General features: G+C 39.1%; 10 protein-coding genes across 12 annotated transcripts; 5 read left to right on the plus strand and 5 right to left on the minus strand.

Moving 5' to 3' along the window:
- Positions 1–545: 545 nt before the first annotated feature.
- On the minus strand, positions 546–13635 carry LOC117300353 (cytochrome P450 20A1-like). The gene is made up of 12 exons (XM_033784117.1): positions 13157–13635; positions 11980–12086; positions 9990–10042; positions 9281–9450; positions 8222–8367; positions 6836–7003; positions 5470–5548; positions 5036–5209; positions 3903–4023; positions 3169–3280; positions 2666–2730; positions 546–1907 (listed from the first exon to the last, which is right to left on the minus strand). Exons 2-12 carry the CDS (start codon positions 12052–12054, stop codon positions 1655–1657), a joined length of 1416 nt encoding a protein of 471 aa, XP_033640008.1. The 5' UTR covers positions 12055–12086; positions 13157–13635; the 3' UTR covers positions 546–1654.
- An 842-nt stretch (positions 13636–14477) lies between these two features.
- LOC117300222 (cytochrome P450 20A1-like) lies at positions 14478–32696 on the plus strand (the record flags this gene model as incomplete). Its single annotated transcript, XM_033783950.1, has 12 exons — positions 14478–14511; positions 18098–18192; positions 22641–22693; positions 23302–23471; positions 24355–24500; positions 25960–26127; positions 27413–27491; positions 28101–28274; positions 28748–28868; positions 30264–30375; positions 30726–30790; positions 32309–32696. Coding segments are annotated over 12 exons (1470 nt in total), but the record flags the coding sequence as incomplete, so codon positions are not given.
- Positions 32697–35380: 2684 nt separating this feature from the next.
- Positions 35381–47253, plus strand: LOC117300107 (beta-galactosidase-like). The gene is made up of 14 exons (XM_033783800.1): positions 35381–35559; positions 37343–37512; positions 38230–38380; positions 39039–39099; positions 39474–39568; positions 40420–40600; positions 41056–41114; positions 41873–41994; positions 42617–42779; positions 43070–43234; positions 44033–44137; positions 44654–44785; positions 45562–45792; positions 45894–47253. Exons 1-14 carry the CDS (start codon positions 35500–35502, stop codon positions 46467–46469), a joined length of 2271 nt encoding a protein of 756 aa, XP_033639691.1. The 5' UTR covers positions 35381–35499; the 3' UTR covers positions 46470–47253.
- A 2957-nt stretch (positions 47254–50210) lies between these two features.
- LOC117300223 (serine/threonine-protein kinase pak-2-like) lies at positions 50211–51763 on the plus strand. The gene has a single exon (XM_033783951.1). The coding sequence runs from the start codon at positions 51155–51157 to the stop codon at positions 51761–51763; it is 609 nt and encodes a 202-aa protein (XP_033639842.1). The 5' UTR covers positions 50211–51154.
- On the minus strand, positions 51644–71470 carry LOC117300174 (mediator of RNA polymerase II transcription subunit 16-like). The gene is made up of 23 exons (XM_033783894.1): positions 71299–71470; positions 69833–69988; positions 68634–68835; positions 68172–68306; positions 67435–67540; positions 66974–67057; positions 66389–66466; positions 65631–65726; positions 64974–65086; positions 64229–64386; positions 63195–63259; positions 62426–62569; positions 62063–62164; positions 61104–61215; positions 60490–60629; positions 59070–59150; positions 57506–57609; positions 56639–56753; positions 55794–55892; positions 55266–55331; positions 54049–54274; positions 53135–53271; positions 51644–51730 (listed from the first exon to the last, which is right to left on the minus strand). The coding sequence occupies exons 1-22, from the start codon at positions 71346–71348 to the stop codon at positions 53151–53153; spliced, it is 2553 nt and encodes an 850-aa protein (XP_033639785.1). The 5' UTR covers positions 71349–71470; the 3' UTR covers positions 51644–51730; positions 53135–53150.
- Positions 71471–71665: 195 nt separating this feature from the next.
- LOC117300152 (DNA repair protein XRCC2-like) lies at positions 71666–74745 on the plus strand. The gene is made up of 3 exons (XM_033783873.1): positions 71666–71787; positions 72718–73057; positions 73294–74745. The coding sequence occupies exons 1-3, from the start codon at positions 71755–71757 to the stop codon at positions 74184–74186; spliced, it is 1266 nt and encodes a 421-aa protein (XP_033639764.1). The 5' UTR covers positions 71666–71754; the 3' UTR covers positions 74187–74745.
- Positions 74746–75797: 1052 nt separating this feature from the next.
- LOC117299864 (general transcription factor 3C polypeptide 4-like) lies at positions 75798–91193 on the minus strand. Its single transcript, XM_033783439.1, has 18 exons — positions 91086–91193; positions 89232–89370; positions 88519–88657; positions 87725–87803; positions 87410–87563; positions 86145–86310; positions 85410–85516; positions 84782–84948; positions 82473–82602; positions 81905–81988; positions 81609–81711; positions 81306–81403; positions 80499–80758; positions 79271–79376; positions 78290–78445; positions 77733–77786; positions 77100–77198; positions 75798–76642 (listed from the first exon to the last, which is right to left on the minus strand). The coding sequence occupies exons 1-18, from the start codon at positions 91191–91193 to the stop codon at positions 76572–76574; spliced, it is 2220 nt and encodes a 739-aa protein (XP_033639330.1). The 3' UTR covers positions 75798–76571.
- A 305-nt stretch (positions 91194–91498) lies between these two features.
- LOC117299865 (histidine protein methyltransferase 1 homolog) lies at positions 91499–100113 on the plus strand. The gene is made up of 8 exons (XM_033783441.1): positions 91499–91621; positions 92913–93010; positions 93924–94104; positions 94911–95074; positions 96585–96730; positions 97691–97789; positions 98543–98658; positions 99092–100113. Exons 1-8 carry the CDS (start codon positions 91540–91542, stop codon positions 99142–99144), a joined length of 939 nt encoding a protein of 312 aa, XP_033639332.1. The 5' UTR covers positions 91499–91539; the 3' UTR covers positions 99145–100113.
- A 218-nt stretch (positions 100114–100331) lies between these two features.
- On the minus strand, positions 100332–108587 carry LOC117299867 (pyridoxine-5'-phosphate oxidase-like). Of its 2 annotated transcripts, none has more exons than XM_033783446.1 (7): positions 108474–108587; positions 107404–107766; positions 106799–106898; positions 106345–106398; positions 105159–105287; positions 103124–103200; positions 100332–102038 (listed from the first exon to the last, which is right to left on the minus strand). In XM_033783446.1, exons 2-7 carry the CDS (start codon positions 107757–107759, stop codon positions 101873–101875), a joined length of 882 nt encoding a protein of 293 aa, XP_033639337.1. In that variant the 5' UTR covers positions 107760–107766; positions 108474–108587; the 3' UTR covers positions 100332–101872. The 2 variants fall into 2 exon arrangements, with proteins under 2 accessions (XP_033639337.1, XP_033639335.1); XM_033783444.1 differs by lacking the exon at positions 108474–108587 and adding an exon at positions 108060–108451.
- A 1271-nt stretch (positions 108588–109858) lies between these two features.
- LOC117299866 (zinc finger protein OZF-like) lies at positions 109859–112700 on the minus strand. 2 transcript variants are annotated; one of them, XM_033783443.1, is made up of 3 exons: positions 112621–112700; positions 110881–112016; positions 109859–110628 (listed from the first exon to the last, which is right to left on the minus strand). In XM_033783443.1, exons 2-3 carry the CDS (start codon positions 111882–111884, stop codon positions 110406–110408), a joined length of 1227 nt encoding a protein of 408 aa, XP_033639334.1. In that variant the 5' UTR covers positions 111885–112016; positions 112621–112700; the 3' UTR covers positions 109859–110405. The 2 variants fall into 2 exon arrangements, with proteins under 2 accessions (XP_033639334.1, XP_033639333.1); XM_033783442.1 differs by having other exon boundaries at positions 109859–112016.
- Positions 112701–144179: the final 31479 nt, after the last annotated feature.

Below are 144179 nucleotides of genomic sequence, written 5' to 3' on the forward strand. Positions count from 1 at the left end.
TCCAATTAGGGATTATTCTTTTATGCAGACATAATTACTCCCCGATTTTCTGCAAAAATATCTACACCGACCACCTTTTGAAATTTTCACAGGTTAGTTTTATTGTATATATATATACATGTACATAGGAATCAAACGATCAAACGTTCGAAAATCAAAGGTATACTTTTCCTTTACGTCATGTCAAAAAGTTTCAAAAAGTTTTTGTAAGTACAAATTTGCATCTATAAGAGAATTCTAGACGCAGAAGAATTTGTATACAAGATATTGACAATGGCTACCTATCAGTCTCCTGACGATGACTAGGGCAAGCTAGTCGAAACGTTCAATGTAAGAACTGACTCCGCGGTAGTACAGTTAATCACGATCCCATAAGCTAAAGTAGTAGTCTCAGCCTATTTTCTATACCATCTGCCCTGGTAATACATGTAGTTAAATAGCAGGACAGTTCTTTTCAGAACTGAGAAGTCTCCCGAACCCCCGAACATCTACTCCGCGGTAGTAGAATAAAGCAAGACAGTTGTCTAAGAACAAACTCTACCTGGCAAGTAGATACACACATGGTGTAAACCAAATATATATTGATACCTCACCATGCAATGCCTCAAATCCTATATGGCTACCAGAAGTTTATTGATATGGTGCTTCAAATCCCAGACATGCAGTGCCTATCTTCCCATATAAATTTGTAAACCATTATTATCTCAAAATGTTTGAGTGATTACTGGTTTTGTACAATGCACGTTTCGCACAGCTCCCAGTGCAATTTTTTTTTAATAATATACACAAATTGCTAATGGCCTGACATTTCAATGAGAGTCTTTCTTCGGGCTTTGAGAAAAACATTGCTAGGGTCCAAACGCCAGGCCATTAACCATTGTTTGCATTTATACCATAGGTCATTTTTGTTGGTAAGCAGTTTACAACAGCTAATTCTGTTTTCTCAAAATAGAAAATAAACAGACATCTTTCATCTTAGTTCTGTTGTCTTTACTTCGTGGTCTTGAGTCCATTCACAAAGTTTTTTTCTTTTTTTCAAAAGCATTTAATGCTGTAAAAATTGGGAGAAAAAAAACAACCAAACACCTTACACATGGTGCATTGTGCTTTTTATTTTACTTTTGGTCCCTCAAAAGTTCTGTAAAAGGACGAGGACTTTTTTAGTTTCACAAGGTTATTACATTGGGAACAATTTAAACATTTTTGAGTTTTCATCAGATTTGAATGTCAAAGATCTTTGCTTGAAGGAACATTAAAGAATTGGTTTTTTTTGCAAATGAAACAGTTGTTGGAAGTACAAAATCCACCAGATACATCAACTGACAACCCTGTAGAAGTTTGAGATCGATTGGACATCTGGTCACGAGAAAATAGTGAAAAACCAATCACACATTTCGCATGACAACAATTCAACCAAAATTTGAATAAAACGCTCACTGCTGAGCGTTGAACTCCAAAACGGATATTAGTTTTATTTATTTCTAATCAAATACGACAATTCAGTCAAAAATATTTCAGGGGATGTTTTCTTTGTCATTATAGACCATGTAAGTTTTATTTAAATCTGTGATCTTCACAATTTTTTCATTTCAATTATGTAATGCTCCTTTAAAGCACTCCTTTCAACACAGTAATTTTGTCCGCTTGATTTGAGCTAGCCTCTTTTCTCAAGAGTAAACCAAATTTCGCTCTTAGGAGAGGTCACAAGGCCGTGGAATTTCTCAACAACTTGCCCCTCGACAAGATTGAACTTCAAATCCCGGCATAGGACGGCAACAAAGACGCTAGTCTCAGCATAGGAGAGATACTTCCCGGGACACACGCGTTTCCCTGCAAAGCCAAATGATTGGAAACCCATCTTGTGGCGAGGGGTGAAGTTGGCCAGGCTGAATCGCTCGGGATCAAATCTGTGAAAAGAAAAAAAGAAAGCTATGAAAATGGTTGCAAAACCAAGCAAGGATAATTGAGTTCTACCTGTTCCCTATAAAAAAATTGCACAACAAAAACAAACAAAGAGTTGTGAACAAATCTGGATGCATCTCTGGTAATAAGACCAAGGATGCATCACAATTGAACTTTGAGATCACTTTAGGGTGCTTGCTACTATGTGAACAAGAAACAATGAGGCATTCTTCTCTTCCATGATAAATGTTCAGGTTCTTTTATGGTACTACCAAACCTAGTAAATGGAACCTACGGCTTAATGTCCCATTGGAAGGAAAGAGCAGTTACAGTAAAGTATATTGCTCAAGGACAGTCATGTGCCATGACTGGGACTCAACCCCACACTCTGCATCCAACAAAATTTATTGTACAAAGATGCTGTCCAAATGCAATAAAATACATAAATTAAAATAATAATAATAATAGTCGGTTTTTATATAGCGCTTTATACACCTGAAGGGCGTCTCAAAGCGCTCTCAACACTATTACCCCTGATCGCTGGACCTTAAATCATTCCTTAAACCAGTATGTACAGCATCGGCTGCCAAATATGTAGCGCACTAAGCTAATCAATCACAAGAACCATCTCTGCCCTCGCAGGTACCCATTTACCCCCTGGGTAGAGAGAAGCTTATGGTTAAGTGTCTTGCTCAAGGAGACAAGTGTCACGACTGGGATTCGAACCAACATGATGAAGTCAGACAAGCAAAGTTTCACCTACTTTTCAGGCTCAGGCCAAAGTTCCTCATCTAGAAGCACTACCCCGAGAGCGTGCATAACAGGAGTCTGAAAAAAGAAGATTCACAAAATGAGCAGTTTTGATGAAAAACAGGACACAGTTTTGGGGTAATGATCCCTTGCAAGATGTGAGTGCCAACTGTTGAATGAGATGCATGCTGGTCTAGCTAGTGATCAAACTTGATCGCTGTTAAAACAAGTATGCACCTCATTTCACGCCTAATCAGAATCTCGTGGCTGTAACCAATAACTGTTTTGGTCAATGGCCAGATAAACAACCCTTGATGACAATAATATCAACTGGCTCTCTGCTAACCTCCCAATCCCAGGAGATTGCATGGTGACCAATGAACGATTGGATATGAATGAACGATTGGCCAGCTTTTATGGGACACCTATATGTCTGTTTTTCCCATTAACCTTCCTGTGTATTGCGACTCAACACCAACATTTTTTTAACTAGTCGTGATCGAATTGGTTACTCACCCCGCCTGGTATAACATGACCCCCTAGCTTACTATCATTATCCTGAAAGCGAGCAGCATAGGGGGCCAGAACAGACACACGTAGTCCCTCATTGATCACCTGGCGAAGGTATCTAAACGAAATCAGAATAATTTAAATCAAGAGTTATAACTTATGAGGCCTGTGGTGAAGTCAATCACTTCTCGTAAACAGTGACTTGTTTTTTTTCAAGTGGAAACAACCATAACATCAACCATGATATGAATGTAATGCGATGTTTTAAACTTTCTCTGTTGAAAAACTCATCTGTTGTAACAATTTCAATCTTTCCTTCATTTTGTTTCGTCGTGATTATTTTAAACATAGATGACCTGAATAATATTTTGGCTTTTACCGTCCAAACCGATGAGTGGTAGGCACTGTGTTTTCCTGAATACGAGCAGAGTATACTGTATTTGAGACCACACCTGGTCCTTTCAGAGCCAGCACTTGGCCAAACAGGTGGGACTCGAACCAATGACCTTTGACATTCTAGAACAGAGTGTCATGGTTCGAATCCCACCAGTGATTTTTTTTCCACAGAAATCCAGAAAGTACTGATTATACAGAGCCAGCACACATCAGTGTATAAGGGTAAAACCATATTCTTTACCACGGATGCAAACTTAACATCTATTAAACTACATTTCTAGTTGTCCTTGTGTTTCCATTTAACGAAAATAAACGTTAAACTTGAGTTGACTTGGGAGACTCACTTCATGTCCTTGACATTTGAATTGTCCACCTCCCCATCACCAAGAACCTCCTTGATCTCTTGATGCAGCTTCTCCTGGCAGTCATGGTTTGAAGCCAAGTAGTACAAAATCCAAAGAAACACTATCGGCCAAGAAAATCATGAAGTAAACAAAAAAATATCAGAAACAAGAAAATGTACTAATAATAATGCTAACCGTATTTATAATGCGCCTTTTTTCCAAAGGATACAAAGTGCCAAGTATTTACTACAAGGGGAGTGGGAGGACGTTTGAACAATGAGACCCAATCCATTGCATCATAAAAGGTGCTGTGGTGCAAATAAGCTGCCAATCCAGCCAGGCACACCTAGGCAAACCCCCTTCTCTTTTCCATTAGTGCACTTGGGTTCTATTCCACGCGTTACACAACACACTTGGCCATGTCCCATCTGCAGGACGAAGCAACGGTTAAGTGTCTTGCTTAAGGACACAATTAAAGTGTCACGACTCGGGTTTCGAACCCACACTCTGCTGATCAGAAACACCAGAGTTTGAATCTGATGACTTTAGCCGCTCAGCCACGTAACTTCCACATTAATGTACATTCACATCTGACAACTTTAAATGAGTAAGAATCTTCTGGTTGTTAGTCTGCTAAATGCAGACTTTCTGTCTGTTTTCATCTAGGCCTTAAATAGACAATAGTCATGACTTTCACAATAGTCTTGACTAATGTTTAATTCCCAAGATGCATTGCGGCATAATGTTTGCCGCATGCCCAATAGTAAAATTCAAACAATGAAATGATTGTGTCACTGATGTCTGATTGTAACTCGTAAGTAAAATATGTTGTCGCGACTAGTTGTAAAGACACAATTGGTTCACCAAGCAGGTAGTCGCGACTGTTTTTTTAGTAGTTCTGGCGGCACGATTAACCGCGTAGAATTGTAAGTGCAATAATGCAAGTGACTCCACTAACAACAAATGTTTCATGTCCATAACCAAAAACTATATTGGGCATATTCTGGAAAAGGCCTTTTTTTCTCCAGTCAGATAAAAAAAAACATAGAGGGCAGAATTTCTTCAGGAGAATTGAGAAAAATCTCAGCAACACCCTGAAAACCGGCATCCCTGCCAGACTGTTTATTACTCACAATTTCCAGAGGTGTGGAAGCCACCCACCATGTAGCTGACACAGTCGCTTAGTATCTGATCTTCTGGTAGTTCATTCTCAAGGAGAACGTCGATAAAAGACTGGTGCCCGACTGTTGGATTTGCGCGACACTCCTTCAAAGTGTTGCGTACAGTATCGTGCAAGAAACCTAAAGCTGTAAGCAAGCCACACAAAAAACATAACCACATAGAAAACAGTTCTGTTAAGGAGGCGCTTGGCCACCTAAAGATTATACATAATACTGAAATGTGTTCACTCTTGCAAAACATTCCCAGCAAAACAGGGCTAAGACGTCAAAATTCGCATCACGTTCGCATTCGCAGGAAGTATGAACCGGGCTTTACTCTTAATTTAGAGGTGGTAGGAGGTGGGAAGGAGGGGGAGGGGCAGGGGTCAATTGTTCGGTAAACTGACCTTTATTAAACTTCTTTTCCCGATCGCTTCCTTTCACAGGAAGACCTTGAAAGAGACTCCTCTCCATGTCATACCAACACTGATTTGAATACAAATATATATATACAAATAAAATGTAGCAGTTAACTATAATTACAGTAAGATAAAAACTTAAAGGAGGTGGGGTGGACTTCACAAAGAATAAGACTAGGAGATAGTAAAAACTGAAGGCTACTCCTAATTGTAAGGACTCGTCCTAAATCGAGTTAAAGGCAGTGGACACTATTGGTAATTACTCAAAATAACTATTATCATAAAATCTTTCTTGATTACGAGTAATGGGGAGAGGTTTATAGCATAAAACATTGTGAGAAACGGCTCCCTCTGAAGTAATGTAGTTTTCGAGAAAGGAGTAATTTTCCATGAATTTGATTTCAAGACCTCAAGTTTAGAATTTGAGGTCTCGAAATCAACCATCTAAAAGCACACAACTTCGTGTGACAAGGGTGTTTTTTTCTTTCATTATTATCTCGCAACCCCGACGACCAATCGAGCTCAAATTTTCACAGGTTTGTTATTTTATGCATATGTTGAGATACACCAAGTGAGAAGTCTGGTCTTTGACAATTACCAATAGTGTCCAGTGTCTTTAAGACTAGTCTTAACTTTTTGTGAAATCAAAATGAGAATGATCAGATCGATGTGTGGGGCGTCTGTGGTTGACAGGCTGTTACGTGAAGAGCTGAGGAGGAGAGTTGGAGTGGAGGGGATTGGCACCGTCTTGAGGAGACACAGGCTGAGGTGGTTTGGCCATGTGAAAAGAAATGAGGATGCAAACTGGGTCAAGAGGTGTACCAAAGTAATTGTGGGTGGGCCCACACCCGTTGGCCGACTGGGCAAGACATGGCAGAGCTCCAAACTGCTTGGAGTCAATGCAAGGACAGGGCCAAGTAGAGGAGAGCCAAAGGGAGAAAGCAGACCAACCCAGAACAGACTGGACAACCGCCTTAAAACTGACATGATGGCCCCAGGACATATTTGGCAAATATCAAAGGCCAGTAATCTCACTTGGTGTATCCCAACAAATGCATAAAATAAACAAATCTGTGAAAGTTTGGGCTCAATTGGTCATCGAAGTTGCAAGAAAATACTGAAAGAAAAAACATTTCAAATATTTTCGTGAGAAACTACTTGTTAGTTAAAAAATACGTTACTTCAGAGGGAGTCATTTCTCACAATAAACTATCAACAGCTCCCCATTGCTCGTCACCAAGTAAGTTTTTTTGCTAATATATATTTTGAGTAATAACCAAATATGTCCAGTGTCTTTAACAAACAAAGTCAGGTGAAACTATAGCATATTTTAATTATTACTATGAAAACTTACATTATTATAAGCTTGACGAAACTTGTTGATTAACTCTTCAGATTTGAAGAAGTCTCCGAAGGAGGTACGAGTCAGCGCCGTAATGACAAGGGCGTGGCAGTGCTGCATCAGTGAGACGTGCTCGTCCTTCGGAATAGTCAAGAGTTTCTGCACTAGCTCACCTGCCAACTAATTAATATCAAAATGACAATAGGATTCAAAAAGTCACAACTTGCCTTTATCTAAGCCTGATATATTTAGCAAGACACTTTTAAAGGATTTGGGTACTTTTTCAAAATGTCCACAGATTTACATTACACTTACTGGGTTTGAAGATAATGATAGTGGAAAGCTTCCCTTCAAATATTACTAACTGAGATTGTATAGCTTTTGAGAAATGAGTAAAACAAGTCACAAAATAATTTTGGTCTCCCATGATACTTCGTCCTTCCTATGGGATGAAAAGCCGTTGGTCCTGTGTGTTGTGTACCCACGTAAAAGAACCCAGTGCACTTATCGTAAAGAGAAGGGGTTTGACCCTGTGTTCCTGGTTTGATTGGCAGCATATGGCCCCACAGCACCCGTAAACCACAACACAGTGCTACATATATGTAAAAGGAGTAGGTCTCATAATTAAAATGTACATTCATAAATACCTCAGACAGTTTCGCTATTCCTATTGGTGGAGAGCGCGTCATGTGGGGGTGTTTAAACCTTTGATAATGACCAGTGTTTATAACCGGTTGTGAGCGGATACTCCGCGCTAGTCTTGATGCAAGCAATTATTGTTACGGGTTAGTTGGCTGCGCTGTGTGTGAAAGGAATACCAGAACGTGTTGCACCAAGACTATACGCACATGCACACGAACGGAACCGGAAACTGTCGGAAATAGGCATGCAACACATGTACACCTAACAGATAAGTTTTACAGAGTTTCTTACTTTATTACGCCTTTTAACCAAAAAGGTATTTATGAACGGGAATAAAAGGGTAGCGACTGGTTCTTTCACGGCCGTTTAAAACCTTGCAGGGTCGAATTGCCTTCGGCTCGGGCATTTACTTATCACACGGCAATTCGACCCCGCTCTGTTTTAAATGGCCGTGAAAGAACAAGTCGCTACCCTTTTATTCCCTTATTTAGTCCCTCATAAATATACCTTGCAGGAAAATACTGAATGTTGAAGCACCTAGAGCGTCACTGAGTGACGGATATGAGCGCTATATACACCTCTCTTAATATTCATGTACGACGTCATAAGTCTTACCCAAATTGATGCTATAGGCGCACGTCCACCACCACTTGGAAATGGCCGAGCCTATTGCCTCGTTTTGGTTTAGAATTGTGATGTACTCATGCATAAATATTAAGGGAGCCACTATTATTATTATTCCTGTCAAACTATTACCTCATTGAAAGTGCCGTAGTGGTTTCCAATGCTAGTATGTGCGAACGATGGGTCATACATGTTGCGCCTCTTCCGCCCATCAGCCTTATTAGCATACTGGATGGACTTCTGGCCAATCAGAGGCTCAAACAGTGCAAACAGTTCAGCTGCAAAAGAGAGCACACCCTTAGGGTCATGGCACACGAAGAAACTTTTACGGGAAACCTGGGGGCAACGAGTCAGTGCTTGCTACAGAACCACTTTAGAAGCACTCGAGTAATTTAGAGTGTCGTGGCCGAGCGAGTAAGAGCACCAAGCTCAAGCTCTCGCGATTCTGTTCAACAGAGTGTGGGTTCGAGAGTCGTATACTTTTGTCCCTGAGCAAAACACTCAGACACTCACAAGACACCCTGAGAATGACACTACTGCTTCTCTACACCAAGGGGTAAATGGGTACCTGTGAGGGCAGAGATGGTTCTTGTGATTAATTTAATAGCTGAATAGCGCATACTTGTTGCACAGGCTGTGTACTCCCCAGGGAGCTGAGATGGTTTAAGGAATGATTTGAAGCCCTGTGACCAGGTGTAATAATGTTAGAAGCGCTTTACTGCATGCAATACTTGATATACAGTATACAGTGGAGTCGAAGCATGGTTTTTCAACCTATAACAATGAAGCCTGTTGCGGCTTCATTTTCGGCTTCGTTGTACGAGGTTGAAAAACCATTTTTTTACCCCACGGTATACTGTGTATCAAGTACTGCAGTACTGTGCCAGTATTGTTAGGGAAGCAGAGAATTCTGTGCTTACGGCAAGCGTTTTTCACGGGTAAGCGGCGAATTTAGGATTCTGCATTACTAGGCATTACTAGGCATTCTACGCTAACATGGCTAGCGCATAAACTTGGTGCTTGCACGTAAGCAGGGAGTTGTGATCGTCAGCGCAGAATTCGGCGTTAAGCAGGGCTATGAAATGGGGCCCAGGTGACTTTACAGTGGGAGGCTTGCGTAATGAGCCGTAGACAAGGCTACATAAGCCACATCTTACATGCTGGAAAGTAAGGTATATATTTTTTACTTACGAGGTCGATCAAACAGTCCAATGTGTTCCTTGAAGAGCTCTGGTGACGCTATACTAACAGTGAACGTTTTACCAAACCAGAAGGATGCAATAGATCCATAAGTCTTATGCAACTTCATGAGAAACTCATGCAGGCTGCCTGCAGCACCCATATCTGGAAAGTTACCCTCGCTGTATAACAATAATAATAATGTATAATAATAATAACAATAATAATAACCGTATTTATAATGCGCCTTTTGCCAAAGGATACAAAAAGCACCAGGTATTATTACTGCAAGGAGTGGGACGCAGTTTTGAATTATGAGACCAAATCCTTAGCACCATGTTATGGTTTTACAAGATGCTGTGTCGAAATATGCTGCAAATCAAGCCAGGAACACCGAGGCTAACCCCTTCTCTTTTCGAAAAATGCACTGGGTTCTTTTACATGCGTGCACACAACACATGGGACCAACGGGCTTTACATCCCATCCGAAGGACAAAGCAATAGTTAAGTGTCTTGCTTAATGACACAGGTGTCACGGCTTGGGATTCGAACCCACACTCTGCTGATCAGAAACACCAGAGTTTGAATTCCGTGTTCTTAATCGCTCGACCAGGACACGTCCAATTTATAACAATAACAATAATAATTGGCATTTATACTGCACTTTTCCCAAAAATGATCAAAGTGCATAACAAATGAGGTTCAACATTGTTACCCTTACTTTGGATCTGTCGGGTCCATACCAGGAACCGTTGAGCGTCTCTTGCTTGAACCCTGAAGAGAAATGGATAATGGAGAGTTAAAACAGTTACTCCAATCAGAGAGAGGAAACAATGGGAGACTTTTGGGACGCTTGGTGGCAGCAGACCAGGTAAAACCCATTGTTCTCAGTAAAGTGCGCACGCTCAGAACTGCGTAAACAATGGAAATTTACCTGGTTAGTCTGCTGCCACCTAGCGTTTCAAAGTCTCCCATTAGGGCCATTGCCTCCATGCTAGGGTTGGATTGTTCATAGAGCATGGATGGTTCAACCAGCTAGACGTTTTAACCACAAACAAATGTGATCATCCACCACCAATGGGCTGTAAAGTTGACACTTTCACTGTTATGGGATTAATGCATTTTTTGAGAGAGTGTGTAATCAGCTTCAAAATGATACCATCCACATTTAAATCAGATATTTCTTGACAAAGTTATGATTTCTCAAAGCCACATATTTTTGTATTCAGATTTCTCAAAGTTTTCTTGAAAACCCAAACAATTTAATAGGCTCTGCAATGTGCAAGTGCGACTTTACAGCCTATTGGTGGTGGATGGTCACAAATGTTGAAATAAGTTTCTGAAACAAAGCATTACAGCAAAGAAACTGAGACCTCTTCCAAGGGTTTTGATACCTTTAGATCAAGTTTTTTGGCCATAACATGAATCCCTACTCACTGTGAATGAAGATGTATGTACAAGAGATGTTAAAAATATCCACCGGGGATAAAGAATACTTATTTTGGTTTTTACCCATACACCGATGTGTGTGTTAGCACTGTATACTCAGTACTTTCCCGAGTCCGGTGAAAAAATATCACAGGCATGTTACTCGGGTGGGCTTCGAAATGTAATAATTTACCTGTAGAAGTTTCAGCTTCCTTAATTGTCAAGTTTTTAAGGAAAACAAAGTGAAAACCACAGAGCAATGTTTTCAGGAGAGTCGCGTAAATCATTTTTGTTCATTTGCTTAAATATTTTTTGTTAATTTTGAGTACTAATTTCTCAAGAATAACAGCACCTCATCAGCAAGTAATATTTTAAGGGAAGCTTTTTTACCATCATTATTTTCAAACCATGTAACTATAAAGGGAAAGTACACGTTTGGTAGTTACTCAAAACAAATATTAACTTAAAGACTGACTTGGTAGGAGCATTGGAAAGCTGTTGATAGTATAAAACAGTGTTGGAAACGACTCCCTCTGAAGTAACATTGTTTGTGAGAAAGAGCTAATTTCTCACTAAAATAATAAAAGGCTTCCAGCTAGAAGTGTTTTATTCCTATCTGAAAGCACACAAATTCGTCCAACAAGGGTGTTTTTTTCTTTCGTCATTTTCTCGTAACTTCGATGACCGATTGAGTCCAAATTTTCACAGGCTTGTTATTTTATGCTTATGATGGGATACACCAAGTGAGAAGACTGGTCTTTGGACCTTCCCTTTAATGTAAATCTGTGGACATGTGTTTTGTATCACAAGTACAAAAAGTACCCAAACCCTTTGAGTGTTAGCCCCAAACTATATGTTTGGTCGGAAGACAGCAGTAGTGAAGCCAGGCCGGATACACCAGAGTCATGACTGGGATTCAAACCCATACCATGATGTCTCAACAACCAGCACTCAAGTCTGATGTTTGAATGATTTTCCCTCCCATCAAGGGAACTCGGCAAAATCCCACAAATGACATGCTTGTACACGAGGCCTGTATGCTTGGTTTTTGAAAGGGCGAGGTATTTTCTCCTTGGCAAAAAGGGCAACCTATGAGGAAAATAAAAATCTCTACTTTGAGCATTTTAAGGGCACTAAGGCAATGACCAGGGAGCATGGGTCAATCGCCTTTGTTGTCCCTGTGAGGTATAGGCCTGCTTGAACGCCTCTATTACCACTCTAAATAAGGTTAAAAGTTTGTTCCAACTGAACTGAAGTTTGAACTGCATTTTCCTCATACTTACACTAGGGTTAAAGTAAACCACTGCCGCTATCAAAGCTACTACAAACGTCACTGCAAAAATAGCGAAGGCAAGCATGTTGAAGTTGGTTGGGGTCTCTCAGTTCTTATCTGTGGAGAAACAGTTTAACCTTGGAAATCAATTATTGCATGTGTACACACTAATAAGTTGCAATAATACTACTAATACAAGCTACATAGTATGGTCAGAAACCAGTCAGACTTGGTCGAAGAGATACAAAATCCAACAGACCAAGAATCCAACAGACCATGTAACTGGGAAGAGAGGATGGAAGGGCTTACTTGTGAAGAAGCGTGGCAACTGCCGAAAGTCAAATATGAGAAGGCAGTCGAAGATAATGTACCCACAAAGAGGCTTAATAACAAATACAAGCCTCAATGGATGAAGGCAAGAGTCAATAAGGCAATAACGAAGAAACATGAACTGTATCAGCAATACAGCAGGACGAAGAGTTATCGTGACTACGAAGACTACAAGAAGCAAAACAACAGAACCAGACAAGCTGAATTTGAAAGGAAATTGATGAAGGAATTCAAAGATAAACCAATAGGCATTCTATGGCTATGTGAGGAAAAAGCAAAAAGTGAAATCTGGAATTTCCCAGCTGGAGAGAGAAGGGGGCGGTTTATCAGAATCCGACCAAGAAGCAGCCGAGATCCTGATCAGCTTTTTTCAATCAATCTTTACAAATGAACCCGATGGTGAAATACCCAACATAGAAGGACGAGTCGATAAAGATACTTCACTTCACAAGATATTGAATTCACAATAGAAGATGTTCAAGGAAAATTGGAAGCACTAAAACCAGACAAATGCCCTGGCCCTGGGCCAGACCATGGCCAGACCATACTTCTAGAAACTATTATAAGCCTTATAAAAACTTTTCTAGAAGTAGCCAGACCAAATACACCCTCAGGTGTGAGTGAGTGCAGTCAGGAGTTGGCAGTACCATTGTTCATCTCAGAAAATCGGTGGACTCTGGGGAGCTGCCCACCAAGGAGTGGAAAACTACAGGCCTGTCAGTCTTACAAGTTACTAGCAATAGCATACCATGCAAAATACTGGAAAACATCATAAGAGAAAACATGCTTAATAAACATGCAAGTGACATGGGCATCTTTGAGGACATCAACATGGTTTCATGAAGGGCAAGTCCTACCTTACAAATCCAAATCTTTTGACGAACCTCGAGGAAACCACGGGACACGGAAAACTTAGATGAAGGTAACCCAGTGGGCGTAATTTTACTGGACTACCATAACTTTGATTCAGTGCCTCATATAAACAAGCTACAAGCCTATGGACATGATGGAAAAATACAAAAATTGATAAAATCGTTCCTGACGGGAAGAACACAAACAGTAGCAGTTAGTAGAGGTGCCTCTTCACAGGGTTGTTCTTCAACCCCCTCGATGGCCGATCCGATATTATCATCCCAACTGGGAACCTGCGTGTACCGCCCGAGTACGATTACGGCCAATTCATTACGTGATGATCAGGCGGACCCATTTCCGGCCGATCGCTCTCGTCCTGTGTACATTGTACTATGGTACTACTAGTTGCTCCAAGTGGAGCTCAATATTGTAGACCCGACCGACCAAATGGCCACACGGACGTGTTTGGGGTCCCCATCAATCGGTGTGTGCACTTGTCGTGCGGAAGCGGAGAGTAAATACTCCCAGTGGGAGACTTTCTGGGACGATAGAGGGCAGCAGACTTACCGGGTAAATCCATTGTTCTCAGAATTATGCGCATGTTCAGAACTACGTAAACAATAGACCTTTTCGCAAATACCGGGGCGCGCGCGTAAAGCTTGGAATTAGGTGCATTGTGGTCCATATCTATCCCACAATGCACCTCATTCAACAGTCTGCGCTTGCGCATTGGTATTTGCGATAAGGTCTATAGACCTTTCTTTTGCAACGTCACAGCCCGAGTTTTTGCCAACCCAGATTGGAAAACTATGGAAAGCCATAAGTGCAAATCAAGAAAAGATCGCTATTTTTGGTAACAATGTAACCAAATTTGTCGATTTTGTTTAAAACAAAACAACTAATTATGAGAAGTACTTTATTTAATTGAAAGTTTGCAGAAAATGTTGAATTTTGTTAAAACATCTGTTTTTACGATTTAGTGTTTTACTAACATTCGGCCGACCATGCCAACCAAGGCGGTTTGTTGATCAACAAAAGAAAGGTCTATGGAAATATACCCGGTATGTCTGCTGCCGCCTAGCGTTGGAAAGTCTCCTATAATGTGTGGCTGATGCGGATAAATACCGCAGTCTCAGACTTGAAGTCAAGCCTAGTCGTGGAAGGAAGTTGCGTCGCGGATCACACACTGTAAATTCTAAATCGGGGACTTAATTCTTGCTCGGCCGTAAAGCGACATTTTATGAATTCGGAATTGGGACATTCTTCGAACACGGGGCGGACGTCGGAGAGTCGTGGGTCGTGGGGGTCGAGGGGGTCGAGGGGGTTTTAGAACAACCCCTCTTCACATGTGGCAGATGTGGTGAGAGTGGAGTACCCCAGGCCCAGGGATCGGTGCTGAGGTCCATGCTCTTTCATCATTTACATCAACGATCTCCCAGAAAATGTTTGCAGATGATACAAAAATATACATCTTCTTGCTTGTTGTGGTCAAGCCAGTCCCTTCCCTTCACCCCCCCCCCTTTTATCCCCCTATTCATTGTTTACCCCCTGCTTTTTTATGTATGCTTTCTAACCCCATTCATGTATTTCCACTTCACTGCTTATGCTTCACTTAGTTACCTGTTCATGTTCGTTGTGTTGTCATTTAGCCTTCGAGAAAGACTCTGCTAGGGTCGAAACGTCAGGCCATTAACTATTTGTTGCATTACAAGATTGTGTACAGTTTTTGAGGGGAGAGATGAAGTTGTGTTTATAACACCCCTTGCAAGTATTCTGGCTGCTCATTGGTTTAGAGCGCGTCACATGACTAAATGGTTAATATAATAGTCTGTAACCATTTCGGATTGCACGACACTACATGCAGCATAGTAAAAGTGGCAATCTGTATTCTCGTCGTCTGTGGATGGATTGAAGCACTCAGGTCTGTAACTTAATAATAATAGTACAGTATTTAGAAATGTTTGGGGTTGGGGTGTTATTAAACAAATATTGACTGCTTTTACTCGTGCAATGGTTAACAACTATGACTCCCTCGGTGATCCCCGTAGCGTTCTATTTTCCCTCGGCTTCGCCTCGGGAAAATAGAACGCTCCCGGGGATTACCTCGGGAGTCATAGTTTTAATCACATATAGCACTCGAAGCAGTCAATATTTGTATAATATGTGACCGCGCAACACCAATAACCCTTTTTTAGATATGGCGGACACAATGCTACAATAACAGCATTATAGGGTTTTGGGTAAAATTGTGTGAATACACCCAAACCAACAGTACACTCCTATCAAGTCCCCCCTACATCAAAAAGGCTTATGGTATTTCTTGGAACCAATTCCTTCCTCCTCCATACACAGACATAAAGGCATGTCCTATCACTACGGCGCTGGTGCAAAATTTGGGTATTAGCACACGAGGGTGGTTGGTATTCAATTATGTTTTTCGATTTGGTGGGCGAAAGTGTACACAATTTTTATCAGGTCTCAAAAAGTTGTTTTTTTCTGTATAAATATCCATACGCCATACGACACCATAATCTAAATGCTAAATCTAGAAAAGTTTGGGACCATTGGTAGGCCAATTTCAGGGCTTTCCTCTCGTACAAAACACGTGCGTTGACGATTTTCAAGGCGAGACCAGCCGCCAGGAAGTGGACCCGCTACCCCTCCAAAATTGGGCACTTTTAAAGGCAGTGGACACTATTGGTAATTACTCAAAATAATTATCATCATAAAACCTTTCTTGATTAAGAGTAATGGGGAGAGGTTGATGGTATAAAACATTGTGAGAAACAGCTCCCTCTGAAGTGACGTAGTTTTCGAGAAAGAAGTAATTTTCCACGAATTTGATTTCGAGACCTCAAGTTTAGAACTTGAGGTCTTGAAATCAAGCATCAGAAAGCACACAACTTTATGTGACAAGGGTGTTTTTTCTTTCATTATTATCTTGCAACTTCGAAGACCGATTGAGCTCAAATTTTCACAGGTTTGTTATTTTTTGCATATGTTGAGATACACCAACTGTGAAGACTAGTCTTTGACAATTACCAAAAGTGTCCACTGTCTTTAATGCATGAACATACATTGGCCCCAGAAACACGGCACGGGCGATGAATGGACAACAAATAATATATTAACCCTTTAGTCCCTACACGGATAAAATGGACACAATAGCTTTTCAAGGCTTTTTTCTGGCTCAATGCTCATACTGATTAGGCGGCTGGGCGGTACAGTAGCTAAATGGTTTACAAAAACGGACTTCCAAAAAACTCTTAAATAATCCTGGAACTAAAACTGCTATATAGAGAGACGCAGTTTGTACCTGAGTCATCCTGACATGTCCCTGCATGAAGTTGCGAGATAATAATGGAAGAAAAACCTTGACACACGAGGTTGTGTACTTTCAGATGCTTGATTTCGAGACCTAAAATTCTAAATCTGATGTCTCGAAATCGAATTCGTGGAAAATTACTTTCTTTCTCGAAAACTATAATACGTTCCTCTAGAGGAAGCCGTTTCTCACAGTTTTGTATACGTTTTATACTATCAACCTCTCCCCATTTATTACAAGGCTTTGCTAATAATTATACTTTGAGTAATTACCAATAGTGTCCACTGTATTGTGCAAAGTACAAACTATATCAATACGGTTATGCGTAACACCGTTTCTGTGTGTTTACTGCGAACCAAGCCCTGATGGGTGCCAGCCCTCATATGGGTGCGTTCGTTTAGCTTCCCTGGGTCGACCCCGGTGTGTGGCGGTTTTTTTTTTTTCGAGGACGAACGTGTGCAGATAATTACCGACGTTCGTCCTGGACGGCTGACGCGTGCGGATAGCGTACGGGGGCATTGTGTCGTGCGATTTTACGCACAATGTATATGGGTAGGTTTTTATATAGCGCCGGTCTTTTTTCGGAGTGAATAATTTGACTGCCTTGCTTGAGCAAGGTTAGGGTTTGTGCTCTGCCCACACAGTGTGGAAGTGGGACACCTCATTTTGTGCCGTATTTTTAAAGGCAGTGGGCACTTATTTTTGGCATAAAACCTTACTTGGTAACAAGTAATGGGGAGAGGTTGATGGTATAAAACATTGTGAGAAACAGCTCCCTCTGAAGTGACGTAGTTTTGGAGAAAGGAGTAATTTTCCACGAATTTGATTTCGAGACCTCATGTTTAGAACTTGAGGTCTCGAAATCAAGCATCTGAAAGCACACAGCTTCGTGTGACAAGGGTGTTTTTTTCTTTTATTGTTATCTCGCGACTCCGACGATCGATCAAGCTCAAATTTTCACATAAAGTTTTTTTTATGCATGAGGCCCTATTGCTTTCTCTCGCAGAGCCACGGGGCTGTACTTGGAGGACACAAAACACATTGCCACGCATTGATACCAACTTCTTAAGCTTCACGTAAAATCGTAGTTGCTGAGATGCTGCATAGTTTTTTTGTGATGATGAGTAGAAATAGTGTTTTACTGTGGTTATATGTTTTCCCATTTTGTTTTGCCATCATTGTTTTTGTCATCTGTTCAGTTTTTAACTGCTAGGGTTACCTTTTTTTAGCTGGTTTATTCCATAGTGGGGTTTCAGTGTACAAGAGGGTTCCCACAACACCCTGTGCATTTTTAAGAGTATTTCAGTGGTTTATATAATAATAATGAATAGGGTAGATGGCCTTAGCTTTCGATCCAATCCGGACCTTCTTCAGAGGCATAAAACAAGTACAGTGGTTTATATAATATATATATGTTTTTATTGTCGTCTTCTTTTATAATGTTCCTAAATGTACCCCGTGGGCCCGTGGTGGTGAAATTGTATTTTTTTTTTATCTCTGCAATTTTAATCAATATTTTTACCTTGTAATGCCATATTATTCAGCTTCGTGCTGCAAGTTTTTTTAATAAAAATGAACGAATGAAAAAAATAATGAATGAAAACTATATATTTCTCCACAGAGCTGAGAGACCCAACCAACTTGAAGATGCTTGCTATTTTTGCAGTGACGTTTGTAGTAGCTTTGATAGGGGCAGTGGTTTACTTTTACTCTGATGTAAGTATAAATTAATAAGAAATCAAAACCTCAGCTTAAACAAATTTCAACTCTCATAACACTTGTTACAGTTAATAAAGTGGAATATACTTTGGCGATCACTTTAATTAACCGCAATTACAGTTTTTGGTTAGAAGCCTATACAGCAGCTTTGGACATAGTAAAACGCCTTAAATGAGAAGAAAAATAATTCTCCAAATATCACAATAAATAATCTTAAAACATACAAGAACAAAGAACAAAGGTTGATAGGAGGAGGGCACCAGGAAAAAAAGCAAAGGCTTGTGCAGAGCCTGGACACTTTATAATATAAATGAATTGGTTTTACTTGATAACAATAATGTTGATTGATGAAATAATAGTACAGTGAAATTACAGCAAAAGTAGCACAAAACAATTATGTTCGTTTGTAATTAAAAAATTTCGGACATAATACATTCACTCCTGATTGTTGGCAATATCTACAAAATTCGATTATTAATGAATAAAACTAGAAAATTGTACTCTATAAAATCACTGGACACATTGGTAATTACTGAAAATAACTGGTTAAAATTTTTACCGGTCATAAACAAAGATTTGTACACACACACACGTGACGCGCTCTCCACCAATAGGAATAGCGAAACTGTCTGAGGTATTTATGAATAAATGATAACTGTCATGGCCTAAGTGTCGGTTTACCGTTGCAGATTGGTGTTCTGCGTGTTTGTACATGTGCATGTACACATTACATGGTATACGTATCATGATTGCCGTAAATATGGTACAAAACAGTCTGTCCAGAAGAGAGATAAGTTTGATTAGCCTTTCACTCTGGAGTCGTATAGTCCTTCATTATTATAACTGTAGAAATATCTTATTTAATGTGCATTTGTAGTCCGCCATACTTTTGTTATACTGACGTTTTGTGTATATGAATCTTTATGTGGGTACTTGGGTATTTAAAGAAATATATTTTACTAAAAATACAATTTCTCAATATTTCCATCTTTTTACTATTTTTTATTTTAATTGTCGTAATTCAGCAGATGGCTGTGATGACTTTTCATCAATTAATTATAAACTGGACAATATTTTAGTGTTTGTCCACATTTTTCGTGTGTAAACAAGACAAACTGTTAACCTTGTCTGGTCGTGAGGCATGCAATCGGAAAAGGCTATCTATAGTTAAATTTTGAAGGGGTTTACATAATTGTAAAACCAGTGGTAGCGTGAGAGCACAATCCTCACAAAATGGTCTACCAGACGTATAAACAGATGCCTTTGGCAAAATAGCTGCCGTTCATCAAACCGTGACTACATAGGATGATGGCCTTTTATGTATGAGAAAAACAGATTCATGAATTCTATTTTTAAAAAAAACAAGCCCTGAATAGTTAACGTTCTGCTCAGTTGATTGTGTGCCAACTGGTATGTGTCGGGTTATCAAATAGTCTTGGTCCAAGACGTCACTACACTCTAAAAACTAAAGAGTTGAATCCAACACTTGCAAGAGTTTGGTGAGTGACAACACTTTGAAAGTGTTGAATCCAGCATTTAATATGTTAAATCCAACATTTTAAAGTATTCAGTCAACAATTTAAGTGCCAGTTCAACGTTTAAAAAGCTGATCCAACAATTCCTATGAATTTTGTTGAGAAATGTTGAATTAACACTTAAATTGTTGAATTAACCCTTTCTGCGTTGGATCAGAAATTTAAAACGCTGGATCCAACACTGTCAAAGTTTGGCCACTCACCGAGCTATTGCAAGTGTTGGATTCAACTCTTTGATTTTTAGAGTGTATGTCCTTGTGACGTAACGAACTGTAACGTATAGTAACGTAATAACCCGACAGAGGGCGCGCTTTCTTCTTGAATTAATTTCGGTTTGACGACTGTCTGAAGCCAAGAATGTGGATCGGCTAGAGCACTATGTAATCCACCATATGCACCATAACTAACCATCAGAGATACATAAACTGATAAACATGTAGAAGTTTGAGATCGATCGGCCATCTGGGTCACGAAAAATAAAAAATAGCGAACAAACGACTACACATTAATTAGTATTTTGCATGACATCGATGAATTTATTTTTTTATATTTTTTTTTATGTAGGCCTAATGTTATTTTACTTTTTTTTATTTATTTTAATTCCTCGGACAAACGACAAAACAAGCACAAGCCGTCGAAGGAAGGGCAAAAGTGAAAAAAAAGAAGACAACACCAAAATCATCAAAAAAGATGTGCCCTCCCAGACCTAGCTCATAAAAAGTACACATTTATATACTATAAATAAAACACTCTAAAATTGCAGTAAAAACTCGAACAAAAGATGGCAACTGAAAAGCAATTACACAAACAATTATATATACACAAGAACTACCGGCAATTTTCAATTGTTCTTTTTCTACCGGCATTCATTTCCGACAATTCACATTGCAGCCCTGTAGGCTTCATTTTTTTTAAAGGGCAAGGGCACCAAGGCATTTGCTCCTTGGTAGTTTATGAGGAAATTGTAAATTGAAAATTTCTACTTGAGCATTTCAAGGGCACCAAGGCACGTGGGGCAAGAGGCAATCCGTAACGTATCAGGCCTGCTATTGCTTTTACGTTGGCAATGACCAGCTTTGTTTATATTAGGCACCTTGTCCAAACAATCCCCGGGAGAACACCGTGACAGCCTAACCCAGGGATGTTAGATCTTATCAGTGGCAAAACCGCATAAACAAACACCGGTGTGGCGGTTTCAACTTTCCGCCGTGTTCAGTTTTCCGAACGACCAAATACGGTAACATTACGTAATGCGATGCCTGCGCACAGCAAGCGAAAGTAGTCCATTTTTAGTGCCGTATTGAGTCATCCGTGTGTTACTCTCCAGTAGCAGTCATGGCGGCGTCCACGAGTACAACGAGGCGGCGAACGTGTGGATCGTATGAGAGAATTTGGTGTGTTTAGAGGAGTTGGTCATGGAAGAAAAATATGCCCCCATTTCAAGGGTAATATAGATGGTGCTTTACACGTTGAAATTATAGATGGTGATTTTACACGTTGAAATACAGAGAATGGTCCAGTGACTTAGTCAAATTTTCTTGGGAAATAAGTTCACTCAAAATGGAAATAAAAGGAAATAAAATCAGTTTGTATATGTGACAAAAAAGTCAATACTGTGTAATTACAGATGTGTTATTATGTGTGTATTGTCTCGTCACCCGGAAAACTGAACACGCCGGAAAGCTAAAACCGTTCGAACAACGTGCTGAAATGTCTGGCTACGTCACCCGGAAAAACTGAACACGGCGGAAGACTGAAACCGCTGGACAGTGTGGTCCACCACCGGTGTGGCGGTTTCAACTTTCCGCTGTGTTCAATTTTCCGAATGACCAAATACGGTAGCTTTACGTCATGTGATGCCTGCGCACAGCAAGCGAAAGTAGTCCATTTTTAGTGCCGTATTGAGTCGTCCGTTACCCTCCGGTAGCTGTCATGGCGGCGTCCACGAGTCGAGTACAACTAGCGGCAAACGCGTGGGTCGTATGAGTTGTTTTATCATGCAAGCAGAGTGTGACCTGCCTAAAGTTGTACCCATGAATACATGTAAAGATGGGGCAAGAGATTATGTGACTACACGGAAAAGAATCGTAATATAAACAATTTGGGGTCACTGCTGAGAGAACTACAGTACTCGCCAGGGTACTCGCGGCGGTATCTGACAGGTCACCCGGAAAACTGAACACGCCGGAAAGCTAAAACCGTTCGAACAACGTGCTGATATGTCCGACTACGTCACCCGGAAGACTGAAACCGCCACACCGGGAGAGAGCCAGCCGGGAGAGAAACTAAAATATAACAATTTATCCCGACAACCACGACCGGGACAGACATCCCTGAATATTCATGGGGATAGTTTTGACGTGGAGCCTTACTCACTGACTGATATTTTTGTTATCAATCAGCTGTTCATATTATGTTGGTTGACCAAAAAAAAGGTTACTATATTTTGATGTTGTTTTATATTTATCCACATTTTGATAATGTTTAATGTCCGCTTCCTGTAACGTTTCAAGGACGTTAAATCGTTTAGAAAATTCGGGGATGCAAATGAAATTGTGATACAATATAAAAATAGCATAAAGCCCGGTTCATACTTTCTGCGAATGCGAATGCTAAGCGAAAAATTCGCAGCAGTTGCCCTCTGCTCTCACCCCTTGCGAATAATTGCTGCGAAAGGAGGGTGTGACGTCAAATTCACGTTAAATTCGCTTCGCATTCGCAGTCGCAAGAAGTATGAACCGGGCTTAATGCGTGTATAATTCTGATATCGTTGTAGAAATGTTTTTCGTCACAGCCAATGCTGGTCCAGTAAAAATGGTCATTTAGCTCAACGTTGGTCCTATGTTGTGATGCTATCAGTGAAGTATTTGGCTTGTATGTTTTAACTCTTCATTATCCATTTCTCTTCAGGGTTCAAGAAAGAGAAAGACATCAATTCCTGGTTTGGACCCGACAGATGCAAAGTAACGGTTTTATCAAAGTTGACAATAACAATGTCAAGGGGCACCATACGGGCTTGCTACCTGCACCACTTAAAGCAATTGGACACTTTCAGCACAGAAAAAAAAATCACAGATTTACAAACAACTTAAAGGGTTTAGAGAAGGTAATGGTGAAAGACCTCTCTTGAAATATTATTCCATGAAATGCTTTACTTTTTGAGAAAACATTAAAACAAAATTTATCAATTCTCGATATCGAGAATTACGGATTTCTTTTAAACATGTCGTGACACGGCGAAACGTGCGGAAACAAGAGTGGGTTTTCCCGTTATTTTCTCCTGACTCCGATGACCGATTGAGCCTAAATTGGCACAGGTTTGTTATTTTTTATAGAAGTTGTGATACACGGAGTGTGGACCTTGGACAATACTGTTTACCGAAAGTGTCCAATGGCTTTAATACAGGGCACTGTTTCGGGCCAATTGCCCGTCGTGACGTGACCCTAATTAATTTTGTTGGTATGCAAATGCTATTTTCTTGACTTACAGTTAATTTCAGAAACATAGATTTGACAACGGTACAAACTTCACAATACTCAATCCTGTATTTTACTTTCAACTTGTATACAGGAATGGTAACTTGGCAGAAATGGGTGCCGAGGGTACAGTGCACGAGTTTCTTATGAAGCTGCATAAGACATATGGATCTATTGCATCCTTCTGGTATGGTAAAACGTTCACTGTCAGTATAGCGTCACCAGAGCTCTTCAAGGAACACATGGGGGTATTTGATCGACCTTGTAAGTAAAGTAATTTGCCCTATTTTGCTTCAGACATAGGATGCGGCTCTTGACTTTTAAAGGCACCAAAAACCACTTCGGCTTGGTGCGCCCTCTGTTGTCGCTTGAGGTCATTACATGCAGTGACATGAGCTTTCCATGCCAGGTCAAAGGTGAATATTTACGTATTGGCTCAATATTCACGAGCCTCGAAGTGTGACGTCAGATGCTTAGGCCAATGTGTTTGCTTGCTTGTACGTCGATATTTTTCAAGGAAGTATGGAAACAAAAAAAAGTGTATTTGAATTTGATTGAATTGAACTTTGATTAGCATAAGTATAAGTTCCTACCAATCCATAACTGGGGAGAGAGGATGGAAGTATTTACAAATGTCTTTTGAATTGAGGAAAACATTGTGCAGGCAGTAAGAGTGGCTTGCTGTTTCCATGCTCAAAGCTCCTGATTACCTTAATAAATTGTCCTGATAACTAAAAACACTTTAAAGGTACACGTTACCTTGGATCGGTCGAGTTGGTCTTTGAAAAGTGTTTGTAACCGTTTGTTATAAAATGCATATGGTTCGAAAGATTTTTTTAAAGTAGAATACAATGATCCACACAAATGTGCCTCGAAATTGCGTGGTTTTCCTTTTACTTTGTCGACTAACACGGTCAGGCATTTATTTGACTCCCATAAATGGCCGAGAGTGTTAGTCGACGAGGTAAAAGGAAAACCACGCAATTTCGCATGATACTTGTGTGGATCATTATATTCTACTTTCAAAATATCTTTCTAGTCATAATGTATTTTATAACAAACAGTTACAAACGCTTTTCAAAGACCAACTCGACTGTTCCTTTAAGTTTTGCCTGTATCGATGTAAGCGGGTATTCTCTTTTCACAGGTGAATTGTTTGAAATCTTTCTGCCTCTGTATGGAAAGAGTTCTGTCGAGTTTACTAATAAAGCTGAGGGAAAGAAAAGGCGCATCATGTATGACCCCGCATTCGCACATACTAGCCTTGGAAATTACTACGGAACATTCAATGAGGTAGTTTTTTTATGAACTTCAAGGCATGGACATTATTGGTTATTGCTCAAAATAATTGTTAGCATAAAAACTGACTTGGTGACGAGTAATGGGGAGCTGTTGATAGTATAAACATTGAGAGAAAAAAAAATTGCTGTTGCAAACACCTTACCAACCAAATGGACCGATGATATAAATGCAAAAATAGTTAATGGCCTGACGTTTCGACCCTAGCAGAGTCTTCCTCGAAGGCTAAATGAGAACACAACAAACATGAACAGGGCCCAATTTCATAGAGCTGCTAAGCACACAGATTTGCTTAGCATGAAATTTCTTCCTTGATTAAAACAGGATTACCAATCAAGTTGCAAATTGCTTGTTACTGGTATTCAGCTGTTGTTTGCCTATCCTGAAAATCATATGGAAAATTGGTTGATAATCCTGTTTTTATCAAGGAAGAAATTTCATGCTAAGCAAATTTGTGTGCTTAGCAGCTCTATGAAATCGGGCCCAGGTAACTAAGTGAAACAGAATGTGCTTCACTATGTTTCACTTTAGTTATCCTATCATGTCTGTTGTGTTCTCATTTAGCCTCCGAGAAAGACTCTGCTAGGGTCGAAACGTCAGGCCATTAAATATTTGTTGCAGTTTAAAACATTGTTAGAAACGGCTCCCTCTGAAGTAGGGTAGTTTGATAATAACTAAAAAACTATTGTTAACATAAAAAAAAAACATACAGGGTATAACGAGCAATGTGGAGCTGTTGATAGACAATATTGTAAGAAACGGCTCTCTCTGAGATATTGTAACTCTTTGAGAAAGAGGTAATTTCTCACTCAAATGTTCAAAGACTCGGGCCTGAAGCCACTTTTAGGCATCTGAAAGCACACAAATTAATTGTTGTGCTCTACAAGGGTGTCTTTTCTGTGATTATTCTATTGCACTTTCGATGACCAATTGAGTCCAAACAATGATGCTCAAAAGTATGATTGCTTTAATATCACAATGAATAAGATTCGCTCTTCCCCAGTGATCTATTCCTTTCACATTGCGGATTGAGCGCTTGGGAAATTAACTTGGCATTTGCTTCCATGTGAATACCATGACTACCCACCGCTGTTTATAAGCGAAGCTTGAGGGGGAAGAGGCCATGGTTCTATAGAGTGCCCGAAATATATTACCGTCACGCGTGACGAGCTACTTTTCAGGATCGGGTGCACCCATTATGAACCTTGCCAAATTTAGTTACACTAAACTTCCAAGTATTGTCTCAGATAAAAATGTATTTCTTTAATTAACTTTATTAATCCCAATAAAAGTATGATGTTCTTATTTCTCTAATCCGGAGGTTTTCTTATACAAATCTACAGCTTCACATCTGACCTATAGTATAGTTCAAAATCAGTTTTCGATAAGGGGTTTAAAATATCGATTGAGAAGGCAGGCTCTTGAATCATTTCGTAATGTTGATATTATTTAGTTGGCTCGTGAGTTAGTGCAGAAACTCTCCGCTATTCCGAAGGACGAGCACGTCTCGCTGATGCATCACTGCCACATTGTTGTTATCAAGGCCCTGACTCGTACATCCTTCGGAAACTACTTCGATTCTGAAGAGATTGTTAACACATTTCGTCAAGCCTACAATGATGTAAGTTTTCCTTAAAAAATCTTTTCAAAAAAGTATTCAAAGTAATAATATTAAAGTGTGTGTTGCGGAGCCCCTTTCTGTAGTTTTTGGAAAACCGCTACGACCTCAATTTTAAGCCCCATATTAATCACCCTGTGCCCATTGAACTGGCGCAGATGACTCCAGGGCGTTGGTCTCTCCGCTTAATCCGGTGTCAGATGCAATCGTGTCCGCCATGCAATACTGTCCGCTCCGGACACTTTTGCATATGCAATCGTGTCTGGGCTATGCAAAAACGGTGGACACATGACTGTACATAATGTGTAAGCGAGCGTGCATGCACTGAACCTACGTATAATATGCAGCATGAACATTCACGTATTTTATAATTGCAGCGAATACCCAACGGCCGAATATTTCCCATGTCCTGACATGCACTTTGCTTGTAAAAAATGGCAAACGTGTTCTGTCTACCAAGGGCGTTCAATTTACTGCAAGGACGGTTTTGCACGGGGGTGGACACAACTGCATATGCAAATGTGTCCGGGCGGACACAATTGCATTATGCAGCAGCGGACACGATTGAATATGCAAAACCGTCCGGTGGACATTATTGCATATGCAATAATATGCAATAATGTCCTCCGGATAGTATGCATAGAGGACATAATTGCATGCGACACCAGCATCAGGTCGACCTTGCGTCAACATAGTCAGTGACTGACTTTTCATGATCACACTGCGCCTGAGCTAAGACCATCGGGAATTTTTCAGTCAGCGATTATTTACCACCTGAGCGTAACTGAGATGATTTTAAGACAATCTGAAACAATTGCCGCTCGAAAAAAAAACAGTCGCAAGAGTAGAAAAATTTAAACTTGTCCGACGCGATCCCGCCGGTCGGGAACCAATCGCAGGGAACGAGTTCTCAGTTGTTGTGACCTGAGAATATTTTGTCTGCGCGTTGCCGACGGTTTGTTGCGGGCGCAAGAAAATCGTAGGTCGACCTGAGGCCGGCTTTATGTATTTATTTTCCTACCAAGCTAACCTCTGATTTCACAATGAGTAGAGTAAGCATTGTCGTCTATTAGTTACTGAATCACAATTTATTGATTTGTACAAATAATAATCATGGACGTTTAAACCAATGTTTGTATGAGAGAGACTGGTTGTTGCCCAGCTTGGTGTTTATCCCCCTTGTGGGAGTTTGCTGAGTTTTCTTGATGGGGAAATCATCTACAAAAATAAACAGCTGAACCTGCCAATACTGTTATTCACATTTATGTTTGTTTCTTCTTCCAATTAGTGCTGGTATGATATGGAGAGGAGCCTCACTGAAGGTCTTCATGTGAAAGGAAGCGACCGGGAGAAGAAGTTTAATGAAGGTCAGTTGCCGAACAAAGACACTCGGATGGACCCCACCCCTCTCACCCACCTTGGCCAGCTCATACCACTCCTAAATTAAGAGTAATTGCAATTGTATTGTCTAAGGATAATGGTGTACTAAACGCGGTATTCCCCAATAATTGTATACTTTTAACGGATCAACCTTTTCAGACGACAGTCCTTTCACACGAAGTGCAATATTTTATTTGAAGAAAAAAAATAAGTGCATCTCAAACTTTAGTTGCGATAACGTAACCCTCCTCCCGACGGCCGCCAGGCTCAAACTTGTATTGGTACACGGTCACTTGTGAAGTGTAGTGACCAGTGCTCTCTATTTAACATTTATTAATTATATCGTTGCGGTACCCGCTGCCAAAACAAAGTTCGAACTGCCTCTATCGGGCAATCTCGGTAGTCTAGTTGTAAGACACTGCTCTAGAATTGCAACGGTCTTGGGTTCGAATCACACCCGAGTATTATGCCTGTGATAATTTTTTCACAGGACTCGGGAAAGTACTGAGTATACAGTGCTAACACACACCGGTGTATGGGTAAAAAACAAAAAGAATAATTTCTATTGGGTTATGTTTTGTGTGGCTTAATTACAGCTTTGGAGGTCATGTATGGTATTGTGCGCAACGTTATGAAGGAACGTAAAACAAACCCCACAGCCGGACACCAACGTTTTATCGACGTACTCCTTGAGAATGAACTACCAGAAGATCAGATACTAAGCGACTGTATCAGCTACATGGTGGGTGGCTTCCACACCTCTGGAAATTGTGAGTACTAAACAGTCTGCCAGTTTTCAGGCCGTTACATTAACGGAATGCCAGTAAGAAAAAATTCTTAATTTCTCCGAAGGAAATCCTGCGCTGTACTGTTTATACAAGTTCTTGTGGTTAAGATAATCGGAGTGTGGGTTCGAATCCCGGTCGTGACATGTGTCCATGAGCAAGATGCTTTGCTATATTACTATCTTCACCAAGGGGTACAAATGGGTACATGCGAGGGTAGAGGTTGGTGATGTGTATTAAAAAGCCTTTTTAGCGCCTTTTTAGCGCCTCTAGCTTCAACTGGAAATGGCTATTTCACATGACATGGTCAGGGAAATTTGTTTAAAAAAAGAGTAAAAGGCTCACGATAATTGTTCTTTCCATCAATACCTTCACAAAACTGTCAGATGTGAAATCCTGCATGTACATTTTCTTGTGTCTGATTAGTTGTTTATCTTCATGATTTTCTTGACCGTTAGTGTTGCTTTGGATTTTGTACTTCTTGGCTTCAAACCAGGACTGCCAGGAGAAGTTGCATCAAGAGATCAAGGAGGTTCTTGGTGATGGGGAGGTGGACAAATCAAATGTGAAGGACATGAAGTGAGTCAATTCAATTTTAACGTTTAATTCCGTTAAATGACAACACAGGGACAACTATGAAATGTAGTATTTGTAAAATTACGAACACTCTGTGTTTGGTTTTGGGGAACAGTGTAAACTTCAAAATTAAAACAAGTTTTATTACAATTTTGAGAATAAATAATCATAAATCAAGCTTCAGAGACTGTTGATATCAATATAAAGTAAGGTTAAATTTGGTCATCACTGCAATAGATGTAATAAATTTGGGTTTTACCATATTGATGTGTGATCAGCACAAGTTCTTTTTAATAAAAGTTCTGTACCATCATTCTACAGCAAACATCTTAACCACTATAGACCTCCGAGCAAACACGATGACGTGATGCTCAGTAAGTATACAGTAAGAAGTATATTATACCTAATAGTAAACTTGTGGGTACAACCAGGTGTAAAATATCTTATGAAGTGTTGGCATCATAAAGCCATTGGACACTTTCTGAACAGAACAAAAATTAAAAGTCCACAAATTTACAAATAACTTACAGGGTTTACAGAAGGTAATGGTGAAAGACTTCCCTTGAAATATTATTCCATGAAATGCTTTACTTTTTGAGAAAACATTAAAACAATTATCAATTCTCGATATCGAGAATAACGGATTTATTTTAAACACATGTCATGACACGGCGAAACGTGGGGAAACAAGGGTGGGTTTTCCCGTTATTTTCTTCCGACTCCGATGACCGATTGAGCCTAAATTTGTACAGGTTTGTTATTTTATATTTGTGATACACGAAGTGTGAGCCTTTGGACAATACTGTTTACCGATGTTGTGCGATTGCTTTAAAAAGAGCCGATGCTCTACTTGTCTTCAGGAAAACGCAGTGCTTAGCACTAATCGCTTTTGAGGGTAAACAAATTATGCTCATCCAGTACGGTAAAGAAGAAACTACATTATAGTAGACTTTGTGGGTTACAACCATTTGTAAACTCTCTTTTTGGGGAGTGTTGGTACTGAAAACAGCTGGTGTGGTCTCAACATTTAAAAACAGCACTCTGCTTGTCTTCAGGGAAAATACAGTGCTTGTCACTCGTCGGTTTCGACGGTAAAAGCCAAATTAGTTTTCAAGGTAGTCACTGTACATAAGCATTGCACCTTGATGATTCAAACAACAAACGAAATGAAGCAAAGATTGAAACCGTAACAGCAGATATGAGTTTTTCAACATAGAATGTTGAAAACTTCGCACCATACGTTAATAAAAAAAAAAAATCATGGTTGATGCTTTTGTTGTATTCGTTTTTTAGTAACAATAATAATTATTCACTATTTATAATATTTACAAACGATTGGTTTCACCACGGGCCTCATAAGTTAAAACTCTTGATTTAAATTATTCTGATTTCGTTTAGATACCTTCGTCAGGTGATCAATGAGGGACTACGTGTGTCTGTTCTGGCCCCCTATACTGCTCGCTTTCAGGATAATGATAGTAAGCTAGGGGGTCATGTCATCCCAGGAGGGGTGAGTACGTATACATGTATAAACCTAAGACACTGCCTCAACTCCTTCTATTCTATATACTGGGCTGTCTTATTTATTAACTAATTTCAGGCCCAAATGGTGCCTTAAGTCGACAGTGCACTATACCATACGTTCATACATCACTGTCACACACACCCATCCTGTCCGCCATTTTGAGAACAAACAATATGTACAAAACAAAATTAACTTCTCATATTAATTGGTGTGGACAAAGTGATGCATGCTTGTAATTGTGGAGGTGCACTCTACGTCTCGCCACGGATCAATTCCCCAAACTATTTTGTTATTTTTGTTAAACTGCTCAGTCATTTTGTGAATGTTCTTTCTAGACTCCTGTGTGGCACGCTCTTGGGGTAGCGCTGAAAGATGAAGATCTCTGGCCTGAGCCCGAAAAGTAGGTGAAACTTTGCATGTCTGAATTCATTGGTGTATCAGTTGCACTGGGCTTGCAGCTTTAACAAATAATTGTTTGCTGGCATCTCAATGGAAAAGTACATAAATTCATTATACCCTCTAGCTTTCAATGTACATACCACCAGAATCTAGATTTCACCAATTGAAATGTTCGTGTTAGGTAAAAAGTAAAAAACGTAGGCAAACTGGACATTTGTGAGTCAGAGAACTCACTATTCTACCCTAGGGAACAGCTACAGCTCACGGTTCCTTTGGAGGGCCAATGACTTACTGTGCTACCTTCGCAGAGGGCCCAGAACTCACTGTACAACTTTTGCCATATGTACCTAAAGAACTCACTGTACCACTTTTGCCAAAGTGCCTAAAGAACTCACTGTACAACTTTTGCCATAGTACCTAAAGAACTCACTGTACTACTTTTGCCAAAGTGCCTAAAGAACTCACTGTACAACTTTTGCCATAGTACCTAAAGAACTCACTGTACAACTTTTGCCATAGTGCCTAAAGAACTCACTGTACAACTTTTGCCATAGTGCCTAAAGAACTCACTGTACAACTATTGCCATCGTGCCTAAAGAACTCACTGTACAACTTTTGCCATAGTGCCCAAGGAACTCACTGTACTACTTTTGCCATAGTGCCCAAGGAACTCACTGTACAACTTTTGCCATCGTGCCCAAAGAACTAACTGTACAACTTTTGCCATTGTGCCTAAAGAACTCACTGTACTACTTTTGCCATCGTGCCTAAAGAACTCACTGTACAACTTTTGCCATAGTGCCTAAAGAACTCACTGTACAACTTTTGCCATTGTGCCCAAGGAACTCACTGTACTACTTTTGTCATAGTGCCTAAAGAACTCACTGTACAACTATTGCCTTAGTGCCTAAAGAACTCACTGTACAACTTTTGCCATAGTGCCCAAGGAACTCACTGTACAACTTTTGCCATCGTGCCCAAAGAACTAACTGTACAACATTTGCCATAGTGCCTAAAGAACTCACTGTACTACGTTTGCCATCGTGCCTAAAGAACTCACTGTACAACTTTTGCCATGGTGCCTAAAGAACTCACTGTACTACTTTTGTCATAGTGCCCAAGGAACTCACTGTACTACTTTTGCCATCGTGCCTAAAGAACTCACTGTACAACTTTTGCCATGGTGCCTAAAGAACTCACTGTACTACTTTTGTCATAGTGCCTAAAGAATTCACTGTACAACTTTTGCCATAGTGCCTAAAGAACTCACTGTACTACTATTGCCATCGTGCCTAAAGAACTCACTGTACAGCTTTTGCCATGGTGCCTAAAGAACTCACTGTACTACTTTTGTCATAGTGCCCTAACTCACTGCTACTTTTGTCTTAGTAGTGCCTTTAGAACTCACTGTTCTACTTTGACAGACCAGAGGTTCCAGAACTCACTTTTTTAAAAGGGAACAGAACCCATATCCTTGCATGGTTTCATAAACCATTTTCATATTTTTTTGCTTCCACAGATTTGATCCCGAGCGATTCAGCGTGGCCAACTTCACCCCACGCCACAAAATGGCTTTCCAAGTATTTGGCTTTGCGGGGAAACGTGTTTGTCCCGGGAAGTTCTTCGCCTACGCCAAGATGGCTGTATTTGTCGCCCTCTTGTGCCGGGATTTGAAGTTCAATCTTGTGGAGGGGCAAAACATTGAGCAATTCTACGGCATGGTGACCTCCCCTAAGAGCGAAATTTGGTTCCATCTCGAGAAAAGAGGCTAGGCTCGGTCCAGGGGTTCGGGTAACTCAAGCGGACAAAATATCCGCATTGACATTCAAATCTGATAATAATTATTAGCATAAAACCTTACTTGGTGACGAGTAATAGGGAGAGGTTGATAGTATAACACATTGTTAGAAACGGCTCCCTCTGAAGTGCCATAGTTTTCGAGAAAGAAGTAATTTTCCACGAATTCGATTTCGAGACCTCAGATTTAGAATTTGAGGTCTCGAAATCAACCATCTAAATGCACACAACTTTGTGTGACAATGGTGTTTTTTCTTTCATTATTATCTCGCAACTTCTGCGACCAATTGAGCTCAAATGTTCACAAGTTTGTTGTTTTATGCACATGTTGAGATACACCAAGTGAAAAGACTGGTCTTTGACAATTACCAATAGTGTCCACTGTCTTTAAACTTGCTGTTTATCTATATTTTAAAAGTTTCTCTGTATTAGCGCCATGCAGCATCGTTTTCGATGGATATGGCGCTATATAATGATTTACTATTATGATTATTATTATTGAACTGTATTAATAACCTACAGGTCATTGACAGAAAATAACCACAAAAATTATCCCACCCACTGTAAATATTTTGGTTTTCATCAGTTTCTCGAAATTATTGTAACTGTTTCATGAGACGTTCCCCCAATTTAAACTCACCCAGAACGGGCATTAAACAGTATGGCTGCACCATGGAAACAACATGAAACTTGTGAGTTGGCAGTGCTTGTCATAATTATTCAAGATGTAATTCAAGATGTCATAATTATTCAAGATTGCAACACAAGTTTTGTGATAAGCAACAACTTATTTGTTGTGTCCTTGTTTCTCTCAGGTAATGTAATTTGTATGAATATTAGGGTATGCCTACATAACGGCAAAGTATCCTCAAGGTGCACTTTTGGTTTTGGAATCATTCGCTGGTTTTAATCCTATCATTGTAGTTATAGCCTATACAATGAAACTAACATCATGTAACAAATAAATTATGACAACCTGGTTATACCAAGCGTAATAATAATAATAATAATAATACAAGTCTCCTGACGATGACTAGAGCAAGCTAGTTGAGACCAATTCAGAACTGACTCCGCGGCAGTACAGTTAATTGCGATCCTATAAGCTAATTAGTAGTTTAGTAGTCTATTTTCTATACCATCCGCCCTGGTAATATGTTAAAAAGCAGGACAGTTCTTTTCAGAACTGAGAAGTCTCCCGAACTAAACCTCCGATTATCTACTCCGCGGGAGTAGAATAAAGCTAGACAGTTCTCTAAGAACAAACTCTACCTGGCAAGTAGATACACACATGGTGTTACCGCAAACCAAATATTAATTGATACCTCACCATGCAATGCCTCAAATCCTATACAAGTCAAATGTAAAATGAATTTATTTGACTAATAAAACGGTTGCAATAATACACTACATGTAAACCTAGCTTGCGGATGTGTGATGAGAGGCAAGTCTCGGATGTAGGTGAGGTCAGAAAAGCACGTCAAAATCAGGAAATAATAATCTATTAATTATTATTATAAAACTTGAAACTTTTTAGAGGGGATCGGAAAAGCTTGGTCAAGGGCATGGTCCATGTGGGTATTGGGTGTTCAAACCACAGGGCTGGGTTTATGGGCCTGGGTGCATGGACAAGGATGTGGGATTTAAGCTTTTCATAATTTGGGATATTTAGGTTAACAAGGTTAAGGTCATCAGAAGGAGGCTGTGTTTATATGGGAACTATTTAATAACATAAATTATGGTAATGTCAGCTTGTTTGTGGACTTCTATAGTATTTTATATCAAATTAGTTTCATTTGTTATACTTCAGTAATTCACTTTATACAGTTTCATGTATTACTTACAGGTTGGATGTTTTAAAGAATACTTACTTCCATTAGGCCCTATTATAACTTTTTATTTTTTTCATTATTATTGTACCTGCTGCATAGTTTACAAAAGGATACATTTTTCTTAAAGTCAGTGTTATATTTTGGTAATGGTGCTTCAACTGATGGTTCATCTATACAAATAAAATGGTTCATAATGGTATTTTGTATTGTTTACACATAAAAAGGTTTGTTCGGTGTCAGTTGCTGTGATACCAATGTCTATTGTTACTGTTACAAAAACGTGTAAACAAGGCGAGCAGTGCAGCCAAACTAAATGTTTTCTAAAGTATTTTTGAGTCAGCACAGTGTAAGGTACACTTTGACACACTCATGTTTCGTCCTTGCACTCAAAATTTCAAATAAACGTCTAATTCAGGTAGAACTATCGCAGGAATCGCGGGGAGAGTAGGAACGCTATCACCGCGACAGACATTTAACGACTTGTCCCCAAGTCCAATTTTCTTCCTCGATGCCAAGTCTAAGTGCTAGCTTGGCCCCTGCAAAAAAAAACGCTTAAAAACATGCGTATAAAAACTTGCTTAAAACCTGATGTGCCTAAAAATCTGCTTAGCAATCTGCTTAGCAATCTGCGTAGCATTCTGCTTATCAATATGTATTAAATCTGCTTAGAAATCTGCTTTGCAATATGCTTAACAATATGCTTTAGAACTGCAGCAGCTTAGCAATCTGCTTAGAAACCTGCTTGAAAATCTGCTTAAAAATCTACCTAAGAACTTGCTAAAAAAATCTGCTGAAAAACTTGCTTACACATTTCTTTAAAAATATGCTTAAAATAAAAAATTAAAATCCGGCAAAAGCCCCGAAAGGATCGCGCCAGTTTTCCACAGGCAGAGACTACCAAGTCAATGTCGTGGTTTCGAAAAGGCCTGCGAGTGAAGTCACCTGATCGAATCACGTGCACGTCGTCGCGAAAGGAAGGTCATAAAACATCGCATCGCTGCTGAACAACAAACAATCGCTGCCGAAGTTTTCACTACTTTTCTTGTTGAATGCATATGCCTGATCGCAGGGTTTTGTGAATCGGATGAACTACTTGGGGATTCCGGTATTTGCGGTTGTTGTGATAGCCCTGAGCAGAACTGAGGTAAAATTAACCAGACATAGTCAGAGATGCCAATATTGAATTTTAAAAAAGAGTAGCATCTCCCAAATGTTAAGGGCGAGCGCAGCTTGGGCTCCCTATACCGATCTTTCTATTACTCTCTACAATGCTAATTAGCTGATTTTCAGGCATTGTTGTGAAATAACAATTGACTGTATGCATAAACAGAACAGCTACAAATGTTTATAGTGGCCAGTGAAAAAAAAATTGAAAAAAAACCCTGATTTCCCTCATCTTCTGACTATGTTTCAAAAATAAATGTAACATAAAAAAGAAAGGGTAGCCTTACTTAAATGTAACATAAAAAAGGGTGGCCTTACTTAAATGTTTTCGTTTTAATGATCAGAAACGCCACAACAAGCTATTGGGAGAGAGAGAGAGAAAAAAAAAAAAGAAAAAAAAAACGTGTCCGGATTTTGGGCAAAAAATACGTGTCCGTATTTTGGGCATTGTCTGGACATCGGCGCTACAATTACTGGTAGGAAAACATGGAAACTGTCTAGCTTAGACCTCACAGGCCACTCAGTTGAAGGTATTTTTGTTCAGATGGTCTCCTTTTTTTGTCGCCATTATTTCGTACTTTTTTTGCCAAGCTTCGATGAAGTACATGTACAGCCAGTGTGGGCACAATAATAGTGGATACATGTGGAATGAGGTTACTGTGACACGTTAGCTCACACACAACATCATTCCCCACGCACGTGTGCACTATTCCCCATCGTGTAATAGAGATCAATGGGTACGATCTTGCAGAAATGCACTAGCGTAAAAAATGCACACTCAGCCGGCTAGCCAGCGGGGGAGGGCACGCAACAATCATTACGTTGAGTACATTGTTCGAGTGAATTCGCCGCTATTATTCAACACTGCGTTCTAAAATTAAAAGTGTTTTTTTCTTTTCTGTTACAATTGTTTTGATATTTTTCTTAATTTTTATTTCCACTTAATAGTTCATTCGTTGTTTGCATGTATTGTACGATTTAATACAATTATATTGGGCGGCTTGTTTAGCGTGTTTTATTGAGTATTATCGTAGCGTCGTAGTCACGGCTCGAAATCGTATTTGCTACGCCCAAATCGTGTATGTTGGTATCTCTTGCATAGTCCATCAGAGAGAGGGGGAGAGAGAGAGCGGAATCAGAATATTTAGTTTTAGTTACTGTCGTGTCTGACCATGGGGGGAGTCTGCTCCTCCGATGCTAGCCCACCTTGTTGAGCTGTCATCGGTCTCATCACTGTCACCGTTACAGTAATGAGACCGATGTTAAAAGCGGAGCCATTAACAGCTCAACAAGGTGGGCTACTCCCGATGCCAGGGCTGGGCGGTAGCACGGTGGTAGGACGTCGGTGCAACGGATGAATCCAACCTGGGCTAGTAGTAGTAGTAGGGGGTAGATGGTTTCTGACTACTTCTAGAAACTATAAGGCCCCCCGTGAGCAACTAAGTCTGACTAAAGAAGTGGATTGGCCATTTTTTTATTTTAAATAAAAAAGGCAACATTTTATTATAAAGAAGAAAGGACCGAGTATGAGTAGGTAGAAGTTAGAGTTGCTACAACCAAAATCAAGTACAGTGTGTTTACATGCCAAATTTTGATCCAAGCTCTAGCAACAGATTAAGCCAAAATTTCACACAAATCATGAACACTGTGTGCGACTATTTTATCAGTTAAACCAATCATGTAAGTGCAATAATACCTTTAGTTGCAGTCAATAACATTTTAAGGATTTCAAAATGTTTTCCTTGTTTGTTTTTTATTACCAGATAACAGATGCTCGTTCTTTCTCCATCGACTTTGACAATAACACCTTTGTTAAAGATGGAGAGCCTTTCCGATATATCGCTGGCAGTCTTCACTATGGCCGAGTGCATCCCTTGTACTGGCAGGATCGCTTGTCTAAGATGTACATGGCCGGGTTAGATGCTGTTCAGACGTAAGTTGGGCTCATATGGAGTGTCATGGCCTAGCGGATAAGAGCACCGAATTCAAACTCTGGTGTTTCTAATCAGCAGAGTGTGGGTTTGAGTCCCGGTCGTGACTTCAAATGGGACGTAAAGCTGTTGGTCCAGTGTGTTGTGTAACGCACGTAAAAGAACCCAGTGCACTTATATAAAAGAGAAGGGGTTCGCCCCGGTGTTTCTGGTTTGATTGGCAGCATTTTGCGCCAAGGCACCGAAACATTGTATGTTACAGCGCCAGGAGCATCACTGAGTGACGGATATGCGCGCTAAGAAGCCACTGTTAATATATCTTCTTCTTTGCTGAATTGTGCTGCTGTGGCCTTCATTATAGCCCTCGAACCACCCCTGCTATTCTCCATGGTGGTAACAGGCGTCTCTACTGATCCTGTCCACCTCTTTATGCCATCTGTCCATCTCATTGCTGGTCTGCCCTGCTTCTCTTCCCCTCCATTATTCCCTGTACTATCATCTTCCCCAAACCATCTCTTCTAACCATTATGTCAAACCAATCTCATCTTCCTCAGTGCATTTCCCATTCTGACTTCCATGTCTATAATCATCTTTTGCAAAACCCATTGGATGGTTTGCTAATCTTTCCACGATATCCTCGGCAGCCTCCGATAAACCCCAATTTCGAAAGGCTTTTAAAAAACTCTATTTGAGATTGAAAGAGACCTTTTTCCTTTCAGATATGTCCCATGGAACCTGCATGAACCAGTGCCTGGTACCTACAATTTTAAGGATGGAGCTGATCTAGAAAAATTCCTGACGACGGCCAATGAAACCGGGCTGTTGGTTATTCTCAGAGCGGGGCCTTATATTTGTGGAGAATGGGACATGGTATGGAATAGTCTTGGCCCAAGAAGTCAGTGATCGATATTGGATAACGTACTACGCTCGGTTGTAAATCGCTACAGTGCGTCCTTTTATGGTATGATTTAACCAACTTGACTGCAACTGAGCATAGTACACTATCCACTATCAATGACATATTGGGCCAAGACTAGATGTATGAAAGGGCATTACAACAAAGGGAACTGCAACAACAAAAAGTCAACTCCTTTAACATACAAAAATAAGCTGTGACAAAGTGACAGTAAAAATATGCTCCCACTAAACTTTCAGTCACTCATTTGCTAGACCAATCCTTATTGGTCAAGCCAAAACAAACAGTTACATAAGCCTTGCTCTCATTGGTAGTCCTGAATCCTCTACTTTCATATGCAAAACTTCACAGGTCACTAACTGTGAACTCTAACACACACAACATACAATCAGTGTAAAACCATAGGGGAAAAACCTAGACATAAAAACTAGTCTTTTCCTGACTCACAAATAGTCAACCCATGAGCAATCTACAATTAAAATAACAATTAAAAGACAAATTAAAAATGTAACAAATTATACATGGATTAAAAATGTTTTGATTGTTTCACATAAATTTACATATTGTGTTGTTTGTTACTTATATGTATTTATTATTATTTTTAATCTAAAGGGAGGACTGCCATCTTGGCTGCTGAGAAATCAGGACATCCAACTGCGATCATCTGACCCAGGTTTGTCTTGCCACCATCTTTGTCTTGTCCCCTGTCAACCATCATATCTATTGATCAGCTATCCAACCTGAGGTGGATTTCACAAAGAGTTAAGACTAGTCTTATCTTGAGTTAGGACGAGTTACTCATGTTAACTTAGGACTAGCCTTTAAACGTTTTTAATATCTCCTAGGACTAGTCTCAAGTGACGCTTTGTGAAATCGATCCCTGCACAAACATCCCTGTCATTTGACACTTGTCATCCTTTTTTTTGTATTGTAAACTGCCATGCTGCTCCAAATTTAATATTGGACTCAATAGGAGTCCTATATGGGTTATTACAGGATGCTAATCCGTTGTTTGTTTCATGTGATTTTTAAACAATTTGTGAACAGCCTTCTTGAAGTATGTTGACCTGTGGATGGGAGTCTTACTTCCAAAAGTCAAGCCGTTTCTCTACGCAAATGGTGGACCAATTATAACAGTTCAGGTAGGTGACAATATGCAGGTTTAATGAGTAATACTCTTTTTAATTTCTGTCTCTGTTCAACCTGTCTGTCCGCAGGTTCTTGTACATGTTTATGTTTAATTTATCTGGCTATCAAGCAGTTCACAAGTCCCTTGTAGAAGATGCATCCATACTTATTTTGATTTCTGTCGTGTGATATTTAATTTATGGTTACTTCTAAAAAAAATGTTTTAAGGTTATAAATCGTCTCCTGACAATGACTAGAGCAAGCTAGTCGAAACGTTGAGACCAATTCAGAACTGACTCCGCGGTAGTACAGTTAATTGCGATCCTATAAGCTAAAGTAGTAGTACCAGCTTATTTTCTATACCATCCGCCCTGGTAATAGTTAAAAAGCAGGACAGTTCTTTTCAGAACTGAGAAGTCTCACGAACCTCCAATTATCTACTCCGTGGCAGTAGAATAAAGCAAGACAGTTCTCTAAGAACAACTCTACCTGGCAAGTAGATACACCGCAAACCAAATATCCATTATAAATGTATTGTTTAAAAAAAATCATGAAGTATGGAATAGTATGGAATTAAATGTGAGTTTGAATATAAAACAGATGAAGAGAAAGGTGGGCTAAAGAAGCTACACAAGAAACCCAGAGAAGCTGTAGGTTAATTGTTGTGGCATAGAAGAGAACCAAGGCACATCTGTACTCACAAATGGCCCTCGCTGGGAATCGAACTAGGGTTCACAGTGCTCAGAGGTAATTGCTTTATGCTCTAGCCATCCATGCTAAAATAACACTGTAAATAGTATGCATGATTCCTGTTTGACCTTATGTATTCGTTCTCAACCTCATCCCCAACTCCATTTTTTGGCAGGTTGAAAATGAGTATGGTAGTTACCCAGCCTGTGATCATGTGTACATGCGTCACCTTCTACAGGTATTTCAATCGTACCTTGGAACGGATGTCGTGTACTTTTCAACCGATGGGCCGGCGGACAACTACCTGAAATGTGGGACATTACAAGGAATATACTCAACGATAGATTTTGGAGCAGGTAAAACAAGAATAGACTTCTTGAAAATCACGTTATTAGTCAATGAAAGGGATGAAGCTTAGTGGGTTTGATACCTTTTGTAGATCATTTTGGGGGCTATGACTTGAACCCCTGCTTACTGCGTATCGATGTTTCAGCTTCATTAGTCATCAAGTTTTTGGAGAAAAAAAGCAATGTTTTCAGGAGAGTGACGTAAATACATTGTACATGCTGAAATATTTTTCTCTCCTGAGAAAAACAAAATGTCTTCATGATATCATTCTACTCATTTCTAAAAAAAATACAGCACCTCAGCAAGTAACTTTTCTTCAATCATTATCTTTTAACGGCGTAAATTTAATGTAAATGTTTTGTGTTGTACAAAGAGTACCCAAACTTTTGATTTGCAATATGCAGTTGGGGAATCCTTTGAGAAACTTTTATAAAATTTATAATGTGTGTTTTTGATCTTTCAGTCGATGATCCACAAGCTTTATTTGATGAGCAGAGAAAATATGAGCCAAAAGGACCATTGGTAAGTTAATTAAAAGAGTAAATGTAAAACAACAATTGTTAAAATGATCAATCTGTATGCTCACTGGTTGCATTGACACAAATACATTTACCGATAAACCGTACCTACTATCTTAAAACACCCGGGCACAATTTCATCGAGTTTGTGCTTTTATGCACAAAAAGTAAATGTAGCTAAGCATGACAAAAATTGCTTACCAGAATAATAACTTAGTAAAAAGCTATATGATAAAAGGATTCAAACTGCCTCTAGCTACCGGGCAATCTCAGTGGTCTAGTTGGTAAGACATCTGCTCTTGATTGGAAAGGGTTAGGGGTCCAAATCACCCGAGTAATTTTTTGTTCACAGCTAAGGGGAAAGTACCGAGAATACACTTGGTGCGTTCGTTTAGCTTCCCTGGGTCATCCTCGGTCTGCCCCGGTGCGTTCAAATAGCTTTTGACGTGATTCCAGGGGCTCACCCAGGTCAGCCCCCAGTGCCCTGCTTGTGGAGTGGGTCACTTGGGGGCTGGCCCCAGGTAAACGAGGTCACTACGAGAGCGGTGAGTGGTCGTTCGTTTAGCTCTTGCCAGGGGCTCACCCGAGTGAGCACTGCGGGGTAGACCCAGGGAAGCTAAACGAACACACCCAGTGCTCACTCACATCGGTGTAAGGGAAAAAACAATAATGTTCTTTATCCGTATCCCGATGCAAATTTAACATCTATTAAAATTCTTGAAAGGCTGTTGAAAATCTTTGGCTCGACTCTATTTTATATAGGTTAATTCTGAATACTACACAGGCTGGTTGGACCACTGGGGAGAGCCACATCAGACAGTTCTAACATCAAAGGTTGCTAGAGGATTAGATGCCATCTTGAAACTCGGCGCTAATGTCAATATGTAAGTTCTTAATTTCTTAACTTTTCATGAAGTGGGTTTTAGGGGCGAGTGGTCTAGGGCGGTGGACTAGAGTTCTGTAATTTACAGAATGTTGGTTCGAATCCTGGTGTGGTCAGTTGCTATAAAAAAGGATTACATGACATTTTGAAACTCGGCGCTAATGTCAATATGTAAATTAAAATCCTTAATTTTTTAAGAAGTTGGGTTTGTTGGCCGGGCGTTGGACTCAAGTTCTGTAGTTTGCAGAATGTGGGTTTGAATCCTGGCCTGGTCAGTTGCAAAACTTGTGTCCTTGAGCAAGGTACTTTAATACAATTGCTTCTCTCCGCCTAGAAGTACAAATGGATATCGGTCAAGTGGTTATCGGTGACGCTGGGCATTATTCGTAAATCAGTGTGTGCAGCATGTGCTTGTTCTATCAACTTCCTTGCATGATTGGTCGGTAAACCAATATGCTTGGTTGCATAGAAAAATAAATTAAAAGCTTGCACAGCCCAAAACCCAAACCCAAGTTGCCTGTAAAGATGGTGTCTATAAGGAACTACCTTTACAGTATATTATCATTATAGTGATATTATAGTGTTGGGTAAAAAAAAAAAAAAACTTTTCTCTTTAAATGCAGGTACATGTTTGAGGGCGGTACCAACTTTGCTTACTGGAATGGAGCCAACGGAGACCTTACCTCGTACTCACCTCAACCAACGAGCTATGACTACGATGCACCCCTATCAGAGGCTGGAGATCCAAATGAGAAATACTACATCTTAAGAACAATTATTGGGAAAGTAAGCGTAAATTTCATATATTTTTTTATGGTGTTATGGCTGAGTAGTTAAGAGCATCAATTTCAAGTTCTGGTGGTTAAGTCATTGGAGTGTGGGTTCAAATCCCCGTCATGGCACTTGTGTCCTTGAGCAAGATACTCTATTATCATTGCTTCTCTTCACCCAGGGGTACATGCGAGGGTTCAGGTTGATATTGTGTATACTCCCCAGGGAGCTGAGAAAAACCTAAAGCTGAAAACATAGAAAACCTTTGATTTGTTCTGACTTTTGAACTGTTATTTTTGTTGCAGTACAAAAAGCTAACCCCTGGACCAATTCCAGTTGCTACCAAGAAATACGCCTATGGGAAGACCCTAATGAGTCATACTGCTACTCTCTATGATGTGTTGGATAAGATAGCTCCTTATGGACCAATTAGAACAACTTATCCAATTAGCATGGAAGACATGCAACAGGTTGGTATTGTCACGCGGAGATAAAGAGGACATATAATCTTCACTGGAACTTCTTTGGTTTGGGACCCAAAAAAGAGTTAGGAGTAGTCCTAACTTAGGGCTAGTCCTAGGAGATATACAAATTGCATGGCTAGTACTAAGTTAGGACGAGTAACTGGTCCTAACTCGAGATAAGACTAGTCGTAACTCTTTGTGAAATCCACCCCAGGGCAGCCAGCAGATAAGTACCGTCAAGGACAAGGTTTTTTACTCATTGTTAATTCACCTTGTTGAAAATGGGATGTCAGAGAAACATGGGAGGAAGTTCACAGTACCTGGGGTTACATTTGTTTACAAACTTCAGATACTGGATCGCTGTCTACTGGAAATCAAGCTGGGTCTCATTACACTTGGTTCAGAAAAAGTGAATCAGACCCGGTTTTGATCCTGCAACATGGGTTTATTTCTTTGGTTATGACAAAATAAGGCCAGGACAACCAGCAAATAAGTATCGTCCAGGATAGCATTTGTTTGTCCGAAATTACAACTGTCGTAGTGCTTTTCAATGGGGAAATTTTTGTTCTAAATCTATTTTATAAAGGGAATAATTAAAACAAAAAATCAAGAAAATTGTTCAGGTTGGCAAAAGCTCACTAAGCAATAATGAAGAAATTACAACTACAGTAAATGGTTCAAGTGTCCCTCTGGCCACCTGGCAAGTGGCCTGGAGGGCAATAATGAATTATGTTACAAATATTAGTAAAAACGTTTAAAAAAATTGTATTATATTGAAAGGATACTTTCTGTTTTGATTTGTAGGATTTTGGGTTCATGCTGTATCGCACTACACTGAGGTCAAACTACAATACGTCACCACTGACTATCAATGGAATTCATGACAGAGGATATGTATTCGTTGATAAGGTAGGTGCTAAACTGTTTCTAAAGATGCGTTCGCATTGTATTCACAGACCCCTTGCATATGGCGTCACGCTCTTAAAAAGCTCCCTCACTGAGGTCGAAATGAGGCAAATCATTGGATGATACATGTAGCGCGTAAAAACATTTGCGTGACCTGGGCCCAATTTCATAGAGCTGCTTAAGCACAAAATTTTGCTTAAGCAAAAAAATCCTTGCTTAGTAAAATCTGATAACCGGCCAAGACTCCACTCAATTGTTATGCTAAGTAAACAACAGCTAAATACCAGTCACAAGCAATGTACATGTATATGGCATGAAACTTTTGCCAGTAACATGTGAAAAATAAGCAAGCTATTTTCTTGCTTAAGCAATTTGTTTCCTTAAGCAGCTCAATGAAATTGGCCCCTGTAGTGTTTACTTTTTAAGTAATTTTTTGTTCTTCTTACCAATTTAATGTGGAGTGCCTTGGGCGCCCTTTTAGGCGGATCGATATAAGATCTATTTATTATTCTTGATTAGATTCCTGTGGGTATCCTGAAGCGCAATACTCATGTCACTCTCAACATCACAGCCCAAGAGAATTCAACGCTCGATATACTGGTTGAGAACATGGGACGTCTCAACTATGGCTGCTGTATCAACGACAGTAAGGTTAGTCATTGAGACTCCTTACTCGATCATTAATAATAATAGTGGCTTCTTAAAGACGATATAACCTGTGGCATCGCATGTTTACAAAAGAGCCACTAAGCCTGGACTTCATGTAGGTAGACTTGTACATCATAGGGAGAACACCATCGCTCAAGGGCTAGAGAGCTTAGTTGGTAGAAAGTCCCAACTTTCCTTCATCCATCCCAGGGGAAAAAAATTAACATTTTGAAACAACTCCAAATGCTTTGCCAAATCGTCCGCTTTGTGGTTAAGAGCATCCAATTCAAGTTCTGGTGGTTAAGTCATCGGGGTGTGGGTTCGAATCCTGGTCGTGACACTTGTGTCCTTGAGCAAGATGCTTGACTATAATTGCTTCTCTTCACCCAGAGGTATTAATGGGTACCTGCGAGGGTAGAGGTTGATACTGTGTATGAAAAAGCCACAAGCGCCTTACAGGAAGCTCAGGGCTATATACTCCCCAGGGAGCTGGGAAGAGTAAAGGAATGTTATTGGCCCTATGACCAGGGCACTTATGTGAAGCGCATTGAGACGATTATAGTGAAATGTAAGAACAAGTTATTATTAATATGATGAGTTCCTCTGTAGGCAGTTAACGGTTGAATGTCTTCTGACTGGCACCCCAAAAAAAGACATTGACAAAATAGGGAAACGGCCAACACAAAGGGCTAGAGAGCTCAGTTAGAAGAGTGCTAATTTTCCTTTGTTCAACCAAAAACTTCCGCTACATTGTATGATAAGAAATCTTTCCTCTCTAGGGTATCATTGGGAATGTCACCCTCGCTGGCTTCGTCCTGACGTCCTGGCAGATTTTTTCCCTGAACCTAGAGAAAGCCTTAGACCTGAAGCGCAATTCTGTAGATGTGCCATCGGAAGGAGGCACCCCCTCAGGACCTCTGCAAATACCGTCGTTCTTTGCTGGTACCCTGCCAACTGGTCCCCAAGAGGGACCTCAGGATACGTTCCTGAGAATGACTGGATGGTCCAAGGTGAGAGATATCATAAAATTATGTAAAGCTTTTCAAAGTTAGTAGGATTTACAAACTTGTTAACCATCTGTTAACCATATTCCTTTTGCCATCTTCTGCAGGGTCAGGCTTTCATCAACGGATTCAACCTGGGTCGTTACTGGCCAACAGAGGGCCCACAGATAACGCTGTATGTGCCAGCTTTTGTCCTGAACCCCACACAGAACACTCTCGTCCTCTTTGAAACAGAACACTCCCCCTGTAATACGTCGGACCCCTTTGCTATATGCTCCGTTGAATTCATCGACAGGCCAATTATAAACTCTACAATACCGCCTGAAGACCTACAAGCGAGCCAAAGAAAGAACTCAGACTCACAAACTTTTTGGAGGGAAAATGAAGAAAGTGCCGATGCAGATTTCGGAGAACATAAACTCTTAAAGAACGAACGATTGTCAGGGAACAAGATCCAGGATGTTGATGAGACATGGGGGAGGGACGTTGTACCTGGGAAGGGGTCCAAGAATGGATTTGATCTCAGTTCCGATTCTCAAGAAGCTTTTGATGAAAACACAATTATTGTGGATTCCAAGAAAGAGTGGAAGGACATTGGGAAAGAGGTTGTTGTTTCCGCTACAGAGGTGATGATCTTCCTGGGTGGACTACCAGCAGTACTTTGGAACTTTTTTATCGTCTGAAATCGTTTCAAGACTGAATTGAGTTCAAATTTTATAAGTAATAGTAATAATAGTGGCTGTTAATTTAGCCCAATATCCGTCACTCAGTGACACTCGAGACACTTTAACATTCAGTATTTTCCTGCAAGGTAATATTGATTGATTGATTTGGCTTATTGTATTTATATACAAGTATACAAGTTAACAATAGAAATTGCCTTGGATATCATGCTTAAAAAGACAATAAATAACAGAAATTAATGTTAAAAATTAAGGAACTACATTTGAATTATGAGACCTACTCCTTTTACTTAGCACCATGTAATGGTTTACAGCTTGCTGTGGCGCAATATGCTGCCAGGCAAACCCTTTTCTTTTTGGTGCACCGGGTTCTTTTACTTACGTAACACAACAGCTTCTGTTATTTTCAACAGGCAGACATAAAAAAGTCTGATTTCAGTATCACATACACAGCAGAAGCATAATGTAGTAGCAAATTATGGCCCTTTACTTTGTAGACAAAGAAATCTAATTCAATAAACAGACCCCAAAAAGTAGTAATTTACAATTTAAAATGCTCAGCATTATGTAATTAGTACAGGGCACTTCTAGACAGGGCACTTCTAGACAGGGCTTACAGACATGGACACGAGTACTTTCACTGTCGTCCAATATCTGTTCAACTTCCTTGGTAGTCAGGATGCACTATTTTGTTTTAAGAACAGTGTGAGCAGTTTTACTCGACTTGCGGTGGTAATTCACTTTTTACATCAACGTGAATTTTTTTTTTTTTTTTTTTTTTTGGGGGGGGGGGGTTTTTGTTGGGGTGTTAGTTTGTTTTGTTGGGGTATTTGTTTGTTTTGCTCTGTTTTTGTGTATGTGGGATGCTAGCTTTTTTGTCAACTTTAAGAATCCTAATTAAACATACAGATGTTTATGCTAAAAGGGGTATAATTTAACTAAACAACTTAGTTGTTAACATTTAATTTTAAAAAAGTACTAATTAAAAAACAATAATGTTTTGTATGAGATTTGTTATTGAACTTGTTGTTTCCCTGTTAAAGTGAAGTCAAGTATATGAACAAAAAAATTACATGAATTTGGGAGGGACTGCTTTACCAATTGTGATGCAAGAAAATTTGTTTCACTTTCACATGAAGTATGAACCAGGTTTAACACTGCTGCCTGCTATGGTAGTTGGGAGGGCAGACATTGTTGTAAACTATGTTTCCAAATTATTTGAAGAAATTAGTTCAAGTTTGAAACATCGTAGGATGATTTAAAGGGAAAGTACACGTTTGGTAATTACTCGAAACAAATATTAACTTAAAAACTGACTTGGTAACGAGCATTGGAGAGCTGTTGATAGTTTAAAACATTGTGGGAAACGACTCCCTCTGAAGAAACGTGGTTTTTGAGAAGGAGGTAATTTCTCACTAAAATAATAAAAGACTTCTAGCTAGAAGTATTTTATTCCTACATGAAACCACAACAAGGGTGTTTTTTGTTTTGTCATTTTCAATGACCGATTGAGCAAAAATTTTCACAGGCTTGTTATTTTATGCTTATGATGGGATACACCAAGTGAGAAGACTGGTCTTTGACAATTCCCAAACGTGTACCTTCCCTTTAATGCAACTTATATTATTGTTAGTTTCTAAAACACAACAGCGTCGTCTGAGACCATAGCAAGGTACACAAACAGAAACATCAAAGATTCAGCTTATCACAGACATGCAACTTTCTAATTGCCAAAAAAAGAGGAAATGGTCGATCACGCCTATTGTTTGTACAGTGTTTTTCAGTTTTCAAAGGCACTGTTTTGAAAAGAAAAAGAGGAAATCGGCTGATCAGCTGAAAGTTGCATGCCTGTTATCATTTGGGGCCAAATTCATAAAGCTGTAAAGCAGCTGCTGCTTAAACAAAACAAATCAGTGGTCTTACTTTCACCGACATGACCGGTGAGAAAGTATGGATTTTAGTGCTCTCAAGTTGTCAAAAGTTTCGAAATACTGAGTTTGAAACACTGAATGAAAATGAAGTAAGTAAACTTTCACTTTGGTTGTACTACACAAGGAAATGAAATTGTATACCAGTGTGAGATCATTACGTAGGCCTACAATTTATTGCCAAAGGGTGTCAAGTTAATTACGATTACTGTATATATTGATCAAAACACCGGGTAACTTTTTTCTATCTTGATGATAAAAATAACTATTGATAATATTTACAAGGAAATCCGTGTAAAAAAAAAAAATACACCGAGTATCTAGTAAATAATACTTGGCTTATCTGAGGGGTGTTTCCCCTTTCCTGATGTAATTTTTTTAGCCCACTCTTGATTTGGTAATAATTTCATTTATAGTCCAAAGTTTCCCAACCGAAATCTTGAATGGTGCACAATCTGTTTTTTAGACGGTTGAAAACAATATAACAGACAACATTTTGAAGTTGGATGGTTTTTCGATTTTGTGGTCCGGCTATTTGGTTGCATCAACTTTGCAACAGCATTCATCATTCACAGAGTAAAAACAGGTGAGATAGCGTTTTTTAACCGAATCATTACCCACACTTGATGTCAACAGAATATTGTAAGTTCATCTTCAACAGGAACAAATATTAGTTAAAAAACAACATTTTCAAAATCTCTGTAAACTACAAGAGCCTATCTGCGTCAACAAAAAACACAATTTCAATATCGTTATTACGGATTCACAATTTGTTATTACTGATTCAGGGTCCGTCTTTACTGATATTTGTAATAATTAAACATTTTAAATACATCTATTAAATTGTGCTTTGTTGTCAGTTTACAATAACAAAAGTGACTCTGCGATTTGGACACATCGTTTGAGGTTGTTCTCCATTTGTTTTGATCTACCCCCCGCCCCTGTATACTTGCTTTCCATGATAATATCTCATTTAACTTAATTAATTTTGGTTGCATTTTTGCAAAGATCTGTTTTGTTTTGTTTTGTTTTGTTTTTATTTACAACAAAACACATTTTGTGGCTATTAAAACTCAGCATGGGTAAATTTATAACAGCAAACAGAAACGAATTGAAAACATTTATTTGAAGTTGTTTTTTCCAAATGGAAAAGCTAAATGAGATTGATTTATTATTTACTCTATTGATTGACTTTTTATTATTATTGTTGTTTTGTTATTTACACAGGCACTGTGTCTCCCGTACAGAGCCTGTCGACCTAAAACGTTGGCCTTCAGTGGTCGCCAGCCCAGTGCGACCAGCAACCAGCAGCATAGCAGCTTGCCAGTTTCAGAGAACGCCCCTAAATGGTTCCTAACATTGACAGCAATGAGACCGAGGCAGATCAACCCCATATCGAGGCTGCCCAAAGCAACATCAAGACTGATGTTTACTGTACTGGCAACAGGTGAGAACAAAACAAAGGAAACATTGTAAATTGAATGTTAAAGCCATTGGACACTTTCAGAACAGAACAAAAAGTTCACAGATTTACAAATAACCTACAGTGTTTACAGAGGGTAATGGTGAAAGACTTCTCTTGAAATATTATTCCATGAAATGCTTTACTTTTTGAGAAAACATTAAAACAATTATCAATTCTCGAAATCGAGAATAACAGATTTATTTTAAACACATGTCATGACACGGCAAAACGTGCGGAAACAAGGGTGGGTTTTCCCCCCGACTCCGATGACTGATTGAGCCTAAATATTCACAGGTTTGTTGTTTTATATTTAAGTTGTGATACACGAAGTGTGGGCCTTTGGAAAAAAGGCACTGAACATCTTTCGCAATTGTCAAAGACCAGTATTCTCACTTGTTCGACAACAAAGTTATCAGCTCCAATGAAGACACAAAATAAGTTTACAATTACTAAGAAAAAGGTGCCTTAGGCATTCTTTATTTTACTCAAACACAAATTTACAGTTGATTGTTACAAAATAATAAAACAAAAACCTCTGATTCAATATTGAAAAGGAGAGTAACTACAATATCTTTCAAAGTTAGGTAATAAATATCAGTCTGTGGACTTCGAAACTTATTTCGTGTGTGGTTTATGTTTGACAACTTTGACTATAAGGTGGAAATGACTAAAGCCGTGTTCCTAATGGACTTTTATTTTTAAAAGTACCGCGACCTTTCTGTAGAATGATAAAATTAAATCAAATGGGGATGCAGGGTAAACTGACCTCCCTGTCAATTTGCCGCAACCGTGATGTAAAACTAACAGGCCAAAAGAGGTCGCATTTAAGACTTCTGGGAAACCACGGTAATTTATCAGGGCCGCTACTTCTACCGCGACTGTGCTTTAAAATGCCGGGATATATAAGTCCAGGTGGGAAAGTACGTCAAAAATATACCAAAAACCAGTCACGGTAACTTTCCGCGAGGCAGCTGTGGAAAAAAATTCAATGGGAACATAGCTAAACATTCTTTGAGTGTTCAGTCAAAAAGGTTTTGTCCGATATAACTATAAAATATTTTTGTTTCTCTCCTACTTCCAGTGAGCTCCAAAACACTCCTCCCAGAGGTGAGCTGGAACCGGTTCCTGTCCTCAAGAAAGAGGACTTCACAGACCCAACGAGTGGTCAAACAGTTCTTGGCAGAGGTGCTTTTGGAGAGGTGACTTTAAAATACCAGCATTCAGCTGCCCGATGGGTCGCATACAAGTCGCTCTTTGAGGGCAGCCGAGATGACATCGTCTTAGAAGCTCAAATGATGCAATTGCTTGGAAAACATCCATCGTTCCCTGCCATCTACGGTGTTGTGATTCAAGATGACCACCTTGCTCTGGTGACAGAGTTTCTGGGAGATGAGCTCACATCCCGTCCGCTATCTCTCACTGATGCGTTGCAGGGAAAGCGCCCTCTAGAGCTCTCGCAAGGAGAGTGGAACGACATTGCTCAGGATATTGTTGATGGGATGTGGTACATGCATCAATGTAGCCTACTCCACCATGACATAAAGACGGACAATATCCTACTTGTTGAGAGTGCCACACGATGGGAGGCACGTATCATAGACTTTGGGCAATGCAAGCAGTCCAAAGAACAACTTGTGGTTCCCCTCCATGAGAAAATAACCCCTCGTTGGGGAATGATGGCTGCCAGGTTACACTGGACAACATTTAGTGACATTTATAGTGTAGGGAAAATACTCCTTCTGATTGGTCAACATGGGAATGTTCCATCACTTACTGAGGGGGGACTGTCCCTCAAGAAGAGTGCAAATTTGTCCAAAGAGCCATCTGATGATGAGAAATACCCTCAGATGGAAATTGTTCGATTCCAACTACGAAACAAAAGCAGAAAAATGTGGCATTAATGCCTCACTCTTAAAGGCACTGGACACATCAAAATGGTAATAACTTAAAGTATGTTTTAGCATAAACCTGCCTTAAAAACAATTACTAGTGCTTTGAGCTGCCTGTAAATAAAGCGATTTGTTACGTTTTGTTATTAGGGTGTCATGACCTAGTGGTTAAGAGCATCGAATTCAAGTTCTGGTGGTTAAGGTCATCAGAGTGTACGTGTAGGTTCAAATCCCGGTCATGACACTAGTGTCCTTGAGCAAGACACACTTCACTAAATTTCTTCTCTTCGCCCAGCGGTATAAACGGGGTTCCTGCGGGATAGAGGTTGATGTTGGGGTTTGAAAAAGCCTTTGGAGCGCCACGGCAGCCCAGGGGTGTACACTTTCCAGGGAGCTGGCAAAGATTACAGGAATGTTATTTTATTGGCCCAATGACAAGTACACTACTATCAAGCGCATTGATACATTATTGGAAAAGGGCGAGTGAAGAACCAGTTTGTTGCTCAGATATTCCTACAGAAATGGTCTGCCATGACAAGGCACTTACTATTTTTATTTTTTATAATTTAATTATATTTATGTATTTTTTAAATATTTTGTATCTCATATCTTTTTTAAACTTGTGTAATGACTCTGTAATTTGACCTTTGAGTCACAAACTTTTGCAATTTTAAGAAAATTCAAATTTTATTTTATACAAGAGTTCCTCTACTGAGACACAGGGTTTCTCTCAATCAATCAACCAACCAATCAATCAACCAACCAACCAACCAACCAACCAACCAATCAATCAATCAATCAATCAATCAATCAATCAATCAATCAATCAATTGTAACATTTATATAGCGCCATATTCCAACTATCATTGCTCATGGCGCTGTACAGTAAGCTCTTGTAAACAGATGAGATTTCAGTGACATCTTAAAAATATGAGTTGTAGGCGATTGTCTGATGTTGTTTGGAAGAATGTTCCATATCCTGGGGGCAGCCGGGCTGCAACAAAAAAAGGCGCGGTCGCCCCAACTACGTTTGCTTCTAGGAATGAATCATGGCGATTTGTTTCTCTGGCAGACCATATTTATGTATTTGTTTATCTTTACTTTTACTCTTATTTTTACTTATTTATTTTTTATTCTTACTAGTTATTTATTATTAGTTTGTATATTTATCTACTTTTATTACTGCTTTGTGTACTATAATGTATATCTCTATTTATTTCATTGTGTACCCCAGATGTGGGGCAACAGATCTACGGATCATAGTATGTACTTGCTTTTGCTGTCTCTTGCCCATCTCCAGGTATATCGAAGATTGTATTTTGTTTTGTACTCTTATGGCAAATAAAATAATAATAATAATAATAATAATAATAATAACCATACCTTCAACTCTTTATTCTCAAGCCATGACAACCCTTCTCCACAGTCCCCCACATAGGCAAGATCTGGCCCAGCGTTGTTCCCAAGCTTTCATGATGACCGTTCGAGTGGGGGAGTTAAGCATTGATATGGACGAACATCTAACAAAAGTAGAGAGATAAACACATTAATATTAATAATGACAAAAAAATGAGTTCTTATAAAGCACACATATTCTATATATTATTGGTTAACTTGATACAAACAATAAAAACACTCTTAAAGATGCTATGTCAGATTTTTGGCCGATTTGGCCCAAAAATTTTGATTTAAAATTCAATAGGTATTTTGATTGGGGTTGAGAATGTTACAAGCTTTCATTTGAGTCATTGCTCGAAAAAGTCCGCCAATTATTAGTAGCAGTGAAATAAAGTGCACAAAATTAGTTTTTGTCGGGACCCCGACAGTATATCACGTGACAAAATCTTATGTGTTTTATAAGAAATGTTTTAAATTTTTTTCATGGTGCCATTAAAAGTAAAAGTTAAACCTTTTTCGTTAGAGCGGGTGATACTCTTTGAAATACCATTCACTCAAAAAAATCTATTTTTTAATGTTTGGGGCCAAAATTCTGACATAGCATCTTTAACCATTATTTTGGCTGAATTGCAGCTATTTTTACAAAAGATGAAATTTAGCAACACAAAAATAAATGGTAAGAAAATTACGTTAACATAAGTTTGAAAATTTACAATTAAACAACAAAAAGAAACACATTTAACAATTGCACTAAGAGCAAGGCAGCGAGAGGCAAGTAAAAAATGTAAGTGGCAATTGTACCAAAAAAGCATGTAGTGAGGGAGGGCTTTAAACCATAATAAACCTTTACTGCTAATGTAGTCCCAAGTTTTCTTAAAGCAGATCTTTCTTAAACAAACCTTGTACAACTTCTTATCTCATCTGGCGGGGCCACGCCCAAGTACAGCCGTCGCACAACATCCGTCTTCTGATGAATCTTGTCAGAGAGTGACCTGACGTTGACCTCAGACCCGGGGAATATATTTAGGCTGTGGCCAAAGGTCGCAATGTTGACCATGTGGGGAGGGGTAGTGTTGAATTGAAAACTCATAGCCTGACGCAGGAGGAGCAGCTTACCAGTTATTCCTATAGAAATACATTGAGAAAAGAATGGAACCTGCTGAAAAAGCGCAATATTCAATGTTGATCTTGATTGGTAATCATAAAAAAACATTGTGTCTCAGGGCATTTAGCTGTTGAGTTTACCTTCAAGAGAACCAACATTTTTTAAGAGTCGATATGATTATAATAAAAATAATAATGGACATTTGTAGTGTGCCATATCTGTCAGGAAGACACTCCTGGCACATAGAAAAGATCTGCTTAATGACGGTACTTAAAGCTACTACTGAACAAAAGAGTTTTCAAGTTGGTCTTGAAGCTAGAGAGAGTGTCTATTTCTCTGAGGTTCAGTGGAAGAGCATTCCAATGAGATGGTCCAGCATATTGTGAAAAAAAGAACGGTCTCCGCAAGTGTGTTTAGAATGAGGGATAATGAGGAGCATGGTGTTTGTAGAGCGAAGCTGTCTTGTAGAAACACTAAGCTGTATTGAATCCTGCAGTACCATATTTTCCTGCGGATAAGACGCTCAGCGGACAAGGCACATGACCCTAAAATGACCCCCCAAAATTCAAACGTCAGCAGACAAGGCGCACCGCCACACAAGGCGCATGTTTAACCGTACACAAAAGAACACCGGGCGCCACCCGGTGTCAGTACATTGACACAAAGATGTAATTTTGTTGCCTTTTAGAACCTACGTATACCAACCTTCATCCAATCAGCCAACGCTGTTAATTGTAATATAAAGTACGGCCCAATCAGCGGGCAGAAACGATGGTCCACGCACTGTCTGAAGTTAATTTAATTTGCAACATGAACCCAAGCTCCCCTGGACATCGGACGTCCCACAACGAGGATCCCTGCTGATACAGATAACATTGCAACGACAGACGTAGCGTGTATCAAGGAGATGTGCCATATATTGCAGTTATGCACAAAAGCACAACAAAATGTAAACTGTTTCAATGTTTTTGTGACCAATTCGATAAGGAATAAAATTATTTTGATCCTTACCCTCTGTGACTGGAGTGACATCCAAGGGATGCATCATGATTTGGCTCGGTAAAAGACAACACTCATCTGTTTAAGAAACAAAGAAAACGACATAATACTTTTATGATAATTATAGTAATAATAGTGGCTTTTTATGTAACATGCATATCCGTCACTCAGTGACGCTCAAGGTGCTTTAACAGTAAGTATTTTCCTCACGCATCCGAGGTTAAACCTTCCACAATGAACATTCCTTTATAATAAAAAAATAATCAGTTAATTTCATTTATTCTGGTTGGGAATCCAAGGACTCACAGTACTAGCAAAGAATCCAATGGAGAGAAGACAAGGAAGGTCATTTTAGTAAACCTCGGAGAATCATTCTAGGGAAAACCCATCAGTCAGGTAGGGACTGAAAAACCAATCCACATAGTGCCCCCGATGGGATTCGACCAAGATCCTAGAGGTGGAAGGCAACTAAACAATTTCAACAATTAAAAATGCAAGTTTAAAAAGGTTTTTATACAATTTGGAGTTGAGAATACTCACCGACGGTATTTTCGTCCAGTTCAGCGGGTGGAATCTCCTTACTCGCTAGCCAGACGTGAGTCATGAGTTTGTAGAGATGAGACAGAGTATCCAATGAGTCTATACAGATGGGAATGTAATAAATACAATAATAACGGACATTTATACTGTGCGACACCCTTAGAGTATACTCTACTGTGCTCTACAAGAAATACAAAATATGTAGAGAAAACAAAATAACAAATACAAAAACAGATCAAGAAGGAATTAATTGAGTAAAGTAAACAAATGAGTTTTAAACTTAAATTTAAATACTTCAAGTGAAAATGATGGTCTAATACAAGGAGGGAAATTTGTCCATAGTTTTGGAGCAGCGTACACAAATGCCCAATCACCTAGGGTAGCCCTGGATTTTCTTGACGGGTGAGACAACAATGTGTAGTCTTGCGAACTCCTGAGATGGTAAGTTGTTTGAGAGAGTGATTTCATGGTCATGAGCTCCTAAATGTAAAGTTAAGTTGACCATTATTTTTTACCACATGAGGGTGCTTCAAAGTTGAATTTCTTTAACATACAGTTAAATTAAATTGAACACATTTTTCACTCGCTTTCTTTGGGAATTTGCTTGCATTACATTACAGTTAATTGTTATTAATATTCTATTTCTCTCCGAAAAATTGAATCAATTACATATGAAAATAAAGAAAAACAAATAATAATAATTGCTGAGAGAAAAGAAAACATTAAAAAACAATACAAGGCAAGACTGAGAACAAAAACGATTTGTAAAAGTTTCCTATAACTTTAAGGTTCAGCTTGCCCCAAAAAATTATTTCCAAAAACTTTAAGTAAATTATTAAACTCACCTGACGTTGTTGAAAATACGGGCAAGCACGTCTTCTTGCGTATTCCCCATATCTTAATGAGTACGAGCATCTCCCGTAACAAGCACAGAGTGGAGGTGTCTCTCAATACACTAATCTGTAGTTTGAAATAAACGTCATAGAGTCAGCGGAATTCATGGAAAAATACTGCCTTCAACAAAGATAAGTGGCTTCTTGTATAGCACTCATATCCGTCACTCAGTGACGCTCAAGGCGCATTTATTTTCCTGCAAGGTATGTTAGACTAGGTTTGAATAATGAGGTGAGGTGTTGTGGTTGAGTGGATAAGATCACCAAACTCAAGCTCTGATGCTTCTGTTCAGCAGAGTGTGGGTTCAAATCCTGGTCGTGACACTTGTGTCCCTGAGCAAGACACTCGACTATAGTTGCTTCGGTCCACCTAGGGGTAAATGGGTACCTGTGAGGGCAGAGATGGTTCTTGTGAGTGGTTTAGCCGAGTAGCGCATATATTGCACACAGGCTGTATACTCCCCAGGGAGCTGAGATGGTTTAAGGAATGATTTAAGGGCCAGGGACCAGGGGTAATCATGTCGGAAGCGCTTTGAGACACCCCTCGGGCGTGAAAAGCGCTATATGAAAACAGTTTATTATTATTAATATTATTGTTAATGAGACCTACTCCTTTAATTTAAGGGTTCACAAGGTGCTGTGGCAATCCTTCTCTGTTTTCACTTCCATTACACAACACATGAGACCAACAGCTTTACGTCCCATGCGAAGGACGCAGCCTAAGGACAAAAGTGTTATGACTGGGACTCGAGCTCACACTCTGCTGATCAGAAACACCAGAGCGTATTGAAATGAGAGAAAAAGTTGTTGGCTACATACCCCTGGTTTAGTTGGGTTAGATGCTTGCTGTGGAACCGTGCTTAAGGTGTAGAGGCAATATTCTGCGATCCACTGGACCAACTGCTGCAGGGACTGGATGAAATCTGCATGATGACAAGGTCAGGAACCAGACAATAAGGAATAGTATTCGTTGGCCATTTTCAAACCTTGCCTTGGACCTGAGCTCTGGCTTTGTTAGTTATTCTCGATTTAGGCACTTTTAGTCAACCAGACCGGACAGTACCTAAGCTGGAGCTTAGACACAAGACGCAGTTTTGAAAAAGGGCCACACACTTTAAAGCCATTATACACTTTCGGTACAGAAAAAAAAAAACATTCACAGATTTACAAATAATTTACAGGGTTTACAGAAGGTAATGGTGAAAGACTTCTCTTGAAATATTGTTCTATGAAATGCTTTACTTTTTAAGAAAACGTTAAAACAATATCAATTCTCGATAGCGAGAATTACGGATTTATTCTAAACACATGTCATGACACGGCGAAACGTGCGGAAACAAGAGTGGGTTTTCCGGTTATTTTCTCCCGACTCCGATGACCGATTGAGCCTAAATTTTCACAGGTTTGTTATTTTATATATAAGTTGTGATACACGAAGTGTGAAACTTGGACAATACTGTTTACCGAAATTGTATAATGGCTTTAAACACAAGACACAGTTTTGAAAAAGGGCCACACACTTTAACCTTTTAGAGACCAAATCTTTTTTGTATAGTCATCACCATACACCCAGACAGTGCTAATCTTGTTGATTTTTTGAACCGCTATTTTCAAGTAAAATGTCAATAAAACTAGGAAATACATGGTTCTGTTGTAAATTCTATGTTTACATGGGAAACCTTGGAAAATGTCGATACAGTCCCAAACTTGTCCTTGTCCCAATTGTTTGAGCAAAAGTTTGCCAAATATTGGTACAAGCAATTTGGTACAAGCCCCTTGCAGCCGCTATGGTTGCTAAAGAGTTAAACATTGTCCTTCTATTTTCAAACCAATTAGTATACACATATTGACTGGCAACAAGGTAACTAGTATACGTCTATTCCCACGAGGGACTTTGAGTGACCAGAAGAGCAACCTATTTCCCGAGGCCGAAGGCCGAGGGAAATAGGCCCCTCTTCTGGTCACTCACAGGCCCGAGGGGGAATAGACGTACACTAGTTATGGAATTATGCCAGTCAATATGTTTTTTATAACACAGCTCGGTCTTAAAATGTCAAATAAGAACAGAAAAGGGAATTTTGTAGTTTGTTCACGGTTCAAGTCAAGAGAGGGCGCTGTTACCGGGGGCACTATTTGCAAAGACTAGTGCCCGCTCTGGTACTATTCCCACAAAACACGCGCGCGCGATCACTAGCCTATATTAGTTCATCCCACGTGACCGTGTTTCAGCCAACCAGAATACAGAACAAGCAAGAGGTGTGTTATAAACCAATCTAAACTATAAGAGTGAGATGACCGGAAGGGTATTAGTACAAACAGCAATGGCAAAACCAGATGGTTTTAAATTAAAAGTTCAATTTTTTTACAAATGTCTGTAACTTACTTGGGTCCAGAGCATAGTCCTTGGTGTCTATGTTTAGCATCAACTTAGTCAAGTCTAACTCTGTACTATGTGCACAAATAGCTGGGGGGAAATGAATCAAAGAGTGGTTTTATTAATGTTGAAATGAAACTTCTTTTTCACTTTAAGAGGACACATTACCTTCGGATTGGGCGCTGTATACAGACAAATTTGGCTCTTGGGGAAAAAAGTAGGGCAAACTTTATTCAGTACAAGGACTGACACACATATACATCTGATGTAGTTTTTAAAGCTATTTAATAACAATTTTGCTAGCTTTTGCTGTGGGCAAAAAAAAAATTGTAAATCAGACTCGAGTAGGAAGAATATCATGCCTGTAAATAGCTTATGGTGCTCATTGCACACTGCCCATTGATCGGCACCGGACTACCTTTTCCTTTCTGTTTGGTCTGTTTTTGTAACCACACGAATGGTGAGCGCAGCCAATGCGGAGCATGTATTACTTTGACTAACTGGAGAGCCAAAAAAGCAAAAACAAACAAACACAACAAAAACCCTTTCTTCTGATTGGCAGAAAATTAAATGAAAAGATGCTAGGAGCAATACAATGGTTACTATCGTTACATTTTGGATGTACTTTTGAGATCCCTTGGGCTGTATATTTTTTATACTATATTTATTGGTTTATTTCATAAAAACATTACAAAGGAATGAACAGTATGACAACCGATATGGTTGAATTGCACTAGAACATGTACAGTTTAATTCTTCAAAAAGAGCTAAAAGGTTAAACAGTTTGAACACACAATAGGTAATGAGCAAGAATTACAAACAATCAAAACAATAAACAATCAACCAGCACTTAACCAAAAAGAATGAGACTCAACGGGAAAAAAAACAAGATCAATGGGACAAGTTGTGGATAAAAAGCCATCATTAAAATCCATACATAGTTAAACTTAAAAGAAAAAAAAGAAGAAAAAAAAGCACACCAACAATTTAGAAAAGAACTTGGCAGATAAGAAAGGGATACTGCTAGCTCAAGGCCTATATGGATCACAATATTGCACATTCAGTAATCTGGTTAAATTTGGAATGCATCTGTCTCTGTACCTGTTCTACATTTAATGGTGGTTAACTGGTTCGCATTCCTTAAGCCATTGTTCCTGGTGGGTGGGAGCCACTCCCGAAACCTGTTTGAGTTTAGGAGTGATGTGCTGAAATTTATTAGTTACCTTACTGACAAGGTTTAATGACTAATACCCCAAAAGAAGTTAGGGTAGACCTAGACCTACTTCAGCACCAAAAATGAGATCCAGAAAAATGTGTCGTGTATGATATACAAGACACACAAAATTGGTTACTCACGTTACATTTCGGAATTTTTTTAAATGTCCCTTAACAGCTAATTTTGTTTACAAGGCCCATGTTCTGACTTTACCAGTGAGTTTCTCAGCCGGCCCTTTGTCCTGAGCGGTGACGCTAGTCGGTCTGAGGAGGGATCTAAACTCAGATGAGATGGCGTTGAGTAAAAGCTTACAGTAACAATCCACTGACTTGCCGGCACCACTGGAGGTCATTCTGCATTGATAAACAAAATAATATCATAATAATAGTGGCTTATTATATACAGGGTGAATCAAAAAAAAAAAATGACACCTGAACATGTCAACAGTTAATAATAATAATAATATTTAAAAACATTTATATAGCGCCAAATCCATTAAAAATGCTCCCAGGCGCTTTACAAAAATAAAAACTTTAATTTTAACCACAAAAAACTAAATAATTAGGTCAAAAATAAGATCCACAAAATATTATCATAAAACAATAAAGATACATGTACGGTTGCCCTTATGGCGTGGGGTCTGGGCCACCCAAGGGCCCCCAATTTCTATTCCCTTTTTCTTAGATGCGAAATCCGACGCTTCTGGATAACACTGCATGTAAAACCCAATATGGTTGGGGCCAACTTGATCCTGAAAGTTTTGAATATGAGCGTAACAAGAACAGTCTATTGTGGTGGTTTGATTACACAAAGTTACATTAGTTTACCTGTGAAGGGAGGCTTTGACGGCTACCAACCGACTGAATAATAATTCCTGCGTTGACTTGGACTGTCTGTTAAATGCTTCAGTCAAACGGTCAATCACAGTGTCGACCATACCTTAATATAGAAAAACAAAGTGCAGTGTAATAGAGCTGCCTACTATAAGTTATCACACAAGCGCGAGTGGAATACGAAAAAATATAGGAGACGCAGACGCGCTATATTTTTTCGTATTTCATGAGCGCGCGTGTGATAACGAATTTATCTTCCAGTCTCACGTGCAATGCACAACGTTTAAAATTTCAGAACATTATTTCATGACGAACAGCATTCACGCGCACAAAGTTTAGAATGTAATTTTTTCACTGTCAGTATACGGAGCGTGACAAAATGACATTTCACACACTGTGTAATAAAAACAGAGGAAGTAGGATATAAAACAGAGGTCGTACCATATATGTTTTTATCCCCCTAGTAGTTCGAGCTTCTGATTGGTGGATTAGCGCGTACTGGAAGATAAAATTTAAAATAAGTAGTTGCTAAACGGGACTTGAATCAGCAGATTTCAAGTCAGCAATGGGGGACAGAAAGGCTTGGGGAACCATCGTGATTCGAGGACATCACTCGACTTAAGCAAGTAAGCAAGCAAGTTGCTACATGTGGCTTGTACCAAAATGAGGACACAAACGGCCGCTAAATTTGAACTACTTTCTTACTCAACTAAAAAGGTCAAAGTAAAGGTCAAGTTAGCTGAGTATGATAACAGTATATCTTAGCTGATAATTTTGTGAGCATAATTGTTCTTTGTGCCTAGCCAAATTTGTCACCCAAGTAGCTCTATACAATTCGGCCAATGTACATTAAACCGTTGTTTTATCTACTCCATATTCTTTTTGGTATCAAAGAAAAAAAAAAGGAAATAAAAAAAGTAAAACTTTGATTATCTCGTTACTTATAAACCAACCTGGTGTGATTGTATGAAGTAAGTCCCACCACTCATAGCCAGTCACCAGACTATACTCCAACAAGTTGACAACCTGGGCGATGGTATGGGCCCTCGCGGCACCTATAGAGTACACAACAGGACCAATTATTGATCTAATGGATGCTAAACAATTACCTCAAGTCAAGCATATTTAAGAAAGGTATTACAGGGTTTGGGTACTTTTTGTACAACAAAAAAACACAAACATCCACAGATTTACATGAATCTTACAGGGTTAATGATAAAGATGGTAGAAAGCTTCCCTTAAAGTGTTATTTGCTGAAGGTGCTGTAGTTTTTAAGAAAGGAGAAAACTAATTTCATAACCCCATAACTCCCTTACCTTGGTCTAGTGCCTGACCCAGCGTTGGTGCAATCTTGATGAGGCACAGGGCCCCCATCCGGTCTACCGCCATGATACTGCAACAAGTGCTTGACATCTCCATACACATGAGGTGCTTGCCGTTGTAAACTTTCTGTCTCTTGGCTTCAAATACAAGAAATAGTCACAAACTTTTGGGGTTTTTTTTTTTTGGTTTTTTACTACTTTTGTGCCGAAACAGCTAAATGCATCTGGGTCAAATTTCATATATCACAAAAGTACGTAAGCACAACAAAATTATGCTTACCAGTACATGTATGTGGTTACCTGACAAACCGTATTATCCAATGCTCAGTCTCTGACTGGTATCCTGCTCATTTTTGCTCAGCAGAAACTTGTCAAGCAAAATTTTCTGCTTAAAGGCACTGGACACTATTGATAATTGCTCAAAATAGTTGTTAGCATAAAATAACTTTCTTCATAACGAGCAATGGAGAGCTGTTGAAGGTATAACAAATTTTGAGAAACGGCCCCCTCTGAAGCGACGAAGCTTTTGAGGAAGATTTGTTACTAAATATTAAAAGACTTCAGGCCTGACGCCTTTTATTAGGCATCTGAAGGCACACAAATTTGTGCAACAAGGGTTTCTTCTTTCCATTATTCTTGCGCAAATTTGATGACCAATTAAGTCCAAATGTTCACAGAGTTGTTACACCAAGTGGGAATATTGGTCTTTGACATTTACCAAAGGTGTCTAGTGTCTTTAATACATGCCAGTACCGGTACTCACCCTGAGATCCTGTATCTACTTTAGCTCCTTCATACTTGAATGACGCACATGGTTTTAAAGACACCCTTCAAGAAGAAAACAAATAATCAAAGTCAAAATCAATCTCTGATTCATGTATATGATAATAATATGGCCATATAATAATAATAATAATAAGACTTGTAATGCACACATATCCACCCTGCTGGGTGTTCAAGGCGCAGATCTCTGGAAAACCAGTCAAGGTGCATACAAAAAAAACAGCAACAAGGGGTGCAAGGGTAGGTGGAACAGGTGAAGAGAAAAACTAGCGAAACGAAACAAATGGGACTTCAAGTCACATTTGAAGATATTCAAATATGTTTTCTCTGCAACCACAAGAATGTGTTTCAAATAATATTAATAGCCCACTAGATTGCCAACTTGTGAATGCCGCCCTTTGTACAATTGGCCATTTGCGTGTAGAGCCTCGGTTTGGGGACTGTGATGATGGCTTCTGATAATGGCGTGCAAGCCTTGATTCATTATTTAGTATTGTATCTATGTGTACATCTGTTTGATTGAAAGTGTCATTACATTACCGAAACAATAAATAATAATAATAATAATAATATCGAAGTCTTATATAGCGCACGTATCTACCAAACAAGGTACTCAAGGCGCTGAGTATATACAAACTTTCAGAAAGATAGGTTATTGCAGTGATGAATTCTGAGACCCAATTATTTAGCACCTTATAAGGGTTTACAAGGTTCTATGGCGCATTTAGCAGCCACAACCAGGAACACCGGGGCGAACCCCTTCTCTTTTCGATAAGTGCACTGGGTTCTCTTACATGCGTTACACAACACATGGGACCAACGGCTTTACGTCCCATCCGAAGGACGAAAGAGTTATATAACGACCATCCCCAAATCGAGGCTCTGCATGCAAATGGCTGATTGACAAAGGGCGGCATTCACGACAATTTGGCAATCTAGTAGGATATGGATACTCAATTTCAAGAATGCATTATTTGAAGATGAAAATTAATAAAAAAAAATTTTTTGACTGACCTGTGAAGTAACTTGACACTGCCATCTTGGAATGCAACAGCCATGACCATCCCTGGGCCATTGTAGATAGATTTACTGGAAAGTTTGACCGGTAGTTTGGGCAGACACAATCCCGTAACGGCAGACGAATTGGTGTAGCATGTACCAAAAACCCATTTCTGTAGTTGTAGATGAAATAGAAACGTGAAATCTGAATGTTATGCCTTCTTGACTGAAACTGGTTGCCTGACAAATTTTACACATTTATAACTCAGGAAAGTACTGGGTACAATGGTGTATAAAACCAAAATTAATCGTGAGACAGAGACTTTTTTCACATTTTCATGAAGCTCTATCTATTGGCAAATGAGCGGATCACAAAACTCATTTTACTCTAGTGTGAAGGTAAAAAAAAAGAGATCTTCAGTCAAGATGGTCATTTTACCAGTTCCTAATGGATGAAAAACGGATAACAAACTCACAAATTTGTCAGTGACGTTTCATCACTACACTAGTGGCTTCATCACAGCTGCTTTTCTCCTTTTATAGTTATCAGACACAACTATAGAGGGCGGGATGAGCGCTGGTTGTAACGTGATAAGTTGCCAGTCTGATGAGGCCACTAGTGCAGTGGTGACGCGTCACTGATAAATTTGTGAGTTTGTTCTCCATTTTTCATCCATATATAGGAATTGGTAAAATAAACATCTTTACTGAAGTTTTAATGGATATTCCTTATGTATCTATTAAAAGATCGTTACGATACCTGAGTGGTTGGCTGGGACTCCCTGGACGGTGGTGGACTGGTCTGGAATATTTTATTCAACGGAACAAACTCTTTACTCAAACTCCAGAACTCGACACAAGAACCTGATGAGCCTACAAAGACAGAGGAGAAAACTAGTTTTGTTACACCGTCAACTACTGACTAGTTCAACATGAACAATACGAGACAATAATAGTCTTAAAAGAACCATTATAACCCACCTCAAAATCAACTTTTTTGTTTTCATTTCATTTAATTTTATTTGCCGGCAAAAATTACAAATCAAAGTTTTACAAGAACAAGCAAAACAATAGTTTTAAGAAGAATCGAATATGTTAAAACACTAAGCAAATTACTGAAAAACCCGGCCTGGCCGCGGGCAGAAATAAGAACTGTGTAGGAAACAACCTCCAGTCGGGGTGGTACACAAAAACACAAAGCAAAACAAAAGACAAGAACCCTGGCAGGGAAAGCCAATAGTGACAGAAAGTCACTTTCAAAGAGGCTGACATTAAACTTAAAACTACGGCGCACAGAAGTGACAGAACGCTGATGATAAAACTGTGCGAACGAATCACGTATAGCCCCCCTGAAGGGGTACAAATATTATTGAGAGCGCCCTCACGCGGTCATAAATCTGGCGGTTTAAGATCTTACCAATGGCTGATATGATGAGCTGCTCGGCTGGGACTGATGTACTCTCCTCTTCATAACATTCCTTGTTGATAAATCTCAGATGTGTGATGGTTAAATCTGCCAGTAGTTAAAAACAATCAATCGGAATCAACTATGAGAGTCTTCGAGTTCAAATTCAGTTTTATGAACCACTAATTTTCAAATAGATAGAGTCCTTACGAATGTGGGAGAAGTCTCTAAACCCTTGTTAAAATGGTGTAAAATGCCATTGTATTTGATACCTCACCTCCTCCTTACATAATTCAGTGTTTCCTTGATACCATATATCTTTGTTTTTCTGTTATTCTTTTCTGGTAAATCTGAGCTGCAGTGAACCATTTGATTAGCCCATCAGAGTTCTTCTTTTAAGATCCTTCAGTCTGATTCAAATTTCATTCTGTTCATTGACCATGTCAATGTATGTTGGGCTATTGTTCACATTTGCTCCTTATATTAAAAAAAAAAAAAAAAAAAAAAAGTGACATTTTTTCAATATCCTAAAAATCTAAAGAATCTAAAGAACTACATGTATGCACAGAACTTTCTTAACCAAATAAGTACAGAGTACCAAATCAGGTTCCACAACCTGGCAAGGACACTTGTGACCTGGCTAGGTTCTTTTGGTCTTTTTTCAGACTTGATGTGATAAGGGCTAGGGTTGGTCATCATGCCATAATCACATTTCAATACTTTAAAAACTTGGATAGATTCTTTAAAAGAAAATTGAAAAGTTCCCTTACATTTGTCTTTGTTGTTGAGATCGACACAGCACTGTACATGAAGGGATGGCAGGTAGTCTGTTTCAATAAATACTTTGTCTGAGAATCAAAATACTAGTCAAGGAAAAATATAAAAAAAGCAAATTAACAGGGACTCAGATAATTAGGATTTGAAACTTTGCATGGTGGAAATACGATATAGAAAGGTTTACGGTAACACCATGTAATGACTATCTCTAATGAGTTGGGGTGGTTCTGAAAAGAACCGTTGGTTTCAACTCGATGTTTCGATCAGTATGCTCTGATCGTCTTCTGGAGAGAAAAAAGAAAAGAAAAAAGAAGATGACCAGAGCATACTGATTGAAACGTCGAGTTGAAACCAACGGTTCTTTTCAGAACCACCCCAACTCATTAGAGATAGTCATTACATGGTGTTACCGCAAACCTTTCCATATCGACTCAGATAATGTTTGAAGCTTTGCATTGTGTGGATAATAGGAACAACTACAACTAGTAAACTTGCTGACAAAACAAGCATGTGCCTGTTGCACAATAGTAAGACTTGTTGACTCTATCGCCAAGAAGCTTGAGTATTCAAAAGGATACCATCTCTCCAGCTAAGATTAACTTTGTAGACTTGGACGGGGCTTCGGCAGCTGCCATCCGATGTGGCTATTAAGATGTCACCAGCTGGAGAAAAAAAAATATGCAGACGAAATGATTGCATCAAGGATAAAGAATACTATGTAGATTTTACACCAATTTGTGATAAACACTGCAAGTCATTGTTGGTACTTTCCCAATTGCTACAGGGAAAAAAACCCACAGGATTCAAATCCATAACCCCGCAAGGGAGAGAAGGGCCGATTTCATAAAGCAGCTCAAACTTTAAAGTTCAAATACAGTGAAAACATACAGTTGTATGTTCAACTGAGTTTAAACTTTCACGGGTTTGTCATTTCATTGTATGTATTGGGTCACATAAAGTGTGGATACTGGTCTTTACAAAGTACAAATGTTGTCCATGTGTTTTAAGAGAATGGAAGATGGGGATGAGAGACACTCACAGCTTGAGTAAGCAATGTCAGCTAGTTCAGCATGGCATCTTGTATTCCCGAGACACTCAGTAAATGTACTTGTCCCGCCTCCGCTCTTCAGAATCGTCACAGAAACCTACATAGAGAAATAACCAAAATTTTCAATAAAACATACACTGATACATGATAAATGATAATAATCTATTTGTAATATAGATTTTCCTACTTTTATCTAGGGTATACTTTTGAACCATTCCTCCAATTTGTTCCATTCCCCCGAGACATACAATACACAGGCTGCTTAAATTAGCGCTCAGGGGTTAAAGCCAACACGATATCATCTCAACACTCTCAGGTTCCAATTTGTATACACCTTGGTTAAGAGAATTTGTATACACCTGGGGTTAAGAGAAGCAAAGCTTTTCCCGTAGGTTTTATATTTTGCCAATTTTTAATATACTTCTTTTATGTGCTGTTTCTTGTGCTTTGTATGTGTAAATTATTGTAAAGCACATTGGTCTGTTTTGGAAATGCGCTATATAAATCTTTTTTTAATAGTAACAATAATAAATAATTATGGTTCTGTGCCTTGCTGGAGGGCACAAGCGTCATGATCGAGATTCAAACCCACACTCCCATGACTCAACCATCTGAACTTGAATCAATGCCGCTGGGCCACAACGCACCACAAATAAGCGACTAGAATTTAAGAAATATAAAACAAAATAAATAAATCCGTGGTAAAATCCACATAATGTTCTTCTCACCAGGCCTGTAGAGGTGACAGCTATCCATCCAACGGCTGGTTTGGTTCCCACTTGTAGCAAAGAGGGTGTGAATCGGGAACGAGTAAACTTATCCAGCATGCTTGGAGAGTCAATATTGTCCACATTGTAGGAAATCTGAAGGAAAGAGAACAGATGGACACTAGTGGTAAACAATCAAACAAATTTATTGATAGTATAAAACATTGTGAGAAAGGGCACTCTCTAAAGTAACATAGGTTTTGAGAAAGGGGTAATTTCTCACTCAAATACTAAAAGACTTCAACTGAAGCCTTTTATAAGGTATCTAAAAGCGCACAAATTTGTGCAAAACGGGTATCTTTTCTTTTATTATTCTCTTGCAATTGCGATGACAAATTGAGTCAAATTTTGTTATTTTATGCATAATTGGGATACACCAAGTGGGAATACTGGTCTTTGACAATTACCAAAACTTGAACTCACTTTGACTCCATTGTGAAGCCATCCCAGTGCAACGATGGGCTCTCCATTGACGTGACTCTCCGCAACACTCTCCCAGTCATTCAACAAATGGTCCTTCATCTGCCATAATACAGAGGTACCCGAGCTATCACCGGATAACAGCCGCGTACCGCTTGCATTCCACTGCAATACTTGAATCAAATCCTTATGTACACCGCTTATGCTGTTTGGAGAAAGAAATAACTTTCATCACACAATGAAAGCTTGAAAGGGGATCAGTATGGGTTCAAGTCCCGGTCCTGATACTTGTGTCTTTAAAGCCATTGGACCCTTTCGGTAAACAGTGTTGTCCAAGGCCCACACTTTGTGTACCACAACTTCTATATCAAATAACAAACCTGTGAAAATTTAGGCTCAATCGGTCATCGGAGTCGGGAGAAAACAACGGGAAAACCCACCCTTGTTTTCGCACGTTTCGCCGTGTCATGACATGTGTTTAAAATAAATCCGTAATTCTCGTTAACGAGAATTTATATTGTTTTGCTGTTTTCTCAAAAAGTAAAGCATTTCATGGAATAATATTTCAAGAGAAGTCTTTCACCATTGCCTTCTGTAAACCCTGTAAGTTATTTGTAAATCTGTGAACTTTTATTTTTTTTTCTGAACCGAAAGGGTCCAATGTCTTTAAGCAAGACACCTAACCATTGTTGCTGCATCAAATGGAACATTGTGCTGCAGGTTCTGTGTGTTGTGTAACAGGTAAAAGTACCCAGTGCACTTACATACAAAATACTGAGTGCTTTGATACGCCCCTAGGGGTGTGATAAAGTGCTGTACAAGAACTCAGTATTAATATTATTTTTGATAAAAGTCCGTCACAAGATTATATTCATTTAATTTGGGGTTTAACAAAGGCAGATTGACTCAAGAGCAGGATTTCACCCAAAGACCTCCGGATAAACGTCCCGGTGCTCTACCAACTGAGCAATCTAGCCCTACTTATAGTATGTTGGCGATCTCCCTATTTTGTCAGTATCTTTTTAAATACAACAATTAATTTGAGTAAACACCCAACAACACCGGGAATTGAACCGAGTTCCAAAGAGGTGAAAGACACAGACAGAAACCACCTGTATTAAGTCTCTTTACCTTGAGGCCGAGTCAATCTGCAACTTTTTTTTGTGCTTAAATTGTTCTTTAATATTGTTATTAATATTTACCTATGAAGTTCCCATGGTCTGTCTGGATCAACGACGTGTATCTTGGGTCGGTAGAGCTCCCTTTCTGCTAGACCCTTACTGTTGTTTAACGTGCTGAATGCCAGGATGTTACGACACGACCAGCTGCAGGCAGTGTCTCCAATCAACTTCTTGGTGCTGATGACAAAAAAGTACAATAAATGCTTTTAAATTACACCTGTGAAATGCAGTACTCAAATAATGCATCTCCACTGCCATTTTTGTTGTTCTTCGTAACACTGTAACATTTAGATGGGAATGTTTTGATGGTCACCCTAGGGCCTATATGAGGTTCGTGGAGACGATAGCAGAACGAACCTCATTCATATTGACCTATTTTAGGAGTATTTGGAACCATGCAAGGAAGTAGCTGCGATAACGTAACCCTCCTCCCGACCGTCGGGAGGAGGGTTAGGTTATCGCAACTAGCGAGGAAGTACTCCTAGAACTATGCGGTTTTGTTTCGCTATCGTCTCCCGTAACCTCATAGACGTACTTCTCTGGTTCTTTTACAAAGTTTTAATTTTGTGAACGCAAATCTCTTTTTTTTTTCCTTTTTTTTTCTCGCAAAATTAGGCTCTATGTGTCCTTTGAACTCTCATTGGCCCCTGTGGGCGACAGAAAATCCACTCCGCAATCTCAAAAATTGTTAAATGATAAATTCTTTCCGTAATTCAGTCCCCCAACTACTCCGTTTTACCACCACACTACCACTGCGGATTGTCCCCGACCGTGCGCGTGATTTTGTCCCAGGACAAACGTACGGTCGGGGACAATCGGCATTTGTAGTGTAGTGGTAAAACGGAGTACTTGGGTTGGGGACTGAATTACACTTACAGTAAGAATTTATCATTTTTAACAATTTTTGAGATTGCGGAGTGGATTTTCTGTTGCCAACAGGGCCAATAAGAGTTCAAAGGACACATTACATGTAGACCCCAATTTTGGCGAAAAAAAGAAGAAAACAAATTTGCATTCACAAAATTAAAACTTTATTAAAGAACCAGAAAAAAACAGACTCGTTATTGTCATGTACGTCTATGATACTGAGGTTACGGGAGACGAAAGCAAAACGAAACCGCATAGTTCTAGGAGTAGCGAAGAAGCACTTATCTGGTGACTTTCATGTGTAATTTTACTAATAAATAACGTTAATATTATTAATAATTTTTAATTAAAATTTTAAAAAAGTGATGATCATTCTGATAAGACAAACGTGTAAAAATACAGGTCAATGCGCCTAGTAAGTGTACTGTAATTACAAATTTCTTAAGCAATGACAAGTGAAAAGTCTTTGTGTGTTAAACATTAATGAGTAGACTTAATTTGTACAAAAAAATTCCATTCCTAACATAAATAAACCATCCATGTTTTTGGTCAAGTCAAGTGTCCGGAATCTGGGCATTCAGGAGTCTTTGTTGTGTCAACCTTCGTCCGATAAAACTTACCATAAGTTTGCGTCTGTTTTAGGCCATTCCGAAACATAAACTAACTCCATCTCAATTCACAACGATCCAATGAATTTTACTGATAGCTTTGAAATAATGTGATTGACCTAATTACGACTAAAAAGTCAAGGTAAATTTACTGGTGTTCAATTATAAATAATTTCCGTCATGGGCGCCGCCATATTGATTTACAGAATGATTAAATGCACCTTTGTTTTCGGTATTTAATATGGCAATTTATTCAATTTTATATTTCATAAATAAGTACTATACAGCATAAAATATTATTTTATTTTTTATGGTTTAAGTTTCATAACATTATCTTTTATTTTAAATTAAAATATTATTACAATTGGTGAATATGTCAAATTTTAGTCAGGCTGGTGAACAGACTGGTTCTCTCTGTAATTGGGGCTAACTTTGAAGAAAGCGTCAGGGTACAGTTCAGTGTTGATAATGGCAGCGGGACTTTCAGAAACTGGTGCTCAGGTAAATTGTAAATTGAATGGTTTTCTTGATATAATAACATGGTTTTGGTGACAGTTATTGTATTGAGTGTTTGGGGGTGAACAAATATAGCTTTGTTGTCGATAAATATTGCTGATCACTAGAAATTGTAGAATAACTTTTTAAATTTTAGTTAGGCAATCAATTACAGTTTGCACTCCACAACAAAAGACCACACATTAAGGTTTATCGCGGTTCAGAACCGCACTGCGTTATGGGAAGGCAGATGGGGCAGTTTGCTATGCGGTGTATGTTGTCATGCACGACTCGGGCTAGTTGCGATAACGTAACCCTCCTGCTGCCGACGGCTACGCTGTCGGCAGGAGGGTTACGTTATCGCAACTAGACTCGGGCACGCACACCTTTACCTTTGTGTGGGTTCAACAGCGCCCTCTCTTGATATTTTGCTATTCGCGATAAACCTTATTGCTTCTAAGTTCTAGTAATATTAATACTATACAGAATTAGTGGGAAAAGTTTCCGTATGGCGCCACCACTTTTTCATTCGATATGAAATAATATAGTATCTAATTTACCTCCATGAGATATCCCTTTTTGTAAGAATGAGTGAAAAAGTGGTGGCGCCATACGAAAAGTTATCCAATTAGTGAATGTTGACACTGCCCTGACAGAAGAATAGTATCATGATCATGTAGCCAAGGGGATAATCGCACCGGACTCCAGTTGCGATTAACCCTCTCGACGGGTTGGGAGGCTGGAGTGGTTGAGTTGAGGGTCACGAGAATGGAGGATTACCATGGTTACGATTATTGAAACTTGGTAACCAGACTCAAGCTCTGGTATTTGTGATCAGGAGAGTGTGAATTTGATCCCTGTCTTCGAACTTGTGTCCGGCTGTAAGACAGCCTCACTTGATTAAAATACAAAACTGTTTTCTCCCCATTATTACAGCTGTTTGCTCGTCTTGGCTCAAAACCTTCGCTGGAAACACTTGATCCTCGTCTGTTCCCGCCTCCAGACTGTCTCCGCCCATCCCACGCAGTTGAATTCTACGGACCAATAGGATGCGGAAAGACAGAGATGCTTCTTCACATCATCAGCAGGTGTATCCTACCGGGTTGTTGGAGGGGTGCGGTCCTTGGGGGTATGGGGGTGGGTGTGGTTCTTGTGGATGCTGATTTTCAATTCTCGATGTTGAGGCTGTTTCAGATTCTTGAGAGGAGGGTAGCAGATGTGATGGAGAGGATGAAGAATGAGGATCAGAACTCTAAAGCAGCAACCAAAAGTGAAAGTACGTTTACTGCGTTTCAGGAGGAAGAAATATTTGTTCATTCAATATTTTCATCATCAGGCATTTTTTTGAAATAATTATATCTTTAAACTACCACCCAATGTTTTCAAACAAATGTAACACAAACTCTAGAAGGTTTACTTTTTGTTGAGGAAACAAGCCTCATTTATAAAATAATCCTTTTTTAATAAAACATCAGATAAATTTGTTGTTGCTTACTTTTTTTTCTTTCACAGAAGGCTCACTTCAAAGTTCAACAGGTATGGATAAGAAGGTCAAGTGTGGCGCACAAGAGAAACCAAAGATTTGTAGAATGTGCAATAATAATGACACTATTAAAGACAAAACTCCTGATTTCGATCAGCAAAGTGTTAATGCTTGCCTTTGTAGTCAGGGGAATGCAAATGAAATAACAGCCAGCCTAGGAAAGAAACGCACAAGAACAGGTAATGTCAAACATGATGATGGGGCTCCCTACAGTGCAACAAAAAAACTACCAGGTTGTAAAGACACAACACAGAGTAACCAAACATTTGAAATGCCATCAGCAGATGATGTAGAAGCATTCATCAAATCCTGTCTGAACCGGTTCTATCTGGTTCGCTCCGGTGGGAGCAGTGACCAACTCATCATGGATCTCCACTCACTGGAGTCCCTTGTTGCCAACAGACCAGACGTGAGCATCCTCATGCTCGAGAACATCGCCGCTTTCTATTGGACGGATAAGGGTAACTCAGGAGGCGTGGCCTCAGCCGCAGAGGCCAATCAGCGCAGAGCTGTCGATATCATCAAGCGTCTGATTGAAGAGTACCGGCTAGTGTTTATGGCCACGAAACCTGCCCTCATCCAACGCGGTCATCGCACTAAGGGGTTTGATGATTCATTACCTGCCACACCTTCACATACAAATCTCTCGCATTCGGACAGCAATAAGTACAGCCATCATGAATTCATGTGCAATGCTTGGAATAAACTAATCACTCATAGATATGTTATGAGGCGGATGGATCCAGTAAACCAGAACCGGGCAGTGTCTTTGCCAGGGAATTATTCAGCATTTAGGACTTTGCCATCTTCAGATCAACCATGTAGATTTAGCATTACAGAAAGAGGTTTAACGCACCACTGAATAAATTACAGAGGTCAAGAGCTTCTAACCCAAAGTTTCTATTGCCATTAATTTTAAGAGTTGGTTACATAAACTTTTTTGCAAATAGCCATTTAATGAGGTGCATGCTGGTCTAGACCTACATGTAATGCACTTGTGCTTAGTATTTGCGATTAGGTCTGTGTACATGTGCCTCTCAAAGATGAAATTCCAGACCTGAAATCAAAGGGGAACAAAAACCCAGCTGCACAAGTTTTGAGATGTGCTTTTCTTCATCTATATCACAGATTGCGTACACTACAATCCAAAAAATCTACAAGTGTATTTTTCTCCCATTGAACTTTGTAAAATGTGTGCATTCAGAAGTCCTGGCTCTGTGGTAAACATTGACAATGAGACTAACAAGAGCATGTACATGTCTAAATAGCTATAGTGAGAGAATGGACATGGACCTTATCGCAAATACTCGGTACGCACGCGTTAAAGAAACACATTGCCTTGGGTCAGCCGAGTTGGTCTTTGAAAAGCGTTAGTAACCGTTTGCTGTAAAATGCATCTGATTAGAAAGATATTTTAAAAGTAGAATATAATGATCCACACAAATTTTCCTTGAAATTGCGTGCCTTTAACTTTGCGACCTAACACGGTCGGCCATTTATGAGAGTCAAAAATTTGACTCCCATAAATGGCCGACCGTGTTAGTCGACGAGGTAAAAGGAAAACCCCGCAATTTCGAGTCATACTTGTGTGGATCATTATACTCTACTTTTAAAATATCTTTCTAATCTTAAAATATCTTTCTAATCATACGCATTTTACTAACAAATGGTTACAAACGCTTTTCAAAGACCAACTCAACCGAATTAAGGCAAGGTGTTCCTTTAAGCTTGGAATGGGGTGCATGCTGGTCTAGCTAGCGATCAACTAGCATGTACCTCATTCAACAGTTAGCGCTTGCACACTGGGTATTTGCGAAAAGGTTTATGCATGCCTTACATGACTGTCTATCAATGACCTCAGAGAGGGCGCTGTATGAGGTTATGACATCACACACACAATATCTATTTTGATATACAACAAAATGCACTTTAGCTATTGTTCCTATAATGCAGTTCTTTATTACAGCATTTATGTCTTGATATAGCTCATTTTTATAAGCCAGTTTACTCATGACTCAAAGTAAACAATTTAATAAACTGCTGCTTTTCAAAGTAGAGTCAGTACAAATTTCAAAACTCCTTGACTTGGAAAGTTAAAACATTCATCTTCACTTTTCACATGGATAACAATAAAGCATAAACATGTTTAAAGGGTATTTTTTTCATGAAGTTTTATGTTTCAATGAAGTTGTGAACTTGTACATTTCATGTATTATGTGTGCACAAAGCTAATGGTCTATTTTAAATTATGGGTTTTCATGCTTAAAGCACTGGACACATTTGGTTACTGTCAAAAACCAGCACCGAGTATTCTCACTTGGTGTATCCCAACATATGCATAAAATAACAAATCAGACAGCGACATTTTAAGAAAGAAAAAACACCCTTGTTGAACATAACTGTGTCATTTTAAATGCCTAAGAAAGGCTTCAGGCCTAAAGTCTTTTAGCTACTTCAGAGGGAGCAGTTTCTCACAACGTTTTATAGTATCAACAGCTCTCCATTGCACGTTACCAAGTAACGTAGTGTCCAGTGCCTTTAAGGAGATCCCTCTCCAGCCTCTCCCGGCAGTTACAGGTTGCGTGGCTTCTGACTGACAACCCGCGCTCAAAAATTTACAAAATAGGGAGACTGCCAACATTAGCCGGAAAGGGAGCCCAATCCAGGGTGGGAGCCCAAGTCATAATGGGAGTCCAAGCCAGAATGGGTGCCCAAGTCATAATGTGAGTCCAAGCCAGAATGGGTGCCCAAGTCATAATGTGAGTCCAAGCTGGAACGGGTGCCCAAGTCATAATGTGAGTCCAAGCCGGAACGGGTGCCCAAGTCATAATGTGAGTCCAAGCCAGAATGGGTGCCCAAGTCATAATGTGAGTCCAAGCCAGAATGGGTGCCCAAGTCATAATGTGAGTCCAAGCCAGAATGGGTGCCCAAGTCATAATGTGAGTCCAAGCCAGAATGGGTGCCCAAGTCATAATGTGAGTCCAAGCCAGAATGGGTGCCCAAGTCATAATGGGAGTCCAAGCTGGAATGGGAGCCCAAATCTAAGTCCGATCCCAAGCTGCACCCGAAGCCAAAGGTGAGGTTTTAAAAACACCTTCAGTGCGTTGTGAAATTAAGCCCTGGTCCATTGTAGAAAAATACAAGAGATGCCTTCATATGTACATGGAGTCCTGCCGTTGTGTGTTCCTTTATCAAGTCCTGCCTGTGTGTTCTTTATACACATCGAGTCCTGCCAGTGTGTTCTTTGTTATGTTGGTACAAACACTGCCTCACAGAAGATGCATCTTTCTCGCAATGTTTCTCTGAGCCACATAGAATCTGAGAATGAGAGAAGGTACATTATTTTAATCTTTATAAAACAAATACTGATGATAGCTTGTTAGCCCAAGGTGACATGTTCACTTTACAACATGGACAATGAGAGATTCAAGATGGCACCATCAGGGAACAGCTAATGGGTGTTTGGCGTCTCTTATGAAACTAACGCCCGTTTCGCTAGGCACACAAGGGATGCGCCAAACCAAATTCTTAGTTAAGTACTGAAAAAGTTTGACTCTAAAACACTTCGGAGCGACTGGATGTGCTAAAAGTTGAATGATCGACTGTTGCAGTCGTTCGGAACGACTCTGGAGCGCCTTGGTTTCAGACGTCGATCTTGTCATAAGTTCGTCCGTCTGAAACAAAAATTTGGGTCCACCTAGAGTCGCTTCTATTTGGTACAGCGCGACACTGGTGTGCCTGTCTAAAACGAGTGGTGTAAAATAACTCTAAATACCTGTGTTTTCTGGTACAGGCAAGGCCATTGCATCACAATGACTGCACATTATTGGGATGGAGGTTGTTTGGCACAGCCGGAGACTCAGTGAACATCTCTCTGAACAGTCAAATAAAACAATTCAGGTTTAGTTAAAGAACAAAATATTTCAAACAATTGATAGTTTTTGTTTTGCTATGTAAGGCGTTATCTCAAGTTTGCTTGGAGATAAGTCTGTTATCAAACACGGGGTCTTGGAATATGAACAAACATTATGGGAAAGCTCTATTAAAGAATTTGGCCACACATTTTTTTGGAAAAAACATCCTGTTCAATGTCAGGGCGTTTTTACATCCCTACTGGTTTGCGCATGATCCAATTAAGTTCACTGTTTGGAAAAGGATTTACATGGAGATAATAGGTGTGAGTTGCCAGACAAAAAGGATGTTTTATTTTAGCCTCTTTCTTTAATGGTGCTTTCCCGTATTTAATATAGCATGTATGCTTCCCTTATTCATATGGGACGCAGAAGCACTAAACATGTCTGCGTCCATTGGCACTTAAAAAATGGAAAGTAAAAAGAAATCCTAGGGCAATAAAAGATTGAAGATGATAGTAAATTAGGAACAAATAGTGAAAATAAACAATCCTTACTCCATCTGTGTCCATTCTTACAAGCGTCCGATGATGTACTTGTTAGTTCTATATGTATGAAAAATCAGTCAGTTAAGGACTTCACTGTATGCTTTATCAATTATTTTTATCAATATTACATAGATTGTTTACGTTACCGGTATGTGTAAAGCACATACAATCAGTGCTTATCTGATTCCTGTGAAAACAAAATCCACAGGCATTCTAACTCAGGTAGTATTAAAAACCCACAACCCCTGCCAATCTAGAGCATATATCTTACCACTAAAACATCTAGCACTGGTCATCTTTAAAACAAATTATTATTCCCAGATGCAAAGTAATACATCTATTAAATTGTTTTAAGAGATTTTAAGTTTTGCATTGGGGATAAAGAATATTATTTTGTGTTACCCTCAGACATCAGTGTTGAGTTAAAAAAAAGAGATTAACTTGTCATTGTTCCATTTATAAACCATGTCATTATTCATAAACAATGAAATTAAAACTGCTGTTACATCAAAAATCTTTAAAATATTATCTACTATTTAATGAAAATATTTTAATTTAAAGGATATTTTCTTCGCAAAGGTCACATGACTCTCTCCTCCCAACTTCTGACGAATGAGGAAAGACGTTGTGTACTTCAGTAACAAGGCCTCTGATTGGCTCGTCAGTTGTTTCACTGTGGTCCGACAGCCAATCAGCCATTAATAACAATGCAGTGGCTGAAGCTATAAGGTAAAAAGCAAAGATTAGTGTACATGAATTAAACTTGGAAGTTTTCAGCGAGTTCAAACAACAAAATAAAAACACTGCTGCTACTAAAATTATATTTAAGGTCACATTTCATCAATTGTTAACACCCAAAATCCACATTATCAATAACTGGTTAAAAATACAGGATTGGAAAAGTTGACAATACAAAAGGATATAAAGTTAACCACCCAGCTGGCAAAAGCCAATCTCTCTCATACAAACATTGGTTCAACATCTTTGATTATGAATTGCACAATTCAAGAAACTATGATTCATTAAAGCCATTGGACACTTTCGGTAAACAGTATTGTCCAAGGCCCACACTTCATGTTTCACAACTTCTATATAAATAACAAACCTGTGAAAATTTAGGCTCAATCGGTCATCGGAGTCGGGAGAAGATAACGGGAAAACCCACCCTAGTTTCCGCACGTTTTGCCGTGTCATGACATGTGTTTAAAATAAATCCGTAATTCCCGATATCGAGAATTGATATTGTTTTAATGTTTTCTCAAAAAGTAAAGCATTTCATGAAATAATATTTCAAGAGAAGTCTTTCACCATTACCTTCTGTAAACCCTGTAAGTTATTTGTAAATCTGTGAACTTTTAATTTTTGTTCTGTACCGAAAGTGTCCAATGGCTTCAACTAAAAAAAAAAATTGTGAAATCAGCTTGATAGGATTTTACTAATTAAACCACTGGACCACGGTCACCACAGGCTGGCATGGTTTATCCATGACTGAAAACCACAGTGAATGATATTGAATAGTCGAACAGTAATAGATTTTTAAGACGTACCAGTGTCACTATGTTTAATTGGCACGGGGATGTATTGCCATGACTGCAGTGCTGAAATAATGTGCAGTTTCACTAGTTCTGCTTCAATTTTTTGTATGTCAGATTCCTGCAAAAAAAACCAGGAAAATGATTACGAAGAAAAAAGGAAAAAGAAACTGAGCACTATTCATTAACCTTTTCAATCTTGGTGTCATTTTTCAACCAATTGACTAACTGATCAAAACCAGTCAACTGCAGTGCAGAGCACATTTAGTTGACCCATGGTTGACTACTGACCAGCAACGTACATCGCAGTGATGCACTCACTCGAACGACTCAACCTGCCGCATTTTCACCATAGTGTCACTGGTTCCCCCTCTGCGCTTTACACGTGTTAGAATGGAACATGCTATTGGGACCAGTGAAGAGACCATGGGCCCGAGGCTGGTTCCTAATGGTCGACCACAGTAGTAAACTAATGGTTGACCAGCCTGGGTTCAAGTGCAAATGGTCAACCTTTAGTTAAGTGCACACTCAAACTTGCTCGCAGATGTTTTGTATGGTGGCTGTGCACAGAAATATCTGTGTAATGTGCAGATACACTCCCTATATGATTACATCTTGCAGGCTGGCATAGTTAATCCTTCAATCATAAATACAGTTTAGCCATTCTGATTGGTTGAGAGGAGAGAATGTGCATTAAACCAGTTTAACCATACAACCAGTTTAAAGGCACTGGACACCTTTAGTTATTGTCAAAGACCAGTATTTTCACTTGGTGTTTCCCAACATATGCATAAAATAACAAATCTGTGCAATAGGTCATCAAAGTTGCAAGAGAAAACACCCTTGTTGCACAAATTTGTGTACTTTTAGATGCACAATAAAAAGGCTTCAGGCCTGAAGTTATTTAATATTTGACTGAGAAATTACCTTTTTCTCAAAAAATACATAATTTCAAAGGGAGCCATTTCTCACAATGTTTATTCTATCACCAGCTCTGCATTGCTCGTTACCAAGTAAGTTTTTATGCTAACAATTATTTTGAGTAAGTACCAATAGAGTCCAGTGTCTTTAACCATAAGTACATTTTCCAAATGATTACCAAGACAATAAAACATCTCCTCCACCATCTTTTCCTTCTCATTTTCTGCATCCAGCTCTTTCTTCATCCCTCGTATCATTTAACCATAAAACCAGTTTTACCAAACTTTTAAAAATGAAAAAAAACAAAAAAAATTCAACTCACAGTCTCCTCCACCATCTTCTCCTTCTCATTTTCTGCATCAAGCTCTTTCTTCAGCCCCTTGATATGACACAAACGCAGACGCAACAAGAACCGTCTCAGTCTCAGCAAGTAGCAATGACCTCTGTCCTGACCGACCTCAGACTTGATCTGGGTCACTTCCCCGTCGGCAATCGACTGTAATTCTTGAGGAAGCTCGTTGCTGGAATTAACTGCTGTCTGGCGGACGTACTCGAGCATATCTACTTTTTCACTCAAATATCCTGAAAATTGTTCAACGAAGTATGGTTAAAGTAATTTGGTTAAACTTTTAAAATATACAAGTAGTCCATTTCATAACATCAGAAAACGAGGTACAGACAACAGCAGACACAAAAAGTCACACATAAAAACAGCAAAAACGTCAGTGGACATTTGGTAAATACTCACAATAGTTAAAAGCATAAAACCTTAATTGGTAACGAGTAATGGGGAGAGGTTGATAGTATAAAACTTTGTGAGAAACGGCTCCCTCTGAATTTGATTTCGAGACCCCAGATTTAGAATTTAAGGTCTCAAAATCAAGCATCTGAAAGCACACAACTTCGTGTGACAATGATGTTTTTTTCTTTCATAGTTATCTCGCAACTTTGACGACCAATTGAGCTCAAACTTTTACAGGTTTGTTATTTTATGCATATGTTGAGATACACCAAGTGAGAAGACTGGTCTTTGATAATTACCAATAGTGTCCACTGTCTTTAACAGTTAGATTCTTTTTAGTTTGTACACATGCTTTGAAAAAAGAGTTACACATTGAGTGTAACTTACTTTTGGGATTCAGTAATCCTGCAACAATGTAGGCAGAGTTTCTCACAGTGTGGAAATTGAGTTTTCTCAAGTTGAACCTGTTTTGCCTCCAATGGTAGCTGAAAATAAATAAAATTTTACAAAATTTACATTACAAATCATCGCACACACACACTAAAAACACTTCAGAAAAAAAAATGGTTTCTTACCAAAACACACAAAATTCTTAAAGTCGATTATTGCAACAACAAAATAATGACAAAACTGTCAACTTCTGTCTTAATGAAGTGGGTTTAAAAAAGAAAAATTAAAATATTAACTTACGTGAATGGAAACGCTGCAAAGATCCCATTAGGTGACACTGCGCTGCCAAAAGCTTTTATATTAGGAATATCTGGTTCCAAAATATCTATTGTCAATACCTTATCTGAGGATAAGATAAAAAAATGTAATTGCAATATAAAACAAAGTTCTTTTCATATAGGCCGACAGGCATCTCAAAGCGTTTATTGTTTTTATGAAAGGTATGAAAAGTTATGTTTGAATTGTCGAACCCATGGGTTTACAAGGTGATACAGAGCAATAAATGTATGGATACTGAAGTGGACTGATGTTCGTACCTGAGGTGGTCCAATCAATGCTAACTTGGTGAAGAGAGCCACACGTGCTTCCAGTCAATACTGTGTCGCCCGATACACACAAACCTGAACAAATAAACATTTACTGTCTTTAAAAATATCTAAAGAAAAACCATTAAGTGTTCAAAAAAGTAGAAAGTCTTCTACTTTAAAAGAAAGATCTCATTTGCTTTAGCTATAAGATTATATGGGGTCTGATTGTAATCCAGAAACATGACAGTAAAAAACGCGCCATTACAAACTGTAAATGAGAAAACACATTTTTTGTAATGGTGCCCAAACCGAGAGGGGTGAATCCAATTACAAATGGCAAAACAAAGTTGGTTTTTGATTGAAATTAATGTGTTTGCATGGGTAACAGGAAAAAAAATTTAAATCCCAAAGCCAACTGGTTAATAAAAACCTGTACTCTTATGCCCAGCGCTAGGGGTTGTGTTCAACGATAGCAAGCGAAATATTCAAAATCAGAGTTTTCCTTCTTCCTAGATGGCCTGCCTTCCACGGCTTGTTAGCCCAAGTTTGGAATTTTGAAATTAAATTACATTCTTACTTGTAGGTGGTATGACATGTTGGCTCAGTGCTTGCGTCTGGCGGATTACAGCCATCTTACTCAGATCCAACAAAAATGCTAAGATGTACACTCCCTTGGTAGCGACAAGCGTTGCTGTACAAGTAGAGTCCTTCAAAATAAAGCAAACAAAACCTGACTTAGTAACCACACAAAATACATATTTTGCGATATTGTTTCCCATTTGAACTCAACAGAATCGTTCTCTTGCGGTTCCTTTTACAAATTTCGTGACCTCACCTAATACTCAATCGTGCAGCCGCTCTACCAGCTGGACTATCAAGCCATTTGCATTCTCCCTATTTTGTTAGGAGGTACCCGAAAAAACACAAATATTACACCCTGTTATAAAAGGTACTATGGTGTAAGCATGTTTCTTTTTCACATGCTACCCCTCGTCTATGGAACAAACTGCCTGCACTAGTAAAATCATCCGTTTCTCTTCAAACAGGCATTTGATTCAATGGTTTAATTATTGTTATTTTTGTTACCTTTTAGGATGTTTTTTCTTAAATATTGCATTTGTATTATTGTATTCTATACCACATGTTCTAGATTTCTCTCAACTTAGGTTTACATTTTAATTTGTGTTGTTGTTATTGTATATTAATTAATGCTATTGTTTGTATTTTAGCGCCATGAGCACTTCTGTGGATTTGTGCGCTTTATAAGTTTTCATTATTATTATTATTATTATTATTATTATTATGTTTCTATATATGGTTTCATACAGGGATTAAATGGAAAATAAAAATCAATGTTGGACCTTGACTACCACGTCATAGATTGGACAACTATCTGAGTAGGATTTTCTACGTTTTTGGACCGTTACGATCGAGTAGGATTCCTTAGCTGCTGACAAGTTCCGTCTTGTGGAACATGCCGGAAATAATTCACGGGATCCCGTTCTTGCCAGGTAGCTGCAGGGAAGGTGTGGAACGGTCTACCTCATTCCATCAGAGCCATACAGACAATAACCACTTTCAAAACAACCCTAAAGACTCATCTTTTTCATAAACATTTCAGTAACATTCCATTGACATTGGATTTTTTTATTTTTCTTGATCTTTGCACTGCTGGAGGACAACCATGAGGGAACTTTTCAATGAAGCAAGCGCCATGAGCACTGTTAGTGGGAACTTTTTCAATGAAGCAAGCGCCATGAGCACTGTTAGTGGGAACTTTTTCAATGAAGCAAGCGACATGAGCACTGTTAGTGGGGAACTTTTCAATGAAGCAAGCGCCATGAGCACTGTTAGTGGGAACTTTTTCAATGAAGCAAGCGCCATGAGCACTGTTAGTGGGAACTTTTTCAATGAAGCAAGCGCCATGTGCACTGTTAGTGGGAACTTTTTCAATGAAGCAAGCGCCATGAGCACTGTTAGTGGGAACTTTTTCAATGAAGCAAGCGCCATGTGCACTGTTAGTGGGAACTTTTTCAATGAAGCAAGCGCCATGAGCACTGTTAGTGGGAACTTTTTCAATGAAGCAAGCGCCATGAGCACTGTTAGTGGGAACTTTTTCAATGAAGCAAGCGCCATGTGCACTGTTAGTGGGAACTTTTTCAATGAAGCAAGCGCCATGAGCACTGTTAGTGGGAACTTTTTCAATGAAGCAAGCGCAATGAGCACTGTTAGTGGGAACTTTTTCAATGAAGCAAGCGCCACGAGCACTGTTAGTGGGAACTTTTTCAATGAAGCAAGCGCCATGAGCACTGTTAGTGGGAACTTTTTCAATGAAGCAAGCGCCATGTGCACTGTTAGTGGGAACTTTTTCAATGAAGCAAGCGCCATGAGCACTGTTAGTGGGAACTTTTTCAATGAAGCAAGCGCCATGAGCACTGTTAGTGGGAACTTTTTCAATGAAGCAAGCGCCATGAGCACTGTTAGTGGGAACTTTTTCAATGAAGCAAGCGCCATGAGCACTGTTAGTGGGAACTTTTTCAATGAAGCAAGCGCCATGAGCACTGTTAGTGGGAACTTTTTCAATGAAGCAAGCGCCATGAGCACTGTTAGTGGGAACTTTTTCAATGAAGCAAGTGCCATGTGCACTGTTAGTGGGAACTTTTTCAATGAAGCAAGCGCCATGAGCACTGTTAGTGGGAACTTTTTCAATGAAGCAAGCGCCATGAGCACTGTTAGTGGGAACTTTTTCAATGAAGCAAGCGCCATGAGCACTGTTAGTGGGAACTTTTTCAATGAAGCAAGCGCCATGAGCACTGTTAGTGGATACTGGCACTATAGAAGACATCTTTATTATTAATCTTATTTAGGATTTTTTTTAAAGCTTACCTCTGTGGTTGAAGTGCAGACCCATGCCATGTTTGAAACAGCAATTAAGTCCTTTTCCGTCCAAACATCCAGACATTTGTGGAAAGTTGGAGTTGCTTCATTTCGTGCGTCTTGATTCCATAAAGAAATCCGGCCCTCATGATCACCTACGGCTAAACAGGTCCCTGCTATTAAGATCAAAAGTGACAACATTATAACAAGTTTATTGTATTGGCCATTCATATTCTTTAAAGGCACTGGAAACCTTGGTTGAGAGGAGAGAATGTGCATTAAACCGGTTTAACTATAAAACCAGTTTAGCCATAAACCAGTTTAAAGGCACTGGACACTTTTAGTAATTGTCAAAGACCAGTATTCTCACTTGGTGTATCCAAACATATGCATAAAATAACAAAACTGTGAAAATTTAGACTCAAATGGTCTTCGAAGTTGCATGAAAGAAAAAAACACCCTTGTTGCATAAATTTGTGTGCTTTCAGAGAAATTACCTCTTTCTCAAAACTATGTTACTTCAGAGGAATTTGTTTCTCACAATGTTTTATTCTATCAACAGCACTCCCTTGCTCATTACCAAGTCAGTTTTTATCCGAACAAATTTTTTGAGTAATTACATAATCTCGATATTTACCTTTTACAGCATGGCTGGTAGCCTGCTGTGGTGAAGTTCTGCACCATGCTAAGGATTTTGCCCACTGGTACCCACTGAGAAACACACTGTAGAAGCTGATGTCAGATCTGTGACAAAGGCATCAGGGAAAAAGAATGTTACTTTGGTAACACCAATGAGTAATCAAATGCGAACACTTTTAAGAAGAGACTCAAAACTCATGAGACTCTTAAGTATTTTCTATGTATTAAGACAAATCACCTTTGAACTTTTTTTTTAAGGATAACCATTAACAGCATTTAGTAAAGTGCCTTTTCCAGTGGTTACAAAGCACTACAACAAAACAAATGGAAACAACAAAGGAAACGAATATTTATGACCAACTAGTCCAAACCACGCCTACAACATCCTCTATGTCCACCAAGAATGGGTATAAAGGCAGTTCAGCATTGGACTTTGTCACCAGTCTGAAGAAGCTCCTAGCTTAGGAGTGAAACAGAACTAACAAAAATTATATGTAAGTAAATTTACATTGTTTTTGGATTTGTACAAAAAAGAATCTTTTAATTCACCAATGAAGGAAACATATTAAACAAACAAGTGAGTTTTTAGATGCTTTATGAACTGGGAAGTGGAAGTCACATTGGCTGCCCCTTGGCCACAACACAAATGAATGTGCTCTTCGCAAAAGTAATGGTGAATAACCTACAAATCACATAAGCATTATATTTTATTCATATTTTTTTTTTAACTTACTCATTGTCCAATGGGAGTCTGAACTTCCATATCCCAACGTGTCCGCTCTTCATTGAAACGGCCAATAAGATGAATGCATCACTGTCAGATGACACATTTTCTTTCTGTGTTTCCCAATCCATACTGGAATCAGAATCGTTGTAGAGAACTACTGACCATTCCATGTCTTAAAAATGGGGAAACAAAAAGAGAATGAAAAAATAAAGGGAGTTCTCACAAACAAATTTAGTCTTTTTTGGAAAATGTCACCAACCAAACGTGCCTATAGGCCTAATACAAACTTGTGCCAAGTGAAAACTCCAAAAGAATAATTATCTAGCCAAAGTTCAATGTAGGTTGAGTCCATAAGGTAGCCCATATTGAGCCCACACAAACCCATATTAAGCCATTTGGGTTACCAACAAGACACACACTTTGAGCCCATAAAGTACCCATACCTAACTCACACAGCACCAATGAAGCCATTTAGTTTACAAATAAGACACCTACTTTGAGCCCATAAGGTACCCATACTGAGCCCACACAACACACATAAAGCCATTTGGTTTACCAACAAGACACCTACTTTGAGCCCATAAGGTACCCATACTGAGCCCACACAACACACATAAAGCCATTTGGTTTACCAACAAGACACCTACTTCGAGCCCATAAGGTACCCATACTGAGCCCACACAACACACATAAAGCCATTTGGTTTACCAACAAGACACCTACTTCGAGCCCATAAGGTACCCATACTGAGCCCACACACAACACACATAAAGCCATTTGGTTTACCAACAAGACAGCTACTTTGAGCCCATAAGGTACCCATACTGAGCCCTCACAACACACTTAAAGCCATTTGGTTTACCAACAAGACAGCTACTTTGAGCCCATAAGGTACCCATACTGAGCCCACACAACACACATAAAGCCATTTGGTTTACCAACAAGACACCTACTTTGAGCCCACAAGGTACCCATACTGAGCCCTCACAACACACATAAAGCCATTTGGTTTACCAACAAGACACCTACTTTGAGCCCACAAGGTACCCATACTGAGCCCTCACAACACACATAAAGCCATTTGGTTTACCAACAAGACACCTACTTCGAGCCCATAAGGTACCCATACTGAGCCCACACAACACACATAAAGCCATTTGGTTTACCAACAAGACACCTACTTTGAGCCCACAATATGCACATTGGGCCCACTAGATGGGACACGTATCTCAAGCATGCCCATATACCCAAGATTTTCTACCAGTACTTACTGACAGCTGCTAGCATGTAGACACGTCGCGTTAGCTCCTTACATTTTGTCTCAATGTCTGTACTGTTCCGTAACTTCGGGTGTGGCTCCTCATTAGAATGGGCAAATTCTTGCTGGCCAAGGAGTTCGTTAAGAAGGATTGAGAGGTCTGCAATCTGAAAAAAGAAAACAAAACCTCTGTCATAAGTGGTTTATTTTTCTTCAGTTTATCAAATCGTAGACTCGACATTTGAAACAAACAAAATTCAAAAGTTTGCTCTAAGACCAACACTCTAGCACAAAAAACATGAGAATTAGCATTTTGCAGGAAGATTACCTTGGTAAAATTGCCTTTTCTTAATTTCCTCTTATGGATAGTGAGTCTGTGGTCCAATGTAAGACACGCCAGTAATGACCTGAGAAATAAAAACAAAAATTGTTACTGAAGAAACAGTTGGATATAACACAATAGTAAAGAAAACAACTTCAATTGGTGGGGTAACAGGGTTTGAATCTTGGGAGCGAAGGGGAAACCACAAGGCGTAGGGTGTCATGGCCGAGCGGAAAAGAGCACCGAACTCAAGCTCTGGTGCTTCTGTTCAGTAGAGTGTGGGTTCGAATCGCTGTCGTGACACTTGTGTCCCTGAGCAAGACACTTAACACTAATTACTTCTCTCCACCCAGGGTTAAATTGGTACCTGTGAGGGCAGAGATGGTTCTTGTGATTGGTTTAGGCGACTGGCGCATAATTAATGTTGCACAGGCTGTATACTCCCCAGGGAGCTGAGATGGTTAAGGAATGATTTAAGGCCCAGTGACCAGGGGTAATAATGTTGGAAGCGCTTTGAGAAGTCCTGCGGGTGTAAAAACTGTATATAAAAACTGGTCATTGTTATTATTATTATTATTATTAATGCCGTAGAGCTTGTGGAAATGTAAACTGGACCACAATTTGTTTTACAAGACCAGAAGAAAGTGAGAGAAAAACTTCCAGAGACAGTTCAACTTGCATTTAGCTGTTATTTGCCAAGCACTCAGACACGTAAGACAAGTATTTGTACACTCCACGGGTGTTAAGTCTTTTTTATTGACTCAGCAGAATTGGAAGGTAAACGAGGTTGCAAACTGTACCTGTCCAGTTTACTGGTGACTGTTGGTGACCACTTGGCCTTTATGAAACCATTCCTGTCCGTCTGGCACTCCCCACAAAAAGTCCTTTTCAGATGTTGTGGGAAAAGAGTTCGGTCGGTCATGGTAGACTGCAAGTAATCTGTAAACAAAGAAAATCAATCAATCAATCAATCAATCAATCAGCCAATCAGTCAATCACCAGGCATTCTAGTTGCCTGCTTCAAGGCCCCTAGCAAAGTGAAGGAAATATTTGACAAAAGAGTTTAAAGAATTTCATGTGGAAATGACAAGTGCAATGTACTAAAATGTAAGCAGGTTCAAAGAGATGAGTCTGAAGCTGGTTCTTGAAGATCTGAAAGGACTGAGTCAAGTGAGCAGAGTAGATAGGGGAGATCATTCCATAGCTTTGGTATATATGAAACAAAGCGTCTATCACCTATGCCCAAATATCATAGAGCCTCTAAGCACAACAATTTGCTTAGCATGAAATTTTTGCCTTAATAAAAACAGGATTAACAACCAAATTTCCACGTGATATTCAGGATAAGCAAACAACAGCTGAATACCGATGACAAGGAAAATGCAACAAATGGAAATTCTGTTGGTAATCCTGTTGTAATCAAGAAAGAAATTTCATGCTTAGCAATTTTTTTTGCTCAGCAGCTCAATGAAATTGGGCCCAGGAAAACTATACTTACGGAAACTATACTTACGATTGTATTTTCCATCATTCTTAAGAAGACTTTTCAAGCTAACGCCAACGTCGAACTCTAAGATGTCGGGACAGGGTTTAACCAACAGTTTCTCAAACACAAAAGTGCTATCTGGGTCTGATGGATCGCACTGCAGTGACTGATTAAAGAACAAAGAAAATCATTGATGAGTTAGACCGGACATCATCAAGAGAAATATATCAGTGTAATACAGAAATTGTGATGGAGGGTTACGATAATGGCAACTAATTATCTAAATAGTACAGCTTCCCCTTTTCCACTGATTGTATAGACCCATTGCATTGACGTCACTCTCTCAAGAGGAGGCAGATCATTGGACAATAGCTGCTCTCTGTGCGTAAATATTTGCGCGTGACCTCAGTGTACCTGTAGCATTTCGCGTTATGCAAGGGGGAACTGTTGATTTCTTACACAATACAGAACGCGCTTCCGGACAATGCCTGTAATTTTGGGTGTCAACTCTCTTTTGTACATGTTTGTAAACGATTTTGACACCCAAAATGACACCCAGGATGACACCCAGGATAGGCACATGCGAGTACGCTGCACGTATTCCAAGGGGACTATACTAAAGCAAATGGGGAAAACCAATAACTTATTTGAGTAAATAGGACACTATTTTGTTTAATAATTAATCAAACGTGACAACATTTTTACATTGAATAAACTTCACTTGACTCTTTTCAATGGCAATGCATTAAGGATTGTCCTCAATGCATTGCCATTGAACATTGATCATTATAATCTGAATTATAGTTGGCAAAGCAACCAACTTTTTATAAGAAGACAATGAAGAAATTTCAGCTTAGACGTGGTAGAAAAAAACCATGCAGTCAGGTAGGTACTGAAAACATTTAAGGTTTCCAGTCCGGGAAACCATGGAGGTAGAACCTCCATGGGGAAACTAACTGTGGTCCACAGAGCAGAGTGACAGGCAGGTACAGTGATAGCCCCACTTGTGTGTGACCAACTCAAGGATTCAGAGAGTTGGCCACACCATCATATAGAGTAACTTTATGGGGACAGTGAGTGGGGGTGTTGAGTGCAAAATGGCCGCCCGCACAAGCTTGAAGCAAGCGTGCCCAATCTTCAAGATGGGCCGTTCAAACTTTCAGCTTTTGGAAGTGAAATTTGAGTGTGTCAGTTTTGTGCGTGCAAGTGAGGTTTGCGCGATACATTTCGCTAAGCTCGACATCATCTGCACAGCATAAATAAACAGAGGGTGCCGATAGTCCCAGTAATTGGGGCACTGTAAACAGGTAAAATGATTACAACGTCACAGTATACTGGGTCTAGGGTGCCGCCGCGATGTACGCTTGCTTGCCCAGTTCTTGTGGACATCGCCATTTGGATTAAGTCTTGATTAATAAAGATTTTTTTTAATTCTCAAGGATTCTTTTTGAAAAAGTATGATGTGGAATATAAAGTTGCAGGAATGGCTTTTGATTCGTGGTTCGACACTTAATGATGGGCGTGCACTCAGCACTGCAACCGACACTTAATGATGGGCGTGCACTCAGCACTGCAGCAATAGGCGGTCCAAACAAATGTTTTTGACAGCACCGAACTTGCGCAAGGCTTTAAATTTGCGTGTAATATCTGGTGCGCAGGCTTAAACCTGCGTGCTCAAATTTAAATCGGACGGGCCATCGGGTTTGCGCGCTCAGGGGAGGCTGAAGATTGCGCGAGGATTGAAGTTTGCGCCCACCACCACAGACTGTACCCGCAGACTGGACTGTCAAGACTGGATTGAAACAGTTGCCTTTCTTACTTAAAGTACACAAGATAAGCTAAATATAAATGGTCAGAATACATCATATTAACCCAACTTACGAATATATTGACGCATTTCTCAGAAACAACAGCGATTTGATTGTCATCAGACCAGTCTAAAGCGTCATTACCCGCTGGTTCATGTGCCAACTTCATGGGCGCCGCCATCTTTCTTTAAGAATATACCATAATTAGTGTAGGGGTGCACTACTACCCTGATAGTGAAAAACAATATATTTATATAAAAAATCCTATTAAGTATTTCACTACATTTATTAAAACGTTCAATAAACTGTATTTAATGGATACTTTGCTAACTATTTGAAGTTAAAACTTGTCTCAACAGTTTTATGTTCAATTTGAATTGGTTCAATAATTACGTGCACCCCTATTTTTATATTGGTGTCATCCAGAGGAGGGAAGTTTGATATCGAATGCAGGGGGATTGTGTGTGGATCACTGTTCGGTGATTGTTAGGGGGGCCGGGAGGATCGTGTGATGACGAAGAAAGAAGATGTCTTTTCAGTTCAACTTTGATGTCAGTGTTGATGAAGAACAACATTTAAGTGGGGAAGATGATAATAAGGGTAATCCAGGTAAGTTTGTGATTGTTTCTGGTAAAATAACTTAATAAGAATTTTTTTGTCCTCAACAATCAATTCCTCAACTTGTTTTTTTACTTTTATTTTATTTAGGCCCTATCCTATGGCTAGCCCCACTTGTGTGGCCAATTCAGCTATCCTTGGCCACACAAGTGGGGCTATCCTATGATGGCTATTGATTGTCTGTATTTTCCCTTTTTTCACGTTTGTTGTATTTTAAAGAGTTCTCTGGAGATTGTCAAATAAAAGAAACACACAAATAAACAAAAAGGGTAAATACTAACATTCTTTCACTTGAATGATTTGTGCGTTGTGGCCATGGGTGGGTCAGCCGGGAGAGGGGGGAAAGAGGGGGAGGCAAGTGTAAGTAATATTAATATGCTATATAGTGTGTCGGTTAGCCCCGTAAATTGTTCCAATCCAATCCACTCCGTCGTAAGGATATATAGAGTGTACTTCTAGAAACTATAAGGCTCCCCTGTGAGCCTAGTAATAGGGGTCTCATATAGGGCCTCCTTAACGCTATACGTTTTTCAAATCAGCGTTGACGGGTGAAAGTTTTACGACCGTTAGCCAGCCAGAACTGTAGTTTCCTGTGTACTGTACACATAAAGCTTTCCCCCGCCCTAGGTGGGTATTATATTGTAAACAAACAGCGCACGCACTGCCACACGGGTTAGTATCATCCCTTTCACAGAATGGTTTAGTCCAGCTCGGTGGTGGCTTGGCAGTTCGGCAAGTAGACTGGTGTACAGCGCTTGGTGGTCGAGTGACCAAAATATAAAGCGTTGAGCATTATTGAGAAGTCAAAAAACTTGCGATGCGGCAGGAAAACAACAGTAAGTACCGAGCAGAAAATTGGTATACAGTACACAGGAAACTACAGTTCTGGCTGGCTAACGGTCGTAAAACTTTCACCCATCAACACTGATTTGAAAAATGAATAGCGTTAAGGAGGCCCTAAATATGAGACCCCTATGAGGCTAGAAGTATATAGAGTGGATTGGACAAATTTATGGGGCTAGGGGTAGACCCAGCCTAGTAACTGGGGCACTGAACTTCTTTTTTCAAAATTTTGTAATATCGGTCGTACCACTGGGGCGCTGTACTCCTTTTTTCGAAATTTCTGACCGATAATGACAAAATTTCGAAAAAAGGGAGTAGGCCTACTACAGCGCCCCACTTACTGGGTCTAACTTATACCCCTGGGCATGCTGGCTTGTTTTGTATAAATATTAATTATATAATAATTATATTATTATTTTGTATTTAATACTAATTACAGAGAATGCCAGTCTGCCGACAGATTCCACAAATAACAGCACAGAGACATTAAAAGAAGCCAAAGAGTTGTACACTCCAACCGATCTAACAGCTTATGAGGTTAAGTGTTTTACACCACTCTCATTTTTTTCAACCACTTCAGGGGTGGATTTCACAAAGAGTTAAGACTAGTCTTACCTCAAGTTAGGATGAGTTACTCGTCCAAACTTAGGACTAGCCTTTCGTTTGTAATATCTCCTAGGACGCATCCTAAGTTACAACTAGTCCAAACTCTTTGTGAAATCGACCCCAGGTCAGTATTTAAAAGAATTTCTTTGACTTTGTGCTGCCAGCAATTAGAGTCCTATGACCTCTGGCTGGCTCTAAAATGCTGTAAACCCAGTCTGGCTCTAGCACAGCAACCTTTTCTTTTCTTTTTCTTTTGTTTCTCTTCGCATTTTGCACGTTCGACCAATGACATCCCCCAACGCAACACCTAGTTTAGCTTCCTACGAGAGCTGTATGGGGATTACTCAACTCAAGACTCAAGGAACTGTTTGGAGCTGCAGGAGTAATCATTTTCCATTATGGAAAACAAGATGAAAGCTAAGGCCAAGTAAAATAATATACCAGTTGATCGTCCTGGTTTTTCCAAAAAGAGGACGATGAGGGCCTTTTATTTTATGTTTATTTATTTCTTTCAAAGGTGGGTGCCAAGCATTTTAATTCAAACTGGCCACCAACTCTTCAGTTTAAAGTCACCACTTACTTTATGTAGTTACAAATTCTTAAAAGATTAGTGCACAGAAGTTTTGTCGTTTTGAAAAGAAAAAAAAAATTATAAATAAAAGGATGGGGCCACTAAAAACGAGAGGGGACGATCAACTGGTATTTTTATTTTTATTTGGCCTAAATTTAGATCCTCAAAATCAAACATTTGGTCAAATTATTTTTTGCTTTGAATTTCAGTTCAGTACTGCCGATCTAGCACTATGCTTCCTACCACATGGTCCAATTGAATTTTTCCTTTCAGTCCTGTGCTGTAGATGTGGTCAAAGTTGGCGATCTAGAACTATGCTTCCTAAACCCAGACGATGTTGAGAGTGAGCTGATAATCAGCTCATTCAGTCAGGCCTTGAAGAGCGAGGAAGATGAAAGCGACGTATCTAAGGCTGTAGATGGTCATTCGGATCTCATACCAAAGGTGTATGAAGGTAAGACACGCCTGGAATTTAATCTTTATAAGAGACCGGACACTATTGGGTTGGTAACTGTCAAAGACTAGTGTTCTCGGTTTGTGTATCTCAACATATGCATAAAATAACATACCTGTGAAAACTTGAACTCGATTGGTCGTCCAAGTTGCGAGATAACAATGGGAAAAAACACCCTTGTCACACAAAGTTGTGTGCTTTCAGATGCTTGATTTCAGGACCTCAAAATCTAATTCTGAGGTCTCACAAATAAAATTCTTGAAAAATTACTATTTTCTCAAAAACTATTTTCTCAAAAACTATGTTTCTTCAGAGGGAGCTGGTAAGGTAACACAGTGTTAATGCCAAGCAGTTGAGAATGAGTCTTGTACATGTACTTGAATTGGCATTGGTGGTGCATTTAGGTTGGAAGTGGACTCTCCACAGTCTTTAATAATAATAATAATAATTGTGGCTTCTTGTATAGTGCATGTATCCCGTCACGCAGTGATGCTCAAAGCACTTTAGGATACAAGATTTTCCTGCAAGGTATGTGGGACTGCGTTCGAATTATGAGACCTACTCCTTTAACATACATGTAGCACCATGTAATGGTTTACAAGGTGCTGTGGCGCCGCAATATGCAATATGCTGTGTACACATTTTGCCTGTGATATCCAGGCTAAGGGGCTCTTTTATTTTTGAGCAAATAATCCCAGTTTTTAGTTTAAGTAAAAACAACCTTGTTTTGGCATGGACCGTCTCATATCCCTTTCACTATTAAAATTCCTGTCACTTCTTTCCCATTTTTAAAAACTCATTCACAGGTGGTTTGAAAGTTTGGGAATGTTCCCTAGACCTTGTCCACTTCCTCCATGATGCAGAAATACCTGTTAAGAATAAGAGAGTGTTGGAGCTCGGCTGTGGTATTGGACTCCCAGGCATTTATGCAGTCAAGAAGGAAGCTGCTGCAGTACACTTCCAAGATTATGTAAGTGACACTGAAATCATCAAGACTTTACAAATTCTTCTACCTTAGTCTGATTGAATTCAATTATAAGGTTGTCCAAACTCTGGTTTGATCATTTTAGTTGGGAGGATGTTTAACCAAAGTTGGTGCACACAAAAGCTTAAGATTGTCCAAACTCTGGTTTGATCATTTTAGTTGGGAGGATGTTTAACCAAAGTTGGTGCACACAAAAGCTTAAGATTGTCCAAACTCTGGTTTGATCATTTTAGTTGGGAGGATGTTTAACCAAAGTTGGTGCACAGAAAAGCTTAAGGTTGTCCAAACTCTGGTTTGATCATTTTAGTTGGGAGGATGTTTAAACCAAAGTTGGTGCACACAAAAGCTTAAGATTGTCCAAACTCTGGTTTGATCATTTTAGTTGGGAGGATGTTTAACCAAAGTTGGTGCACACAAAAGCTTAAGGTTGTCCAAACTCTGGTTTGATCATTTTATTTGGGAGGATGTTTAACCAAAGTTGGTGCACACAAAAGCTTAAGATTGTCCAAACTCTGGTTTGATCATTTTAGTTGGGAGGATGTTTAACCAAAGTTGGTGCACACAAAAGCTTAAGATTGTCCAAACTCTGGTTTGATCATTTTAGTTGGGAGGATGTTTAACCAAAGTTGGTGCACACAAAAGCTTAAGGTTGTCCAAACTCTGGTTTGATCATTTTAGTTGGGAGGATGTTTAACCAAAGTTGGTGCACACAAAAGCTTAAGGTTGTCCAAACTCTGGTTTGATCATTTTAGTTGGGAGGATGTTTAACCAAAGTTGGTGCACACAAAAGCTTAAGATTGTCCAAACTCTGGTTTGATCATTTTAGTTGGGAGGATGTTTAACCAAAGTTGGTGCACACAAAAGCTTAAGATTGTCCAAACTCTGGTTTGATCATTTTAGTTGGGAGGATGTTTAACCAAAGTTGGTGCACACAAAAGCTTAAGGTTGTCCAAACTCTGGTTTGATCATTTTAGTTGGGAGGATGTTTAACCAAAGTTGGTGCACACAAAAGCTTGAAAAAGTTTCAGGCTCTATCCTCTTGTCCGAAGTCCTAAGCGCGTACGCAAAGCACCTAAGCGCGTACGCAAAGCACACCCAATAGACCGATCCATTAGGCGCCGGCCACAGCACACGTGTGAGCAAGAATACGTGAGCCTTTCCAATGCCATTCTGCACAACTCTGCTGCGCGCACGCATGTCAGACTTTACTTTATCGGACTTTTGGTGGGGCAATTGGTTGTGATTGGTCAATACGCAATGGGGCGGAGCTTAATGGACCGGTCCATTGTCACAACGACCACGGGGCCAAGCTAGGCTGAGCTGACTCCAAAGGTGAAGGGCCCTCGTATGAAAATCAGTGTGGATGCTTCCCCCTTTAATAAAAAGGTTTCCAGAGGAAATATTTGCCAGAAGGGGTTTAAATTCTCAGGAAAAAATCATTTGCCGCTGAATCTCAGTCTATTTTAAGAAATCTTTTTGTTTTCTTCAACTTTAGAATGAGGAGGTGATTGAACACATGACCATCCCTAGTGTCATTTTGAACAAGCCTGAGGAGGATTCAACTAATCAGGACCTCCGCTACTTGTCAGGTGACTGGAGTCTAGTGCAGAAGCTACTAACTTCCGAAGAACAATGTTCAAAGTATGCATTCTCCTGTAACAAAAAAAAACCTGATTTAACAGTAGACAAAGGCCATAATCTGAATTGGTGGTTATGGCTATGGCTATAACTATTGCTAAGAGTGTTGCTGAGGACATCCAGTACTTCAGTGCATTGATGCGGTGATCAAGCTGTAGCCATAGCTATTAGCCATAGCCATAGCCACCAACTTGGACATGGCCTTAGGACCTTTACGATGTTATGCTGCCAACCCCTTCATCATACAATTGTAAAAACTAATGTTTTATACATAAATGCAAAAGGGACAGACTGTTTTCCCTTTCAGCTTCTCTTTGGTTACATTGAAGCTATGTTACGGTATATTTGATATTGTCTGAGTACAATGATGTGCTTGATCCCAAGTTACCACTTAAATTTGAATTCCTCAGACTATCGAGACAGTTGCTATGTCAAATAATTTGGGGCAAGCTTTTTAGAGGTTACGTAATAGACGGTGAACAGTACACCCCTACACAATTCAGAATGGATGTGTATGACACAATGGTACCAGGGTCTGCTCATCTGGAGGTTGCTATACAAAAGCTTGCCCAAAACCATAGCAACTGTCTCTATAGTCTAAGGAACTCAAATGTAAGCGGTACATTGTGACTAAGCACGTCATTGTACCAGACATATCGCAAATAGCTTTTGGAGATGAACACAGTGGCTGCTCTGTAGTAGATCTAGGGGAAGGGGAACAGTATTTCATTGCAAGGAGCACTTTGAATCTTTCATTCTTTGACTCAATATTCTTAATTTATACTTTCTGTGAATAGAACCAAAGAATTCTCCACTTTCCGAACCTCTTTGTTCGACACCCCAAATGTATTTTCTCTATCCTATATCTACCTCTAAGTGAAAGTCGGGGCAGAAACTGCAAAGCAAGCTTGATCAACCTGGACTTTACTAATTTGTTTCATGTTATGGGATGTTTCTTGATAGGTATGACGTCATCTTGACATCGGAAACAATCTACAGTTTAGAGTCTTATGACAAGCTTTACGATATACTCAGGGCAGTATTGCGTCCAACCGGAGTTATGTATCCTTTTCTGTCAATATAGAGGGAGCTGTTCCACCGCTACTGGGGAAGTTTTAGAGTTTCTTTTCTGACCACTACTTTACTTTACTTTACGAAAAGCATAGCGCATGCTTTTTTTCTTTGTAGCATTAAGTTGAATGATGAAACATTGCAAATCCATTGTATATAAGCAAATTTGGCAAACTAATTGTCCGCAACATTATCCGGTAAAATTTCCGTATCCTGTCACCACCTTTTCACTAATTTTTACAAAAATTAGTATTTTAGTTATTGTAAATTAGATATCATTATTTTTATTTCATAACGAATGAATAAGTGGTGGCAGGATACAGGAATTTTTTCCACCACCTTTTCACTAATTTTTACAAAAATTAGTATTTTAGTTATTGTAAATTAGATATCATTATTTTTATTTCATAACGAATGAATAAGTGGTGGCAGGATACAGGAATTTTTTCCACCACCTTTTCACTTATTTTTACAAAAATTAGTATTTTAGTTATTGTAAATTAGATATCATTATTTTTATTTCATAACGAATGAATAAGTGGTGGCAGGATACAGGAATTTTTCCCATTGCCACCAACGGAAATTCTCTAAGCATGTTTGCTGTCTTGTAACTAGGCAAGTACAACAAGTTATAATTTCCAATTGTTGTGTGCTAATGGTGGCTTGTGCATTAGTTAAGAATAAATGTATGATTTGTATTGCGTGCTACACCTTGTTTTGCCTTAATTACAACTGTAATACTAGATACCTAGCAGCGAAGACTCACTACTTTGGTGTGGGCGGAGGGACACGATCGTTTGAAGACATGGTGAAGCAGCGTGGCGAATTTAACATTGAAGTCTGCAAGACCTATACTCGAGGTAAAGTTCATTTTCAAAGAAGTTTGTGTGTAGAATAGAACCCTTGCAGCGTCCAATAACTTGCCTCCTCCTTTTGCCTCAGTGAGGGTGCTTCTTTGCCTCAGTGAGGGTGCTTCTTTGCCTCAGTGAGGGTGCTTTTTGAAATTGCGTGATGTCACATGCAGGGGTTCTTTAAAGGTAAACCCATCCAGGCTCATTTTTCAGAAATTTTCCTAATCTTCAAAATCTCATTCCTGCTTGTGGAGTTACATTGCGTTTTTATTCATTCTGTGCATGATAAGGCCTTGTGATTAGAGCAAACTGTGTGCACCTATCATACTCACTTAATGGTGAACAGGGTTCCAAACTGCCCGTCTTGTCGTGTCCTGCATTTTTCTGCAAACTTTCCCCAAAATACGCCATTAATTTTCTGTGTTCATTTCATTCTGTTTAGGTGTGAAGAGGGAGATTTTAAAGATGTCATTCTTGGAAGCGGCAAAAGATTGATCAAATTGAGTGACCGTTAACCCTTCACATAGGAGAGCTGGTCGAAAAACACCCTCATTCCCAGTGGGGGAAGATCTCGCCCCGCCATTTTTCTTTCTTTCCCAGAATGCCTTGCGGGATCGTAAACCCTGGAAGTGTGACTTGAAAGTCTCCAAATATATTGGATATGTTGTCTGTTGTTGATCCATTCTGTGGTATGAGACTACGCAAAATGTGCTGTTAAAAGACGCATCAAGCCATAGAGCAACTGGCACCTCTCGTTCTTTTGTAATCTTGTGATACGACCCCAGTCTGCCCGGTACGTTTGAATAGCTTTGACGGGGCACACCGGGTCAGCCCCCCAGTGCCTCGTTTGTGGAGGGGTCACTTAGGGATGACCCGAGGTGCATGCCGTCACCATGAGAGGGCGAGTGTAATCATTCGTTTAGCTCTCGTCAGGGGCTCACCGGAGTGAGCACCGCGGGGTACACCCAGGGAAGCTAAATGAATGCACCCATTATTAGTAAACCTCATTCAGCCACAATTTGAAAGCAGACACATGTACTTGTAAAATACTTATTCGTAATTTTTTACTTTAAAGAACCAATCTTTGACAGTAAACACATAAAAGCACAACAAAATAGACTTGGCTATGATACAATTACACAACTGTTATTGCAATTTACAAATTTAATGAACAAGTGCTGAAAATCTTCTTGAACTCGTGGAAAGTATTTATGTTGTGAATAGACTTTTAAGTTGGTCTGATACTTTTATGAGTCCTTTAAATGCTGTAAAGTATACTATGGTATAAACAGGCCAGTAAATGTACATCTCAAAACGGCCCTTTTATATGTATTATTAACTAAGTTGTCGATTTGTTTTTATTTAAAATAACGATGGCCTTTTTAAATTTCTTTCTTCTGAAGAAAGACTGCCTTGATCATTTACAATGTAAGTTTATAATTAATAAATAATCATCTAAAAATACATGTTTTATGATCTCCTCTGTATGTTTTGTGGAAGACCCTATCCTATTAGTGGTGTTGAAACTTTGCATGGTGTGGGAAAATAAGAATTTAAAACCAGGGCCTAATTTTCATAGTGCTGCTAAGCAAAATTAAGCAGGATACCAGTCACAAATTGTACATGTGATGTGGTAGTTTGGCTGGTAACCTTATTCTGGTAAGCATACTTTTTTCGTGGTAAGCATACTTTTTTCGTGCTTGGCTACTTTTTTGCTTAAGCAGCTCTATGAAATTGGGCTCATGTGTAAATTTCTTTTGGAAGGAGTGGTTGTTGTGAATTATGTTGGTGTAGTCTCAACATTTTTAACAGTATAATCTGTGCTCGTCTACAGGAAACATGCTGGAGTGCTGGCGGATTACAAGGGTAAAGTAGGGTTGGAGCCTTCCCGCTGAATGTGCAATCCAGAGCGAATAATGTCCACCCAGGAAGAATAATCCCTAATAGGAATACTTCAAAGTTTCGAGACATAAAATCTAATATCTTTTTACATGACCACATTTCATGAAAAGTTTCTCAAAAATGTGTATTTTCATTAATTTTAAGAGTGATTACCAAACATAAACGTTCCCAAGCCTCATAATCATAAACAGTGAAGCAGTTAAGCTCCTTAATTCACACTGTTAAAATAAATAATGATTTGTTTTTTGAGGCAAAACTTCACACACATTTCATCTGACACACATTTGAATATCAAACAGTGTAACCCGCAAACCAAAACAATGAAAACTTCAAATCTTGTACTCACTAAATCCTTCAATTTTTAAGCCAAATGACAGTACTTTAGGAAGTGTCTCATAAGACGAAACGATAGTAACATTCTAATAAGCCATTAGATTTTAATGTTGTCTGGTACAATGATGTACGTGATCACAAGTCAACACTTAAGTTTGAATTCCTCAGACTATAGAGAGAGTTGCTATGTCACATAATTTGGGGCAAACTTTTGCGTAGTAACGTAAGAGACGCGACACCCATACACAATTCTGAATGGAATGGATGTCTATGGCACAATGGTACCAGGGTTTGCTCTGGAGCTTGCTATACAAAATCTTGCCCCAAATCATGTGACATAGCAACTGTCTCTGTAGTCTGAGGAATTCAAAATGAAGTGGTACATTGTGACTAAGCAAATCATTGTACCAGCCATTTTTCAAATCTAACTCGCAAATGGCTTATTGGATCTGGTAAGTATTCAAGGGAATGCTCATTGACTGTTCCCTCGGACCACTGGAACATTCCATTGGAAGCTCAAAAGACTATGCATGTATTCATTCACATTGAATTGTTGGGGTGTACCCCCAGGAACATTCTTTTGTACCCGACTTTTTAAGCACTGCCTTAGTTCCCATTTCAGACAGCCGCGCCAAAGTCACGCCCAACCAACCAGATTAGGAACGACTCTAGGTGGACACAAATAAATTTTGCTTTCAGACAGGCAAACTTAAAATAACACTTACATTGATTCGGCTTATAACAAGATCGACGTCTGAAACCAAGGTGCTCCAGAGTCGTTCGGAACAACTGCAACAGTCGATCTTTCGACTTCTTGTGTGTCCAGTCTCTCCTAACTGTTTCAGACGTCAAAATTTGTATGTACTTAATTAAGAATTTGGTTCAGCGCAACTCTGGAGCGCATGTCCCAAACGGTGTTAGTTCCCTGTATTGCTAAAGCAGGTTTTTTATTTCAATATAACTATAAATCCAAGTCTCACAAAAGTCTTCATGGTGAAAGTCTTTCATAGACCCATCCGTCCTCTCCTTCTTTGACAAACTTCCCGTCGAGGTTTTCATCAAGTTGGGGTCGTCGGAAGACGATTCTGTCATGAAGTCTGTTACTCTGTCCCTGCCAGAACTCCACCACGTCCGGGACCACTCGGAATCCACCCCTGAATGGAACAAAAATCAAATAAACTTTACATAAGATTTGTCCGTTTCCAACCTCAATAGAACTTTGGGTGCAGTTTTGTAACCAATAACAGTTATTGGTTATGACCGTCCAAACGTTCCCCTGCAGATTGTGCAGGGATGTGATATCTGGCTGTTTTTATTAAACCCCCACCCCAAACAAGTATCAATAAATATAGAGAATTGTTCTTCAAGAAAAAAATGTATAACTGAGACCACATTCATAAGAAAATGAAGATAAAACCATGTGGAACACCCCAGATTGCAAAGGGTAGGGCTTTCAAACTCAAAGATAAATGAGTGTTAGCAGGCTTTGCACTCGCAAGCTTTCGCGCTCGCAAACTTTCATGCCTTGTGCTCTTACTTCAGGTTTTTTTTTCAACATCCCTGATGGTGAAACAATTAGCCCTACCCTTCCCATGAAAATGCTAATTACATTCATGCAGGTTTACAGAATTTATTGACCCTTTGCAGACTCGGGCAAGATACACGCTTACCATTTCCACCATTGTTGGTGTCTTTTCATGTGTACTCCCCAAATGGTGGTTAGGGGGATGTTAGTGCACTGATTCTTTTGTGCAAGGGGTTAACATGGTTGGCAGAATAGAATTGTGCACAAAGGCAGATGCAAAAGCGTTCTTGTGTTACCCCACCATCTACCCAATACATGTACAAAAAGGTGCAATGTTCCTTTATTCTGCCCAACAGTCCTGCAAGTGCACACTCGCAATGAGCAGTTTACGTAACGTGAAGGGTTGTATCTTGAATGCCTTTTTTTCAGCGATTCCTAGTTTGGAAACCTTAATTGTGGCTTGTAATATATGACTTGTGTCCTGGACTTGACTCAGAACTCAGACTTGTGGTAGTTGTTTCAATAGTTGTTTCAATACAGTTCTTTCAATACAGTTCTTTCATGTTCAATAATCTACGGAACCAGACCGATAAGAAAGTCATTTCACCCATTGAGCCGGAAAACCCTCAAACACAAAATCTTTGGACTTCCAGACAACTCGAACACTACAATCATTTCACCTACTGGTGGGTAGATACAAGCCTGTTTTCTTACCAATGATCTGGCCGTGGTATTGTGACTCCAGAGTCCAGGTATTTGTCTTTGAGTTCCTGATCTTTCCTGGTCAGCACCTGTTTCAAACGAGAACAAAGGATTTTTACACTTAGAGCCTGCAGTAAGTCCCAGCTCAGTTACTCTGTTGTGAGCATTTTATATCATGAATAGCCTGGCGTGTTGTGGCTGAGCAAATAAGAGCACTTGACTCAAGCTTTGGTGTTTCAGTTCAGCAGAATGTGGGTTCGAGATCCGGTTGGGACATTTGCGTCATCAAGCAAGACACTCAATTAGTATTGCTGCGTCCTTCGTATGAACATGAAGCCATTGGCCCCAAGTGTTGTGTAACACACGTAGAACCTTGCAGTTCCTGGTTTGAACTGCAGCAAACTGCGCCACAGCAGCTTGTAAACCATTACAGTCGACTCCCGTTATTACGAGCTCGCATGTAACGAGGTTCCGGTTATAACGAGGTTTTTTGCCGGTCCCGAACTGCCCCGTGCGTGTTTCAATGCATTAAAATATGGATAATACGAGCACGGAAGTAGCGAGAACACGGTTATAACGAGGTAATTTTGCGGTCCCTTGGAGACAAAATGTATTGTTTTCAGACGTTTGTAGCGAGGGCCTGGAATAAGTGTGTAAAAAAAGCTTACCTTCGTCAAGGTTGAGAAATGACATGAAGCCCTTAAACCCCATGATCAATACAATAGAGGTGATAATTGCATGGTGCTCGTAGAGTGCCACCAGTCTATTCAACGGACTGGTTTACCCAAGCAGACAATAGAATGGCTTAAATCACGCGCGTGGCTCAAAACCACCAACGGTTTAGTCACTGACGACAATCCTTCTCAATTTCAAAAACATGCCGCTTACTTAATAAATTCATGTCGGCGAACGCACTCGGCAGTATTTGGGGGTTCTAATGATTATTCCTTGCTCGTATCATCCATGCAAAACTTCAAAAACGTCACCGCTGTTCGAGTTTTTTTTTTTAGTAGAGCCCCTTTTTCAATTAAAAATATTATTATTAATTCAATAATAACAATTCAATGAATGAAGATTCCCCCGTTTCCAAAAATGTTTTTTTTTAAGAAAAGAAAGAAAAAAACAAAGGTTGCCCGTCCGGAATATTTAATTCAATCACATCAAAAGATAGAGATGGTTTAAAAGACACAGATACGCAAAGATTTTATTAAATCAATAATATAAATCAAATAGAAAATTATTTTAAAAGACACAGATACACAAAGATTTAATGAATTAAATACTGTTATAAGAATTAAAAGGAGAAATTGAAAAATGAAACAAAACAACTGGATCGGAACAGCCAAAAAAGGAAACGGCAAACAACTGAAACAAGCTCCTTTATACAATCATCACTCCCTTCAGTCCATGTGCAACGGAACTCCAGAAACATCTCGCTGGTGTCCCACGCTTGACATGCTGTTATCATGATACTCCATGTCGATCACCAACGAAAATGAACGTTCAGTGCATGCATCATGTTCATACCATGCGCTACGCGGCAGAATCCACTCGCTCTGAACGGCAAGTTGACATCTCTTTGCTATATTGTTATCATAAATTGTACAAAATATTACATTTCCCTGATTAATCACTCAATAAAAGACATTTAGCAATGATATTCTTGTGTACAAGATGCTCGTAATAGCTGTTCTGATAAGCAAACAGCTCCGTGCAGGCTAACACAAGTGTATATGCACGTACACGTGTTGTGTACAATGTGTATGCACGTACACGTGTTGTGTGCATGCACAATGATGACGTGTGTATCTATATTTAGCGCGCTGCGTTTATAACGAGGTTCGGATAATACGAGGAAAATGGGCCAGTCCGGCGGACCTCGTTATAACGGGAGTCGACTGTACATGGTGATATGTAAATGAATAGGTCTCATACTTCAAAAAACAATGCTCCACAACTTGCACGAAAACACAAAGTGTGACAGAACTGAGCTATATAAAAAGCCATAACTAACTATGGTGTTAAATTAACAACCATTGCAACTTACATTTCTGTCTTCTATAACTGAACTTTGATTGCTAACAATGGCTCCAATTTGGCTTGTTGGAGGTCTGGAGTTGAAATATTCTGTTGACTCTTCGTTGGTAAGCTTCTCCACACGCCCCTCGATGCGGACCTTTTAGTTGAGGAAATGTAACAACAAGGAAAAAACAACATCTATTAAAGTAGACTATGTAGGACTTGAACCTGCGACCTCCAGATTAAAGTGCCTGTGTTCTACCAACTGAGCTATCTAGCCTTTAAGACCCTTGACACTATTGGTAATTGTCAAAGACCAGTCTTCTCACTTGGTGTATCTCAACATATGCATAAAATAACAAACCTGTGAACATTTTTAGCTCAATTGGTCATCGAAGTTGCGACATAATAATGAAAGAAAAAACACCCTTGCCACATGAAGTTGTGTGCTTTCAGTATTTGATTTCAGGACCTCAAAACCTAATTCTGAGGTCTTGAAATCAAATTCGTGGAAAAAATACTTCTTTCTCGAAAACTACGTTACTTCAGAGGGAGCGGTTTCTCATAATGTTTTATATTATAACACCCCTTGCAAGTATTCTGCCTGCTCATTGGTTTAGAGCGCGTCACATGACATGTCTTAGTTTTGCTAGACGACGGCCGTGTGATAGTGCGTTGGTTAGCACACGGCGTGCAGTACCCAGACGTCCGTTGCGTGTACGAGGATGATAAATTAATTAGTCTGTAACCATTTCGGATTGCACGACACTACATGCAGCACAGTAAAAGTGTTTGCAATCTGTATTCGCGTTGTCCGTGGATTGTAGCATTCAGGTCTGTAACTAAATAATAATAGTACAGTATTTAGAAATGTTTGGGGTGTTATAAAACAAATATTGACTGCTTTTACTCGTGCAATGGTTAAAAACTATGACTCCCTCGGTGATCCCCGTAGCGTTCTATTTTCCCTCGGCTTCGCCTCAGGAAAATAGAATGCTCCGGGGATCACCTCGGGAGTCATAGTTTTAACCATAGCACTCGAAACAGTCAATATTTGTATACTATCAACCTCTCCCCATAACTTGTAAGTAAGGTTTTATGCTAATAATAATTTTGAGTAATTACCAATAGTGTCCACTGCCTTTAATGTTGGCAGCTTTTCTATTTTGTCAATATCTTTGTTCAGGTTAAGAGGAACTTATGAGGTTACTTACCGAGCGACTTAGAGCCTCCCAATAGAAAACCAGTGACGCAAATGGATTCTCTGCCTGTGAACAAAACATTGAGTTGCTACAATTACCTCAGAGGGAGAACCTTAACTGAAACTTGAAGTTTTTTCTATGTTATGATTTTCCTGCAAACAATGATTACAACCAAGTTACTGTGTTCAAGTGGTTAGACTGCAGGACTTGCAATCAAAAGGTTTTGGGGTCGAATCCCCCCGCTATCCGCTGATTTCACAATGACTAGAACAAATATTGTCGTCTAGTTAGTTTCTTGATTTGTGTTATTCACAATTATAGATGTTAAACCAATGTTTGTGAGAGAGATTGGCTGTTGCCATGGTGTTTATATCCCTTGTGGGAGTTTTCTGAGTTCCCTTGACGGGAAGATCATTCAAACAAACAAACAAACAAACTGGCAGGGGAAATTTGAATGATTGCGTACCAGTTCTTTTCCTTTTCGACTGTCATAATTTGTGAAGAATCTAAAACCTCTCTTATCGTATCCCTTCAGTAGAACCATCCGAGCAGAAGGTTTTCCTTCCCTGTTTGAAAAACAAAAGAAAAAGAAATTCAAACAAATTTCTCATATATTGATAAAAACAGTATAATCTTGATAAAAACAGCATAAACTTGATAAAAACAATATATATGCATACAGTCAAGCAGCATTATTAAGCAAAAAATGATCTAACATTAGCACTACTGGGGTGGATTTCACAAAGAGTTAAAGATGCTATGTCAGATTTTTGGCCGATTTTACCCCAAAATTTTGATTTAAAATTCAATGGGTATTTTGATGGGGGTCGAGAAAGTTACAAGCTTTCATTTTAGCCATTGCTCGAAAAAGTCTGCCAATTATTAGTAGCAGTGAAATAAAGTGCTCAAAATTAGTTTATGTCGGGATCCCGACAATATATCAAAGCCTGCTGAAAGCTACATTGTAACATACAGCTTGTTAAAAAGTTGCGATAACGTAATCCTCCTGCACCGGCTCCGCCATTGGCAGGAGGGTTACGTTATCGCAACTACTTGTTAAAGTGATCTTACTTGGTTGCTGTTGCAAGAGTCATGGCATTTGCTTCCCCTATACTGTCCACTTTTGACGCTTCCTTAAACCACTCCGCAAACTGGGCAATCGGTTCTCTCGCAACTAAGTTGTTCTCTTGAAATGACTCGTGTGAGGCTTTGTACGCCTTGCGCATCCCTGCCACGTCGATCCCATTGGTGCTGCTAACAATTCCAGACATCGCGTCGTTATGTGTGGGGATGTTTCTGGCAGAATGAAATTGTTGACGACTCCACCGCGAACAGAGACGACTGTGATTATGTGCGACAGACTGCCGATGAATTGATAGGCACCCAAACAGTCCTTTATTGATCGAACGGTACACAAAAGTTGTCATCAGCAACCTGAAAGAAAAAAATATAGCTCCTCAGCTTCAAATATGTAAATGGAATTATTCCAGAAAAAGGACAACATGGCGTTTGCATTACTTTATTTTTATGGAGAAACTCAGTAGGTGGATTGGTCCTGAGACCTTAAGTTTATAGTGATTACCGCCTGGTTTGTAAATTTTGCTGAATGGCCAACAAGGCATCGTGGACGGAAAGTCATCAGAGCACCTTTCCTGCAATGCCTTTCGAACGACCATTCCGCAAAACCAACCAGGCGGATTGGCGATCTTTGTTATGTGTAAACTTACCCCATTATTTAATACCTGATCTAATGAAGCTCTGGACCCAATTTCCAGGCAGGAGAGTACATCGTCATCGTGTACTACATGGGAGTCTGTATCTGGTTCAATACTGCAATCAATCTCCCAATGTGGGGACGTATAGGTTGCAGGTGTGTGGTGCTGGGGACTCTAATTATTATAATGCGCTCTACTTTTGATATTTAACAGGTTTGAGTTGTGTACTACACAGTGTAGACTTTTTTTTGAAAATATCAGGTAAAAAGGAGCTTCTCTCACTCAGTCATTCTCTCACACACAGCACAGCAGATGGGAAGAGGTTCCGTTCTGCTGTACGGACCCATCATATTCATTGCGACTATAATAGAGCAATCGTTACCAAGAATAAGGATCCAGCAGGGGAAAAAACCATTATGTACTCACAGAGTTTAGCTTCTGTTGGGAAAAAAATTGTTGATCTTTTCTCTGCAACAAACACACACAAATACTGCTGTGCTGACTGACTGACTAATCGGCCAAAATATTGTGCACATCATACGTCGTACACACACACACAACCGGCCCGGGCGATACACAAAGGTCCCCGGAATAGTTCATTTTAAAAGAGGGGTTTCTAAACTCACAAAAAAATACATTTTTAAAGAACTTCTCTGCTTTTATCCAGTTGATTTACCAAATAACTTTTGTGACGTAAAACAGAATCTTTGAGTTAATATTTGTACAGCTGTTTGTTGAAAAAAGGTTGAATAATACGCGGGTGACTCACACTTGTGTTTAGAATTCCCCCAATTTGTTTTAATGAATTATTCCTTATGCAACGCTTTAAAAGCACGATTTGTGACGCAAGTGCGCGATTGTGATTATGCAAGAGAATAATATTATTCGTGGTGGTTCTGTTAAATTTTAGAATTTGTGCCAATATTTTTGCTAAAATTTACAACAAAAAGGTCCATGTGCTTATTTTTGCCTCACCATAATCTGTTGAGGATAATTATTATTTTCCCTTTTTATGAGCGGTGGCGAGATTTTCAGGCAGGCACTGAGAGGGCCCGGGTTATAAGCTATTTTTATGGGATAACTAATAACCATGGAATATTAATTATTTCTGACGGAGGCAAGTCGGGGTTTTGGAGAATATTTGTCAATTATTTTACAAAGGCTGCTATTATGTTTTTAGATTTTAGGGCAGATGTTTAGACAAAGCTAATTGAATAGGTGACCCTTCATATAATATTGATCTATTTACCAGGAAAATCTTACTTGATCCATTTAACCATCCAAAGATGTAAGCATCTGACCTGACCTCACAGCAAATTGCCGGAAACTAAATCCCATGAAGACTGGCAATGACAAAATTTACTTTTAACTTCCAAGTTCATCTTGTTCCCTATGTGCTACATCGAAGAAAATTACTTGTTTTCAAAGCACAAATAAAGACCAGACTACCCCCCCCCCCCAATCCTTATACAGCCTCATCAGCTTGGGAACAAATAAACACAATCAAAATCTAAACAAAAGTAAAGGTTGATTCCCAATTGGTTATTTATTTTGTCAAATCATCAAAAATGTTCTTTCTCTTCAAAGTTAACCATCTTACTATTGTTACAAAGTTTACAAGTTCAAAACAACATAAATGGAATATTGAGCTAAACACAAATGGAATAAGTTTAGCCTTAAACTAATTCTATTTTAATGTGGACACTATTGGTAATTATTACTCAAAATAATTGTAAGCATAAACACTTCCTTGGTAACACACAATGGAGAGCTGTTTATAGTATAAAACATGGTGAGAAATGACTCCCTCTGAAGTAATGTAGTTTTTTGAAAAAGAAACGATTTTTTTACTAAAAATGATTGAATTGAATTTGAGACCTCTCCAGCTGAAAACATGTGTTACGTTGGTGTTAAGGGTTTAATACAAATGGTTTTCTCAAATGGGGACGCAAAGACATCACATTAGACTTAAATTACAATTTGTGAATTAAGAATTTCCGCAAAAAAAAAACTACAAAATTTCTCGCAAATGCTGATTAAAGGAGGTATTTTCATTTGAAAAGTCGTTGCCACAAAGTGTTTTATCCACATGATTTTTTTCTGAGAGTCGACTTGTTGATGTTGTTGGCGTGTTAAGTTACTTTTTGATAAAAAGATTTCCTCAAAAGCCACACTCAAATTCTTTCTTTAAAGTGCTGACATGCTATAAAAGATCATGTGATTTCTAAATGAGAAGAATTCTCTTAAAACCTCACAATCAGATAGTTCACAGTCTGTGGATACGCTGATGGATTGTCAAATAACTTTTACATGTAAAGGCTTTTCCAACAACAGTCACAAACAATAAATTGGCTTCTTTCAATGTGTGTGGACCAGCTTATGGCATGTCACGCTACCTTTCTGTGAGAAGGATTTTCCACAAATATCGCAAATAAATGGCTTCTCGCCAGTGTGGACCAGCTTATGGCATGTCATGTTACTTTTTTGTGAGAAGAATTTTCCACAAATATCACAATCAAATGGCTTCTCTCCAGTGTGGATACGCTGATGGTGTGTCAGGTGACTTTTTCGTGAGAAGGATTTTCCACAAATGTCACAAAAAAATGGCTTCTCTCCAGTGTGGATATGCTGATGGCGTATCACACTACCTTTCTGTGAGAAGGATTTTCCACAAATATCGCAAATAAATGGCTTCTCGCCAGTGTGGACCAGCTTATGGTATGTCACGCTACTTTTTTTTGAAAAGAATTTTCCACAAATATCGCAATCAAATGGCTTCTCTCCAGTGTGGATATACTGATGGCGTGTCAGGTGACTTTTTCGTGAGAAGGATTTTCCACAAATGTCACAAAAAAATGGCTTCTCTCCAGTGTGGATATACTGATGGCGTATCAGGAGACTTTTTTGTGAGAAGGATTTTCCACAAATGTCGCAAACATAACGATTCTCTCCAGTGTGGACCAGCAAATGGCATGTCAGGAGACTTTTTCGTGAGAAGGATTTTCCACAAATGTCACAAAAAAATGGCTTCTCTCCAGTGTGGATATGCTGATGGCGTGTCAGGTGACTTTTTCGTGAGAAGGATTTTCCACAAATGTCGCAAACATAACAATTCTCTCCAGTGTGGACCAGCTTATGGCATGTCAGGAGACTTTTTCGTGAGAAGGATTTTCCACAAATGTCACAAACAAAAGGTTTCTCTCCACTGTGGATAAGCTGATGTTGTGTCAGGTTACCTTTGGACGAGAAGGATTTCCCACAAATATCACCAAAAAATAGTTTCTCTCCAGTGTGGATTTGCTGATGGACTGTCCATTCAGCCTCAGATGGGAAAGCTTTTTCACACAGATCACAAACAAATGGTTTCTTTTCAGTGTGGATTTGCTGATGGACTGTCCGCTCAGCCTCAGATGGGAAAGCTTTTCCACAAATATCACAAACAAATGGTTTCTCTCCTGTGTGGATTTGCTGATGGACTGTCCACTTAGCCTCAGATGGGAAAGCTTTTCCACAATGATCACAAACAAATGGTTTCTCTCCAGTGTGGATTTGCTGATGGACTGTCCACTTAGCCTCAGAGGGGAAAGCTTTTCCACAAAGATCACAAACAAATGGTTTCTCTCCAGGGTGGATTTGCTGGTGGACTAACCGCTTAGCCTCAGATGGGAAAGCTTTTCCACAATTATCATCAACAAAGTGACTAGTGTAATCATGCTGATGGTCTGTCTGATTAATTTTTCTGCACAGTTCAGACACGGCCAATTTTGTTCCTAAGCTCACGAACAGACGACGCTTTTGAAAACCCTCTAGCAAGATGCCACTTGCTAACTTCTCCATCACGATTGTCAATTAATATTTGCTCTCCTGTTTTTTCTTCTTTGTTGTGAAGACCATTTTTGTAACTCATCAACAGAATCTGCTAGTAGACACATGCATAGTCCCCAGCAACACCTGGACTATACCATTAATCTGCAGGGGTAGACAAAGGGGTTTCAAAGTTCAAAAGCGCCCTCTTTATTCTATAGACAAACATTACGCTTCAAGTAGTTGCTTCGTCCAGTTTTAAATACAGTTTTTAAATTTGTGTTGGTATTTGACTGGAAATTGAAATGTTGCCATGAAAGAAGATTTTTTATTTTTTTAAAGAAGCCATGTGACACTTTTTATTTAATTTTTTATTTTTTTATTTTTTTGCAAATGACCATGGTAATTTTTAAAATGTCATAAAAATATTTTGAATAAAACGAAGACAACTGCTGGCTATAGAGTCATACACAGAGTCTCAAAGAACACTTGTATTGTAGTCACTGCAGATGTTTCTCCCACGTATGGCTTCACCGGGAAACCATTCTTTCTCGTTTACCTTGAAAACAGGAAAAACTCAAAACAAATGGGACCAGTTGTGAGTTGTTGAAGTCATCGAAGCCTTATTTTTTTAAAGTTTCTAGAACTAGAAACTTACTAGGGTATGGCTGACACAAAATAAGGAGGAAATAAATCGAACATTTACAATGATACTTACATGGGATGACTAATGGAAACTGGCACAATAATGTGGAGAAACTTAACTTACCTTTTTTGAAAGACTTGAAATAAGAAACACCGCGAAGTGCCAAATCAAAAAAAACATCCGCTGCTAAAACTTTGTTTCTTGTGCAGCGCCCTCAAGCGTCAAGTTTGATCGATTATGTGGGGGGGGGGCGGTTGGGTAGGGTAGGGGTAGGTAACAGCCTACACAATAGTCTTGGTTCCAAGACCATTGGTGTTGCGCGGTCACACACAACCAACGTTCCGATTATGCACGGCAAAAACTAGTTACTGTACACGCTTGTAATGAACGAACGCTAGCGGGCGCTCTGTAGAGATCCGGAAATCAGAGAAACAGAATGCCCGCTAGCGTTCGTTCATTACAAGCGTGTACAGTTTTTGCCGTGCATAATCGGAATGAACACCAATGGTCGTGGAACCAAGACTACCTACACAATAGAGCAAGGAAAGCTCTTACTGCCTGGATTGATGGTTTCCGGTTTGTTACCTAGCTACCAAATGAAATGACATGAAAAAAATATCTGTGTATAGTTTACCCAACAAAACGCAGAAAGCTCAGAGCTTCCGTGGTCTTACATGTAGGTACAAATAGTTTCTACCTTCATGGTCTTAGTTAGCTCCCTTGACCCCCACCTGAAACCCATCTTCGATGTCACAGAAATATTTCCTGTAAATTTAGAAGATAGATCTGAAATGCATCAAACAAAGTGTGCCTAATTTTTGTCCCGACCCCTGCATAGCGCTAAAAAGCTCAGAGCTCAGAGACTTCCTCTTTGGCCCCTCCATGGGCCATGGACGCGCCCAAGTGTGTGGGGGCAGGCCGCGCCGGCGGATGGGCTCCACCCCCAGGACCCCCAGACTTGATTTTTGTTCACCCTATTATAGTAAAACGCCAAGACGGGCTGACAGCAACTCCGGGACTCCCCTCTGTGCACCGTACCTAGCCCCTATAGACACACCCCAGGTCAAAATTCGAGTTGAACCTAGTTAAACTGGGTTCAACTGGAACTAGTTGAAACCAGTTGATAAACTAGTTAAACACAGTTAAAACCAGTTGGTTTAATATGGAAAATGGACAGACACCAACTGGTTTATAATTTAAACTCAGTTGAACACAGTTAAACCTAGTCAAAACCAGTTGGTTAATATGGAAAATGGACGAGTTTGGTCACTATCCAGTTGAACCAGTTGACCCCAGTTAACTAGGTTCAACTGGAATTTTGACCAGGGACCACCAAAATGGTTTCCAGTAAATAATATTGAGAAGATTGGATGGATCTGATTTGCTTCAAATGTGTGTCTATTTTTCTATGTCTGTTTTAGAACATGGTGGCTTGATTTTTCAACCCCCCCCCCCCCCCCCCTATGAGGCAGAGCTTCTGCACTTGGACCCCCTCCCAGAGGCCGTAAGTCATTACTCCAAACAGAATCTCCTGCCACCTAATAGTAGTACAAAATCATGGATGAGTGTGCCATTTTGTAGTCCCCCCCCACGCCGGTTTAAAAAAATCCATAGAAACGTCACTCTGGATGAATTGACAACCCCCTTTGACACTGTACACCGTACCTCCAGGCGATCCCGAGGGCGCCCTCTACTGAAAGTACATCACACGCGTGGTATTACAAAAACACAGAGCTGTGGATAAACAAACGCGACATTCCCTTCTATTTTCCCCTAATCTTGAAACCTCGCCCATACCCCAATCACTCGCTGTGCTTACCTTTAGGTTAGCACTTTATTTGATGATAAAGTAGTACATTTATTACAAAATGACCCCCCCCCCCACCCACCCCACACATAACGTCTGTATAATGGAACGTAAACAAAACAACAGCTTCGGTTTTTATTTTTTATTTTAGGGGAAAGTCCCTTTGGTCATTTGCCTGCGTGAAAGTTGACCTTCTGATTGGTCAAAAAGTTGGTGTTGAATTATTCATCAGTAGTGATGTCAGCGCTTTTACTGCGCAAACTGAGTGCGTGGGGGGATGTTCGTCGTGTTTTATTTTGTGTGTGCTGTGTGGTATTACTGTGTGTGTGTACGTGTGTACAAAAATATATATTTAACTTGGAGTTGATGCCGAAGTTTTCCCAATACTTGAAGCAGGTTTGAGGTCAGGTAAGAACACAACGTATTAAAAAAACTACATTCATAGTGAGTACTACTTATTTCTACCCATTGATGAACACTAAAAATACGCCAAGTTAGACAGGAAGGTAAAATTATATTTTGATTCAGTCAGTATTCGTTCAAAAATAAAATGTGGCGTGCGTTCCGAGAGAGTGGTGGCTGACAAAGTAACACAGTGTGTAAACTAAAAATGTAAGGCACTTTATGCCTTTTGCAATGAGTCAGTGTCACTTTCGGCAAGGGTGCTAATGCATAGCAAGACTTTTCAACCTCGGATATGGAAATATTGTCAAGACCCTCTTGAATTGGCAGCAATTTTTGTTTTGCACTACAAATTTGTTAGTGCAAAATTGCCAGTGTCACATAAAATGGGGAATTTCTTTTCCTTCTGTTTTCTAATCGATTCAAAAAAGAGAATCCTAAAAACAAAAACGAAAATATTATCGAGGATGGCAGGTCTAAAGTGCAAAAAAACCAAACTGGTTTCAGTCTTGGTCTCGGACTTTAGCCGAATCGGGTCTCGACTACAAGTCAACTTGGGTACACTGTCCCTGATGAGGTATGTAATACTTGGCAATAAGGTTTATCGCGATTCAGAAACGCAATGCATTGTGGGGCGGTTTCTATGCAGTTTCTACGACTTGCGCACGCAACGCCTATACCTTTGTGTGGGTTCAACAGCGCCCTCTCTTGACATTTTGCTATTTGCGATCAACCTTTTGGACTGGTGCCTACTTGGTCCTTGGTCCATCCCTTTTTAGTCATTTGGCACTTTGCAGGGCTCCAATTTAAAATTGTTATTCTCTGTGTAATACATCAGTACCTTTAAAAGCAAAAACCAATTATGTTCCGATGCTGTAACTCTAATAATCTTCAAACAATACATTTAAATCATGTAGAGTTACATACATCCTAGACCCAGTAACTGGGGCGCTGTACCCCTTTTTTCAAAATTATGTCATCGGTCGTATAGTACGACTGATAATGACAAACTCCTTTTTTCCCCGAAATTTTGGGTCTACATACGTCCTACTAGTGCTCGCTCAAAATCAGTTAAAATGTTTAGAAAGTTTTCCTTAGTCATTTTTATTCTGGTCTTGTAAAACAATTTTTAGTGGACAGTAAAACAATTCTTGTTTACCCCCTACAAATTTGAGCCCTGAATTTTCCTTTAAATTTCCTCACCAGAGTCGCTGCCCAAAACAAACTCGAGGAGCTTATTCCATGGTGAAAACGACACAATTCGCATTTTTTTCACGTAGGGAAATTTATTCTACAGAATTTCTTTGGGCAAGGTTAGATTTTGCCCTCTTTCCACTAGAGATTTCAATGTAAACAAGGCCCCAATAATATTCTTTATTTTGGTCATCATCTTGCAAAAGTAGCCTGCTCCAAGGAAAGTTTTGCCAAGACGGAAGTGAAATTGACTTAGTGCACTCAGGTGTACCCCACAAAAAGAGCACAAATATTTGAACAAAACTTCTATAGAGTTGAGGCAGTTCAATTCCATAACACTTTAACATGATTTTTGTTCACCCACACAATGCAAATAATGTGTATTTCTTGGCAACAGAATCGGTGAGTAATGGTTTATTTTAGGATCCTTTCCGCTTCAAGCGAAGGGGTGATTTTCTTGATAAGGCCTTAGTATCCCCAAAACGTGGCTCACTGGGGTCCAGTGGAAGGTGGTGACACTGTAGAATCAGACCCCTGGAATGGAGCACAGCAAAATCTTATTAAAAAATAACACAGCTTATTATCAACATCCTATCGCAATTTGATGCGATGTAGAAATGGTTCACTATGATCTTGTGATAAATTCTAGATGCATCTAATTATGTGCTCAATATCCCAAAAGAACTAAGTACTGTAGCCAGATATTCTGTCAATTCCTAACATAATCATTTGTAATGTTGTGCCCTCCCTTTCAACTACATTGGGGGGGGGGTACCATGTTATTGTAGTACAGACCCCCCCCCCCCCCCCCCCCCCCCCCCCCCCATTTTCTTTAATCTATTTGTGAAGCTGACATTCTTTCGTTGTTGTTGATTGTTCCTGTTTTTACCTCTTATTGTACATTTTTTTATTTGGGTGTTTAAAAAACACAGTATCCAGTTTGGCCTTCGGACCAAGTTTTATGTTTGTTTCAATAAAAAATCAAAGATACTTGCAGACATGAGTTTGGTTTCAGACTGTCAATCACGCCCGCAGTTTAGTGAGTTTGTACTTAATTTAATTATTGTCATTTTTAGAACACACCCTCATCCTTGTGTACTTGTATACTGCTGTCACAGTCACACTTACTCAAATTGATAGTTGCCATGGTATCGGTAAAAAGTTTTCTTTTCTACTTATTTTTCATAATGTATACTCCAGGGATAGTTCCCAGTGACCTCAAGTGGCCCTCATCAAACTTCCAAAACAATCAGGTTCATTGTGAGTTAGGGGATGACTCATAGGGATGGTATTGGTGGTTTTTGACCAAAGAAACTACAACCAAACAAACTACGTATTTACCATGGAATTCTCCACATGAAAAGCCAATGAATGAACTTTGAATTCATAGTGTACAAATCACTATTAAAAAATACATGAAAAGGCCAAGCAGGTGGATCAAGGTTTTTTTGGCTAGGATCTAAAAACGGAAGTGTATATTAATAGTTTAATCTGACCTGTTTAATCTGTATTTGAACTATTATACTTTTAAACTTGGCTGTAAACTTGCAATACAACTTTCCTTTTTTATATGTTCAGAGGATGTGACATTTCTGTAGTGATCTTTAGGCTATAAAAAAAGGGAAAAGGGTATTAGTTGCACATTGAGTTTTTTGAAGTTTTGCCATGAGATTCGCCAATTGGTTAAGTCTGCTGTCTGTTGCCCTAGAGTAACCCACCCATTAGTACACTTGTAGAGTGACTGTCTTGCCCTCCAGTGACTGCCAACTTCACGGGGGTTGAATTAACGAGATAATGTTGATAGTCCATCCAATTCGTAAATGACAATATGTCTTTCCGTTTCACAAGTAAATTGTAGGATCTACTCTTTAATTAGGAAAGACATTTATTGAATTTTCAGGATGTGGAACTGCACAGTTGTAGGTACCTTTTCTGTGCTACTGTCAGGCAAAATCTTGTTAAACGATTGTGGTCCTTCCTCCATGTGTTTTTACACATGTAGACTGTTGTAATCTTGACCCGATTTAACAAAGCTCTGAGATTGATCTGAACTGCAAATCAATCGTAGTTGCTAAGCAAAGTGTGATCTGTCACAACACAAATCACTATGGTAATACTGGCAAGTCATGTTTTAAAAGATGAATCTCATGCTTTTTGAAATCGAGCCAAAACCTATTTATATGTAAGGATGTGCAATGTAAGTATTTACTGTAAAACATCAATGTATTCATGATCAAACACTTTAGGCGATATCAACTGACTTTTAACCTTAGAAACATTTTAAAGAATACCCCCCTACTTGATACATTTTAAAATATAAATACACTCAACAAGTTAACTCTTTACAATTTTGTTGTCCCATAGTGAAGAAATTGCATGCACAAATTTTGCTGAATGAAACTCTACCGACTCTGTGCAGTTTTTGATGGTGTCTCGCTATGATTATGAAGTATGGTTTTGATTTCAACGCAAGTTTGGGTTACTGTTTTCATTTGTACCAAAGATAAGTTTCCCCACTGCTTCTGGCACTTTAAAAGGTAAGGGACACCCAATTGAGAGTGTCCAGGATGACATATCGCAACTTCCACAAGCAGGTCCGATTACTAACCCTATACTCGGCGCATGGGAAATGAGTGTTCAATCCCAAATACACCTTTGGGTGTTTTTTTCCCCCCAACACAATTAAAGGCAATATTATCTTTGGTTTATGGAACTATTAGATTGTTTTAATCCTAGATAGAAATGTAGTGTATACAATAAAATGAACCGTTTTTGAGATATTGCCGAAACTCCAGAACATCCACACAGGAAGAATATTCCCTATAGGAATACACAATCTGAGAACGTTACCATGGTAACGCTTGTTTTATTCCAATTTTGGGGGATAAAAAGCTATATCTTTTCCCAAACTGTAGTACTTTAAAGTGAAATGTTTCTCATAATGCATTATACATACTATCCAAAGCCGCTACTTGTTATCGCATAAGTTTTTATTGGCATTAATTTTCTGTGTCATTACCATAATTTTCTGAGTCATTACCAAGCGTACATTAATGGACCCTTTAAATGATGAATTGAAGAGGATGAAACATGGTAGCACATTATTCCATGGATGTCATCATCCCAACCATAGAGTAGACCCATACAACATTATCCATGGCACGTTTCTAGCTTGAATATAATTAGCCTAAATATAATTGCTTTGATATGTGTACACATGACTATTGGCCATTCACATTACATGGCAAACATTGACAAAAAAGCAATGTGATAGTTTATTTTTAAAGTTAAATTGTATTAGTGTTAGCATAAACAACATTTGCTCTGTTCATGTTTTGACAGATAAAATCAAAATTAAATCAATCAATCAATAAAATAATTAAGCATAATCCAGTCATGGAATTTCATCTTTGAACGAGCAAGGCTATCTGGTTTGCAGTGGGCAGATTCATTTGAAAATCTTTAAGTCTTGGGAAACTTTTGAAGGGGCACCAAGGTCAAGACCAGGGATGTAGAGGCCATGGTCTCGGAGAAATTCCAGGAATTCCTTTTGAAAAGTTTGAATTCCTGAACTTGATGGTTTTACATTTTTTATAACTTTCCCTAAAATGTAGCGGGAGAGTTGACAGGAAATTAATTAAAAAGGAAATAGGCCATTACTTGCCGGCATTATGGATCATTAAAAAGTTGTCGCTTTAGACTCCCTTGACTGTGAGGGATCACATTAAATGACACATTTTTACAAATTTATGTTTTAAGAGGGATAAAGCACAGGGGTCAATGTAATCAACCAAGGCTAAGGCAAAATGAGTTTTGCGGAATGGAATACAGATCTTCTGCTGCAATTGTTAACTGTTTCATTCGTGACCCTGCCATCACTCTTAGTCTTAGTCCTGTGGAATGATGGGATACACTCTGTGATTTAAGGGGGAATGTCGTCATGATCAATACACACTTGTAGCAGGCTTTAAACGCACTACGAGTTTGAGCTCCAACCCAGTTACTGCATAGTTCACACTGGATCACAGTAGAGTAACGACTGTGCCCCTTTGCGATGTGACGGCCAGCGCACACGTACAGTACCAAGCCTGATATTGACGACAGTCCCCCTCTCTTCCAAACATTGGTTGTTTTCACGAATCGTAGACAAGGAAATGTACAAAGTACAGCAAAGAAACCTAAAGGCAATAAAGTTCTCTTTGAATCATGCATGTCTTTGATGTTTCTTTTTTAAAGGTTTGCGTGTCCCAAGAACTTACCTTGGTTACCTTATGATTGTTGTCATTTCCATGCATGATTTTCTAGCAACAGCTACACAGAAAATTTGATTTCTACTGGTGCTTCATTTCATTTTGACTTCAGTTAGAAAAAGCATGTGGAGGCTATTAACCCAATGCCATGAGTTTAAAAGTTAATCTGTAATCTTGCTCTTCATCTGAGGTTCATGTAGTAAGCTCCCCAAAACTGAGCGGCTTTGGGGGAAAATGTTATAAAGTTCAAGGTCTTATGTTATGTAAAGGGATTACTGATATTAAAAAAGATCAGTCAGTTTATCCCCAGAATGTAAGCCTGAGTCATCAATACTGTACATTACACCATACTCTATGGTTACACTGACCACTGGGTGTGTAACTGATTTCTTTTACACTCATTCAAGTCTTCTGGTTTTCAAGGTCAATCTATAAATATTTGGTTTGCGGTATAACACCATGTGTGTATCTACTTGCCAGGTAGAGTTTGTTCTTAGAGAACTGTCTTGCTTAATTTTACTTCGCCGAGTAGATTGTTCGGGTGGTCGGGAGACTTCTCAGTTCTGAAAAGAACTGTCCTGCTTATTAACTATTACCTGGGCGGATGGAAAAGAAATAGGCTGGGACTACTACTTTAGCTTATAGGATCGTAATTAACTGTACTACCGCGGAGTCAGTTCTTGGGTTGGTTTCAATGTTTCGACAAGCTTGCTCTAGTCATCGTCAGGAGACTAGGTCAATCTAATAACTTGTTTTAAAAGATTCGTAGCGGATGACAATTTTCTAACCAGCCAAAGGTTCCAAACCTGTGACCTAGAAAATCTCATCTCTGAGAGGGTGAGGCCATTTTCATTTTGCAACAGGGCATCTCCATTGGAAGATGTCTATGGAAACTTTTGGTGCCTGAAGCATCCTCTAATTATTCCTACAATTCTTTGGAGCATAGCAGCAGTTTACATGGCAAAATAAAGAATGACACTGAGGACGTGACACATGTTCCACCATTATCAAATAACAAGGATCTGTGAGTGTGGGTTCGAGTCACGGTTGTGACACTTGTGTCCCTGAGCAAGATTTATGTTTCTCTCCACCCAGGGGTAAATGGGTACCTGTGAGGGTAGAGATGGTTCTTGTGATTGTTTTAGCTTGGTTTGTAGCGCATATTTGTTTGTTGCACATGCTGCATACTCCCCAGGGAGCTGAGATGGTTTAAGGAATGAATTAAATGTCCTAGTGGGTGGGGGTAATATTGTTGGAAGCGCTTTGAGACGCCCTTCGGGTATGTAAAGCGTGATATAAACCAATGATTATTATTGTTATCATTATTATAAAAAGGTAGCTTGACATTGATACACTTTATATTTGGAAGAATCTAACCGAAGCACGGTCAAGCACTCAAAAGGATCCAGACCGGAAATCACTGACTTGTGAGAAGGCTTCAATGTGGAGCAGCCCAAGATTAGGAAGAGGAAATTTTTTTTGTCAGTCATGATAAACTCTGAGCCTTCATGATGTATAAAAGATGACGGCTTTTGGCACACTGTGCAGGAGGTACATGTATACAAAGCAGAGTTCCCTCCATTTTCTTTTTTAACTGGGTATGCTGTTCTGGTCTTTGAATGTTTTGTAGTGTTTATCTGTGGTTTTAAAAGCCCCTAGAAATCTTGAGCATTCTAAATGTTTTAGGTGATTTTTGGGGAATTTGATCTGTGAATAAAAGAAATCTTATAATACTGTCTTAAATTGTAGTGATTATCGGCCACACTTCCCATGTATATTAGCCTTCAGTTCTTGCGTATATTATTATTGGCCCGCCCTGCTAGCTTTTGTAAAGGGAAACCCTGATTTAAAGTATGGCAAACCTAATTTGTGAATGGCCTTTCAAGTTTCCTTCTTGTCAATACTATAATAATAATAAAACATTACATGGTAGGCCTATGTGTACTGTAAGCAAATAGTAGTCTGTTCAATTTTCCATTAAATTTTTGTGAAAAAAATTTGAACATTATGAAGGTAAGAAGTTTTTAAAATAATAGCTAGTAATAACCACAAGGGAAATTTACTGGGTAAGTTTTCAATAATTTTAGGTTGAGCAAGACAAATTGACTAGAGCAGGATTTAAAATAATGAATATATGTTCTAAAAGGTGGCATAATTATATTGGTCAACAGTGTCTTTTAATTGACCGGATAGATCACCCTTGTGGATCACTGAGTAGGATAAACTCTAATTCCTGGATTAGTTGTACATGTACACTGTTCCGAGCTTCTGCAGTGACTTATTGGCCGGAGTAACAGGACTAATCATCCTGCCTTAGCCATTCTGCCCTTGCTCAAGGGACTAATCATCCTGCCTTAGCCATTCTACCCTTGCTCAAGTGCAATGATCATTTCAGTGTGGGCTTTAATAATACACGCGTCTTGCCCAACATGAGTTTTAAAAACACAAATTGAAATGCATCGAACATTTTACACTCGCACAGGATGTAAATTTCTATAGTTTTGTCTTATAAAATACCATTTACCCTTTTTGGGGGGAAATAACCATTGGAAAGATTTCTGTATCCTGCCACTACTTTTCCACTCATTTTTACCAAAAAATCTCATTTGAGTCACTTTTTTATTTCATAACAAATGAAAAAGTGGTGAAAGGATACGGACATTTTCCCTAAACTTTTTTCAGTGGAAATAAATACAAACACTACTTTGCCAAGTTTAAACAACTTTTCCCTTGAGTCCTGGTTCAGGCTCTATACCTGGTCTAGATTTGATGACAAAGGTTGACAATTATTCTTTCGATGACTGGAAGTGCTATTGAAAGACACTAGCCAGGTCAGCCAGTCCCCCAGCCACAATCTCATGTATGGTGGAACTTTTTTAAAGGCTAGTTGCCTGTAGCAACTAGCTGTGAGTCAGTCAGTGCTTGATACTAAAGGAATACAGGCTGAATCATAATATCTGCATACACGCATAGTGCAATCTGCACATCCGGCTGTACAGAATTGGTGGCACATTTTCTGATGAAGTCCCTTCGTTGAAAACCCCCACGCATGGACTCTGAAGTAGTGTGGTGAAAAGTTGAATTGTACAGCATTTATTCTGTGTTTATGATTCTTTGAGTATGATTCTTTGAGTTTGGAATCTCGTCTCTGGAACCTCAACATTTTGTTGGATTTATATTCTGTGACTTTTATTATTGTATCATACATTGTGAGTATTTTGAATTTTTTTTATTTTGCTTGATATAAATGCTTATTCTGCTCTGTATGCCTACTTTGTCAAGACTAATATTCAAAGTGTTAATTCCTTGTAATCTTTGTGAAATGTTGTCACTGTTCTCATGAATAAAAAACCAAGTAAACATTTTTTTAGGGTGGGAATATTTCTAGAAAGCCTTCATCGGGGATAAATAATGACTAATGCAAAGACTTTCTGGACACCCTAAACTTTATCTGTCAGCTTAATTTGAATTACGCCACTTAATAGTATTGTGTAATTGATTTGTTGTACAAGGGTGAATAAAATTGTATTTCCCAGGATTGCATCCTGGCTACAGAGCACTTAAAAGGTTGTAATAATTTTGTAAGGCTTCTGTCAGCAGCCCCCTCCTAACAATTTTAACAAAATAGTGAGACCGCCAACATAGAGCTAGATAGCTCAGTTGGCCAAGTGCTGGCATGTTAAAATCTAGCTCTAGTCAATTTGTTTATTTTGTTCAATCCAATATATAATATGTATGTAAACCTGCCATCCATGTGAACACAAAATGGTAGAAAAACTTTCAGCAAATGGGATCAGTGGTATGGTAAACTGTGTATACTGATGTAAGCATGCAAAGGCCACCCAAATTTTGATGATACAGGTAAATTACATACCTGTATGAAAAAGTTCAGTAATAAAACTTTCTGAATTTTCTCTCAGATTTCCGCTGATGGATAAACTCTAGGATATTATGCCCAGGGCTCAGGAACCATGGCAAGCCGCAGGATCTATAGAAAGACACGGTATGACCCTCGGTTTGAACGCCGTCACACGTCCTTATTGGGAGGAAGGCTATACTCAAGATATGACACGGTATCTAGCACTAGAAAAACAAAGAACTCTAATCTATCACTAGCAATAACCAAGTCAGAACCGGAATTAGGTAAGTCTCTTTCAATTTTCAAGCCACGGTTTATTGTGTTTTGTGTAACATTTTGATGTTAATTTAATAATAATAATGATAATGGAGACTTACATCTGTCACAAAGTGACATTCGTGGCACAGAAAAACCCTAACTAAGCTGACACCTGGAACTATATAACAAAAAAACAGAAGGTGAAACAGCTTAAAGAGATGGCTTTTGAGTTCATCCTTGAAAGTGGGGTAGGAAGTCTCCTTTCTCAGTTTGATGGGCAGTGAGTTCCTTAGGGAAGTGAGTTCCATAATTTAACGATTGTCTGGCTCCGGTTTTCCCTGTGAAAAGTGTGGCCATTTTGTCCTCTTAGTTATCATGTTGACCCTTCATCTCATCATAAACCACACCAGGTTCATCACAGACATGGCTACAATGATTATCAGACAGATAATGGCAGTTTGTTTGTGGAGGATTTCCGTAAGAAACTTATAGACAGCTCTAAAGGTGACTTCAGGCTTTGAACTTTGCTCTTGAAGGGACATAAAAACACACCAATAAACACACTTTATGGTGCATCTTGTTCCTCATGCCCTATGTATACACAAGTGAAGCAGACTTCTTAATCCCATGCACTCCATCACTACGCCAATTGTTTGTAGACGGATGTGATGCAACTAAACTGCTTAACAGCTGGATCAGGGATGGTGAGTGGGTTTTTATGCTCCACCAAATGACAGGAAACTGTTATTTTTTTCACTAAAACAAAAATTACAACTTTTTTCAAAAACTCATGCACCTGTCTTGATATGTTTGACACATGTCTATATTATTACACATCTTTAACTGGTACACATCTTTAATTGGCTCCCCCAAACAGAGATACCGAAACAAATATGGAGACCGCCAACATAGGGCTAGAAAGCTCACTTGGTAGAGCGCCGGCACGTTAATCCGGAGGTCGTTGGTTCAAATCCCACTCTAGTAAATTTTCTTTGTTTAACCCCAAATCAGCTTTAATGTCATTTCCACCATAGTGGTTTGTATTGTGACATCACACTTAGCTCAGCGATGAACCGCACTTCCTCAAAATATACAAAAAAATATTTAGGTGTCGGCGTATATGCCGCGCGGCGTATAAACCGCGATCAAAATAAAAAAAAAAAACATGAAAAAACTAACCTCAAAACACGGAAGTAAAGTACGCAAACCTGCCGCGTTACGGGTGATTTTTTTTATCTCACACCACTATCAGTCCTGAGTTATATTTTTTTCCATCAACAACCCTTTTCAAGAATTTGTTGACCATATGTTTGAAAACTTCTTTGGCAACAAACTCTCCGTGAATCAAAGATCGGCCGACAACGCACGCCGATGAACAGTTGAACTTTGCCCTGCATCGCATCGCCCTCTGTTGACAAAAGTTGTTCACGTTTGATTAGACTGGGCCCCGAGCCTCAAAGCGTGTGTCAAACGTTCAAGCTCCCCGTTGTACAATGGGCAGCCGCTCTACTCGATCCGTCCGAAGTCTAGCCAAGATTTCATGAATGGAACTATCGCCGGTCAATCAACAACGGCCAATCATCAAACGGCCAATCACCGCATGCGTGAACACATAGGGGCCGTGCTTGTTTGCGTCCTCTTTGTGGCGATGTGCAGTGACAGGCGGGCGGCACATCAGTCACTCCAGTCAGTCTTGTATAGTTGCCGCAATGTGGGAGTTGCGTCATAATTAAAGTTGAAATGTTTTGAAGTTTACACTATTGATCGTAATTGAAATGATCTATTATAGGATAGCATTATTTTTGTAAGCTGGCAGCACCCCCTTTGCGGGACCACATAATTGTTTGTGTTGGATAATTATTGATGAAGTTACAACTGAAAATACGTTTATTATTGTGATTCTGAAAAAATCCAATAACAATTTTCAAAATTGACAAAGTTAAATCCTACTTTATTTGTTGGTAAGTGAGTTCGTGTTGCAATAAAAAGAAACAGTGCGAAGATGTATATCCAAGGAATCCTTTGCCTTCCGTTTTGTTTAAATAGAAAATAGACAAAACCAAAACCAAACAGTCCTTTTCAGGGCTACCACAACACAAACGAGAGTATTGTCTATATGAGTGTTGTTTCTGTTTACAGTGTATATCGGAACATTTTTTAAACATGCACAATTCCTTTATAAAATATAAAAGAAATAATAATGGGGACGGCTAAAGTTTTCCCTCACTTTTATTGTATAGCGGTGGTAATGAAACAAAATGCGCTACCTTATTGTTTGCGTAATCACAAGGACAGGGGATTCACTTTTATTAAACATCGGAGTAGACGGGAAATAAGGTTGAAATGGGTCTTTCAATAAGGGAATTAAAGAAAAGTGGTTGGCCGGTGTTTCTCCCTCCCTTTTATTATTGTAGTCCCACAACGAGGATCCACAACAGATATTGCAACGACGGACGGGCGGACGGACGTAGCGTGTGTGTGGAGTAATGTATCCTGCAGCGTGCACATTAAGCACATGTACACACATGCGAGTTCGTAAAGCTAGCAATTTGTTAAATGTGCTGCTCAATCTCGAGATTGCACAACAGATGTTGGTGGCACCGTATTGAGCGATGTTCGCCGACGGGTTGCGCTACGCCCTCGCATTTGCGCCGCCTGGAAATAAAATTCCCAATGTTACTGGACTCAACAAGTAACAATCAGGGCAGGTTGAACACGTTTTGTTTGATCCCCCGAAGCGGCATAGTTCTTTGCGTACGTCCATTCACCTTTCTGCTGTTGCGTTGTGCGTGGTTGAGCTGAAGAAACCGCTGGCTGACACGAGTGTAGCCTGGATGTCTGACGTCAGTATACAAAGATCGTGGGATAAATAGACAGGGGACGAGTCTATTTCGCTGAGACACGAGTATAGCTTGAATGTCTGACGTCAGCATGTAGAGATCGCTAGGATAAATAGACGGGCACCAGTCTAGTCTAACCCGAGTTGCGCTGAGAGGGGGAGCTGAGGGCGGTTGATAAACGTTTTACAAAGGAAACATGGAATACAATTGTGGTGGGATTTTCAACAGGATTTTGTCATCACACAGGCAGGTTTTTGTTCTCGTTTAAGAACAAAAAACATTAATTAGAATATTTTACAAACGATCTTTCTTTTAAAAAAATGCCGTTTTTTCTCTTAAATATTTATACGTCGGCTTACAAGCTGCCCGGAGAATAAACCGCAGGAGTTCAAAAAAATGTCAGAATCAACATATAAACCGCGGTTTATAACCCAAAAATTACGGTAGGTGGTAACGTGTCCTCTGTGGCAGTGGATTTGGGTGGGGTTGATACCCCAAATCAAAAGTGTAGCCCTCAACTTGAAGTGGCCATCTGGCTTTGTATGATGTTAGGATTTTTTAAAGGAGTTATTTTTAAAACCTGCCTTAAAAACTGTACTAATACACTCCATGGCAAAACCAATCTGTTGTCCAGTCCGTCAGGTTTCTGGGCAACTTTCCAAATCTGGCCTAGAAAGACATGACACTAAGACCATGACTGCTGTTGCCATGGTGTTGTCCCTGGTACTCCGTCAAAAGGGTTCCCATAGACTCTTAATGGAAGTGCCCTTTGAAAAATGAAAATGGCCTGCCCTCTTTCAGGCTTGTTAAAATGTTAAAATGTGTAATGAAAATTGTCTTTAATTGTTTATTTGATAGTTTTTCTCTTAAGAATGTGTCCAGAAGAAATTAATTATAAGACCTTCACTGAATAAATTTAATCAAAACTCTTTTTGCATGTTTGATTGTATTCTCGTTGTTTACAGGGGGACTTCTAATTGTATGTGTTTTATTGCTAACACAATACCCTAAAAAGTTGTGTTGCAAACTCATGGAAGATAAATGCCAACAGAGGGCGCTGTTTAAGTCACCCACAGAGTGAGAATGGAAGCAAGTTTTGAAAAACTTTTTTGTGTTGTGTATGTAGGGTTTGATGGTGTAAAATATTACTCAACTGAATGGTCTTTTTAGAGAGAGAAAAGTGAGGAACTTTTTGTTTCAAAGAAAAATGATAGAAAAGAAGAAAGAAAAATGATAGAAAACAATGTGAATGTGTTATTTTACAGAGCTTTTAGATAAACTAATTCTAGAATTCATCTTCAAAGAATTCATTACAAAAACAGCCTCTTTGTAAACCAAATTCTTCCCAAGTAAAAACTTGAAAAACAATTTCATATTCCTTGGTTATAGGCGTGTTTAGCGAGAGTTCCGCCTGCGTGATGAAAAGAGGGCTTCAACTTTCCTTTTCAAAGGTAAAAATTTAGCATTTCACCTCTACTTGAGGAGTATTTTAGAAAGGGAAATAAAGCTAATCAACCATTTAAAACCATCAAATAAATCCCTTAAAAAGTGGGGGCGGGATGCAGAACTTTTTACCAGCAGTGTTTATAAGAGTAGTTCGTGGATGATAGCACCCTCTCGCAGAGAGAAATTGTGAAAAAATCAAAACAAGACACAGACAGTCTTGCACCTGAAATGCTATTTTTTTATCTTTAAAACTCAAGCTCACATTTCATAAGGAAGGCGGCCTTCTGATGCACTCAGGCACAAAAGAACTAAAAACGGAGTGTGTTGTCAAGATTAAAATAGATAAACAAAATTGTTGGTGTTTTTTTTCCACGAAGTTGACACTTCAGTTGACACAGACAGTTGAAAGTGCCTGTGCCTCTCTGTATACATTATGCAACCCTTCTGGCAGGGAAGGATACTTTGACCTAAGTTCACGGAGATGCAGAATTTTAGCCCACTGCTTTTACAAGACTGCTCTTTAACTCCCTCATTGCAAATCAATTACGTCACGTTCATTTCCATATTCAATCAATCATGTTAGTAGAGCATGGAGGATTAATGTGTATACTCATGACCCGAGGAATGATATTGTTTCCCAAGACTTTTCATTGGAAGGTGGGTATTGTAAGAGCGCTTCATTGTTGATGATAGTGACAAATCAAAGCATAGAAAGTCTTGCACTAAGACTGTACTTTATGCAATGAAATGAGCTGTATTTGCATGGTCAATTGAACTTGTTGATTGATAGCTTTCCAAATTAGTCTTTTTAAAGGACAGAGATGTCAGTCAACAACTTTTTATTATGACATAAACTTCCTTGTCACTTCAACCAAGGTTTCTCCCCCCCCCCCCCCAACACCTGCAGGGTGCCACCTCCTAGTCCTGGTGGAAGACGTTCTTGTTGAGTTCCAATCGCGAGTATTGTAGTTGTATTAGTGTTGTACTGTTGTTTGTTTTTGTTCTTGTTTGAGTGGGATCTCTACTCTACAAGATGATGCTTCTTGGTTCTTGGAGACCTCCATCCTCACACAATTATCCTTATGTCCTGTTGTGTTTGTAATTATTATAATAAAATGTAAATTATACCACTTAGGGCCCTATTCTTTGTGTGTTGAAAAAAAAGGCCCCAATACATTCAACCATGACTAAACGTTACACAAGTCATGACTTTCCACCGATAGAGGGCGTTTTTGAAAGCTGTGAGTGTTGTGTGGTGGGGTGATCTGGTAGTTTACCAACAGCCGCTAGCGTAGATTAGTAAATGTGCACGATGATGAGAAGTTGAGCGGGGAATAGCGTCCTGCACCAACACGAAGTGGGAAAGATGTTATGGAAACACATCAGAGATCAATCATACACTCTAGACTTCTGATAATATTTAACATATGAAAAACTAAATATAATTTAAAAAAATTGTAAATATGTCAAACTTGAAACCTCACACAAATATAAATATTATTACAGCATATCCGGTTCCTATTACATGAAGAATGCAGCACCCCACTAAACTCCCATAGAATACAGTGGTAGATGCTAAATATTCAAACAATACATGTAAAATGTTCAATAAGTCTCACACTCAACTTTTCACAGTTTAAAGGCTGTGTTTGCTATTGGTAATTAACGAGTAATGGGGAGCTGTTGATAGTATAACACACTGTAAGAAGCGGCTCCCTCTGAAGTGATGTAGTTTTCGAGAAAGAAGTTATTTTTTCACGAATTTGATTTCGAGACCTAAGATTTAGAATTTGAGGTCTCAAAATCAAGCATCTGAAAGCACACAACTTTGTGTGACAAGGGTGTTTTTTCTTTCATGATTATCTCGCAACTTCAATGGCCGATTGAGCTCAAATTTTCACAGGTTTGTTATGTTATGCATATGTTGACATACACCAAGTGAGAAGACTGGTCTTTGACAATTAGCAAGTAACAGGACAAATACACATTCTTATTCAATCTTTTGGAGGAATTTGACTTTTTGGGGGAAACTGGATCATTGGATTGCTCCATTGAATGAATAACCTAAATTTGTCATCCTTTTTTTTTTATATAAATCAATTTATCAACAATCATCTTGAAATTTTCACACTGAAACTAAAGGAGATTTGAATCATTTTCACCCTATCAAATAATTTTATCAAACCTTGATTAAGTTATAAAAACAACGAAACGGAGAGTACGCTGAAGGGGTGCAATAATAAGGTAGACACATGATTAGAGAATACTGCTGTGAATCGCCCCATGCCCGGTTCAGAGTTTAATTGGATAGCCAAAAGGAGACTCAACTCTCAGCAGGGCTGCAGAGGTTCTCAAAATTGAATTCAGATGTTCAGATTTGTTTTATAAAAACTGCAGTGGAAGGAAACCCCTAAACCATGGCATTTTGTTCTTCTTCCAAAGTTACTCCACTACAAGCCCAGGGGTCGCTTTCACAAACAGTTAGGACTAGTCCTAACTTACATGTAGGACTAGTCCTACGAGATATATCAAAAATGTACAGCTAGTCCTAAGTTAGGACTAGTAACTCATCCTAAGACGAGATAAGACTAGTCCTAACTCTTTGTGAAATCCACCCCTGGGGTGGATTTCACAAATAGTTAGGACTAGTCTGATCTCGAGTTAGGACGAGTAACTCGCCCTAACTTAGGACTATCCATGCAATTTGTATATCTCCTAGGACTAGTCCGAAGTTAGGACTAGTCTTATCTCGAGTTAGGACGAGTTACTCGTCCTAAGTTAGGACTACCCATACAATTTGTATATCTCCTAGTCCTAAGTTAGGACTAGTCCTAACTCTTTGTGAAATCGACCACTGGCTGGTTGGATCGTGCCTCCATATCATTGTTCTGTTTAGGACAGAAATAAATGTTATATTGAATTTAAAGGCAGTGTACACTATTGGTAATTACTCAAATTAATTATTAGCATAAAACCTTGCTTGGTAACGAGTAATGGGGAGAGGTTGATAGTATAAAACATTGTGAGGAACGGCTCCCTTTGAAGTGACGTAGTTTTTTGAGAAAGAAGTAATTTTCAACGAATTTGTCTTTGAGACCTCAGAATTAGATTTTGAGGTCTCGAAATCAAGCATCTGAAAGCACACAACTTTGTGTGACAAGGTTTTTTTTTCTTCCATTATTATTTTCGCAACTTCGACGACCAATTGAGCTCAAATTTTCACAGGTTTGTTATTTTGTGCATATATGTTGAGATACAGCAAGTGAGAAGACTGGTCTTTGACAATTACCAATAGCATCCAGTGTCTTTAATATAATTTAATTGAAGCTAAAATACTGAGAACCAGAAGATTTTATTCTGCAATTTCATGTCAGGCTTGTCTTGATTGTGGCAACCAAAATAAGCAGTTGACTTGGGAGGGCATACCTTTAAATGTTATTTTCTTGAATTGCTTAGGAGTTTAGATCCATGGGTTATTATTTCTGAAGGATTGGTTCTGGTATTAATTGGAAATCAATGAGCTTTTACTTTTTTTACCAACTTTCGGTGGTGAAACCATACAGATTTATTTAACTATTAAGCCCTATTTATATACTATTTATTCATTTATTTATTTATTTACTTTTTTTTAGGGGGGGGGGGCAAAAAAAAAATAATGTAGGGGCTATTATATCAAACTATTATTTTTTTGTTTATAGTTTAAATTTCGAGTGTAGGAGGTGGGGCGAGGGTTCTAAGCATCCCCTCTAATTTTTTCTTCAGAGGACGAGATGATAAAAGTATTACCTCCATTGTTATTGTTGTTGATTATTTAAAAAGTGTGGAAAGTAATCAAATCAAATACAACTATTATAATCTCCCTTTTTTTTAATAGCTTTTTTGCATTATTTATTTTTTTTATCTGTACAAATCTCCTCCAATCTACAAAACTATTCCCATTCTTTCTTGTCAGGATCTCCTCATTAAATTAAAAAAAAACATTGTTTATGTCTTTAGGAATCTTAATAAAGTATTAAGATGCAGAAAAATACTTGTAGATCAATGCACAAAAAGGACCTTAGGCTCAAACTCAAAGGTCACAACATGATAAAAAGCATGTTAAAAACCTTTAAAGAGCTTTCGATTGATAGACCCTTTCTGTTTTTTTAAACTCCTGTTTGTAGCTTGAATACTACACATTTAAAAGACTTCCCTTCTGCTTAGCCAGAAAAACCCACACGTTACAATTTCATATGGGATTGCCTGTATAGAAACTTCTTTCAAAGTTTGTGCGTGCGATTAATCCAATACCACATGAGAAATAAAAACCACACAAAGCCTCTGCTATAGGTTTTGTACTCGCTGCTGTAGTAGAAATGTAGACAAGCTGGCCCCAAGTTTGTGGGTCTCGGCTCTGACCACAGATTTTCTAGGATTTGACCTGCCTTCAGATGAAAAAAAGAAGAAAAAGGACAAACTTTCAGCTGACCTGAATTGGAAAGGATGTGGTGTTGAGTTTCAGCATTATCCTCTGAGTGTAACTGGAACCCGCTGCCTCCCCATGAAGTTTGAATGAGCTCAAAGAAATTTACCGGTAAAAGTAAAATCCTGTATCATAGGATAGGCAGAGCTTTGTAAGGATTCAATTGAGGGGGAAAACACTTATAACTAAAGACTCTTTGCGTTTATGTTTACTCCTTAAACTGCAGTACCAGTTCCATAGTTGAACCAATGGTACAACAGGCGTTTGAGATGATTGATGTTTCAGCATTGAATTTGGCATACAGTTTGTTCTTCCTCCATGGTTTGGAAAAAAAGGAGATATTTGGCTATGAGGGCCCTCACAGATTTGTTTGGTGGAATAATAATAACAGCCATTTTAAAATGTTGATATTGCTTTTTAAGGTATTCTGCTATAATAAACCAGAATGGAAACTGCCTGGCCTGGGTCCATTTTAAGATAATTGTTCTGAAAAAATCTCTATGAGATTGAGAAATATCCTGAAGGAGACAACTTGTAACACTGGGACTCTTGTTTTGTTCACCCCCCCCCCCCCCCCCCGAGGTAATGAACCATGGCTGACTGAGACTGAAGGATCCTTGCAATAGAATAATTAATTCATTTTATTGAATTAATTGAATGTTATAAAGCACTATTTTGTGTAGATCCCAGCACTGTGACAAGTGTCAAATCTCATTGGGTATAACAATTACAAGGTTAAAACTAATTGTGTTTCATTGGTTGAGAATTGTGCGCGGCACGTATGTGCTTGCATCCATTTATGTTGATCTCAGCGCTGGCAGCCAATGCAAGGGAATTTCCTCTAAGAGTCAACTTAAGAAAGAAAATAATTATGTCATACATTGGTTATGTTTGTTGAAACACCATGGTGCAACTTCCTATCCAAGTATTGTTGGAATCTATTGAAAAATAAACAGCAACATGAAATTTTAATATCTTAGAATTGTGTAGATTGGTGGTCTTCTCAATAAAGCTATTGTTGGATCATTTGCACAGTAGACAGGAAACGCATACAATCTTCTGTTGTTCTTTAGGATCTAGACTGCTCCATTTTTGGAGTGGGGTTTATTGTAAAGAGAAACACCAGAAATATTTACAAAATGCATCACACAAATAGTGCCCTGTTAAATTGGTGAGCAGTTGACTAGCAGAAAAGTTTTCTAAAACTATGGTGGACTAAGAACTCCATCAGAGTTCTTACATTAAGTACACCAAACTCCCTGATGCCCCAAATCCCATAAACCACCCCTGTTATGAAAAATTGGTATCAACCACTCCTCACAATCACAAACAAAACCCACAACTTGACAAGACATTCCTATTACATCATGGGTGAGTGCACACCAACCTCCTGACTCAAGTGGTTAAATAAATCCCCTCATTGATTGAAAGCATGAGTAATACTATGTTGATGTGAGGTCTCTCTGTAAATTAGTTTATAGCTAGCTGGTCATTCAGATGTTTTGGTGGTGGACCACAGATGTTGTTGTCCACAGATGTTGTTGTCACAGTTTGAGTTGACCAGTTTTTAGTTGAGATCACTGCATGGTGTGTTTCCTGGTTGGTGACCATAGAGTATAGCTACACCACCCATGAGCAAAGTAACTTTTTACAACTGGGACCATTCTTGATCGGAACTTGTTGGATTAAACAACTTTTTGAGGAAATTACTGGCGCAGTGACAGAGAACATTCTGGACTTGGATTACATGGTAAATTAATTCTTTCTTCTGTTTTGTTAAAAAAAATGAAGGAGACTTGGAGAGTAGTGAGCGTGACGTGAGTGAGCCTACAATTTTTTTTTTTTTTATGTATACTTTTAAACATGGAGGTACCTCCATGTTTTAAAACAGTTTGTAATTTGCAAGAGGGAAGTTCATTACAGCAGGTGTTGTACCTAGTGTGTAATTAACATATTAAATTGGGTATGTAAACTAATGTTTGTTTGTTTGCTTGTTGGTTGTCTGTTTTTTAATTTGTTTTGTATGTGCATCCCATCATATAGTTGCAAAAATGTCCCGACGTCCGGCCGTCCCGACGTCCGGCCATCCCGTCGTCCGCGTTATGTTATCGCAACTACCCATCATAACAACTCAGCAAACTCCCACAAGGGGATATAAACACCAAGCTTGCCACAGCCAATGTCTCATACAAACATTTGTATCACGTCTATGATTATGAAATTAAAACAAAACACAAAAAAAAAACCAAGAAATTGTGATTCAGCAACTAGAGGACAATATTCTAGTCATTGTGAAATCAGCAGTTAGGTTGGTTGGATTTGAACCCACACCCTTGTGACTGCAAGTTCTACAGTCTCACCACTAGACCACAGTGACCACTATTTTGTGTATATTGCTTTCAACATAGAGGAAGGACCTTGGGATAACTTTGGTGGCACCACCACTTTTTCACTCATTTTTACAAAAAGGGATATCTCATTGAGGTAAATTAAATACTGTATTATTTCATATCGAATGAAAAAGTGGTGGCGCCATATGGAAACTTGTACTGGCCTTGTGTCAAGTTTGACTGATTATTGGGAATCAGTCCATACAAATTATTTGTATTGTCATGTTTCAGCAGAGAGATCACTAATAAAAAACAGATAAATCATTTCAGCTACAAGTTTCGCGTCACGCTTGTGGACATGAACATCAAACTAAATGGGGAAAAAAAGAACAGTTAAATATTGTTGTACTGGTTTTACCACATCCGCATGACTATGTTTTTTAATAGCTTTGTTCACAACCCTAAAATCCTAGTATTGATCAGGGTGTTCCCTTAACTTGTTATTTGACAGGCCAGCAGGACCAGCAATCTTTTCATTTCACTAGCACACCAGCTTTTAGTCACTGGTTCATAATTCATATTTCATTGGATTCTTTTCAACACTGAACTAACCAGCAGGATCACTTGGACTTTTGAGAGATTGTTCACTGGTCCTCAGGTGTCTTAAAACTGGCATTTGGCCAGCAGACTGAAGTGGAACACTGATGAAATCGCAATGTTCTGCAGTGTACATAAAATGTGTAACTTCTGTACATAGGTCCTGCCTGCCCCTTGCTCTATCTATGGTCTGCCAGATAAGCTTGTTTTAAAAGCAATAAGATTAAGTCTTCTACAAGCAAACACGAGACCCTTTCAGTAAAGTACACACAAACTCCTTTCACTCAGTACAGTGATTCAGTCAACTAAAGTAATGTACCATGCATAGAGTGTACCAACAGTAACTTGCTGCCTTCACTTCACTCATCATTAAACCAACCAGATCTAGTATGCGTGCTGCGTCAGTGTATAGCCCATTGCTGCACCACCGCACACCAAGTGACATTACATCATTAGCCGCATGACTCCCGGAATTTGCCAGTGGATCAACTGTAGTTTTTTCCCTTTTGTCCATGGAAGGAGGAGTGTGTCCGACTCTAATGAATTAGTCAATGTGTGCTGGGATTTCTTTCGTACCTGGAGTCTCCTCATTGAATTTCCATCAGACATCTGAGACAAGTAACCTTTTGGGATTGCTCAATTTCCTGGATTACTTTTACGACTCTTTCTGTCTAGTGTGCTCGGAAGGAATTTCTGAACACTACCAGTCAGAGTTTTTGTTGAGATATCTTGCCAAGCTTAACCGGGATTTGAGGTGAGTGACTTTATAGTGTTTTTTTTAGATAGGCTTTTCTTGTCATGTTGTTGGGGCCTGTAACATTTGTTTACAAAGTGAGTGACTATGTACTTTTCAGGGCCTTTCTGACAGGCTTAAATTATACTGATCATATTGCATTTTGTCATAATTTCCACATAAATTGAAGAGTTATACGTAACAGCTAAACAAGTTTGGAGTTGTGTCACTGTTCTTCATATCAAAAATTGATAAAAAACAGACATCTTTAAAATGTAATATTTGATGTTTTCTTCAATCGGGCTGTTTAATTTAATCGTACCTGCAGGAAGTCAAGGCACTGTGGCGCTTTTATAATCATGTGTTGATGTCACAGGTTTGGTCTATAGAGCTAATTGAACTTCCTACTGTGTACATTTTGTTACTTCTTTTTCTTGATCTTCTTCAAAGAGGAAAGTAATGTACGTGTACGGGATGAAATAGTTGTGATGCATGCAGGCTTTTCATTCTGAATGGGTATTTTATAAGTTATTTATGTGTGACACATTGAAAAGATAAATCATGAAAAGAGTTACATGTTTGTGGCGTTGAATAATCACTTGTTGGTGAGTAACCACAGGATGAACAAAACTAGTGTCAAACTAGGCGTTTTCATTTTGGGGGCAAGCAGGGTACATAACTTGTTTTGTTTGTATCAAATCCTTCATTTCTGCGTTTTGTCTTCTGGATTTGTTCTTGTACACCCCCAGGGGTCCCCCAGGCTACATGTGTACCAATCAAGGTTTCATCCATCTTTGTTGTTGTTGGCAGGACACTGACACCCGCATTCTTAAATCCAGGAATATTGAGGACCTGTAATCAATAAGTTTGTAAATCCAGCCAAGGATAAATGGAGTCTAGACTTAATCCTATAGCAGCTTATCAATGGGCGGCATCTTTATCGCTGCGATTCATTGTCGCTTGATGCTGGAATGTCGGATCTCCACACTGGTCATTGGCCTCAATTTATAAGAATTTTTGGTTACTATCTAATGACTCGAAATCTCGGTCCCTATCTTCTGTTTCTGCTCCAGTGATTTTTGAAGGGATGTCTTATGGGATACTATACAATGCGGATGAGGACGGAGGGTCATGAATGGGTGCAGTTAATTAAAAACTTTTAAATGTAAATTCCTCTTAAGTACTCGGTGTAAACTTGAGAAAAGAAAGTATGTAATTAATGTTGTTAAAGGCTGCCTATTTCTTATGTGTAAAGCACACCTCAGAGATGTTTTCAATTTGCCATAGGCTACAGCGCAACTTGTTGTCCCTTTTCTCTGGGTAATTTGCTTTTTAATTTGGTGTCAAGTGAAATGAAATGCCTAGGCCCCTAGGAAGTGTGTACACGTCCGTATGTACTTTTATCCATGATTAAGAAAAGTTGAATGCAAAAGAAGCAAACTTTACTTTTGTTGATGACACTGGTGTTTCTGATTAGCAGGGTGTCCGTCCGAGACTCAGAGTCCAGATTTTTACATAGTTTGTGTGTTGTGCATTGTGTTGTAATGCACGCCAAATAACCAAGTTACAATTGTACCGTGTAAACATTCTGTATGGTGCTTGCTACATAAATTGGTCTCATCATACAAAAATCTGAAATGTTGCTCTTTGATCAAGTGACTTGAATACCTTGTTGGTAGGTGGACACTATAAGACTCTGGCATTGTTATTTAAAACACAACGTTGTTGTAAGGAAAGTATAAAATCTGCTTTTCAGTGTACCTTGGTTGATTTATGGAGGTAGATCTTCACTTGTTTTGCATCGTTATGCTGGGAATGCAATGATGTTTTATCTAGTTATTTATCTTGAAAAAGATTTAACTTGTAACACATGGTTGCCAGATTTCTGTCTTGATGGTTATAAATCCGGTTCAGTACATCAAAACTTCTTCATAGTTTATTTATATACCGGCAACATCAGCGATTCGGTTGAGACAACAAGGATGAGAATATGGGGGAGACAAAATTAATGATCTTCAGATGTTTGCTTGATGAAGCTATTGTAGGAAGATTTACAATTTTCAAAGGACAATGCTTTCCTCAAAGCTACGTGTCTCTTAATTGAGGGGGAAAGGAACAACTTTACTAAATATTTGCAAGTTTGTAAAACTTTTTGTAAAATATTTGAATTTTTTTTAACAAACTTGGCCCATTTCTAAAATAACGTGTTCACAAAATTCTTTTTGAAATAAAGTTGTTAAAAACCAGGGCCCAATTTCATAGAGCTGCTTAAACATTTGTGTACTATAGGAAAGTGATTAGGATTTTAACAGTCACAAATTATTCATGCAATATCAGAGTTTTTTCCTGGTTAACCTTGAAATTGGGCCCTTAGTTCATAAGTTTGTCCAGGAGGTCTTGTTATCTGAAGCACTGTATGCAGTTTGTTAAAATGGCCTATATAAATATACTTGATTCTCAATAGCCAGGAGGTCTACGTTTAGCATTTCTTTCAATCATTGCTTATCCTTGGGTGGATCTGATGAGTGCAGCTATTCCCCAAAGAGTCCAATGGTATCTGATCTGTGATACGGCATGGCAGCAGACTGATCATCTTGTCATATCTTGTTGCTTGTCAAGTTTGTGATGCAAGAGGGGATTCAGATTCAGATTCTAGTCTGAAATTAAATTACAACTTCTGGTCTTTATTTTCAGAGGGAACAATTGGCTCTCTTAGCTGGGCTTCGTTCGGCCCCATGGGTCTTATATAAGATTGCTGGGATGGGATGATGCTTATTGTCTAGTTGAGGATGTAGTGCTGCATGATGGGAGCAATTGAACTGCTGATCAGCGCAATCTGCACAATCAAATATAACTCACAGATTCTCCGTGGATAATTCAAAAGATATTGAATTAAAACAAAAGCTGCAAAGAGGAGTGTTACGATTGAGCCCTAATTTTTGTACAAAAACAAAGATAACAAATAATTATTTGAGAAAATAGAATTAGCTGTTGCAAACAACTTACCAACTAAATGGACCGAGAGTATAAATGCAAAAAATAGTTAATGGCCTGACGTTTCGACCCTAGCAGAGTGAGCCATGTTATTATTGATAGTCGAATCTTTCGTATTATAAACAGAAAGAGGTGACTGGGGCAGGGGATAGGCCTATCAGGGCATAGAGTGAGGGATCAGGGCAGGGGAAATGGTCCAATCACTATTGTACGAGGCACTGGGATGGAGCGAAGGTTGCGTGGTTGTTTGAGTAGTGTCATTACGTAAGGCTATGTAGGCTTACATAAGTCTACATGTAGATCAAGAGAAAGTCAACACATTTGGTGCAAGGAGTTTTTTTCAGGGATAGGATGTTGTTGTCGCTCTATCAATAGGAGAAGGACATTTGTAGAATAAAGCCATGGTTTGAGGATGCTGGGTGGCAGCAGAATTACCGAGTCAATTTCTTGTTCTTGGAAATGTCCTCGCGCTCAGAACTACGTAAACATTGGAAATTGGCCTGGTATGTCTGGTCAGGGGTCGATTTTACAAAGGTAGTCCTAAATTAGAACTAGTTCTCTTTAGGAGTTATTAAAAACTTAAAGCTACATGGTCCTAAGTTAGTACGAGTAACTTGTCCTAAATCAAGATAAGACTTAACTCTTTGTGAAATCCACCCCAGGTCTGATGCAGCCTCGCACTAAAAAGCCTGTCTTTGTAAAAAATGTTGATAATCGTTTTCAAGTGATGTTGGAGGTTGTGATATCCACCATCTGGTTCTTTCTAGGCTCGCTGTTAATGCATCAAAATGCCACACAGTTGACATGAAAACCCTGCTTCATGCAGCAAAATGCAATAATGGATTCTGTTGCATTGTGTGTGAAGTGAACTGGTTTATGCCAGCTTCGACCCTGCTAAATGCACCATGCATTGAAGTTTATTGGGGACTTACTGCAGTACTGGGAAGTTTGTACTCCAGGAATTGCACATGGACACATCAATGCTAGTAGAATGTCCTAGCTCTATGGTAGAACCCTGCCAATACAGCACAGTGCAACAGAGTAAGGGAATTGAGTTTACTGCAACTTTTACCAATTGTTGTATTTGGCAGGGATAAAGTTAACAATTTAAATGGTTCGAAAGAAACTAATTAGTAAACTTGTGGGTACAACCACATGTAAATCTCTTTTGTGGGAGCATTGGCTCTGAAAAGAGCTGGCAGGGCTGTATGCTTCGTTTTTTTAAGGGCAAGGGCACCAAGGCATTTTCTCTTTGGCAAAGGGCACCCTATGAGGAAATTGTAAATTTCTACTGGAGCATTTCAAGGGCACCAAGGCAATGACAAGGGGCAACGGAGGCAATTGCCTCCGTTGCCTCCGTGAAGTATCAGGCCTGAGCTGGTCATGGTCTTGATGTTTCGAAAACACTATACTCTGCACACCTTCTGGACTTTAAATGGGCGGAAACATTAATTTACACCTAAATGTTCAGGCTAAGTAATAAAATCAGTACCTCATGTACAAAATCATACTAGGTCGGAGCCTAACTGAAAAATAATTAAGGTACGAGGTCGTAGTTGCCGCTGCTTAGCTACATTATTTCTGTTTTTAACAATGGCCTTTTTAACGGCTATGCAGTTTAGTAATTAACTTTATGCAATGTTTGTTGTGTTGGGACTGTAATTAACTTCACTGACAAGTCTGATCAATAATGCAAATGATGCAAAATCGATTTCCTGTAATTAAACTTCCAAGGAAGATAAACATCTTCATTTAAACAAAATACTAATGGTGAAATTGTGCACTGGGAGTGCAGGTTAATTTGTAGAAAAGTCTTTAACTGTAATGGGCTGTCAGTAGTCTAGCCGTCAGATGTCAGGTTTGTACCCAGGATTTTTGAAAATGTGCACACATTTTGGCATTCTGGATGAAAATATTGAAAGTTTGGCTTAGCACCCTTAAAGGAGGTCATCAGAATTGGCAGTAATTGGCGTGTATCGACACGTATTGGCCTGCAATTTGCATGTACTGGTTCTATTATCTAGCTTGTGCATGGAAAGAACCCTGGATGAAGACAGTACCTTTTCCGTAGATTTTTTTTTGAAGACTAATCCATAGTCCTATAGGTTGTCCTCCCAGTTTTACAAAGCAGGTTGATAAATATTTCTCTATTGTCCAATTTGGTCAGTGTTTATCTTTAGAGATTACCAACATGGCTGCTGGGCTTTATTTAACTCTGTACTAAATCCACCCATATATACAGGTATTCTCATTGCAAGGTCATGACCTTTCTCATCTCATCACAATCAAATTGAAATTGGCCCTCTTGAATCTGTAACAACCCTTCAACACCCTGGCCAGCCATACCCCTCCCCTCAAGGAAAGATTGCATTGTCAAACCTCACCTCAAAAGCCGCCCGCCTCTCCCCCTCCACCTCCTCTCAAAATAAGGCAAAATAAATATAAAAAAATTGTTTAGCGTCCTGCCTTTTTGAATAAAGGAAGGAGGAGGCCCTTTTTTTCTTCATTCAAAAATGGTTGCCTGGCACCGGCTGGGCTTTAAAAAGAAATGGAAAAAGTTTTTAGTACGTGATCGTTAAAAATGTATCCTTTTTTATGAAAAATAACAAAATCTAAAAATAATTCTTTTTTTTGTTACATAAAAAAAAAAAGAGGACGAGGCTTCTAAAAAATAAAAAAGGAAGCAGGTGAGGACGCTAAACACTTTTTTTTTTTTGCCGGGCCTAAAGTGACAATGGGGTGATGCCCTCTGGATGTTTCCCTAAAGACAAGTGGGACAGGAGGTGGGATTGTCCTGGACAAATTTACTGATCCCCCTGGTCTCTTGGAGTACAATGAAGGTGATTGAGGTGTAGCTTGCTTGTTAATGAGGGAAATGTTTTCTTAGGAAGTGAAGTCCTGAAGGGGTTCTACTGCGGCTGGTCTTTTGTGGTCATGGAGAAAGAATCCCCTTTTTTTCACCGCTTTAGGGGGTTGGAGTAACACTGTTTTGAGGGGCTTCCCAGTATTTGGGCTGTGGTTTTTGTTAAAGGGTTTGTCCACAGATTTACATTAAACTTACCTGGTTTGAAGATAATGATAGTAGAAAACTTCCCTTAAAATATTACTTGCTGAGGGGCTGTAGATATTGAGCAAAAGAGTTAAACAATTTCACAAAAATAATTTGTGTCTCAGAAGACAACAATTATTTTAACAGATTTACCAGTGCTGGCCCACCATTTGTCTTCAAACCATGTAAGCTTAATGTTAATCTGTCGACATTGTGTTTTGTGTTACAAAAAGTACCCAAACCTTTAAAAGAAAATTGTTCCAATCTGCTTTTCAGGGAAGTCAGTAATTGTATAGTTCTTTTGTAGTACAAGCTTGACCTTAAGACAATTTTATTGAGAAATATTGTGTCAAGTCTTGCGCATGTTCTGTACACTTTCATGGTTTAACTTGTGAGGTGTGGTATTTTTGTCTGGTTACTAAACTTTGAGGGTCATAGTCACAGTAAGGTGTTATGGTGTTGGAATGCCCATCCGGGATGGATCATATCATCTATTGTTGTATGGGAATTCACCACCAATGTGTTTGTTGTCGGTTCCAGTCCGGTTTATTTGAGTGGAGATAAGAAGTTGCCATGGGCCATTCTAAAACAAAACCAACACTTCATATAATCAGCAGATAGCCCAAGAGGAGTTGCCCTCACATTGTGGAGTTTCAGGTTTCAGGTTTATTTCTATACCATTAGGCAGTACAATATAAGGGAAACCTACACTTATCTATTGGAATAGTACATGTATTGGGAGGTCAGACAAGAAGCCTTAGCTGGTACAAGGTCTTGCCTCTTCAACAAAAAGAGGTGTCATTTGCATTGCAGAGTGTTTGTTTGGTCAGCTGACAACTATGACAACTACTTTTTCCTCAGTTGATGCACTTTTGATAATCACCACATCCCAGACAGTGATATGTTTTTCTTGTGTGTAAATTAGAGTCTGGGAAAGACGGAAGATTGCCTCGGGGAGTAGGATATGTGTATTTTCATGGTGACATAGCACAGGGTGTGGTGACAGGGTTCTTGTAATTGTTATAAAGGAAAAATCCACACATAACTCTCTCTTGGATTCACTGGGTACCTCGGGAACAGGAATTTTTTCAGGTGTGGACCAAGAACAGTGCCCTGAGGTGTCAAAACATCTTTGAACTTGAAGTAAGGCTTACCAGTGTGGAGTGACCCTTTTTTTAGTACAGCCTTGTTAATTAAAATATTGGTATATTATATTAGTTCATATTAAAAAATGTTTCAGTTCATATTCACAAATTAATTAGTTTTTCATGATGAGTATTTAGATTTTAACCTTAAATTTGAAAACGTGTATATTGTTGGCAGTGCTTGGTTTACAAAACCTAGTACCGTTTCTCGTGTGTTTTTATTATTGTTCTTAGTGGTGTATGAGTTTAAATTGAAAATGAGAAGAAGAATGTTTGTAAATTGTGTCTTGCAAGGCAAAATATTCAGCTACAGACA

Source organism: Asterias rubens, chromosome 15, assembly GCF_902459465.1.
Source record: "Asterias rubens chromosome 15, eAstRub1.3, whole genome shotgun sequence".
NCBI lineage: Eukaryota > Metazoa > Echinodermata > Asteroidea > Forcipulatida > Asteriidae > Asterias > Asterias rubens.

Coding starts and splice junctions, on each gene's coding strand:
- LOC117300353 (XM_033784117.1), bottom strand. CDS start 12,054: ATGCTTGCCTTCGCTATTTTTGCAGTGACGTTTGTAGTAGCTTTGATA. Junction 3,281..3,902: donor TCAAATGTCAAGGACATGAA/GTGAGTCTCCCA, acceptor GATTTCGTTTAG/ATACCTTCGCCAGGTGATCA. Junction 2,731..3,168: donor GTCATGTTATACCAGGCGGG/GTGAGTAACCAA, acceptor TTCTTTTTTCAG/ACTCCTGTTATGCACGCTCT.
- LOC117300107 (XM_033783800.1), top strand. CDS start 35,500: ATGAACTACTTGGGGATTCCGGTATTTGCGGTTGTTGTGATAGCCCTG. Junction 41,115..41,872: donor ATGAGCCAAAAGGACCATTG/GTAAGTTAATTA, acceptor TATTTTATATAG/GTTAATTCTGAATACTACAC. Junction 41,995..42,616: donor CTCGGCGCTAATGTCAATAT/GTAAGTTCTTAA, acceptor CTTTAAATGCAG/GTACATGTTTGAGGGCGGTA.
- LOC117300223 (XM_033783951.1), top strand. CDS start 51,155: ATGATGCAATTGCTTGGAAAACATCCATCGTTCCCTGCCATCTACGGT.
- LOC117300174 (XM_033783894.1), bottom strand. CDS start 71,348: ATGGAGTTAGTTTATGTTTCGGAATGGCCTAAAACAGACGCAAACTTA. Junction 60,630..61,103: donor GTCAAAGCCTCCCTTCACAG/GTAAACTAATGT, acceptor TTATCAATGCAG/AATGACCTCCAGTGGTGCCG. Junction 56,754..57,505: donor CTAACCCAACTAAACCAGGG/GTATGTAGCCAA, acceptor TTCAAACTACAG/ATTAGTGTATTGAGAGACAC.
- LOC117300152 (XM_033783873.1), top strand. CDS start 71,755: ATGGCAGCGGGACTTTCAGAAACTGGTGCTCAG. Junction 71,788..72,717: donor TTTCAGAAACTGGTGCTCAG/GTAAATTGTAAA, acceptor CCATTATTACAG/CTGTTTGCTCGTCTTGGCTC. Junction 73,058..73,293: donor AGCAGCAACCAAAAGTGAAA/GTACGTTTACTG, acceptor TTTCTTTCACAG/AAGGCTCACTTCAAAGTTCA.
- LOC117299864 (XM_033783439.1), bottom strand. CDS start 91,193: ATGGCGGCGCCCATGAAGTTGGCACATGAACCAGCGGGTAATGACGCT. Junction 88,658..89,231: donor GAATGATGGAAAATACAATC/GTAAGTATAGTT, acceptor CTTTGTTTACAG/ATTACTTGCAGTCTACCATG. Junction 76,643..77,099: donor GCCTGTACCAGAAAACACAG/GTATTTAGAGTT, acceptor TCTCATTCTCAG/ATTCTATGTGGCTCAGAGAA.
- LOC117299865 (XM_033783441.1), top strand. CDS start 91,540: ATGTCTTTTCAGTTCAACTTTGATGTCAGTGTTGATGAAGAACAACAT. Junction 94,105..94,910: donor CATACCAAAGGTGTATGAAG/GTAAGACACGCC, acceptor ACTCATTCACAG/GTGGTTTGAAAGTTTGGGAA. Junction 97,790..98,542: donor TTGCGTCCAACCGGAGTTAT/GTATCCTTTTCT, acceptor CTGTAATACTAG/ATACCTAGCAGCGAAGACTC.
- LOC117299867 (XM_033783444.1), bottom strand. Junction 105,288..106,344: donor GGGAGGCTCTAAGTCGCTCG/GTAAGTAACCTC, acceptor CTCAACTAAAAG/GTCCGCATCGAGGGGCGTGT. Junction 103,201..105,158: donor CAGTTATAGAAGACAGAAAT/GTAAGTTGCAAT, acceptor CGTTTGAAACAG/GTGCTGACCAGGAAAGATCA.
- LOC117299866 (XM_033783442.1), bottom strand. CDS start 111,884: ATGGAGAAGTTAGCAAGTGGCATCTTGCTAGAGGGTTTTCAAAAGCGT.